General features: G+C 43.9%; 6 protein-coding genes across 6 annotated transcripts in view; 1 reads left to right on the forward strand and 5 right to left on the reverse strand.

Moving 5' to 3' along the window:
• Nucleotides 1-144, forward strand: part of LOC311135790 (polypyrimidine tract-binding protein 3-like) — a 60,070-nt gene extending 59,926 nt beyond the window's left edge. Inside the window, exon 9 of the mRNA XM_084169832.1 lies at nucleotides 1-144. This exon is cut by the window's left edge and continues 594 nt beyond it. The gene's annotated coding sequence lies outside the window, so the exon portion shown is untranslated.
• Nucleotides 145-670: 526 nt separating this feature from the next.
• LOC311135791 (uncharacterized protein) lies at nucleotides 671-15,659 on the reverse strand (the record flags this gene model as incomplete). The annotated part of the gene is made up of 4 exons (XM_084169833.1): nucleotides 671-702; nucleotides 1,185-1,245; nucleotides 1,330-2,964; nucleotides 15,270-15,659. The coding sequence occupies 4 exons, from the start codon at nucleotides 15,657-15,659 to the stop codon at nucleotides 671-673; spliced, it is 2,118 nt and encodes a 705-aa protein (XP_084025959.1).
• A 4,331-nt stretch (nucleotides 15,660-19,990) lies between these two features.
• LOC311136689 (ceramide glucosyltransferase-like) lies at nucleotides 19,991-55,123 on the reverse strand. The gene is made up of 9 exons (XM_084170916.1): nucleotides 54,921-55,123; nucleotides 48,077-48,218; nucleotides 41,565-41,667; nucleotides 37,671-37,772; nucleotides 37,033-37,145; nucleotides 27,304-27,482; nucleotides 22,811-22,897; nucleotides 21,840-22,026; nucleotides 19,991-20,926 (listed from the first exon to the last, which is right to left on the reverse strand). Exons 1-9 carry the CDS (start codon nucleotides 55,016-55,018, stop codon nucleotides 20,756-20,758), a joined length of 1,182 nt encoding a protein of 393 aa, XP_084027042.1. The 5' UTR covers nucleotides 55,019-55,123; the 3' UTR covers nucleotides 19,991-20,755.
• Nucleotides 55,124-72,352: 17,229 nt separating this feature from the next.
• On the reverse strand, nucleotides 72,353-73,870 carry LOC311136692 (guanine nucleotide-binding protein G(I)/G(S)/G(O) subunit gamma-10-like). Its single transcript, XM_084170920.1, has 3 exons — nucleotides 73,675-73,870; nucleotides 72,947-73,073; nucleotides 72,353-72,579 (listed from the first exon to the last, which is right to left on the reverse strand). The coding sequence occupies exons 1-2, from the start codon at nucleotides 73,753-73,755 to the stop codon at nucleotides 72,948-72,950; spliced, it is 207 nt and encodes a 68-aa protein (XP_084027046.1). The 5' UTR covers nucleotides 73,756-73,870; the 3' UTR covers nucleotides 72,353-72,579; nucleotide 72,947.
• A 2,436-nt stretch (nucleotides 73,871-76,306) lies between these two features.
• On the reverse strand, nucleotides 76,307-80,910 carry LOC311136690 (dnaJ homolog subfamily C member 25-like). Its single transcript, XM_084170917.1, has 4 exons — nucleotides 80,581-80,910; nucleotides 79,839-79,991; nucleotides 79,146-79,616; nucleotides 76,307-76,591 (listed from the first exon to the last, which is right to left on the reverse strand). Exons 1-4 carry the CDS (start codon nucleotides 80,875-80,877, stop codon nucleotides 76,469-76,471), a joined length of 1,044 nt encoding a protein of 347 aa, XP_084027043.1. The 5' UTR covers nucleotides 80,878-80,910; the 3' UTR covers nucleotides 76,307-76,468.
• A 15,727-nt stretch (nucleotides 80,911-96,637) lies between these two features.
• The window catches only part of LOC311136688 (YTH domain-containing protein 1-like), a 52,084-nt gene continuing 4,542 nt past the window's right edge, over nucleotides 96,638-144,179 (reverse strand). Inside the window, exons 2-15 of the mRNA XM_084170915.1 lie at nucleotides 142,531-142,632; nucleotides 141,959-142,266; nucleotides 130,389-130,737; nucleotides 128,766-128,914; nucleotides 127,861-127,969; nucleotides 125,929-126,046; nucleotides 125,558-125,642; nucleotides 119,106-119,275; nucleotides 111,640-111,719; nucleotides 105,429-105,465; nucleotides 104,092-104,134; nucleotides 103,895-103,960; nucleotides 97,693-97,863; nucleotides 96,638-97,184 (exon numbers count right to left, since the gene is read on the reverse strand). Coding sequence (XP_084027041.1) covers nucleotides 96,981-97,184; nucleotides 97,693-97,863; nucleotides 103,895-103,960; nucleotides 104,092-104,134; nucleotides 105,429-105,465; nucleotides 111,640-111,719; nucleotides 119,106-119,275; nucleotides 125,558-125,642; nucleotides 125,929-126,046; nucleotides 127,861-127,969; nucleotides 128,766-128,914; nucleotides 130,389-130,737; nucleotides 141,959-142,266; nucleotides 142,531-142,632 — 1,991 coding nt within the window. The 3' untranslated portion in view covers nucleotides 96,638-96,980. The remainder of the gene's footprint in view (nucleotides 97,185-97,692; nucleotides 97,864-103,894; nucleotides 103,961-104,091; nucleotides 104,135-105,428; nucleotides 105,466-111,639; nucleotides 111,720-119,105; nucleotides 119,276-125,557; nucleotides 125,643-125,928; nucleotides 126,047-127,860; nucleotides 127,970-128,765; nucleotides 128,915-130,388; nucleotides 130,738-141,958; nucleotides 142,267-142,530; nucleotides 142,633-144,179) is intronic.

Consider the following 144,179-nt stretch of genomic DNA (forward strand, 5'->3'; position numbering starts at 1 on the left):
GGACCCTAACCCAGGGAGAGAGACTGGACCCTAACCCGGGAGAGAGATACTCAACACTACTGGGAGGCTTCTGCCCAGTGTGTCACCCTGTCACCCACCCACCCTGTCACCACCCAGCCACCCACCCACCCTGTCACCACCCAGCCACCCACCCACCCTGTCACCACCCAGCCACCCACCCACCCTGTCACCACCCAGCCACCCACCCACCCTGTCACCACCCAGTCAGTACCCACCCACCCTGTCACCACCCAGTCAGTACCCACCCACCCTGTCACCACCCAGCCACCCTGTCACCACCCAGCCACCCACCCACCCTGTCACCACCCAGCCACCCTCCCACCCTGTCACCACCCTCCCACCCTGTCACCACCCTCCCACCCTGTCACCACCCAGCCACCCACCCACCCTGTCACCACCCAGCCACCCACCCACCCTGTCACCACCCACCCACCCTGTCACCACCCACCCACCCTGTCACCACCCAGCCACCCTGTCACCACCCACCCACCCTGTCACCACCCACCCACCCTGTCACCACCCAGCCACCCACCCACCCTGTGAGACCCTTCTAGCTATATTGCGTTGTTACAACTGAAGCCTCTCCTCCGTAACCAACGTTATGTGGTGGTGTTCTGTTGACGTCATGTACCGGTAGACTCGCTTCTCTTCAGTGGGATGACTTATTAACAGATGATTCACCTGAGGAGTCCGAGACATGGTTCCATTAACAGGTATCATCACGGACACGGGGGAAGGACGGTTGGCTGATGAAGCTGGGTGCCTGGTAGCAACCATCCTCCTGACCAATGATCTGCCTCCATTTTAAGTAGCATTGGAACGTTGAGCGAGGGGGACCAATGATCAGGCCCCCTCCTCTGTGACATCATGGTGTGACATCATCACGGTGCAACACTCAGAGCATTCTCAGCTAAACATGACCACCGCACCACTCAGATCACCATGACAACTACACACCTGTTTTTTGTTTTACAGGGTATCAGTGGTTTCCATTGAAATGTAAAGAGAAAGAAAACCGTTCAAAGCAAAATGGGCAATCTTTTAGTACCTTCATTTCTCTGTTTACTGTGCAGAGTCCTTGGACCGGACCAGACCAGGAAGTACAGTAGACTACAGTGGAGTACAGTAGACTACAGTAGAGTAGAGTAGAATACAGTAATAACCTGAGGATAATGGGCAAAGTGATGGTGCTTTTATTTGGCCCTGTAGCTGAGGTCTATCCACCTGTAGCTGAGGTCTATCCACCTGTAGCTGAGGTCTATCCACCTGTAGCTGAGGTCTATCCACCTGTAGCTGGGGTCTATCCACCTGTAGCTGAGGTCTATCCACCTGTAGCTGAGGTCTATCCACCTGTAGCTGGGGTCTATCCACCTGTAGCTGGGGTCTATCCACCTGTAGCTGGGGTCTATCCACCTGTAGCTGGGGTCTATCCACCTGTAGCTGGGGTCTATCCACCTGTAGCTGAGGTCTATCCACCTGTAGCTGAGGTCTATCCACCTGTAGCTGAGGTCTATCCACCTGTAGCTGGGGTCTATCCACCTGTAGCTGGGGTCTATCCACCTGTAGCTGAGGTCTATCCACCTGTAGCTGAGGTCTATCCACCTGTAGCTGAGGTCTATCCACCTGTAGCTGAGGTCTATCCACCTGTAGCTGAGGTCTATCCACCTGTAGCTGAGGTCTATCCACCTGTAGCTGGGGTCTATCCACCTGTAGCTGGGGTCTATCCACCTGTAGCTGGGGTCTATCCACCTGTAGCTGGGGTCTATCCACCTGTAGCTGGGGTCTATCCACCTGTAGCTGGGGTCTATCCACCTGTAGCTGAGGTCTATCCACCTGTAGCTGAGGTCTATCCACCTGTAGCTGGGGTCTATCCACCTGTAGCTGAGGTCTATCCACCTGTAGCTGAGGTCTATCCACCTGTAGCTGAGGTCTATCCACCTGTAGCTGAGGTCTATCCACCTGTAGCTGAGGTCTATCCACCTGTAGCTGAGGTCTATCCACCTGTAGCTGAGGTCTATCCACCTGTAGCTGAGGTCTATCCACCTGTAGCTGAGGTCTATCCACCTGTAGCTGAGGTCTATCCACCTGTAGCTGGGGTCTATCCACCTGTAGCTGGGGTCTATCCACCTGTAGCTGGGGTCTATCCACCTGTAGCTGGGGTCTATCCACCTGTAGCTGGGGTCTATCCACCTGTAGCTGGGGTCTATCCACCTGTAGCTGAGGTCTATCCACCTGTAGCTGAGGTCTATCCACCTGTAGCTGGGGTCTATCCACCTGTAGCTGAGGTCTATCCACCTGTAGCTGAGGTCTATCCACCTGTAGCTGAGGTCTATCCACCTGTAGCTGAGGTCTATCCACCTGTAGCTGAGGTCTATCCACCTGTAGCTGAGGTCTATCCACCTGTAGCTGGGGTCTATCCACCTGTAGCTGGGGTCTATCCACCTGTAGCTGGGGTCTATCCACCTGTAGCTGGGGTCTATCCACCTGTAGCTGGGGTCTATCCACCTGTAGCTGGGGTCTATCCACCTGTAGCTGAGGTCTATCCACCTGTAGCTGAGGTCTATCCACCTGTAGCTGGGGTCTATCCACCTGTAGCTGGGGTCTATCCACCTGTAGCTGGGGTCTATCCACCTGTAGCTGGGGTCTATCCACCTGTAGCTGAGGTCTATCCACCTGTAGCTGGGGTCTATCCACCTGTAGCTGAGGTCTATCCACCTGTAGCTGAGGTCTATCCACCTGTAGCTGGGGTCTATCCACCTGTAGCTGAGGTCTATCCACCTGTAGCTGAGGTCTATCCACCTGTAGCTGAGGTCTATCCACCTGTAGCTGAGGTCTATCCACCTGTAGCTGGGGTCTATCCACCTGTAGCTGAGGTCTATCCACCTGTAGCTGGGGTCTATCCACCTGTAGCTGTGATGTGTGTCCCAAATAACACCCTATTCCCTATTTAGTGCACTACTTAGTGCACTACTTTTGACCAGGGTTCCGGTCTAAAGTAGTGCACTATGTCTGGGCTCTGTTGGACCCGGACCAGGCCAGATCAGGCTGAACCAGGCTACCTGGACCACACCAGACTGCACAGCTCTGCTGGAGGAAAGCCTCTCTGCTGAGAGTGGTGGACATATGAATGGGAATACTGTGTGCATCCCAAATGGCACCCTATGCACTACGCACTGTCTGTCTGTCTGGCTCCTGTAACGATGGTCTGTCTGTCTGGCTCCTGTAACGATGGTCTGTCTGTCTGGCTCCTGTAACGATGGTCTGTCTGCCTGTCTCCTGTAACGATGGTCTGTCTGTCTGGCTCCTGTAACGATGGTCTGTCTGGCTGGCTCCTGTAACGATGGTCTGTCTGGCTGGCTCCTGTAACGATGGTCTGTCTGTCTGGCTCCTGTAACGATGGTCTGTCTGTCTGGCTCCTGTAACGATGGTCTGTCTGGTTGTCTGGCTCCTGTAACGATGGTCTGTCTGTCTGTCTGGCTCCTGTAACGATGGTCTGGTTGTCTGGCTCCTGTAATGATGGTCTGTCTGTCTGGCTCCTGTAATGATGGTCTGTCTGTCTGGCTCCTGTAACGATGGTCTGGTTGTCTGGCTCCTGTAACGATGGTCTGGTTGTCTGGCTCCTGTAACGATGGTCTGTCTGTCTGGCTCCTGTAACGATGGTCTGTCTGGCTGGCTCCTGTAACGATGGTCTGTCTGGCTGGCTCCTGTAACGATGGTCTGTCTGGCTGGCTCCTGTAACGATGGTCTGTCTGGTTGTCTGGCTCCTGTAACGATGGTCTGTCTGTCTGGCTCCTGTAACGATGGTCTGTCTGTCTGGCTCCTGTAACGATGGTCTGTCTGGTTGTCTGGCTCCTGTAACGATGGTCTGTCTGTCTGGCTCCTGTAACGATGGACTGTCTGTCTGGCTCCTGTAACGATGGTCTGTCTGGTTGTCTGGCTCCTGTAACAATGGTCTGTCTGCCTGTCTCCTGTAACGATGGTCTGTCTGTCTGGCTCCTGTAACGATGGTCTGTCTGGTTGTCTGGCTCCTGTAACGATGGTCTGCCTGGCTCCTGTAACGATGGTCTGTCTGGCTCCTGTAACGATGGTCTGTCTGGTTGTCTGGCTCCTGTAACGATGGTCTGTCTGCCTGTCTCCTGTAATGATGGTCTGTCTGGTTGTCTGGCTCCTGTAACGATGGTCTGTCTGGTTGTCTGGCTCCTGTAACGATGGACTGTCTGCCTGGCTCCTGTAACGATGGACTGTCTGTCTGGCTCCTGTAACGATGGTCTGTCTGCCTGGCTCCTGTAACGATGGTCTGATGGTCTGTGGATAATGAGAATAACAGTGGATCTGCTTGTTAGCCCTGATCTGACCTTTGACCCTGATCTGACCTCTTTAACTCAATTCAAAACTTAGTTTTGGTGTCCTCCTGACCCTTCAGGGCTAGCTCACTCTGCTCTGTCACTCTGCTCTGTCACTCTGCTCTGTCACTCTGCTCTGTCACTCTTCTCTGTCACTCTGCTCTGTCACTCTGCTCTGTCACTCTGCTCTGTCACTCTGCTCTGTCACTCTGCTCTGTCACTCTGCTCTGTCCTCTGTCCCTCTGCTCTGTCACTCTGCTCTGTCACTCTGCTCTGTCCTCTGTCCCTCTGCCCTGTCCCTGATACTGTTCCTATGCCTTGTCCTCTCCTCCTGTCCTCTCCTCCTGTCCTCTCCTCCTGTCCTCTCCTCCTCTCCTCCTGTCCTCGCCTCCTGTCCTCTCCTCCTGTCCTCTCCTCCTGTCCTCTCCTCCTCTCCTCCTGTCCTCGCCTCCTGTCCTCTCCTCCTGTCCTCTCCTCCTGTCCTCGCCTCCTGTCCTCTCCTCCTGTCCTCTCCTCCTCTCCTCCTGTCCTGTCCTGTCCTCCTGTCGTCTCCTCCTGTCCTCTCCTCCTGTCCTCTCCTCCTGTACCCTCTCCTCCTGTCCTCTCCTCCTGTCCTCTCCTCCTGTACCCTCTCCTCCTGTCCTCTCCTCCTGTCCTCTCCTCCTGTGTCCTCGCCTCCTGTCCTCTCCTCCTGTCCTCTCCTCCTGTGTCCTCTCCTCCTGTCCTCTCCTCCTGTCCTCTCCTCCTGTACCCTCTCCTCCTGTCCTCGCCTCCTGTCCTCTCCTCCTGTCCTCTCCTCCTGTCCTTGCCTCCTGTCCTCTCCTCCTGTCCTCTCCTCCTTTCCTATCCTCCTGTCCTCTCCGCCTGTCATATCCACCTGTCCTATCCTCCTGTCCTCCATCCTCCTGTCCTCCTGTCCTCTCCTTCTGTACCCTCTCCTCCTGTCCTCTCCTCCTGTACCCTCTCCTCCTGTCCTATCCTCCTGTCCTCTATCCTCCTGTCCTCCTGTCCTCTCCTCCTGTCCTCTCCTCACAGTTCGCAGAGTTAAATGGCTCCACTCTCTTTAGATCAGCCATGCATCCATCTGGGATCAAACCAAAAAAGAGAGATAATATAATTGTGTGTAAAGCGATATGTGATGTACACCTGGCATGAGATGACACTGAGTTGTGCTTCAGTGGAAGTGCTGTTTCCTCAGAGACCAGGACAAGGACCCAGTGTGGATTCTTTCATAGAACTAGAATGAGAAATATAATCAATTCCTTCTAATTCTATGGGTTCTATGGATTTCAGGTCCAGGCGAGGTGCTGTCTGTCTGTCTGTCTGTCTGTCTGGTGCTGCTGTGATGTAGCCTTAACATTCCAAGGAGGGTCATGTGACCCCCTGAGTAGCATTATGGGTAATTATTAGCACTGTGTCTGTGTCATCCAACCTCAGCTGAGGTTATGTCTCGTAATCGCCAGGGGAAAAGAAAAAAAAAAAGAAACATGATTTAGTTTTAGATTTTTGCAACGCAACGCAAGGCAAGAGATGGTGTTACTTAACATTTACTGTACCTTAAGCAAAACAACTGCAAACCCTTCCAAAAAAATAAATATATATATATATATATATATATAGGTTTTGAAGTTTACGGTCTTAACAGAAAGCAAAACTATTCAGGTCTATAATCTTAAAGGATTGGCTTTTTGGAAGAAGAAAAACATGACTTATTTTTGGTAATTTGTTATTTTCTATGGAAGAGAAAACCAATCTGAAACCTCACTGGGTTTCTGTACCACTATAATCATACAAGAAATCATGAAATAACTCAAAATCATATTTACTGTGTATTCACTTCAGTTCTTATTACGTGCCTTATAATCTAATGTGTTCATAAAGGTTTTAGACAGTTCTGTGTCTGAAATGGCACCCTATCCCCTATATAGTGCACCCTATCCCCTATATGGTGCACCCTATCCCCTATATAGTGCACCCTATCCCCTATATAGTGCACCCTATCCCCTATATAGTGCACCCTATCCCCTATATAGTGCACCCTATCCCCTATATAGTGCACCCTATCCCCTATATGGTGCACCCTATCCCCTATATAGTGCACCATATCCCCTATATAGTGCACCCTATCCCCTATATAGTGCACCCTATCCCCTATATAGTGCACCCTATCCCCTATATAGTGCACCCTATCTCCTATATAGTGTACCCTATCTCCTATATAGTGCACCCTATCCCCTATATAGTGCACCCTATCCCCTATATGGTGCACCCTATCCCCTATATAGTGCACCCTATCCCCTATATAGTGCACCCTATCCCCTATATAGTGCACCCTATCCCCTATATAGTGCACCCTATCCCCTATATAGTGCACCCTATCCCCTATATAGTGCACCCTATCCCCTACTACTTTACAGTAGTGCACTATTAGAGAATAGGGTGCAATTTAAGACGCAGACAACATCTTATGTACTACCTGGGATTGGTGAGAGGGTTGTTTTAATTCACTTTTTTATGTAGAGAAATGTAGATGTGTTTCTTTATGTGGGGGTTGACTGTATTAGATGGTCTTTTGACATGGAAGTTAATGTTTTGTGCTTTGAGTGCACTTAGAGAAATGAACAGGAAACTGAAATAACACAGTGTGGACTGTGGGCCTCTCTATCCCTGTAGGTGTGTGTGTTTGTGTGTGTGTGTGTGTGTGTGTGTGTGTGTGTGTCAAATTCCATCACACAAACACACATCATTTTAAGACATTCCTCAGAAGGATGAAGAAGAATGAAAAGTTTGAAGACTTGTGTCAAACGTGTTTCTACAGTGAAAGTCAAACGTGTTTCTACAGTAAAAGTCAAACGTGTTTCTACAGTAAAAGTCAAACGTGTTTCTACAGTAAAAGTCAAAACATGTTTCTACAGTAAAAGTCAAACATTATGTTTGTAGTGTGCTGATGATGCAAAATGAGGGACAAGTAGTGTTTCACTCATTGACTCTGAATGATTGTTGTGTCCCAAATGGTACCCTGTTTCCTATATAGTGCACTACTTTTGACTGGGTAGCTGTCAATTTTATGTGCTGCTAAAATCCACCTGGATAGATAGGTGTACGTTATTCTATGGGATACGAACGTTACCTAGGTATACAGGGTTGGGAGAGTAACTGATTACATGTCATCTGATTTCATTATATATATATTTTTGATTACAGAGGATTACTTATTGGATTACTTTTACATTCAGAAAGGAAGTTTGCGAAAACAAATACATTATGACCAATGTTTCCCCCAAAATAATTAGGCACTGAGCAAATTTCACGTCTGCTGAGCGCAAACTTGAACGTTGTGAAAATCCAGTGCAAATTCCACGCGTTTCCTGTGAACGCTGAGGCTGAACCCGCTTTAAGTTACAGTTTTAACAGTGGCCCAGTTGGCTACTGTGGCTATTTGATCATAATGTAGGCCTACCAGAGTGGCCTACCATCAAAAACAATGGAGAAAACGCATCCCATAACATTTTAACATGGAAATATCTGTTCTATCATTCAGCCTACAGCAGCAGCCAATGTGTGGTGTTTAATGTCGGCCTACATTCCATGAGACTTTTGAAGAAAAAAAAACATGCAGGGCTTGACATTAACCTGTTTATCCACTTGTCCTTCAGACAAGGAGGTGACTGAAAATGTTGTTGTGTTGTTTGATGCAAGAAACCACTTTACAAAATAAAATGCATTATAATTCCCATACCATTACTATAGAGTAGCCTATTGGCTACTTGGCTTATTCCAGCCTGTCTCAAAATACAACACTGCCCCTTTAAGACAAAAAAAAGCTATTTTCCTGACTCGCTTTTCAGAGATGTCTAGAAATGTATACGTTTGTGCTCTTGTAGGAAGCAATCACTCCCCCATTGCTGACTACAGATGATCTATAACTGGGATAATAACTCACTAACTAGCAAAGGATATGAACACATGATCTATAACTGGGATAATAACTCACTAACTAGCAAAGAATATGAACAAATGATCTATAACTGGGATAATAACTCACTAACTAGCAAAGGATATGAACAAATGATCTATAACTGGGATAATAACTCACTAACTAGCAAAGGAAATGCACAAATGATCTATAACTGGGATAATAACTCACTAACTAGCAAAGAATATGAACAAAATGTGCACACGTGGCTACATGCAGGTCTCACTTTGATCTCAAAACAAGTGCATCTACTCACGACCGCTCACGCTGTAAACACGGTCCAGTTCAAAGTAAATGGCACAGGTCCATTTATGGCAATGGTCAATTTGCGTATAGGCCTACTGCAGCTCTGATTGGTTATGCCGCACCAGTCTGTGTCGAGGACGGGCTGAGTCGTGCCTGTCAATGCAATAGAATCCTACTCCGAAGCGTTCTGCCAAAAAGACAAAGACAAAATCTCTTGCATAGTTTGTTTTGTTTCGGTATGTTTAATTGAAAGTTGCTAATATCACGTTTATTCGATCACAATTACCACAGTAAAGGGAAGCGTTGGTAGTGTTAACAGGGAAAACTCTAGAACAGTGGTCACCAACCTTTCCTGAGTCCAGATCACTTTGAGTCAAAATGCAAGCGGAGATCTACCACTCAGATTTTTTAACATGACTTAAAAAACGTAAGCATGTGCAACATTAACCAATGAAAAACAGTTATGTAGTAATGAGGTTTGTGTAGTAGGCTATAGGTCCAATACATTATCACCGCATATTGGCTTTGCTTGAATTGCCCTGCCAATGCATTGTTGTTCGGGACATTTAAAACAATATTATATGAAAACATTTGAGGCTATATGATCACACCGGTAATAGATCTGTTGTTGTATTACTTGTGAGGCACAGCTGGAGTGAGCATACATTTAAATCATTTTGCATTTTTTATTTATTTAACTGGGCTGATGGTGCCTCCATCTGATGGTCAGTCTCAGCGGAGGGAGAGGGCAGAAGACTGAGGGTCCGCCTCTGCGTGCCAGCGGACAGCTTAGAGGGAATATTGATTATGACACCTTTCTGTTTTCTCAATGACATTCAATTCAGCATTGAAAAAAAGGCAAGTTTAAAGTTTGTTGGTTCCACCTACGCGAGTCTGACCACAAGTCAGAGACCACTATGATGACACACCAAATGATGTCCACCAATCAGAGACCATTATGATGACGCACCAAATGATGACCACCAATCAGAGACCACTATGATGACACACCAAATGTGTTTTGATGGATAATTTTTGTCTTCTTCTAACGCCTCTTAAGGGGAAAGTAATCCAAAAAGTAACTGAAAGTAATCTAAAAGTAACTGAAAGTAATCAGATTACGTACTGAGTTTGGGTAATCCAAAAGTTACATTACTGATTACAATTTTGGACAGGTAACTAGTAACTTTAACGGATGACATTTATAAAGTAACCATGTGTATATATGTTATTCCTTTGATGTTGAGGCCCACAACTCCCACTCAGGTCATTTCTGGTTTTCCTCCATTTTGCTGTTTTTGAGTGAAGCTGTAAGAGAACCTCCCATCTGTGTGTTTTTAAAGTTGTAATCTTATTTTACTTGTTTCTCATATTATTCATTTTAGTGTATTTTGGTTGCCTGGTTTTTGATCTGTAGTGATATTTAAATGTCTGTGTATTTTTTTTCTCTCTTTGAAAGGTGAACTGGTTGTCTGTCACTCTGCTTTTCACAACAACAGGTGTTTGAGTCTGCAGAAAGCCCTGAGAATGTGTGTCTGAAATAGCACCCTATTCCCTAAATAGTGCGCTACTTTTTTTACGGAGCCACAGGAGTCCCCCCTGGCACTGACCTCGACCCGAAGTTTTTGGTTGCATCAAAAGTAGCTCACTGTATAGGGAATAGGGAACAATTTGGGACACAGACTGGGATGTAGTGTCTGAGGGCTGGTTCAGACCGTGAACCTCATATAAACCGTCATCCTGGTTATTGATGTTGCGCTGCATGTAACGCCCTGGACCAGAGCTAGTCTCCCGCTGAGCTGCATGTAACGCCCTGGACCAGAGCTAGTCTCCCTCTGAGCAGCCTTGGTCAATGATCTTCATCCTCCTCCTCCTCCTTTTGGGGATCGATTCTCTCCGTCTAAAAGCTACGTTGTTTTAAAACCCTTGTCATTTCGGAACAGGAAAGAAGCCGGGGCTGACTGTAAAATCATCTGTATCATCATGAACGCTGATCATTCTGGATATGTCCAAGTGTTCTAGGTCTCTAACCGTCAGATATTTACAGTGTTGAGCTCTGTTCTCTCTCTTTCTCCACTGAATTGTTCCAAGTCTACGTCCCAAATGGCACCCTATTCCCTAAATAGTGCACTACTTTTGACCAGAACCCCTATGGGCCCTTGTCAAAAGTAGTGTGCTAAATAGGGAATAGGGTGCCATTTGGGACGTAGACCCAAGTCATGCCTTAACTCAGGCAGCATAGTTCAGTCATGATGACAGACTTTTGTTTTTAATTTACATTTTCAAACGTTTTTATACTGAAGAGTCACAAACAACAGAAACAAAGAGGACCAAAGTTGATGTGCCTTTCATTGATCCTCACCTTGTTCCCTCCATCACTATTGTTTAAATTATAGACCATCATTGCTGAAGACGAGGTCATTGGCTCTCTCAAAACATGGGTAAAAGTATGGATGTACATTTCAGTCAAAATATCATTTACAACATTTTGACAGGAATCTATCTCCATATTAAGGGAGGCCATTCCTAGCCTGGTTAACCCAGACTGAAACAGTGAAATGTAATGAAACTAATGAAAATCAGGTTGGATACCAAGCTAGCTCAATGATTCCCACAGACCCACATAATAAAACGCAAAAAACAACAACAACCAAATGTACCTTTAGCTTTACTTTTGAGTTGTACAAGAAGACAACACGAACTGAAACCAAAGGAACTGAATCCTCTTATTAGAACATCAAGTCATGATCAATAGTTGTAGCGACCTTCGCTGGACCAGGGTTTTGATTCCTGGCCGGGGCTACCCCGCGAGTTTGCTACAATAGTGTTGCTTTAATAGTGACTTTTCCTTATTATTGCTGAATTACATTGGTAGACAGTGATTGGAGAAGTTAAATAGAATTCCAGTTCCGTTAAGAGTTTTAAAGAGGCATGTAGTTACACAGAGATCAGTCAGAGGACCGAGTCCCAAACAGCACCCTATTCCCTACATAGTGCACTACTTTCTGACCCGAGCCATATGGGCCCTGATCAAAAGTAGTGCACCATAAAGAGGATAGGGTGTCATTTGGGGTGCGGGAAGTGTCTCATCTGATCTGATTTAATTTGTTTTTCTTGTGTCATCAAAGGCACGTCTTGATAATGTACCTTATTTATAGCTAATATTCAACGTTTCACTACCAAAATAAACAACGAGGACGTCTGTAATCGAACATGTTCCCTTTTCAAACCTGGCCAAAAAGGTTCATGGGAACAAGAAAGCTACAAACAACAACAACGAGAGACATTAAAGGCCCAGTGCAGTCAAAAATGTGATTTTCATGTGTTTTCTATGTATTTCCACATTTATGAGGTTGGAATAATACTGTGAAATTGTGAAAATGATGATAATGTCCTTTTAGTGTAAGAGCTGTTTGAAAAGACCTCCTGAAATTCCAGCCTGTTTTGGTGGGATGGAGTTTTGGCCTGCCTGCTGACATCACCAGGTGGTAAATTAGTTCATAGACCAATAAGAAAGAGTTCCAAACCTCTCTGCCAATAACAGCTAATTTTCTGTTTTCCCCTCCCCCACTCAGACCACTCCCAGACAGTCCTAGCAAAATTCTTGCTTGAGAAATTGCTCTTTGCCAAGAAGCTATTTTTGTTTCTTTTTGATCATTTGAATCACGGTTAGGTCCTTAATTGTTACCCAGAAATGATTTGATACTGAGATAAAAACAATGGCTGCCTTGGACCTGTTTAAAAAATATATATATTTAAAGATGATGAACACAACATGAAAAAAAACAACTTGTCTTGTGTATTTTGATATCATACCAGGTTTGATTTGTAAAGCAGTGTGTGTGATGTAGTGGGGAGTGAAACAACAGGTGTCCTTAGTAGTTGATGTAATTAAAATGCAAATAGAAGATTAAACTATTAAAGAAACATATTTTCTAATTTTGTGGTGCATGGTTGAGTGGAGTTTCTGTATTTGATATAGAAACATTTTTTTTTTCATGTTTTCGATTGATTACTATGATTATTCTAGTTATTATTATCATGATTCTCATTATTATTACACCAGAATCTCTTCTTAATTTTTTCCTAAAGCAACTTTAATTGTAGCATGCCTTGAATAAATGTCATGACCTCTGTACTTTCCTCAGTCCTCTTGTCTTCTTGTCTTCTTGCTTTCGGGCTCCTTCCTCACACGTTGTCAATCAAACCAGTCTCCGGAAGAATCTCAATAGCATTTTCTTGACTCCGCGCGTCCTCTCTCCTCGCTTCATTCTCAAAACCCATTGGATGAGAAGGTCAACGGGGAGGGACCTCTGACCTCATCTAATGGGTTTTGAGAAGGCGTGGAGAGAGGACGCGAGGAGTCAAGGAAAAGCAATTGAGATTCTCCCTCAGTGTTCCTTCGTCCTTCCTTTCCTGTCTAACGTCTCTCAACAACTGCAGTGTGACTGACTGTCCTTTTACCCAATCACGTTGCCCGCCACTCCAAAGCTCCACCTGCCTCGCTGTTTTCTTCCTCTAACGTCTCCCTCTAAAGGCAACAACCCATAACTTGACTTGACTTAAACCCTTTTACTCTGACGGACCATTTCTCAGTCCTAGAAGATTAAACCAAGTACTGGACTAAAAGTCATTCCACTGAGCATGCCTAAGGGGTGCATAGGTTATAGGTCAACACAACCAATGACCCCTGACATCACACACCACAGGACGGACGGACGGACAGACAGGCCCTGTAGCGAGGTCAAAGGTCAAAGGTCAAACTCCAAACTCATCTAGTCCTTATAGTAACATGCTGTATGGGCTTCTCTATCTGGGATAGATCGGACAGACGGACGGACGGACAGATATATTGACAGACAGACAGACATATTGATAGATATATTGATAGATATATTGATAGACAGACAGACAGACAGATATATTGACAGACAGACAGACATATTCATAGATATATTGATAGATATATTGATAGACAGACAGACAGACAGACAGACAGACAGACAGACAGGACAGTATTTGCCCCCTTTCTAATTTTCTCTACTTTTGCATATTTGTGATACTGAATGTTATCAGATCTTCATACCAAAACCTAATATTAGATAAAGGGAACATAAGTGAACAAATAACACAACAATTACATATTTATTTCATAAACAAAGTTATGCAACACCCAATTCCCCTGTGTGAAAAAGTAATTGCCCCCTTACACTCAATAACTGGTTGTGCCACCTTTAGCTGCAATGACTCCAACCAAATGCTTCCTGTGGTTGTTGATCAGTCTCTCACGTCGCTGTGGAGGAATTTTGGCCCACTCTTCCATGCAGAACTGCTTTAACTCAGTGACGTGTCAGTTTTCAAGCATGAACTGCTCGTTTCAAGTCCTGCCACTACATCTCAATTGGGATTAGGTCTGGACTTTGACTAGGCCAATCCAAAACTTCCAATTTGTTGCTTTTTAGCAATTTTCATGTAGACTTGATTGTGTGTTTTGGATCATTGTCTTCCTGCATGACCCAGCTGTGCTTCAGCTTCAGCTCACAGACGGATGGTCTGACATTCTCCTGTAGAATTCTCTGATACAGAGCAGAATTCATGGTTCCTTCTATTAAGGCAAGTCGTCCAGGTCCTGAGGCAGCAAAGCATCCCCAAACCATCACACCACCACCACCACCACCATGCTTGACCTTTGGTATGATGTTCTTACTGTGGAATGCAGAGTTTGGTTTTCGCCAGGCATTACTGGAACCATGTCGTCCGCGCAGCTGGGTCATGCAGCAAGACAATGATCCAAAACACACATCTGTTGGCGAGCAAGTGGGAGGGTTTTCAGCGGTTTAATTAAATCACGTGTATTCAGCGCGCCCAAGGGAACCACGCCTGCAACGCCCCTTACACTCCAGCATAAGGTCAGTCTGAATACCAACTACTGAGAAGGACGTAGGAAAGGTGTATATTTCCTACGTCTGAATTGGGACCTTAGTGAACTGGAGATCACTAGTAAAGTAATCTCTCCATGTATTAATTGGTATGGTGGCAGTAGGTGTGCAGATAGAGCACTCTTCACAAGCATTAGAAACGTTTTTTTTTTTTTTTTTTTTTTAAACCTTTTGGTTTAGTCTCATTGAAATACAATCTGTTTTTTTCAAGACAGAACGGCTGTGTTCCAGATAGCAGCAGCAGAACGGCTGTGTTCCAGATAGTAGCAGCAGCAGAACGGCTGTGTTCCAGATAGTAGCAGCAGCAGAACGGCTGTGTTCCAGATAGCAGCAGCAGAACGGCTGTGTTCCAGATAGCAGCAGCAGAACGGCTGTGTTCCAGATAGTAGCAGCAGCAGAACGGCTGTGTTCCAGATAGTAGCAGCAGCAGAACGGCTGTGTTCCAGATAGCAGCAGCAGAACGGCTGTGTTCCAGATAGCAGCAGCAGCAGAACGGCTGTGTTCCAGATAGCAGCAGCAGAACGGCTGTGTTCCAGATAGTAGCAGCAGCAGAACGGCTGTGTTCCAGATAGTAGCAGCAGCAGAACGGCTGTGTTCCAGATAGCAGCAGCAGAACGGCTGTGTTCCAGATAGCAGCAGCAGAACGGCTGTGTTCCAGATAGCAGCAGCAGAACGGCTGTGTTCCAGATAGCAGCAGCAGAATGACTTGTTTGGCAGCAGTAGCAAGTGACAGCGCAGTCAGACATGACGGAGAGACGGTTGGCTCCTATGAGATGTCTCATTCCCAGTCTGTGGAGCAGGTCTGTCCCAGTCTGCGGAGCAGGTCTGTCCCAGTCTGCGGAGCAGGTCTGTCCCAGTCTGCGGAGCAGGTCTGTCCCAGTCTGCGGAGCAGGTCTGTCCCAGTCTGCGGAGCAGGTCTGTCCCAGTCTGCGGAGCAGGTCTGTCCCAGTCTGCGGAGCAGGTCTGTCCCAGTCTGCGGAGCAGGTCTGTCCCAGTCTGCGGAGCAGGTCTGTCCCAGTCTGCGGAGCAGGTCTGTCCCAGTCTGCGGAGCAGGTCTGTCCCAATGGGGAGTGGGTGATTGTTGGGGCCATGTTTCTGCAGGAGCTTCAGTGACGAAGACTGCTGAACTGCCATGGCATACTGGCGGCTCGCGGTCGCCCAACCCCTATTAAAAGACACTATGTTGGTGTTTCCTTTATTTTGGCAGTTATCTGTAGGCGCTCATATAATCTCGGAACACAGAACCACACGTGGCGTGCACGCTGGCCAGCCATGTTAGAGAGGTGCTCATAGGGCTTAGAACTCAAGTTAACCACACCTGTGTGGAAGCACCTGCTTTCAATTACTTTGTACCCCTCATTTACTCAAGTGTTTCCTTTATGTTGGCAGTTACATGTATATAATACTTGTATTAACACAATTAGTATTCAATGAAGACTGTACACCTTGGTATGGTTTGATAAAGCTTTAATTTCTCCTGCTATGGCACAGTTTCCAGCTGTGATCATTCCGCTTCATAATACAATACAAATCATATCAAAACAAATCGTTTTTGTTTTTTTTAAACAGAAGTTTGTCCAGCCTTTGTTTTCCCACTGCTTATAGATTAAATACCTACTAAATCATCATCAAACTTTAAATAAATTAGGCGTCATAAAGCAGTGCTTGTAATGGTATCAATCAAACTTCATAAATATACAGACAGAGAGAGAGAGAGAGAAGAGCGAGAAGCTTGTAATGGTATCTACAACAACGTTATAAATATACATAACATGTTTAAAAAGAATCTAGCATCTATACAATTTAAATAGACAAGACAGAATGGATCCCCAGTAGATCCTGTTCTTCTGTCAGACTGAGTGAGGCCTTTTATGTTACAGATAGAATGGAACCATATTCCCTATATATTTACATATATTGCACTACTTTTGACCAGAGCAGCCATGTCCAAGCCAGAATGACTCCATCTCCTGTTTCTGAAGTACAACCCCTGGACATGACGCTATAGGCTGCCCCTTGGTCAAAAATAGTGCACTATATTAGGGAATAGGGTGCCATTTTTGGACACAGCCAGAGACACTGATACTTTTGGTCCTCTAGAACGGCAAGGCAGTCTCTCTCACGCTCACATTCACACGCTCATTCACAGATCCAGTACATCATTCACACGCTCATTCACAGATCCAGTACATCATTCACACGCTCATTCACAGATCCAGTACATCATTCACACGCTCATTCACAGATCCAGTACATCATGAAGCAGTCTAAAACAGGGCGTTGGAGACTCGTCCATCAGTGAGGTGAACAGAAGATGCTTTATGATGAGAACAGTTGAAAAGAGGAGACACCAGCAATCTGACTACAGCTCTGATCGTCACATCCAAGCAGCAGCAAGATGGCTGCCAGATTATAAAACTGTCCCCCCTAAATCAAAGTTCGACTCTCCACAGTGTGCTACTGTCAGGGTTGGGGCCAATTCCATTTCAATTCAGGAAGTACACTGAAATCTCAATTCCAATCCATTCAAACGCTTTTTAAATGAGCTCAACTTGGAATTGTAATTGGGTTAACTTTCTGAATTGACTAGAATTTAAATGGAATTGACCCAACCCTGGCTACTATGTCATCTACGGTGGTATATGATCAGCTCTAACTGCCAACCTTAACGCAAATAGTCTACTTATATTTACATGCATTATTACAGTCAGTAATTGTTTCTAACACCACCACATTGCTCTGAAAGGTGAAATGTTCTTTTTTTTTTATTCAGTCTCGTCTTCCGATAACAAATCTGAAATGTTTCAATACAGGATATCGTATATTTATCATATCTATCCTGTTTTAGTGGAATACAGCAAAGTCTCGTTCAGGAAGCTGTATTCATTTATTGCTGTTACTTTTGCTTCCTCTCTTTGTCACTAAAAACTATTACTGCATCCCAAATGGCACCCTATTCCCTACATAGTGCACTACTTTCAACCAGAGCCCCCATAAGGCTCTGGTCAAAAGTAGTGCACTATATAGGGAATAGGGTGCCATTCTCTGGTCTAAAGTAGTGCACTATATAGGGAATAGGGTGCCATTTGGGACGTAACCAATATCAGCCATATCAATATTTATTTGTGTGCATCAACAGCAGATTTGAAAATAAGTTTTCCTCATTTTCCTACCGTGACTGACAGAAGTAAACAGAACCCCATCACCAATCTATCCTTCATCTCTTCAGCTGAGCAGGAAACCAGTAGCCTATGATCATTGTCAAGACAGTCCAAACAGATCTGGGACCAGGCTAGGAGAGACGAGGGAGAGGGGTGGGAGAGAGGGGGTGGGGGAGGGAGAGAGGGGGTGGGAGATGGAGAGAGGGGGTGGGAAATGGAGAGAGGGGTGGGAAATGGAGAGAGGGGTGGGAAATGGAGAGAGGGGGTGGGAGAGGGAGAGAGGGGGTGGGAGAGAGGGGGTGGGAGAGGGAGAGAGGGAGAGAGGGGGTGGGAGAGAGGGGGTGGGAGAGGGAGAGAGGGAGAGAGGGGGTGGGAGAGAGGGGGTGGGAGAGGGAGAGAGGGGGTGGGAGAGGGAGAGAGGGGTGGGAGAGAGGGGGTGGGAGAGGGAGAGAGGGAGAGAGGGGGTGGGAGAGAGGGGGTGGGAGAGGGAGAGAGGGGGTGGGAGAGAGGGGGTGGGAGAGGGAGAGAGGGGGTGGGAGAGGGAGAGAGGGGTGGGAGAGAGGGGGTGGGAGAGGGAGAGAGGGGGTGGGAGAGGGAGAGAGGGAGAGAGGGGGTGGGAGAGAGGGGGTGGGAGAGGGAGAGAGGGGGTGGGAGAGGGAGAGAGGGGTGGGAGAGGGAGGAGGGGTGGGAGAGGGAGAGAGGGGGTGGGAGAGGGAGAGAGGGGGTGGGAGAGGGAGAGAGGGAGAGAGGGGTGGGAGAGGGAGAGAGGGGGTGGGAGAGGGAGAGAGGGGGTGGGAGAGAGGGGGTGGGAGAGGGAGAGAGGAGGTGGGAGACAGAGGGGGAATAAGGGTTTTCTATTTCTAACTGCTCTGGTAGAAATTATAATACTAGAATCAGATGGAGATTCACATTTCTAATGCCTTAATTTCTTTGTTCAAATTCAGAAGTATAGTTTGGGAGAAAGTCAGTTTACAAGTTGGAAGCAACATGTCCTGTGACGATTGGGAAGTATCTACCCATCTCCCATAACAGTTGAAACCTACTGTTCTCTGGTAGTCAGCATGGAGTCCAGCGTTTTAAACATGATCAGTAGGAGAATCAATCTGCCAGCATTTGGCATCAACACGTTTCATCACTCCAATAGCGTGATTGTGCTTTAAAACGACTAATCTAATACAAATAGATTAGAAAATAATCCAATGAATATGATGAGGTTACCCATGCAATTAAATAATTGTAACTACTTCAAGATTAAGGTTGCCATGGGAACATATCAGTCTCCCCAGCCCCAGAGTCTGAAAGGTAGTCCTCTATACGGGGGAGATATTTACATTTAAGTCATTTTAGCAGACGCTCTTATCCAGAGCGACTTACAGGAGCAATTAGGGTTAAGTGCCTTGCTTAAGAGCACATCGACAGATTTTTCACCTAGTCGGCTCGGGGATTAGAACCAGCGACCTTTCGGTTACTGGCACAACGCTCTTAACCACTAAGCTACCTGCCGGATACGGAACCATTTGGGTCAGACCTAGAGACCTCCCACACTACACAATGTGACACTAATGAAATGAAAAGGGGGGGGGGGGGGGGGGCAGAAAATTGAAACACATGGACAGTTTGGACAATCACATTCCACATTTAGACCTGGGACACCAGGTGGGTGCAATTCATTATCAGGTAGAACAGAAAACCAGCCGGGCTCCGGACCTCGTAGGGTAAAGAGTTGAATACCCTCTGCATCTCAAATGACACCCCTATGGGCTTTGGTCAAAAGCAGTACACTATATATAGGGAATAGGGTGCCAATTTGCGACGCATCCAGTCTGTTAAAAATAGCCAGCAATCTCACAGCAGAAGACCATGGCGCTTTGAAAACCTGACCAGTAAACCCAAAATGGACCAAAGAGAATCCGTAGGTTTGGAGCTTTAGTTCTCACATTAAAACACTATTAATTGAGGAATAGGGTGCCATTTGGGAGGTAGGCCGTCTCTCACCATGTGGATGGTCAAGAGGAAAACGAGCCCCCTAATAATAAATCTAATATCTCAACAAACTGGTTAAAAAACGATCAAACACTGGACAATTCTTTATCTTAAAAAGAAAATATGAATTCCATATGAAGTTTTCCATCCATCACGCCCATAGCGGGTTGTTTCCTTCCTTCCATCCATCACGCCCATAGCGGGTTGTTTCCTTTCTTCCATCACGCCCAGAGCGGGTTGTTTCCTTCCATCCATCACGCCCATAGCGGGTTGTTTCCTTCCATCCATCACGCCCAGAGCGGGTTGTTTCCTTCCTTCTATCCATCACGCCCATAGCGGGTTGTTTCCTTCCATCCATCACGCCCATAGCGGGTTGTTTCCTTCCTTCCATCCATCACGCCCATAGCGGGTTGTTTCCTTCCTTCCATCCATCACGCCCATAGCGGGTTGTTTCCTTCCTTCCATCCATCACGCCCATAGCGGGTTGTTTCCTTCCTTCTATCCATCACGCCCAGAGCGGGTTGTTTCCTTCTATCCATCACGCCCATAGCGGGTTGTTTCCTTCTATCCATCACGCCCATAGCGGGTTGTTTCCTTCTATCCATCACGCCCATAGCGGGTTGTTTCCTTCCTTCTATCCATCACGCCCATAGCGGGTTGTTTCCTTCCATCCATCACGCCCATAGCGGGTTGTTTCCTTCTATCCATCACGCCCATAGCGGGTTGTTTCCTTCCATCCATCACGCCCATAGCGGGTTGTTTCCTTCTATCCATCACGCCCATAGCGGGTTGTTTCCTTCCATCCATCACGCCCATAGCGGGTTGTTTCCTTCCATCCATCACGCCCATAGCGGGTTGTTTCCTTCTATCCACTCAATGTTGCCATCTCTCTCTGGTCGCATCCCAAATGGTACCCTATTCCCTCTATAGTTCACTACCTTTAACCAGAGCAAAAAGTATGGGCAAGTGTGGGCCCTGGTCAAAAGTAGTTGACTATATAGGGAATAGGGTGCCATTTGGGATGCTCATCAGTCTGTGTCTGCTATTGTCTCTGGTCCCTGGAGGTGATAGGACTCAGGCAGGCAGCTATACGTCCAGGATCTCCTCGGCCGTACCTCCACATCGTAACCTGTAGCGCCCCGTTCTCCAGCTGATGGTGGGGTCCCACAGCGCCGACAGGAAGATCTGGATGGTCATGGACTCTCTGATGAACCAGGCTACAGCGTAGTCCAGTTTGGAGAAGGACGGAGCACCGCCCTGTAGGGGGAGAAGGGACAGAAGGGAAAAACACGTTGTGTTTGTTTCTTCTAGCTGATTTATTCTGAACTTTTCTGTCTCTCAGAGTAACAAGCAGTGGTTATCAGTTTTACTTCCCAGACATAAATATCAGACATATTATTAACACCAGACATATTATTAACACCAGAGAACATGCTAACTTGACAGTAGGTGAAATCTGATTGGCCCAGGAAGAAAGGAAAAGGTTCTGCTACTCATGAGATGGTAGGATTCATTCAGACCTAATGAAGACTAAATTACATCAAACATCTCTCTCTTTCTGGTGCTCCTTACATTCTGTTTGGTGCCTAATGTTTTTAAAGTTGGGAACAGTGGGTATGTGTTTATGAGAGTGAGGGAGACAGAGCGAGTGTGTGAGGGAGGGAGGGTGTGGAAGACAGAGAGAGTGTGAGGGAGAGTGTGTGAGGGAGAGTGTGTGAGGGAGGGTGTGGAAGACAGAGAGAGTGTGTGAGGGAGGGAGGGTGTGGAAGACAGAGAGAGTGTGTGAGGGAGAGTGTGTGAGGGAGGGAGGGTGTGGAAGACAGAGAGAGTGTGTGAGGGAGAGTGAGTGTCTGTGTTAACTGAATAGTAAAGAAGGTTTCATGCAGTGTTTTCCCCTTACTGACACAATGACATGCAGATCAATCTACAGCGCATTCGGAAACTATTCAGACCCCTTGACTTTTTCCACATTTTGTTACATTACAGCCTTATTCTAAAATGGATTAAATTGTTTTTCTCCTCATCAATCTACACACAATAACCCCCCCCCCCCCAAATTTCAGTTTGGAGTAAACTGTTTAGACTAAACGTTTTGCAACAGAATTGCAAGGTGACTACATACACCAGGGGTCTGCAATAAGCCAGACAGTGTGTGAGTGCGTGCCTGTACCTGGACCCCTCGGAGCTGGATGTAGTCAGAGATGAACCAGGCCAGACAGTGGCACATGAAGAAGACCATTATATCCCAGCGGAACACGTGATGCGCTGCCCAGCCAATGATCAGGCTGGCTACGAAACACTCAGAGATGGGCTCACAGATGGTGGCGGGGAGCATGTTGATACGAAGCTTGGCCCACCTGAGAGGGAGGATGAGACCACAGAATTAGAATGAACAGACGTCCCACATTCAGGTAAATGGTGTTATAAATGGGTGGAATGGTGGCCATTTTGAGTGTCCACATAGCTGTAAAGCAGGAAGTAATAATATTCTGTTTCTATGGTTGCGACACTCCTTAGACTATCTATAGACACAGTATAATGTCTTAACATCCCACTTTACACAAGTGAAATATCTATTTGATCAAACTGTTTTTATTCGTTACATTGATCAGAGTGGGTTTGGTAGATCTGAAGCAATCTGAATCCCAATGTGGCAGGCTAGTCGGTGGACTGTCGGGAGACTGAAACGGCTAAATTAACCTTTAGAAATAATGGCCCATGTAAATCATCTAGGACAATGGTGTCAAACTCAATTCCTGGAGAGTTGTGTGAATGGTGGCCATTTTGAGTGTCCACATAGCAGTAAAGTAGAGGAGAGTTGTGTGAATGGTGGCCATTTTGATTGTCCACATAGCAGTAAAGTAGAGGAGAGTTGTGTGTCTGTGACCTTAATGTGTCTACTGTGACCTTAATGTGTCGTCTGTGACCTTTAATGTGTCGTCTGTGACCTTTAATGTGTCGTCTGTGACCTTTAATGTGTCGTCTGTGACCTTTAATGTGTCGTCTGTGACCTTTAATGTGTCGTCTGTGACCTTTAATGTGTCGTCTGTGACCTTTAATGTGTCGTCTGTGACCCTCCAGGAATCTGCTCTATAACAAATGGGTGAGTGTGAAAAGTTTAAGCCCTGATAGTTTGTTTACCTGATCATGCGGGACTGGAACTGAGCAATTGAATAGGACCCGGAGTTCTGCATGGCTACCTGCGTTGCCATGGAGAATTTCCATCCTCTGCAAGATAAGGAGGAGGGACAAAGGAAACATTAAAAGGGAAGTTCAGCCTCAATCACTCCCGTTGATTGTTAGCGAGCGGTGGCTAAAGTTAGCGGACCTTTGTAGTGGCAGCTTAAAGAAAAAACAACCCACATATTACAGATCCTCCTGGCCCATAGACTACTTTCAGGTTGAGGAACTATCGAACATCAAGTTGTAAAATACCGAACTTCCCCTTTAAGACCTGGAGTTAAGACCTGGCCAATGGCGTCAATAAACCATAACACGACCATATCAATCATTGATGTTTTGTGGCACAATAAACATCAACAATAAAACAGGTCAAAGTAGCAAGGGACTATAAGGCAAAGATGTAAACAGGGGTTGGACCCGGGTTCAGGGTAAAGAATTGGAAAGCAGAAATATATATATATTAGGGCTGTCAAAAATAGCGCGTTAACGACGTTAATTAGTTGTTTGCTGTTAATTACGTCAATTTTTTTAACGCATTTCACGCATGCGCAGTGTGACAAATTATTCAGGTCAGGAAAGTGGTTGGGAGCTAGAGGCGAGATGGAGCAAGGTGAGCAAAGTGGGCCTATTGACGGATTCAAATATAAAAAGAATGATGATGGTACAGTTAACAAGTACAAGGTTATTTGCAAGATTTGTAAGAAGGAGTTTCAATTTCACCGGAGCTGTTCAAGCTTGAAGTACCATGTCAACGCCAAACATGCGTTTGCTGGGCCGTCAGATTCAGCAAGTGGTTTGCGCCAGACCACGCTGAATGTTTGCAGGCAATTAACAAAATCAACCTCAGATAATTTGATATCTAGCCACTCCTGCAACCACTGTTCCCTGTGAACGACTTTTCTCAGTTGCAGGTCACATTGTGAACAAGAAAAGGTCAGCTTTACTTTCAGAAAATGTGAACAAGTTAGTTTGCCTCAGCAACTGGCTGAAAGATGATGAAGCTCAGTAGATTTGAAAGGTGATGTTCAAACAAAAAGACCAGTTTCAGTGCAACATGTTATAGTAGTTAGCAACTGGATTTTTGAGCAACTGGATTAAAGAATGGAGGAAAAGGTAAAAGATTGTTCTTTGGTTTGATTTAAAAGTTTTATTGAAAATGTTTTTTTCCACAGATGACTCAAATTGTGCAAAAATGTGGTAGGTCACTGTTATGATTTGACTACATTTATTGCTTTCTGTTCAATTGAATACTGTAAATTGTACATCCTGGTTAAGAGGAATGCCAAAGAGGAAGTGATGGAACATTACAAAGACAAATATTATGGTGTGTAGTATGTTTCAGCTTGATTTAAAACACCATTATTTGGCTGTGTTAATAAACAGACATAATATGAAAATTATGTATCTGTGTCCTGTTATTTATCTTTTGGTATGCATTTCAGAAAAAAAATGGTTAGGATTCAGGTGTAATTGCAAATAGTGATTAATCATGATTAATCCACTGAAAATTCTGATTAATTTGATTAAACATTTTAATCATTTGACAGCCCTAATATATATATATTTTTTTTTTTTAGGAACAGAATCAGAACCGTGAATGAAAGTGATCTATACTGTTCCGGAACAGAACCATTCTTTTAAAAGCAGTTAATAACGTTCTTTCACCTTCCGGGCATTTTTTTCCCCGGTTCCACAAAAAGACCTCACTCTGTCACTCAGAAACGTATTCCAGTGTCTGCCTCCCTGCCAGAACATCTTTACAAGTGTGTTTGCCAGGATTTCTGAAAATGTGGCGCCGGACAACGTGACCTGGAAGATTTTAAATTTACTGGACATCAATATGCATTCAGATCCGACCTCGCGCTGCCAGCACCATCAATAAACAAGGGATATTAGCCAAATGAGCCACATTTACGTGTCCTTAAACAGCCTATAACAAATTACAAAAACACCATTACTTGTGTTTCGACGTGTAACATACGCAGAAACTTTACAGACAACTTTATTGCCTTTAAAAAAAGAAACAAATCCCTAAAACAATAATTGTTAAAAGATTAAAAACTGCCGAATTTGTGAAAGTGTTTATCCGACATGTTGTGGTTGCTTGAGGCTCGGTGATCAGTAGGCTATTAAACAAACAATCAAACAGGCAACAGAAGCAGGATCTGTTTTATTTCTGTAGATATGGATGATTTCTAAAGCCGGGCACGTTTAACAGTTCGGCTATTGATTATAGACCTAATTAAGTTGGGGTTTCCTCTCTCCTCACTTTTCTTAGTTTCAGAACCGCGGACAGCGACCGCTATCCAACGCGGGAGAAAGCGCGTTTGTTACAAAATATTATTAGTGTTGCACCATTGTTCTTATGTAATATAACCATATACAATTTCAGTAGCACAATTCTCAGACTGATGGACTGGGCCCATCCCCATGGATCAGGAGCCATTTTGGGCCCATCCCCACGGATCAGGAGCCATTTTGGGCCCATCCCCATGGATCAGGAGCCATTTTGGGCCCATCCCCATGGATCAGGAGCCATTTTGGGCCTATCCCCATGGATCAGGAGCCATTTTGGGCCTATCCCCATGGATCAGGAGCCATTTTGGGCCCATCCCCATGGATCAGAAGCCATTTTGGGCCCATCCCCATGGATCAGGAGCCATTTTGGGCCCATCCCCATGGATCAGGAGCCATTTTGGGCCTATCCCCATGGATCAGGAGCCATTTTGGGCCTATCCCCATGGATCAGGAGCCATTTTGGGCCCATCCCCATGGATCAGAAGCCATTTTGGGCCCATCCCCATGGATCAGGAGCCATTTTGGGCCCATCCCCATGGATCAGGAGCCATTTTGGGCCCATCCCCATGGATCAGGAGCCATTTTGGGCCCATCCCCATGGATCAGGAGCCATTTTGGGCCCATCCCCATGGATCAGGAGCCATTTTGGGCCCATCCCCATGGATCAGGAGCCATTTTGGGCCCATCCCCATGGATCAGGAGCCATTTTGGGCCCATCCCCATGGATCAGGAGCCATTTTGGGCCCATCCCCATGGATCAGGAGCCATTTTGGGCCCATCCCCATGGATCAGGAGCCATTTTGGGCCCATCCCCATGGATCAGGAGCCATTTTGGGCCCATCCCCATGGATCAGGAGCCAAATCAGACAGGGTTCTTCTAAACCATTTTATTTATTTATTTTTGCTACTGCTCGACTAAAAGAAATCTCGGTCAACCCACAGCCTATCGACCAAACAATCGATTAGTCGACTAAATGGGGTCAGCCCTAACTTCAATGAAAAAGGTCACCAATCTTCGCAAATCAACAGTAGCCTAGGCAAAGACTCCTCTCTCTCCCCAGCAGCAGGCGCACGTGCGGAGAGAATGGTGCTGAAGCGTGAATTCTGTGCTGAAGCGTGAATTCTGTGCTGAAGCGTGAATTCTGTGCTGAAGCGTGAATTCCGGGTGTAAGCTATGATAGATACAGCCTCTCCTTTGGCTGGATACAATTTTATTTATCTGCTTTTTAAATAAATAAAAATGATCTGCCAAAACCCTCCTCACCCCTGGAAAGCATACTCTAGTAGCCTACTGACATTACAAGCGTGATTAAGAAATGAGGGAGAGAGATTTTTTTATTAGAGAATGGATTAACCTTTTCAATGATAGTTAAGGATACTATAGTTATCACATGTCACATTGGATTTATTAACTACAAAAAGGTAAGACATGTTTTTATTTAATTCTGCTGCTGCTCTGCAAAAAAAACCAACATAAATAAACTATATTAACCTGTACTTTTTGGCGGGTTGGAACCGGTTCAGAACTTTATTTTGCTGGTCGGAAAAGTGGAACGGAACGAAAAAAAAATGGTGGTTCTAGTTCAGAACGAAACGATTGGAAAATCATTTTTGGTTCTAACCACTGGATGTAACCACTATAAATTACATGCAAAACAAATAGGGCTGGTTTCCAATGAAAATATTAGACCTAGTCCTGGACTAAAAAGCATGGCCAATGGAGAATCTTAATCTAGGTCCTAAAATCTGCCTATAATTCAATTCAATACCAACATTCAGAATATATATAAAATAAAAAATTAAAAGTGACAACATAAACTAGGCTGTAAATACATTTACATTTTAGTCATTTTAGCAGACGCTCTTATCCAGAGCCACTTACAGGAGCAATTAGGGTTAAGTGCCTTGCTCAAGGGCACATCGACAGATTTTTCACCTAGTCGGCTCGGGGATTAGAACCAGCGACCTTTCGGTTACTGGCACATCGCTCTTAACCACTAGGCTACCTGCCGCCTAGGCTCTAGGATGCATTGAGCAAAGGGTGGTTAAGGTAAGCAGCAACATGTATTTGATATGACTGTGTGGGGCACCTGTCAGCGATGTAAGGTAAGCAGCAACATGTATTTGATATGACTGTGTGGTAATGACTGCACCTGTCAGCGATGGCCTTAGCCATGAAGTAGTCCTCAGCGATGTATTGAGCGAAGGTTATGAGCCCTCCAGCCTGGTCCAGGACATCTTTCCTCATCAGACACGACATTCCTGTCACACACTTAATACCCGTCACGTTGGCTGAGATGTAGGAGCGCGGGTGGGACGTGCCAAAGTACACCTGTTGGGAAAATGGAGGAAGATTAGCAGGACAGGTAACAGTCTTTAGCTCGACGCCTAGACCTTCGACGCCTAGACCTTGCCCAAGTACACGAGACAAAAAAGGCAAGAATGGAGAAAAAAAAACATGAAAAAATGTAACATTAATTTCTGGACTTCTGTCCCTTTTGTGTGTGTTTAGGAACCACCCTTCAGTTTTTTGGACTTCATTGTTTATTGGTTTAACGCACCACAAAAACAAATATCAAAACAAATACTATTTACGTTTAAAAGGTTCTTCATCTGTCAGACAAACAGGATGGCGAATAACAATCTATTGTTGGAAAACGAACGTCGTTATAAAATGAGCGAGGTCTGCACAATTCTAAAAAAAGGCATAGGAGTCTGTCAGAAACAGTCAGAGGAAACAAAACACTTGGGCCAAGAAACAGGAGTGATGGACATTAGACCGGTGGAAATGTGTCCTGTGGTCTGATGAGTCCAAATTGGAGATTTTTGGTTCAAACCGCTGTGTCTTTGTGAGAAACGCAGCCAACAAGTGCTCAGCATATGTGGGAACTCCTTCAAGACTGTTGGAAAAGCATTCCAGGTGAAGCTGGTTGAGAGAATGCCAAGAGTGTGCAAAGCTGTCATCAAGGCAAAGGGTGGCTATTTGAAGAATCTAAAATATATTTTGATTTGTTTAACACTTTTTTGGTTACTACGTGATTCCATATGTGTTATTTCATAGTTTTGATGTCTTCAATATTATTCTACAATGTAGAAAATAGTAAAAATAAAGAAAAACCCTTGAATGAGTAGGTGTGTCCAAACTTTTGACTGGTACTTTTATATTGTTTTTGTAAACAGTTCATTTGTATGTGGGACCAATACATTGGATACGCCTAGGCTAAACGTTCAGGCACTTGGGAGAGGATGAAAAAAACACTTGGACATCCCCTGTACGTCCCCCGACACCACCACAATGTTTGAGAGAGGTTGGTGTTGTAGAAATGTAGTTTTTATAGTGAACAATAACTTTTAGGCACATCCATCCAGTGGGCAAAAACAGTGCAATTACCACCTTTGGACACTTTGGAGAGGTTGAAAGGACACTTGAATGTACCCTGGATACCCCATAACACCACCACAATGTTTGAGTGAGGTTGATATGGTAGAAATCTTGTTTTTATACTGAACAAATAGCATTTAGGGATTGCAAATATGTAATAGCACTGGAATTACCTAATTTATAGACACATGCCACTTTGGAGAGGTTTAGAGACATTTGGAAACGTCCCATGACCACACCTGACGCCACTTTTACTAAAACATCTGCCCACTTCTAGTTAGGTCTTTCAATCCCATATTTTTTTCAGATATTAATTTTTTATTTTGTATATCTTTAGTCATTTAGCATTGTTCACATGTTGTGGAAGCCATCTTATCTGTTTCCAGCTCTAGTCATCAATAATTCACGTATAGCTTGTCAATGAAAGATGACTTAAAAAAAAAAAGCAAAAAAAAAAGTGATTTTGTGTGTGCTTGATCTTGTGTATTCTGATCTATGTAACTCCCATCGATCTTCTGATCATTTCCTCTTCATCTCCCAGATGTCTTCTTTCCAAATATACCAAGTTTTTGCAAGTCAGAATCATGTAATTCCACATGAATAGCAGTTACTTTTGGGTATGTCTATTTAGACGGAAATCTAGATTTTGCCATTACATTTAAGGGGTTATTAATACTCCACTCCCTCTACAACACAGTACCATCAGCATACAGTGAGGGAAAAAAGTATTTGATCCCCTGCTGATTTTGCCCACTGACAAAGAAATGATCAGTCTATAATTTTAATGGTAGGTTCATTTGAACAGTGAGAGACAGAATAACAACAACAAAAATCCAGAAAAACGCATGTCAAAAATGTTAGAAATTGATTTTCATTTTAATGAGGGAAATAAGTATTTGACCCCCCTCTCAATCAGAAAGATTTCTGGCTCCCAGGTGTCTTTTATACAGGTAACGAGCTGAGATTAGGAGCACACTCTTAAAGGGAGTGCTCCTAATCTCAGCTTGTTACCTGTATAAAAGACACCGGTCCACAGAAGCAATCAATCAATCAGATTCCAAACTCTCCACCATGGCCAAGACCAAAGAGCTCTCCAAGGATGTCAGGGACAAGATTGTAGACCTACACAAAGCTGGAATGGGCTACAAGACCATTGCCAAGCAGCTTGGTGAGAAGGTGACAACAGTTGGTGCGATTATTCGCAAATTGAAAAAACACAAAATAACTGTCAATCTCCCTCGGCCTGGGGCTCCATGCAAGATCTCACCTCGTGGAGTTGCAATGATCATGAGAATGGTGAGGAATCAGCCCAGAACTACACGTGAGGATCTTGTCAATGATCTCAAGGCAGCTGGGACCATAGTCACCAAGAAAACAATTGGTAACACACTACGCCGTGAAGGACTGAAATCATGCAGCGCCTGCAAGGTCCCCCTGCTCAAGAAAGCACATATACAGGGCCGTCTGAAGTTTGCCAGTGAACATCTGAATGAGTCAGTGGAGAACTGGTTGAAAGTGTTGTGGTCAGATGAGACCAAAATCGAGCTCTTTGGCATCAACTCAACTCGCCGTGTTTGGAGGAGGAGGAATGCTGCCTATGACCCCAAGAACACCATCCCCACCGTCAATCATGGAGGTGGAAACATTATGCTTTGGGGGTGTTTTTCTGCTAAGGGGACAGGACAACTTCACCGCATGAAAGGGACGATGGACGGGGCCATGTACCGTCAAATCTTGGGTGAGAACATCCTTCCCTTAGCCAGGGCATTGAAAATTGGTTGTGGATGGGTTTCCAGCATGACAATGACCCAAAACACACGGCCAAGGCAACAAAGGAGTGGCTCAAGAAGAAGCACATTAAGGTCCTGGAGTGGCCTAGCCAGTCTCCAGACCTTAATCCCATAGAAAATCTGTGCAGGGAGCTGAAGGTTCGAGTTGCCAAACGTCCTGACCTCTGTGATTCCACCCCAATGGTGGAACAAGCTCCCTCACAACGCCAGGACAGCGGAGTAACTCACCACCTTCCGGAGACACTTGAAACCCCACCTCTAAGGAATACCTGGGATAGGATTAAGTAATCCTTCTACCCCCCCTTACCCCACCCAATTTTTAAAAAAAAATACATATTGTAAAGTGGTTATCCCACTGGCTATAAGGTGAATGCACCAATTTGTAAGTCGCTCTGGATAAGAGCGTCTGCTAAATGACGTAAATGTAAATATGTAAAAGTGATTGCCAAAAAGGGTTTTGCCACGAAGTACTAAGTCATGTTTTGCAGAGGGGTCAAACACTTTCCCTCATTAAAATGCAAATCAATTTATAACATTTTTGACATGCGTTTTTCTGGATTTCTTTGTTGTTATTCTGTCTCTCACTGTTCAAATAAACCTACCGTTAAAATTATAGACTGATCACGTCTTTGTCAGTGGGCAAACGTACAAAATCAGCAGGGGATCAAATACTTTTGTATATACAGTTTTCTATTCTACTGTATTTTAGTCAATGCCACTCCGACATGGCTCATCCTAATATTTATATATTTCTTAATTCTGTTCGTTTACTTTTAGATTTGTGAGTATTGTTGTGAATTGTTAGATACTACTGCACTGTTGGAGCTAGGAACACAAGCATTTCACTACACCCGCAATAACATCTGCTAAATATGTGTATGTGCCCAATAAAATTTTATTTGAAATAACTGCCGGTCGCACGGTAATTGACCATGCATAGCTTACAAGCCACTGATGCAGACTTTTGGAACAATCTACATCTAAATAGGTATTCCTATATGCTTAATTTAGAGTTATTTATGTAACTTTAGTTGTGATACAAATGTTGTGCTATATGTTTTCAATTTTAATACATTCTAAGACTGCATGATGCGACTAATGATTTGAAAAAGTCGCATGAAAAGCATGAGCTCTGCTGGGTTTTTGTGCAGGCTGTACATACGGCATCAGTCTCTCATTTACAATTTGATAAGCACTTGATAATGCCTCAAATTTCCTGACTGCGTCCCTTTTGTGTGGCCGTAATGCCCCCTAAATAAAATCCATGCCTTTTGCAGCCAGTGGCCGTTGTGCCCTTGGGCTGAATATAATAATCATAATTCCTTTCTCCCGGCTGCACGCCGAAACACCTCTCATTCACACTGCTCTCCGTCACCTGATCGGGTCTTTGTCACAGGCTACAAGTGAAGACGGACACGTCGGGGACGCAACTGTGCATGTCCTTATCCAATTCCGAGGCGCACATTGAAGATATTGGAAGAACTGTCCACATTTACTTTTCGTCAGCCAACAAGATCAGTAGGCCTAACGTCAAAAAACCTGTTTTAAGCAATGAGGCTGACACAACAGATAAGAACGTTTAGCTTAAAAATGTTGATAAACTATTAGGCTATTTCTTCACATTATAAGCGCAACAATGTGCATACGGCAGTAGGCTATAAGCGTGAATGTTCCAAAATGCAATAATTAACAAGTGATAGGCTAATATTGTCACCCATCAGACTATTCTTGATTTGATCTTGTCTTTACATATACTAAATAATATATATGTGAAATTTGTTTTGATTTAGAATGGACCATTATCATGCACCTGTCTTGGAATATGGGCAGGGGGAAAAGAATACCACACTTTTCACGTGGTTCATTTTCATGCCAGCCAGGTAGGCTATACTCCTGTTGTAAAGAGAAACAATGTGCTTAATATTAGGAAAGTTGAGAAATAAATAGTATGTCTAGCCTATAGAAAGCTGATGGGATCCTCCTCTTTTTAGTAGAGGCCATCAAACTCTGTTTTCTCACGCAGTTGCATAGCCTATAAAAGTGTTACGCAACATGAGCTCATGGGCTCTCATTAAGTGTTTGATTAGATTTTTGAGCACATTTTCATTGACGTCAGAGTGATTAGATATGCCGCATTATTTTTTCATCGGGTTCTTGGTCACCTCCCTGATCAAGGCCCTTCTCCCCCGATTGCTCAGTTTGGCCGGGCGGCCAGCTCTAGGAAGAGTCTTGGTGGTTCAAAACTTCTTCTATTTAAGAATGATGGAGGCCACTGTGTTCCTGGGGACCTTCAATGCTGCAGACATTCTTTGGTACCCTTCCCCAGATCTGTGCCTCGACAAAATCCTGTCTCGGAGCTCTACGGACAATTCCTTCGACCTCATGGCTTGGTTTTTGCTCTGACACGCACTGTCAACTGTGGGACCTTATATAGACAGGTGTGTGCCTTTCCAAATAATGTCCAATCAATTGAATTTACCACAGGTGGACTCCAATCAAGTTGTAGAAACATCTCAAGGATGATCAATGGAAACAGGATTCGCCTGAGCTCAATTTCGAGTCTCATAGCAAAGGGTCTGAATACTTATGTAAATAAGGTTTTGATTTTTCCTAAATTAAAAGCTGAAATGTCTTAAGGCAATAAGTATTCTACCTTTTGTTATGGCAAGCCTAAATAAGTTCAGGAGTAAAAATGTGCTTAACAAGTCACATAATAAGTTGCATGGACTCAATAATAGTGTTTAAGATTATTTTTTAATGACTACCTCATCTCAGTACCCCACACATACAATTATCTGTAAGGTCCCTCAGCCGAGCAGTGAATTTCAAACACAGAGACCAGGGAGGTTTTCCAATGGTTAGCAAAGAAGGGTAGATGGGGTTTCCTGTTTTACATGTTATTTTGGCATTAATACGCGTCACATATCAGTTTGCAAACAGTGTAAAAAACATGGTCTCTTTTTTGCTTTCTTGAGTAAAGGCAGCTCCAAAATGCAGGTGTTTCAGCCTAGCTCAGTGCTTTCTGTGGTGGTGGGGCAGCCAGCGGAAAATACGGAGCGTAGGGGTTGGTAATGTTCTCTAGTTGCGCCGTGATTGGCTCAGTGTTCTGTCACTCATGGGGACACTACATCTGCCAAATCTAAGGGTAGAGCTCGAAGATTCAAGCCCCTTGGGAGCTGCCATAAAGTTAAAGGCTCAAGGTCATTGGCAACAGATAGAATGACATCAAATCACATATCTACAGTAGCTTGGATTGGCCTGATCATGTCAACATCATACTTTCCAAATCTTAGCTAGCAGTCATCATCATGAATGAAGTCGACAATCTACTGGCAAATCCTTTTTATTCCTTGTCATATGAAGATAAATAATGAAGAGAAATTATAGATAAAACGTATCGGTGCTCATCGGCCATTGGACATAAACATTAAACAAATTGGAAATCGCAAATTCAACAAATGAGTGGTTTGGAAGGGATCAGTGGCTAACTGCAAGCATTGCAAAGCAATCACTAGCCCGCTATTCAGTGGAGTGGGTGTGTGGTCCCAATTCTCGGTTTAAGGTTCTCTTTTCCAAGCTTAAAATGATAAACATTCAACATCGGCCACGCTGTCAATCCAGCATGATTTCTGCCGCGCTCAAAACAACTGTTAACTCAGAACTGGAAAATCTGACTTCAGTGAGTTCAAGACAACTGGGAACTCGGGGGAAAACGAGCTCCTACTGGGGAAATACGTTTTGAACGGTCATCCAACTCGGAATTGTAAGTCGGGAACTCAGGCCTCTTTCTAGAGCTACGACCTGAAGATCACTGACGTCATGATTCAACCTTGTTTCCCCCCCCCCCCCCCCAGAGTCCCCAGTTGTCTTGAAAGCACCATAAATCCAGACTTTGATAACAACATTTGCCCATGAAGGACCGCCACGCCACCTTCCTGTTCAAGTGAGCACAGCACAACAAGGTGAGTCCAAAAGCGTCTTGTATGCTGCTGAATAAGTAACGTAATATGCCAGGGAGATAGTTTTACTTTCTTAGCTACAGTATACATAAGTGTATGTTGTGTAGTAAGCTGTTAGTAGCCCATGTGCCTCACCCTAATAATTTGGTCTATTTTCCCCTCTAATTTCGCCTACTGTTCTGACTTGGTGGTGCACATGCAGCCTATAACCTGTTTTAGAGAAATGTAATCATCGAATATTGTAAAAGCTTTCATTGTCTGCTTATATGCCCCTTTTATTTATCCTACGGTTCTGACTTGGTGTACAGGGAGAACACTATAAGAACGGCCCGTGTTCTGAATTCTGTCGCTGTACATTTCAAAAGTGCTGAACAAATAGTTATATTGACTACGTCCGTCCTAGCTCGCTCATTAATGTCTTAATCTAAATTACAGATTGCCTCGTATCCGCTCGTCGTCCCCTTATGCCATAGTTTGGACATCTCAATTGTCAGTAGAAACCACATTTGTTTAAGCAAGTCAGCCATATCAGCTATGTTTATTTTTTAAGGCAGTAAATGACGCTGAATGAACTGTTTCGCTGCCAGACAAGGCTCCGCTGATAGCCAGGTGGAGCAGTGGTAAGGTGTTGAGACTGCTGTTGGGACGGCTTTATGGAGGCCCTAACAGTGTGTGGGCATCGTTTGTCACCGTTATTAGTGCAATTGATGTATTGTTTAGTGTTCTGTAGTGGCTTTGCTGGCAAAAAAAAAATGTTGGGGGGGGGGTTTGCCCCACCAAGATTTACATGCTGGAGAGGAAGGAACCAGCTCAGGGATTTCACCATGAGGCCAATGGTGACTTTAAAACAGTTAGAGAGTTTAATGGCTGTGATAGGAGAAAACTGAGGATGGATCAACAACATTGTAGTTACTCCACAATACTAACCTAAATTACAGAGTGAAAAGAAGGAATGTACAGAATACAAAATATTCCAAAACATACATCCTGTTTGCAACAAGGCACTAAAGTAAAACTGCAAAAAATGTGGCAAAGAAATTAACTTTATGTCCTGAATACAAAGCCTTATGTTTGGGACAAATCCAACACAACACATCACTGAGTACCACTCTCCATATTTTCAAGCATAGTGGTGGCTGCATCATGTTATGGGTATGCTTGTCATTGGCAAGGACTAGGGAGAGTTTAGGATACAAATAAATGGAATGGAGCTAAGCACAGGCAAAATCCTAGAGGAAAACCTGGTTCAGTCTAATTTCCAACAGACACTGGGAGACAAATTCACCTTTTAGCAGGACAATAACCTAAGTTGCTTACCAAGACGACATTGAATGTTCCTGAGTGGCCTAGTTACAGTTTTTACTTAATAATCGGCTTGAAAATCTATGGCAAGACTTGAAAATGGCTGTCTAGCAATGATTAACAACCAACTTGACAGAGCTTGAAGAATTTAAAAAAGAATAATGTGCAAATATTGTACAATCCAGGTGTGCAAAGCTCTTAGGAGACTTACCCAGAAAGACTCACAGCTGGAATCACTGCCAAAGGTGATTCTAACACGTATTGACTCAGGGCGTTGAAAATGTATCTAATCAAGATAGTGTTTTATTTTCCATTCATTTTATAATAAATGTTAAATCCATTTTAATCCCACTTTGTAACACAACAAAATGTGGAAAAAGTCAAGAGGTGTGAATGCAAATGACTGCTGTCTGAACACACACACAAATCCGATTTGGTCACTTGTAACTTGCTGTTTGGACAGTCAGTATTCCAAAACAGATTTGAGCATTAAGGCCTGCAGTGTGAACAAGGCTTCAGAACTCCAAGGATTAAGTCAAGTCACATTGACCTAGTGCAGCATCAGACTCCAATAGTGGTCTGTCTCTGTAAGAATGCTACCGCCTCTACCGCCTCTACCGCCTCTACCGTCTACTGCCTCTACCGTCTACTGCCTCTACCGCCTCTACCGCCTCTACCGCCTCTACCGCCTCTACCGCCTCTACCGCCTCTACCGCCTCTACCGCCTCTACCGCCTACCGCCTCCTGCCTCTACCGTCTACTGCCTCTACCGTCTACTGCCTCTACCGCCTCTACCGCCTCTACCGCCTCTACCGCCTCTACCGCCTCTACCGCCTCTACCGCCTACCGCCTCCTGCCTCTACCGTCTACTGCCTCTACCGTCTACTGCCTCTACCGCCTACCGCCTCTACCGTCTACTGCCTCTACCGCCTCCTACCGCCTCCTGCCTCTACCGCCTCTACCGCCTCCTACCGCCTCCTGCCTCTACTGCCTCTACCGTCTACTGCCTCTACCGCCTCCTGCCTCTACCGCCTCCTGCCTCTACCGCCTCTACCGCCTCTACCGCCTCCTACCGCCTCCTGCCTCTACCGCCTCTACCGCCTACCGCCTACCGCCTCTACCGCCTACCGCCTCTACCGCCTACCGCCTCTACCGCCTACCGCCTCTACCGTCTACTGCCTCTACCGCCTCCTACCGCCTCTACTGCCTCTACCGCCTCCTACCGCCTCCTGCCTCTACCGCCTCTACCGCCTCTACCGCCTCTACCGCCTCTACCGCCTCTACCGCCTCTACCGCCTCTACCGCCTCTACCGCCTCTACCGCCTCTACCGCCTCTACTGCCTCTGGCGCTTTCTCAATTTTCTAACTCCCGACTTTTGAGTTAGAGGTAAGGACAGAGGATGCAAGGGATGGAGGAAAGATGAATTGAGAGCCTCTATGGATGCTCACCTGCTCCAGCGTAGCAGCGAAGCCCTGTCTGTCAGCCACGTAGGGAAGGCCATGGACCAACCCCACCTTCTCTGTCATCTGGTTGGCCATATCTGTCAGAGTGTCCGGTTTCACTGGGGAGGAAGAGGATCAATCAATCTACCAAAATGATTATTATTTATTTGTTATATAAATCAGCAGTTGTCCCTAAAAAGGGATTTTACAGATCAGGCAATGGGATCTTACTTATCATTTTCATAGTATTTCATTCAACTACAGTATTTGAATATAGGTGAATAAAATAATGTTGTGTTTGTATGTAAAGCAATCAAACTATCTAGGCTCAGTTTATTTGTTCAAGGTTCAAAACAAGAACACACAGAATCTCCATGATCAAATGGGAAGTAGTTTGGTGTGAGTCAGCGATAAAAAGGAAAAAACAGGGCTGCTCACTGACTTGGAATACTGGCGGTGATTCATTCTGTTATGATTAAATCAGAGTAAGGAAATGTTCCAAATGGCACCCTATGTAGTGCACTCCTTTTGACCAGGGTAGTGCTCTATGTAGGAAATAAGGTTCCATTGGGTCCTGTTCAAAAGTAGTGCACTATGTAGGGAATAGGGTGCCATTTGAGACACACACAGAGTTAGTTTCCTACCTCGTATTCCGCTGTCGCAGATCCACACCAGGTCATACTTTGCCCCCTCATAACCTGGCATCAGGTTATTAATCTTGGGGTTGATGCCAACCTTCTTTCCTCCTGTAAAAGAAGGACATCAGTTTTCTTCAGTGGCCTGAGGTGCCTTAACCAGTAACCGCTGGAGGTGCCTTAACCAGTAACCGCTGGAGGTGCCTTAACCAGTAACCGCTGGAGGTGCCTAAACCAGTAACCGCTGGAGGTGCCTTAACCAGTAACCGCTGGAGGTGCCTTAACCAGTAACCGCTGGAGGTGCCCTAACCAGTAACCGCTGGAGGTGCCTAAACCAGTAACCGCTGGAGGTGCCTTAACCAGTAACCGCTGGAGGTGCCTTAACCAGTAACCGCTGGAGGTGCCCTAACCAGTAACCGCTGGAGGTGCCTTAACCAGTAACCGCTGGAGGTGCCCTAACCAGTAACCGCTGGAGGTCACGATCACCAGACTGGGTCATGAACCAGTTATGAAACCAATACATTCTCTTAAACCCTCACTTACAGATGGTTTCACTTCCTGTTAACCCAGTGGTATTCAGATGGTTCCACTTCCTGTTAACCCAGTGGTGGTATTCAAACTTTTTTCAGCGGGGACCCCATTTTTTCCTGCCAGAATTTCTGGGACCCCACCCCAAATCTAATGACACAACCTTATAAATATAAATAACAATAATAATAATAATAATAATACAAATCAAAAAACGGTACATTTTGATTTTCACATCAACAAATAACCTTCAATTCATTACATTATTTATTTTTTACCACCTTTTTCTCCCCGATTTCGATCTTGTCTCATCGCTACAACTACCCAACGGGATCGGGAGAGGCGAAGGTCGAGTCATGCGTCCTCCGAAACATGACCCGCCAAGCCGCGCTTCTTAACACCTGCTCGCTTAACCTGGAAGACAGCCGCACCAATGTGTCGAGAACTAATACATACATTGTACAATTGTATAAATAAAAATTATCAATAACGTTAGTATATTGTCCCATGAAATAATATATACTTACTTCCAGTGAAGGGAAATCTTAACACCACAGCATACAATGACATTCTAGACGATTCTGTGCTTCCAACTTTGGGGAAGGCCCTTTCCTGTTTCAGCATGACAATGCCCCCGTGCACAAAGCGAGGTCCATAATGAAATTGTTTGTCGAGATCGGTGTGGAAGAACTTGACTGGCCTGCACAGAACCCTGACCTCAACCCCATCGAACACCTTTGGGATGAATTGGAACGCAGACTGCGAGCCAGGCCTAATCGCCCAACATCAGTGCCCGACCTCACTAATGCTCTTGGCTGAATGGAAGCAAGTCCCCGCAAACAATGTTCCAACATCTAGTGGAAAGCCTTCCCAGAAGAGTGGAGGCTGTTATAGCAGCCAAAGGGGGGGGGACCAACTCCATATTAATGCCCATGATTTTGGAATGAGATGTTCGACGAACAGGTGTCCACATACACTACATGACTAAAAGTATGCGGTCTGTATCATGTACCGGTTCACGGATCATAGGGTATTACAGCTTGTGAAAGTATTCACCCCCTGTTATGATGTCATTTCATAGTGGTGGGAACAAGGACATTTAGTAGATCAGTCGAGGGAGCTTACTGGTGGTTTATCTTAGAATGATTGATATATATATATGATTTACTGACTTGGGTAAATACCATCAAAGAAGGGAGTGCCCACTGAGGGTTAACAGATGTTGTTGAAGAAACGTGTAACATGACATATATAAACTGAGAGGTTTTCTTTGTCTGTGAGTTCGGATGGCAAGAGGCAGAGCATGCTCCTTTTGTTAACGAACCCGGTACCGAATATTACATATTTGTATGAACTCTCCATCTAAGTGTTAAGTATATTCTTGCATCATGAATTACTTGATACCCGAGACACTCATAACACCCCCCCCCCCCTTGGCATGTTTCCTATTTTGTTGCCTTACAACCTGGAATTAAAACAGATTTTTTGGGGGGTTTGTATCATTTGATTTACACAACATCCCTACCACTTTGAAGACGCAAAATATTTTTTTATTGTAAAACAAACAAGAAATAACACAAAAAAACTGAAAACTTGAGCGTGCATAACTATTCACCCCCCAAAGTCAATACTTTGTAGAGCCACTTTTTGCAGCAATTACAGCTGCAAGTCTCTTGGGGTATGTCTCTATAAGCTTGGCACATCTAGCCACTGGGATTTTTGCCCATTCTTCAAGGCAAAACTGCTCGAGCTCCTTCAAGTTGGATGGGTTCCGCTGGTGTACAGCAATTTTTAAGTCATACCACAGATTCTCAATTGGATTGAGGTCTGGGCTTTGACTAGGCCATTCCAAGACATTTAAATGTTTCCCCTTAAACCACTCGAGTGTTACTTTAGCAGTATGCTTAGGGTCATTGTACTGCTGGAAGGTGAACCTCCGTCCCAGTCTCAAAACAGGTTTCCCTCAAGAATTTCCCTGTATTTAGTGCCATCCATCATTCCTTCAATTCTGACCAGTTTCCCAGTCCCTGCCGATGGAAAACATCCCCACAGCATGATGCTGCCACCATCATGCTCCACTGTGGGGATGGTGTTCTCGGGGTGATGAGAGGTGTAGGGTTTGCGCCAGACATAGCGTTTTCCTTGATGGCCAAAAAGCTCAATTTTAGTCTCATCTGACCAGAGTACCTTCTTCCATATGTTTGGGGAGTCTCCCACATGCCTTTTGGCGAACACCAAACGTGTTTGCTTATTTTTATCTTTAAGCAATGGCTTTTTTCTGGCCACTCTTCCGTAAAGCCCAGCTCTGTGGAGTGTACAGCTTAAAGTGGTCCTATGGACAGATACTCCAATCTCCGCTGTGGAGCTTTGCAGCTCCTTCAGGGTTATCTTTGGTCTCTTTGTTGCCTCTGATTAATTAACTCCTTGCCTGGTCCTTGAGTTTTGGTGGGAGGCCCTCTCTTGGCAGGTTTGTTATAGTGCCATATTCTTTCCGTTTTTTTATAATGGATTTAATGGTGCTCCGTGGGATGTTCAAAGTTTCAGATATTTTTTTATAACCCAACCCTGATCTGTACTTCTCCACAATTTTGTCCCTGACCTGTTTGGAGATCTCCTTGGTCTTCATGGTGCCGCTTCCTTGGTGGTGCCCCTTGATTAGTGGTGTTGCTGGGGCCTTTCAGAACAGGTGTATATATACACTGAGATCATGTGACAGATCATGTGACACTTAAATAAAGTCCACCTGTGTGCAATCTAACTAATGTGACTTCTGAAGGTAATTGGTTGCATCAGATCTTATTTAGGGGCTTCATAGCAAAAGGGGTGAATACATATGCACGCACCACTTTCCCGTTATTTTTTAGAATTTTTTGAAACAAGTAATTTTTTTTCATTTCACTTCACCAATTTGGACTATTTTGTGTATGTCCATTACTTGAAATCCAAATAAAAATCAATTTAAAATTTCAGGTTGTAATGCAACAAAATAGGAAAAACGCCAAGGGGGATGAATACTTTTGCAAGGCACTGTACAGGTCTAAAAAGGGACTAAAATGTTCACTTGTATGTGATACAAATGTAAAAAGCATGTCAAACATCCTTCCTCCCGATTAAGTTTCTATGTGAGAATTGCCAGAACAATCTTAGATACCAAAAATATTTTCCGTCCACGCTCACATGGAATAGCCCAACTATGGATTCTTGTTTAGTCAGTCCCCTTGTGTACTGACAGGACACAGTACTGAGCATTGACATGTTTCCCTACTTACAACTACACATTTTAACATATTTATTAGACAGATCTTAGAATAGCAGGACATGAGACATGAATTGACAGTTGTTCAAAGAACACATCAACACATTATAGGCTCTTACCTATAAATAAACGAGCATCAACGTTGGGATATTTTCCAAGAAGCTTTTTACAAACATCAATGGCTGGGTCGTCATGGTCCTGCACACACAGCAGGATCTCAAACTGGCAAAGAGACAAAGACAGAGAGATACATTAGTCCAATACTGTAGAGAAACGGAGAGCCTGCACACACAGCAGGATCTCAAACTGGCAGAGAGACAAAGACAGAGAGATACATTAGTCCAATACTGTAGAGAGAAACGGAGAGAGAGATAAATGTTAGTCCAATACTGTAGAGAGAAACAGAGAGAGAGAGAGAGAGAGAGAGAGAAATGTTAGTCCAATACTGTAGAGAAACTGTATTCCAAAACTGTGGAGAAAGACAGAAATGTTAGTCCAAGCCACGAGGCATTTATTAAATTCATTTGTTTAACCAGGATATTCCACTCAGTAACAATTTCCACTGTTTTCCAGGGAGTCGTGGGTTACAAGAAAAAACACTTTAAAACAGATAGTTGAAAATTTGAGTCAGGACTGAACTGACTAAAACTAGAATTAGTATTAGACCCTGCACAGTGTTCTACTGGCCCTCTGACCCCGTCAACAGTGTTCTACTGGCCCTCTGACCCCGTCAACAGTGTTCTACTGGCCCCCTGACCCCGTCAACAGTGTTCTACTGGCCCCCTGACCCCGTCAACAGTGTTCTACTGGCCCCCTGACCCCGTCAACAGTGTTCTACTGGCCCCCTGACCCCGTCAACAGTGTTCTACTGGCCCCCTGACCCCGTCAACAGTGTTCTACTGGCCCCCTGACCCCGTCAACAGTGTTCTACTGGCCCCCTGACCCCGTCAACAGTGTTCTACTGGCCCCCTGACCCCGTCAACAGTGTTCTACTGGCCCCCTGACCCCGTCAACAGTGTTCTACTGGCCCCCTGACCCCGTCAACAGTGTTCTACTGGCCCTCTGACCCCGTCAACAGTGTTCTACTGGCCCTCTGACCCCGTCAACAGTGTTCTACTGGCCCTCTGACCCCGTCAACAGTGTTCTACTGGCCCTCTGACCCCGTCAACAGTGTTCTACTGGCCCTCTGACCCCGTCAACAGTGTTCTACTGGCCCTCTGACCCCGTCAACAGTGTTCTACTGGCCCTCTGACCCCGTCAACAGTGTTCTACTGGCCCTCTGACCCCGTCAACAGTGTTCTACTGGCCCCCTGACCCCGTCAACAGTGTTCTACTGGCCCTCTGACCCCGTCAACAGTGTTCTACTGGCCCTTCTTACCCCGTCAACAGTGTTCTACTGGCCCTCTGACCCCGTCAACAGTGTTCTACTGGCCCTCTGACCCCGTCAACAGTGTTCTACTGGCCCTCTGACCCCGTCAACAGTGTTCTACTGGCCCTCTGACCCCGTCAACAGTGTTCTACTGGCCCTCTGACCCCGTCAACAGTGTTCTACTGGCCCTCTGACCCCGTCAACAGTGTTCTACTGGCCCTCTGACCCCGTCAACAGTGTTCTACTGGCCCTCTGACCCCGTCAACAGTGTTCTACTGGCCCTCTGACCCCGTCAACAGTGTTCTACTGGCCCCCTGACCCCGTCAACAGTGTTCTACTGGCCCCCTGACCCCGTCAACAGTGTTCTACTGGCCCCCTGACCCCGTCAACAGTGTTCTACTGGCCCCCTGACCCCGTCAACAGTGTTCTACTGGCCCCCTGACCCCGTCAACAGTGTTCTACTGGCCCCCTGACCCCGTCAACAGTGTTCTACTGGCCCCCTGACCCCGTCAACAGTGTTCTACTGGCCCTCTGACCCCGTCAACAGTGTTCTACTGGCCCTCTGACCCCGTCAACAGTGTTCTACTGGCCCTCTGACCCCGTCAACAGTGTTCTACTGGCCCTCTGACCCCGTCAACAGTGTTCTACTGGCCCTTTGACCCCGTCAACAGTGTTCTACTGGCCCTCTGACCCCGTCAACAGTGTTCTACTGGCCCCCTGACCCCGTCAACAGTGTTCTACTGGCCCCCTGACCCCGTCAACAGTGTTCTACTGGCCCCCTGACCCCGTCAACAGTGTTCTACTGGCCCTCTGACCCCGTCAACAGTGTTCTACTGGCCCTCTGACCCCGTCAACAGTGTTCTACTGGCCCTCTGACCCCGTCAACAGTGTTCTACTGGCCCTCTGACCCCGTCAACAGTGTTCTACTGGCCCTCTGACCCCGTCAACAGTGTTCTACTGGCCCTCTGACCCCGTCAACAGTGTTCTACTGGCCCTCTGACCCCGTCAACAGTGTTCTACTGGCCCTCTGACCCCGTCAACAGTGTTCTACTGGCCCTCTGACCCCGTCAACAGTGTTCTACTGGCCCTCTGACCCCGTCAACAGTGTTCTACTGGCCCTCTGACCCCGTCAACAGTGTTCTACTGGCCCTCTGACCCCGTCAACAGTGTTCTACTGGCCCTCTGACCCCGTCAACAGTGTTCTACTGGCCCTCTGACCCCGTCAACAGTGTTCTACTGGCCCTCTGACCCCGTCAACAGTGTTCTACTGGCCCTCTGACCCCGTCAACAGTGTTCTACTGGCCCTCTGACCCCGTCAACAGTGTTCTACTGGCCCTCTGACCCCGTCAACAGTGTTCTACTGGCCCTCTGACCCCGTCAACAGTGTTCTACTGGCCCTCTGACCCCGTCAACAGTGTTCTACTCTGACCACTTCAACTGTGTTCTACTCTGACCACTTCAACTGTGTAAATCAGAGGCTTATTCTGACTGATACTACTTTTCACCTGGTGCTCTACAGTGCATTGGGGAACTTTTCAGACCCCTTGGCACATTGTGTTACGTTACATCCTTATTCTAAAATCCTCCTCAATCTACACACAATACCCCATAATGACAAAGCAAAAACAGGTTTCTAGAAATGTTTGCAAATGTATAAAAAAAAACTGAAATATCACATTAACATTAGTATTTAGACCCTTTACTCAGTACTTTGTTGAAGCACCTTTGGCAGCGATTACAGCCTCGAGTCTTCTTGGGTATGACGCTACAAGCTTGGCACACCTGTATTTGGGGAGTTTCTCCCATTCTTCTCTGCAGATCCTCTCAAGCTCTGTCAGGTTGGATGAGGAGCGTCGCTGCACAGCTATTTTCAGGTCTCTCCAGAGATGTTCGATCGGGTTCAAGTCAGGGCTCTGGCTGGGCCACTCAAGGACATTCAGAGACTTGTCCTGAAGCCACTCCTGCGTTGTCTTGGCTGTGTGCTTAGGGTCATTGTCCTGTTGGAAGGTGAACCTTCACCCCAGTCTGAGGTCGTGAGCGCTCTGGAGCAGGTTTTCATCAAGGATCTCTCTGTACTTTGCTCCGTTCATCTTTCCCTCAATCCTGACTAGTCTCCCAGTCCCTGCCACTGAAAAACATCCCCACAGCATGATGCTGCCACCACCATGCTTCACCGTAGGGATGGTGCCAGGTTTCCTACAGACGTGACGCTTGGCATTCAGGCCAAAGAGTTCAATCTTGGTTTCATCAGACCAGAGAATCTTGTTTCTCATGGTCTGAGAGTCCTTTAGGTGCCTTTTGGCAAACTCCAAGCGGGCTGTCATGTGCCTTTTACTGAGGAGTGGCTTCCGTCTGGCCACTCTACCATAAAGGCCTGATTGGTGGAGTGCTGCAGAGATGGTTGTCCTTCTGGAAGGTTCTCCAATCTCCACAGAGGAACTCTAGAGCTCTGCCAGAGTGACCATCGGGTTCTTGGTCCCTCCCTGACCAAGGCCCTTCTCCCCCGAATGCTCAGTTTGGCCGGGCGGCCAGCTCTAGGAAGAGTCTTGGTGGTTCCAAACTTCTTCCATTTAAGAATGATGGAGGCCACTTTGTTCTTGGGAACCTTCAATGCTGAAGACATTTTTTGGTACCCTTCCCCAGATCTGTGCCTCGACACAATCCTGTCTCGGAGCTCTACGGACAATGCCTTCGACCTCATGGCTTGGTCTTTGCTCTGACATGCACTGTCAACTGTGGGACCTTATATAGACAGGTGTGTGCCTTTCCAAATCATGTCCAATCAATTAAATGTACCACAGGTGGACTCCAATCAAGTTGTAGAAACATCTCAAGGATGATCAATGGAAACAGGATGCACCTGAGCTCAACTTCGAGTCTCATAGGAAAGGGTCTAATACTTATGTAAATAAGGTATTTCAGTTTTTAATTTGTAATACATTTGCAAACATTTCTAAAAACCTGTTTTTTCGCTTTGTCATTATGGGGTATTGTGTATAGATTGATGAGGAAACATTTTTAATGTAATCCATTTTAGAATAAGGCTGTAACGTAACAAAATGTGGAAAAAGTCAAGAGGTCTGAATACTTTCCGAATGCACTGTATGTATTATATACATTACCATGTATCTGCCCTTGTAATACTCGGGATGACACACACTAGAAATGTCAGCGGTTGGTTTTCTGACTCACTGGTATGTTGTTTCACAGCTACTATTGACTATGAAGAGATCCTGACACAGTGAACCTGTACAGACATGTTGGCTAAGGCCTGTTTTAAAACAGGACGTCACCATCTGAAGGTAAGGCAGGGCGTTTTTAAATACCTCAGTCACCCCATCCCTAACCATACGTCACGTCCAAGTACTGTACGGCATAGTGTTGACTCACCCAAAGCGCTGCAAGCGTGAAGACAGTTGTGAAAGGCTATCGTTGTGTCAATCATATGATTTGGTTGGTAACACGCACCACAGTCTAACGTTTCCCTTTACAGTACGAGAACATGTTGTTCTACAGGAAGCGGCTACTTCTGGTTTGCTGCCTTACTTTGATCTGTCTAACTGTATTGCTTGGTGGTGGGCAGGCTAATACCTGCAGTCAACTTGTGCAATACATTAGGAGATAAAGCAGGTTTCTTCATTACGTCATGAAGCTTACCATAGATCCCCAGAACAGTTGAGCACGTCATGTGATTTGTTTGTAAAAATGGCACAACAGCAGAAAGCTTGAGCCGGTGAGTCCATAGCGTTCTATATCTATCGGTGAGTCTCAGTTCTGCGGCGCACATGAGATGATTAAGTTAGACTTGTATGCAATTCACTACTAAATGTTTGCCATCAGATATCTTATAAATGGCTTTCTGCCAGAAGTCAAAGAGCTCTGGATGAGTTATGTAAAGCGGCCATTTTCTCCCTGTGCTTCCTACTAGTGTTTTTTTTCCCCCTCCTCCGTTCTCCTCCCCTCTGCTCTGTGTTCACATGCTGCTCTCCCTTCAGAAAAGCATGCATCACAACTTTGTTCATTTGCACAATATATTTAGTTCACTTTCGCTTGTAAATATCCACACTCACCGAAAATAACATTCAGTAGCTACTAGATATGCTTGTATAACTTTATGAGATGGATTTTCCTGTCTTTGCAATTCGTTTCTGTTTGTTTTCGCTCGTTAGCCTTTAGCTAACAGCGTCTATATGATTTCGCTAATAGTTCTAGGAGCTCTCTCTAGGAGCTGATCCGTCGTCAGTATTGTGGAATAATTTGAATGTTAAGGAAAGATTTGAATGGAGAAAGCTGATCCGAGAGCAGCGCTCCCTTTCTTCCGATCCTCTCAGTATCGACACGTGCTACAATGACGCACTCAGCGACCGTTCTCTCTGCGTGGTGTTTCGGGAAGCGCGTGCTACATCTTCAGACGTTGTAGGAAAGATGCATCGTTAAAAACACTTGTAAGCCTAAATTCCATCGCTTTTGGGAAACTGGGCCGAGGTCTGTATCCTGAATGAATGTGAGAAATCAGCATTTGAGGACCGTGTTGGATATACATGTTCCCAGGAGACAGCAACTTACCGAGATCAGGGCCAGCTCCTTCTCGAACTCTTGGTCGGACAGTCCGAGCGGATTATAATTTGTTCAGATGGTGAGGAAACCACAAACAGGCTAGGGACGGGAATGGCCAGGATTCTATATGTATTGCGAATCGATACTGTGATTTTATTGCGATTCGATGTTCCAAACACATATTGCTCACCATATGTCTGCTGCAGAGGGGCAGAGAGAGCCATGGAGAAAACACATTTTTGATCAGTCATGGAAATAAATGGGCTGAAAACAAATTGTCTCCCTATTTAAAAAGATGTAGAACAACCTATGAAGGTAAAATACTGGAGTTTTGGTGCAGGTATATCCAACTAGCACAAAAATAATATTGCGATATTGTCAAAACGATACATCGTCAAAAATAATATCCCGAAATGTAACTATCGATGTCCCCACCTCCATCACTAAAACAGGCATGCCCAAACTAAAGATTCAAAACCAAACAAAAGGCATCATGGCCACCAAACCCCAGCCTCCTCACGGCTCTGCCAGCTGCGACACTGACTGAACATCACCATAATTGGCAGCACCTTTCTCCTTTTCAACCAGGCTCAGCGCCTGGACAAGGTTTCTGCTGCCCCCTGGGGGAATGGAGTGGAAGTGGTAGTGCGCTGTCTAAAACTACCTAACCAATTCCCTAACAATACAATACAGAACAGGTAGTACCTTGGGGTAGTCGAGTTCAAAGAAGGTCTCCAGGTTATTGATGAGGTTGGGGTCTACTCCTTTCAGAGGCTTCAGTAGAGAGACCCCTGCCAGCTTACTGTAGGGCTGCTTGTCACTGGTCTTCTTATTGAGATAGAGTCGGCTACATTCAGGGAGACAGACACACAGACAGACAGACAGAAAGGGAGACAACAAACGAGATCTTGAGTTAATTTTTTTACATTATCCTTGTAATCTTAGAACAGACATTTACAACACTATTAGCCAAAGTTGAGGCAACTTAGAACAGACACAATCACAAATTCACAACGCTGGTATCAAAGGGGTTTTAAAATCACTTCACAGGTTTTTCCAACGGCAAGACGTCAAAAGGTGGCGTTTATGTTGTGATAAGATAAGTCCTTGTCCCATGCTACTGTCTTTACAGGCCAAGTCTACATCTCATTCTCAATCCCAACGGGAAAGAAAGGCACCGCCTAAAACGATGGAATTAGACTGTCTGTCCAACTTTGCCATTGGGGTTGAAGCATAGCAGCCTAGGCCTAATTATCTACATCTGAGGCCATGGATCATGTGACTGACTCATCTCAACATTCCACAATCTCTGAGGTGGTCTGAATGAAACGTGATGATAAACCATTGTTTCTGAGTGAATCACATACATGCTTTCATTGTCTGCATCCCAAAAATCGCACCCTATTCTCTGCTACTAACTACCTGCTGAACATTAAGGATTCTCTACCTGCTGAACATTAAGGATTCTCTACCTGCTGAACATTAAGGATTCTCTACTGAACATTAAGGATTCTCTACCTGCTGAACATTAAGGATTCTCTACCTGCTGAACATTAAGGATTCTCTACTGAACATTAAGGATTCTCTACTACTAACTACCTGCTGAACATTAAGGATTCTCTACCTGCTGAACATTAAGGATTCTCTACTGAACATTAAGAATTCTCTACTACTAACTCCCTGCTGAACATTAAGGATTCACTACCTGCTGAACATTAAGGATTCTCTACTGAACATTAAGGATTCTCTACCTGCTGAACATTAAGGATTCTCTACCTGCTGAACATTAAGGATTCTCTACTGAACATTAAGGATTCTCTACCTGCTGAACATTAAGGATTCTCTACTGAACATTAAGGATTCTCTACCTGCTGAACATTAAGGATTCTCTACTGAACATTAAGGATTCTCTACCTGCTGAACATTAAGGATTCTCTACTGAACATTAAGGATTCTCTACCTGCTGAACATTAAGGATTCTCTACTACTAACTCCCTGCTGAACATTAAGCCTGGTGTGTTTCCTGAAGCAGTAATTATGACGTTGTGTGGAAACTGGAAGGAACTGTGTGTTGGCTAAGTGGAAAAAGGCAAGCAAAACACTGGTCTAGACCTATATGCTACGTATTTGGCCCTACAAGCCTTTCTGAAGAGAAAATTCAGTAACTCAAGAGTTGAATTTCCTCTTCAATTCAATTTGCGCCTCAATTCCTGCACCTTGCTCGGAGTGCGAGGTAGCATTTTCCATTTTAATCATTTAGCAGACGCTTTTATCCAGAGCCACTTACAGGAACAAGAAAGGGTTAAGTGCCTTGCTCAAGGGTACATCGACAGATTTCCCCCCCATGTCAGCTCCGGGATTCAAACCAGCGACCTTTCGGTTACTGGCCAACCCTTTTGTCCTACATTCCTTTCACACAATCTGCTCTGCTTGAAATTCACTTTCTCACATTCCAAGAATACTCCGCTGTTTGTAGCTGACGCAGCATCTAAATATGGTCTACTGCTACTGGTGGTAGTTGGAGGGGAAGTCGTAAAGGGCCTAGCTGGTGGTAGTTGGAGGGGAAGTCGTAAAGGGCCTAGCTGGTGGTAGTTGGAGGGGAAGTCGTAAAGGGCCTAGCTGGTGGTAGTTGGAGGGGAAGTCGTAAAGGGCCTAGCTGGTGGTAGTTGGAGGGGAAGTCGTAAAGGGCCTAGCTGGTGGTAGTTGGAGGGGAAGTCGTAAAGGGCCTAGCTGGTGGTAGTTGGAGGGGAAGTCGTAAAGGGCCTAGCTGGTGGTAGTTGGAGGGGAAGTCGTAAAGGGCCTAGTATATGTTTCTTATATCTCCTAGATATAGGACAAACACTTCAAAATGATGGTCCTCTGTAGCTCAGCTGGTAGAGCACGGCGCTTGTAACGCCAAGGTAGTGGGTTCGATCCCCGGGACCACCCATACACAAAAAAATAAAATAATGTATGCACGCATGACTAAGTCGCTTTGGATAAAAGCGTCTGCTAAATGGCATATTATTATTATTATAAAACCTTGTTTGTTATTATTAATTTTTGGACTGTCTTATTTGCCAATTTCGAATGTTGTATTCAATTGCGTTTCTATGGACTATAGTGGTAATAGCCAAATTCTATATTTTGTCAAATATTGTCCTAAAGGGGTCCTAAAATTCAAAATCAAATAGCTAAATGATCTATAGTAAGACCATCTTAAAACAATTCCATATGTACTTTACACCACTGGGTACTAGCTAGTTAGTGTGTACTAACTAGCTGCACAAGCAACAGTGGTTAACATAATGCCCTGGAACAAAGATACTGACTCGCGCGATCCACAAGACCAACAAACCTCTACAGGTTGCGCGCGCACATACCATTTGGGACGCTAAAATACCATCTGAGACTCACGCGCATTTTGAGGTTTTGCAGACCACGCGGCGTCATCGCACACTCTGCAGCTGGATGCTTCTCGTCAAATGGGGGCACAGTGTTTTCTCGCGCTGCCCTATCGCGGCATTGGTAATGACGCTAGCTAGTGAACGGGTTTCCTTAGCCAGGTGCTAGCTAGTGAACGGGTTTCCTTAGCCAGGTGCTAGCTAGTGAACGGGTTTCCTTAGCCAGGTGCTAGCTAGTGAACGGGTTTCCTTAGCCAGGTGCTAGCTAGTGAACGGGTTTCCTTAGCCAGGTGCTAGCTAGTGAACGGGTTTCCTTAGCCAGGTGCTAGCTAGTGAACGGGTTTCCTTAGCCAGGTGCTAGCTAGTGAACGGGTTTCCTTAGCCAGGTGCTAGCTAGTGAACGGGTTTCCTTAGCCAGGTGCTAGCTACGGGTCCGGAATGACACCAGTATCATGGTACTTGTTAGTATCCGGAAAACAGCCCTAATTTTGGATGCAAACATCATTATGTTGTCATCCAGAGTCACATGTTTATTTTCCAAGCTATAGCACACAATATTTTACATACAGACAGTTTTTTTAAAGGACAAAAGAGTTTGATCTGCTTTGTGTTTTTAATTTTTGGCATGCAAAAAATATTGCGATACTGGTAACTTATCGTCTAGATACCGAGGCACTAAAGTAACTAGCTCTCCAAAACCCTTCTCGTATGTAGGGTTTTCAGCGGTTACATTCGCCGACTGTTGGCTCCATGTAAAGTACAATTCCAATGTTGTGTTTTAACGTTTAGAAATGTAAATAAATCACCGCTTTCAACTCATTTCGTTCATTTGAGTCAGTAAAAGGCGTCTGCATGCTTCCCAGTCGAAACAGTTCGGAAGAGTTTGTGCATATATTATTATGACAACATTTTGTGATGTTTTTGTTAATTTTGGTCTTCAGCAAGGTTTTTTGGGGGCTGTTTGGGCACACATTTCTCGAGGCAAGCCGAAGTTGGTAGCCGAAGCCTACGCCCCTTCGTCTGTGATCGGTCAACAGTAGGGACTCTTCAATAAAGTCTTTGTTGTCATTCAATGAGAGACGACTCATTTTCATGCACAATCTTTTCATTGAGAAATACTGCACCAAACGTCTTAGTTAAATGTAAAATTGTGCGACTAAGATCTCCTCTGCAAAAACGTCTAAATTAATGACAGATTTCTTGAGCTACACTACATGGTCAAAAGTATGTGGACACGTCTTCATATTAGTTGATTCTATTTCAGCCACACCCGTTGCTGACAGCACACAGCCATGCAATCTCCACAGACAAACATTGGCAGTAGAATGGCCTTACTGAAGAGCTCAGTGACTTTCAACGTGGCACCATCATAGGATGCCACCTTTCCAAAAAGTCAGTTCATCAAATTTCTGCTCTGCTAGAGCTGCCACGGTCAACTGTAAGTGGAAACGTCTAGGAGCAACAACGGCTCAGCCGTGAAGTGGTAGGCCACACAAGCTCACAGAATGGGACCGCAGAGTGCTGAAGCGCGTAAAATTCGTCGGTCCTTGGTTGCAACACTCACTACAGAGTTCCAAACTGCCTCTGGAAGCAACGTCAGCACAAAAACTGTTAGTCGGGAGCTTCATGAAATGGGTTTCCATGACTGAGCAGCTGCACACAAGCCTAAGATCACCATGCGCAATGCCAAGCGTTGACTGGAGTGGTATAAAGCTAGCCGCCATTGGACTCTGGAGCAGTGAAAACGCGTTCTATGGAGTGATGAATCACGCTTCACCATCTGGCAGTCCGACGGACAAATCTGGGTTTGATTATTTATTGATACCTTTGAAACGAGGTCTAGTTGCGGCCGCAACCAGACTAGATTGTGAACAGAATGATATTGCTTTACTGTTTGCCCAATAGGCTATCCTTCGCAAACTGCAGCAGCCACCCAAACGATTCGTTCTCGAGTTCGATGGTTGAGCAGAGGCAGGCTCAGTATGTTTTGGTTCTACAAAGCTGTCAATCGATAACATTCAATAATCAATTGATTGCATTCATTCTTGCACCATGTGATCATTTATCAACGTGTATTTTCCATCTATGCTGCCTGATCTATTTTTCTGGGCGCACATGATAGACAGTTGGTGGTTGGAGTACGGTATTAATTCTGCTGTAGAATTCATTGAGACCACCAGGTCAAACTAACAAATAAAATGAACGAGTCACTCGAACAATGAATCATGACACGAGTCAGTAAAGAATCGTTCGCGAACTACACTTCACTAGGAAACTCAAACTGTATATCTTGCTATCTGGTTGAACACGGCACGTGTATAACTACAACCAGTTAGCAAGTCGGAAATGTCACAATTCCAAATAGCATTTGAACGCGGAATTACACACAGGTGTTTGGAGCACGCTAGACAGCCAATTAGCACAGGTGGCCGCCTATGTCTTCCGCAAACCAAACGATGTAACATGGAGAGATGGCCGTGTGGAAACACTAACCCTATAAAGGTGTGTAGTAATGGAACATTTTGTTTTTGGGGAATTATTTATTTATTGCCGATATGATATGTTCCATATATTTCGAAACCCATACCGTAATCAATGCGTTTTAACGTTCAAAACGAGCGTCGGGGATCTTAAAACGAAACCCACAAGAAGATGCTATTGTCAATATGCGCTAAAAGCAGTTTTTTTTATTGTTTTTTTATTTCACCTTTATTTAACCAGGTAAGCCTGTTGAGAACAAGTTCTCATTTACAACTGCGACCTGGCCAAGATAAAGCAAAGCAGTGCAATAAAAACAACACAGAGTTACATATGGGATAAAAAACATAAAGTCAAAAATACAACAGAAAATATATATACAGTGTGTGCAAATGTAGCAAGTTATGGAGGTAAGGCAATAAATAGGCTATAGTGCAAAATAATTACAATAGTATTAACACTGGAATGCTAGATGTGCAAGAGATTATGTGCAAATAGAGATACTGGGGTGCAAATGAGCAAAATAAATAACAATATAGGGATGAGGTAGTTGGGTGGGCTAATTTCAGATGGGCTGTGTACAGGTGCAGTGATCGGTAAGGTGCTCTGACAACTGATGCTTAAAGTTATTGAGGGAGATAAGAGTCTCCAGCTTCAGAGATTTTTGCAATTCGTTCCAGTCATTGGCAGCAGAGAACTGGAAGGAATGGCGGCCAAAGGAGGTGTTGGCTTTGGGGATGACCAGTGAGATATACCTGCTGGAGCGCAGACTACGGGTGGGTGTTGCTATGGTGACCAGCAAGCTAAGATAAGACGGGGATTTGCCTAGCAGTGATTTATAGATGGCCTGGAGCCAGTGGGTTTGGCGACGAATATGTAGTGAGGACCAGCCAACAAGAGCGTACAGGTCACAGTGGTGGGTAGTGTATGGGGCTTTGGAGGCAAAACGGATGGCACTGTGATAGACTACATCCAATTTGCTGAGTAGAGTGTTGGAGGCTATTTTGTAAATGACATCGCCGAAGTCAAGGATCGGTAGGATAGTCAGTTTTACGAGGGCATGTTTGGCAGCATGAGTGAAGGAGGTTAGCGTCTATGAATGGGGTACAAGATGACTAGCTAACCCAATGAATTACACGGTGTAATTAATTGGTCTATAAGATAACTAGTTAGTTAACGTCATCATCTAAATACCATTGTGACCATATCAGAGGCGTTCACATAGGTTCAGTCAAAAGACAATGCCATACCGATGATGCTGATTTCGTAGCTAGTGTTAGCGTCAACAGCGCTAGCAGCTAATGTAAAATCAGTAACAAATATAGTGATATTTCCAACTTTGTCTGTGCCAGTAGCTTGCTAAATAAAAGGAAGCGCTGAAAAACATCAGTTTAGATATTTAAACAAAACAATAGTTAGTGGCTAACAATTTAACGGTATTAGCGATAGATTACCTTAGCTAGCTAACTTAGTTAGATAGTAAGCTAATCGATGTTTAGCTAACTAGTCATCTCACTCAAGGTGGCTATCCTGTGCGAGGTTGGAGAGGTTCAGTCTATCGACATAGATAGACAGCTAACGTTATTTTTGGCTTCTCTTCATGCTAACTTTGTTAGCTAACGTTAGCTTGCGACATACTTTAGCTAGCTAACTTAGTGTGTCTAGCTAAATTGATAGGCAATACTTACACATAGATGATGGACATCAAATGCATAAACCACAGTACGCAAAATAGAATGAATCCAAAGATGGAGAACCCTTGCATGGCAAGATCCAGAAGGTCCATTGCTGTGGCTAGCTACTACGTTAAAGGCCGTTGTTGTTGTCTCTACACCACTGGTGTAAATATCCAAGCACACTGGCGAGCCTAAAGGGAAGTCTTCCAAAGGACGTCGCTTGAGGTACTTACTGGGCGAGGTATGGCGCTTCCGCTCATGAGGTCAGTCTTCTTCTGGGGGTTTTTATGTGGCGGTTGGCAACCAACTTTACGGCGCATTACCGCCACCCACTGGACAGGAGTGTGTACCAGAGACAGTGAAGGTCTAAATCTGAGGAAACATTTACATTTTAGTCATTTAGCAGAGCGACTTACAGTTAGTGAGTGCATACATTTTTCAAACTGGCTCCCAGTGGGAATCGAACCCACAACCCTGGCATTGCAAACACCATGCTCTACCAACTGAGCTACACAGGATGAAATACATAATTAAATACTACATCCCCTGAAAATTTCCTCAGCAGTTCACTTAATCCTGGCTCTTCAACCCCATTACTCCTCAAATCTAATAACAATCGCTCCCTTTCTCTCACATTTTTCTGGCACTGAAATACCATTATCTACCTCATAGCTTTCTGACATAGAGCTCCCCACCCTCATGACACTTCCCTGGGGGGGGGGTACCATTATCTACCTCATAGCTTTCTGACATAGAGCTCCCCACCTTCATGACACTTCCCTGGGACGGGGGGTACCATTATCTACCTCATAGCTTTCTGACATGGAGCTCCCCACCCTCATGACACTTCCCTGGGGGGTACCATTATCTACCTCATAGCGTTTCTTAAACGGAAGCAAAGGGAACAAAACGGGGATAAACATACCTGAATTTGTCCAATAGAAACTCTCATTTGCAACTGTTTGGACTAATGATTACACCCTAGATCAGCTAGGTGCAGGCAAGAGCGTGCAAGGCGGTATTGAATGTGTCGCTGTCTGTCACCTTGATTACTAAAGATTATCTCGACCTGTGTGCACCCGCGTTGTAAACTTTCATTCATAGGCTAGGTTGTAGCAACCTCATGATGGGTACAGGGAACATTAGAGTATGGTGTAGGAGCCTAAACCTATCAATGTTACATTGAGCTGGGTGAATGGAATATGAATAACAGTCATCCAATATGATGTAATAGAAATAAGGCCATGTTCATAAAAAAATAAAAAAATAATCCTCCCTCATCTTAAACGTCACTGACCGCCACTGGATTTGATTCCCGCAAAATCACCCTGTTGTCCCGCATTTGGGTATTTGAAATGTGGTCACCTTATTTACAGCGATGCGGCCTCTGCAGATCTCCGCATCGCTGTAAATGCTGTACGGCCACTGCAGACCATGGATTGACCATAAAATCGGCTTTAAGTGTCTATAGTACGAATCAGGTTACAAAAAATTAAAGTTTATTGGTTGTGTACACAGTTTAGCAGATGTTATAGCGGATGCAGCGAAAATGCTTATGTTACTAGCTCCTAACAGTGCAGTAAAAATGTCAAACAAGTACACAAATAATAAAAATAAAAAAACTAGAAACAAGAAATCACGAATGTCAGAACGAATCCAGTTAACAATCCAAATAACACTATCAGTAATCCAAATGCAATCTATGCGTATATACACCAAAAAATATATACTAAGAATGCTGTGTACAGCTGTAGGTCAGCCTGGTCTCAGACCAGACGTAACATAGTAAATGTAAATCCGTAGATAAATAGTTTGCAATAGCAATGGCGTCTTTTCTAGGCACTAACTCCGCCATGGCTTGTTAGGACTACAAGCTGGTGAGCTCTATTACAGTGAGCTACAGTGGGGAGAACAAGTATTTGATACACTGCCGATTTTGCAGGTTTTCCTACTTACAAAGCATGTAGAGGTCTGTAATTTTTATCATAGGTACACTTCAACTGTGAGAGACGGAATCTAAAACAAAAATCCAGAAAATCACATTGTATGATTTTTAAGTAATTCATTTGCATTTTATTGCGTGACATAAGTATTTGATCACCTACCAACCAGTAAGAATTCCGGCTCTCACAGACCTGTTAGTTTTCCTTTAAGAAGCCCTCCTGTTCTCCACTCATTACCTGTATTAACTGCAACTGTTTGAACTCATTACCTGTATAAAAGACACCTGCCCACACACTCAATCAAATAGACTCCAACCTCTCCACAATGGCCAAGACCAGAGAGCTATGTAAGGACATCAGGGATAAAATTGTAGACCTGCACAAGGCTGGGATGGGATACAGGACAATAGGCAAGCAGCTTGGTGAGAAGGCAACAACTGTTGGCGCAATTATTAGAAAATGGAAGAAGTTCAAGATGACGGTCAATCACCCTCGGTCTGGGGCTCCATGCAAGATCTCACCTCGTGGGGCATCAATGATCATGAGGAAGGTGAAGGATCAGCCCAGAACTACACGGCAGGACCTGGTCAATGACCTGAAGAGAGCTGGGACCACAGTCTCAAAGAAAACCATTAGTAACACACTACGCCGTCATGGATTAAAATCCTGCAGCGCACTTAAGGTCCCCCTGCTCAAGCCAGCGCATGTCCAGGCCCGTCTGAAGTTTGCCAATGACCATCTGGATGATCCAGAGGAGGAATGGGAGAAGATCATGTGGTCTGATGAGACAAAAATAGAGCTTTTTGGTCTAAACTCCACTCGCCGTGTTTGGAGGAAGAAGAAGGATGAGTACAACCCCAAGAACACCATCCCAACCGTGAAGCATGTAGGTGGAAACATCATTCTTTGGGGATGCTTTTCTGCAAAGGGGACAGGACGACTGCACCGTATTGAGGGGAGGATGGATGGGGCCATGTATCGCGAGATCTTGGCCAACAACCTCCTTCCCTCAGTAAGAGCATTGAAGATGGGTCGTGGCTGGGTCTTCCAGCATGACAACGACCCGAAACACACAGCCAGGGCAACTAAGGAGTGGCTCCGTAAGAAGCATCTCAAGGTCCTGGAGTGGCCTAGCCAGTTTCCAGACCTGAACCCAATAGAAAATCTTTGGAGGGAGCTGAAAGTCCGTATTGCCCAGCGACAGCCCCGAAACCTGAAGGATCTGGAGAAGGTCTGTATGGAGGAGTGGGCCAAAATCCCTGCTGCAGTGTGTGCAAACCTGGTCAAGACCTACAGGAAATGTATGATCTCTGTAATTGCAAACAAAGGTTTCTGTACCAAATATTAAGTTCTGCTTTTCTGATGTATCAAATACTTATGTCATGTAATAAAATGCTAATTAATTACTTAAAAATCATACAATGTGATTTTCTGGATTTTTGTTTTAGATTCCGTGTCTCACAGTTGAAGTGTACCTATGATAAAAATGACAGACCTCTACATGCTTTGTAAGTAGGAAAACCTGCAAAATCGGCAGTGTATCAAATACTTGTTCTCCCCACTGTATGTCAAGAATCCAATATATAGATGAACAGTGTAACAAAAATGCAATGCACAGTAGTAGATATATTAGAATGAGCTAGGTAAAGAATCCAGTGCATTCGGGAAGTATTCAGACCCCTTCCCTTTTTCTACATTCTGTTACGTTACAGCCTTATTCTAAAATGGATTTAATAAAAATTGTTCCTCATCAATCTACACACAATACCCCATAATGACAAAGCAACAAAAAAAAAAACGTATTCAGACCCTTTGCTATGAGTCTCGAAATTGAGCTCAGGTGCATCCTGTTTCCATTGATCACCCTTGAGATGTTTCTACAACTTGATTGGAGTCCACCTGTGGTAAATTCAATTGATTGGACATGATTTGGAAAGGCACACACCTGTCTATATAAGGTCCCACAGTTGACAGTGCATGTCAGAGCAAAAACCAAACCATGACTTCGAAGGAATTGTCCGTAGAGCTCCGAGACAGGATTGTGTCAAGGTACAGATCTGGGGAAGGGTACCAGAAAATGTCTGCAGCATTGAAGGTCCCCAAGAACACAGTGGCCTCCATCATTCTTAAATGGAAGAAGTTTGGAACCACCAAGACTCTTCCTATAGCTGGCCGCCCGGACAAACTGAGCAATCGGGGGAGAAGGTCCTTGGTCAGGGAGGTGACCAAGAACCCGACGGTCACTCTGACAGAGCTCTATAGTTCCTCTGTGGAGATGGTAGAACCTTCCAGAAGGACAACCATCTCTGCAGCACTCCACCAATCAGACCTTTATGGTAGAGTGGCCAGACGAAAGCCACTCAGTAAAAAGCACATGACAGCCCGCTTGGAGTTTGCCAAAACACACCTAAGGGACTCTCAGATCATGAGAAACAAGATTCTCTGGTCTGATGAAATCAAGATTGAACTCTTTGGCCTGAATGCCAAGCATCACGTCTGTAGTATGTAAAATGTATGCACTCACTAACTGTAAGTCGCTCTGGATAAGAGCGTCTGCTAAATTACTAAAATGTAAATGTAAAAATGTCTGGAGGAAACCTGGCACCATCCCTACAGTGAAGCATGGTGGTGGCAGCATCATGCTGTGGGGATTTTTTTCAATGGCAGGGACTGGGAGACTAGTCAAAGTACAGAGAGCATGGAGCAAAGTACAGAGAGATCCTTGATGAAAACCTGCTCAAGAGCGCTCAGGACCTCAGACTGGGGCGAAGGTTCACCTTCCGACAGGACAACGACCCTAAGCACACAGCCAAGACAACGCAGGAGTGGCTTCAGGACAAGTCTCTGAATGTCCTTGAGTGGCCCAGCCAGAGCCCTGAATTGAACCTGATCGAACATCTCTGGAGAGACCTGAAAATAGCTTTGCAGCGATGCTCCCCATCCAACCTGACAGAGCTTGAGAGGATCTGTAGAGAAGAATGGGAGAAACTCCCCAAATACAGGTGTGGCAAGTTTGTAGCCTGGGCATTGTTGTTCACTAATTAACTCCAAGTAGGGAAAGGATGGCGGGGTTGAAAAGTAATAAAGGGGAGTATATATATAAAAAACATGGGGGATTGGAAGTGATGCAGACAATTACATTGATAGAAGATACAATCTATCTGCAATATTAAGCTGATCCATCCCCCAGAAAAAAATAATAAATAAATTGTTTGTAGCGTCATACCCAACAACACTTGAGGCTGTAATCGCTGCCAAAGGTGATTCAACAAAGTACTGAGTAAAGGGTCTGAATACTTCTGTAAATGTATAACTTCCATTTACATTTCAAAAAACCTGTTTTTGCTTTGTCATTATGGTGTATTGTGTGTAGATTGATGAGGGGGTTAAAAACAATGTAATCCTTTTTAGAATAAGGCTGTAACATAACAAAATGTGGAAAAAGTCAAGGGGTCTGAATACTTTCCCAATGCGCTGTAAATAAACAGTGTGAAAAACACAGTATATAAAGAAATGGTCCAGTGTTTTTAATGTTTGCTATAAGTTATATGGGACAACAGCGTTGGCTGTGTGTGGGTGTATGCGTGTGTGTGTGTGTGTGTGTGTGTATATATCTGAGGACAGGAGTCTGTGTGTGTTTCTGTCTCCTACTGCAGGAGTGTTAAGTAGATTGCGTCATCATCCTCTTCATTTGAGAAGACGACTGATTAAATATTTGAGTAATCAAATGTGTTTTTGTGTTTTAAAAAAAATGTGTAACGCTAAAATACCTATCACATCACACATTTAGTAATGACAGAATGCGTTTGAAACTTCACGCACAGTAAAACTTTTGTATGACTTAATACAATTATTTTATCGATAGTAGTGGGAGAAAAAAAAGATGCTTGTACATTGATAAGCACACCAAAGGTGGCATTAATGATAAGTAATCAAATAGCCCATTTCACACCGTAGTCTGCTGAATTTGCAAGATAATGGTCGTGTTCCTCTGTTGAAATGTTGCGTGCATCAACCAATGGTTGCGCGCCACGTCATCGTCTGTGTCATCGACTGACAGATTGCTATAACATATGATGTGGTTAGCTGATACATTAAATACCCCTATCCAGGCGTTGTACGTTCTGGCAGGCGTCAGCAACGCCTGGGCAGAGGAACGCGACAAATGAAAATGTGGCACTGACTCACCCATGGGTTGACGTTTCAGCATTGTCTCAATGAAGAGTTCCGTGTTCGACTAGCCATGTGCGACATGCACACGCATTTACAAGCCTGCTACAATCTTTACTAACGTCATGCCACTGATGATTGGCTGAGAGAAATTGATGATAAAAAAGATTGTGGGGGCTGTTTTGTTAGACTTCAGTGCGGCTTTTGACATTATCGATCATAGTGATCATGGTCCTCTGTAGCTCAGCTGGTAGAGCACGGCGCTTGTAACGCTAAGGTAGTGGGTTCGATCCCCGGGACCACCCATACACAAAAAATAAATGTATGCACGCATGACTGTAAGTCGCTTTGGATAAAAGCGTCTGCTAAATGGCATATTATTATTATTATTATTATAGTCTGCTGCTGGAAAAATGTATGTGTTATGGCTTTACACCCCCTGCTATACTGTGGATAAAGAGTTACCTGTCTGACAGAACACAGAGGGTGTTCTTTAATGGAAGCCTCTCCAACATAATCCAGGTAGAATCAGGAATTCCCCAGGGCAGCTGTCTAGGCCCCTTACCCTTTTCAATCTTTACTAACGACATGCCACTGGCTTTGAGTAAAGCGGATGACTCAACATTATACACGTCAGCTACTACAGCGACTGAAATGACTGCAACACTTAACAAAGAGCTGCAGTTAGTTTCAGAATGGATGGCAAGGAATAAGTTAGACCTAAATATTTCCAAAACTAAAAGCATTGTATTTGGGACAAATTATTTACTAAACCCTAAACCTCAACTAAATCTTGTAATGAATAATGTAGAAATTGAGCAAGTTGAGGAGACTAAATTGCTTGGAGTAACCCTGGATTGTAAACTGTCATGGTCAAAACATGTTGATACAACAGTAGCTAAGATGGGGAGAAGTCTGTCCATAATAAAGCGCTGCTCTGCCTTCTTAACAGCACTATCAACAACGCAGGTCCTACAGGCCCTAGTTTTGTCGCACCTGGACTACTGTTCAGTCGGGTGGTCAGGTGCCACAAAGAGGGACTTAGGAAAATTGCAATTGGCTCAGAACAGTGCATCACGGTTGGCCCTTAAATGTACACAGAGAGCTAACATTAATAATATGCATGTCAATCTCTCCTGGTTCAAAGTGGAGGGGAGATTGACTTCATCACTACTTGTATTTGTGAGAGGTATTGACATGTTGAATGCACCGAGCTGTCTGTTTGAACTACTGGCACACAGCTCGGACACCCACAAGACATGCCACCAGAGGTCTCTTAACAGTCCCCAAGTCCAGAACAGACTATGGGAGGCGCACAGTACTACATAGAGCCATGACTACATGGAACTCTATTCCACATCAGGTAACTCATGCCAGCAGTAAAATTAGATTTAAAAAACAGATAAAAATACACCTTATGGAACAGCGGGGACTGTGAAGCAACACAAACACAGACACATGCATACAAACACACGATAACATACACACTATACACACATGTACACATGGATTTTGTGTTGTAGATATGTGGTAGTAGAGTAGAGGCCTGAGGGAACACACTTAATATGTTGTGAAATCTGTTATGAATGTATTGTAATGTTTTTAAAATGTATAACTGTCTTAATTTTGCTGGACCCCAGGAAGAGTAGCTGCTGCCTTGGCATCAGCTAATGGGGATCCATAATGAATATAAAATACAAATACAAATACTGGTTAGCGGCAGGCGGGTGAGGCGGGTGAGCAATATCCACCGCCATAATAGGGGAGAGTGGGGTAAGTTGAGCCGTTTTTTTTCATTCAGCATCACCAGGTCAAGGAAAATATAGTATTCTGTCTAACAAAAAATCTACATATATACTGTATCTACATATATTTCAGGATTTTTTCTTTTTCTTTTTATTTCACCTTTATTTAACCAGGTAAGCCAGTTGAGAACAAGTTCTCATTTACAACTGCGACCTGGCCAAGATAAAGCAAAGCAGTGCGATAAAAACAACAACATGGGACAAGCATCATGGCCATGGGACAAGCATCATGACACCTATAAGAAAATACCTAACTTGTTTCTTCCTTCACAGACTCCATGAAACAATGACCTCTTCCTAAATATTTGGTCACATGATACATTTTTGTGTATGGTTTCCTAGAAACAAGGGGTGACTCAACTAACCCTTCGGCTCACTCCTTCTTTAGCAGGGTTGGACAGGGACCAGAAATCACTCCTTCTTTAGCAGGGTTGGACAGGGACCAGAAATCACTCCTTCTTTAGCAGGGTTGGACAGGGACCAGAAATCAGCCCTGGCATTTCTAACACACTCAACTAACCCTTCGGCTCACTCCTTCTTTAGCAGGGTTGGACAGGGACCAGAAATCAGCCCTGGCATTTCTAACACACTCAACTAACCCTTCGGCTCACTCCTTCTTTAGCAGGGTTGGACAGGGACCAGAAATCAGCCCTGGCATTTCTAACACACAGGCCCTTTTTTTTCGTTGAGGCCCCCCATTATTAGCGAGATAATTATAACTTTGAGCAGAAAACCCAAAGTTAAACAGCTCTACTGGGCTAAAAATGGACCAGCCCATCTGGCATTTGCCCAGATTGCTAGTCCTCCCCTGTTCTTTAGTGTAATATCATAAACAGTTCTGAATATAATTGTAGGCCCATGTTGGAGAAAGGAGTGCCTCAGAGAAGGACTAGGTTACATTTCAGGTTGTAGATGCAGTCAAGTTTCCTGTCATCTTCATGAACAAATCATTTCATTCAAGTTTTAACCAAACTGCCTTGTATTCATGGAATGCATGACTTGTAATTAGGAATGCACTTTAGCAATCCTTGCACCCGTCGGGAGTTTCCAAACTCTCACGCACAAACACTCCCCATCTCTCTCTCTCCCCACCTTTCTCTCTCACACACACACACGATTGCTTCCTCGTGCAGGTTGTACGACTCCAGAGAGATTTCCATCGTCAGTGAGAGTGAGGCAATACTCAGCATGTAATATATGTTATCATAATAAGTATCGGTGGAAACATTACAGCCAGAGAGGAGAGGCTCAGGTCACATGACGCCATGATGACACATCTCCATGGGAACAACAGGAGAGTTCACATTAGTCATGTAGACTATTATGAGATGTTGGGTGTGTTGTTGGGAAGCATATCCATCCAGTACCCCTTTAACTGGGCGTTACCACAATAAGTCTATATACCATCAGTAGAAAACATTTCAGATCATTTCACATAAATAGCTCATCAAAAAAACGTTTCGGTTAAACATTCTTGAATTAATTTACACACAAACATGTGAAACTAGAGCAAGTTATTATTGAGTTTAGACATATTATTAAAATTCAACAGCGCACAATATTTTAACAATACCAAACAGACAGGTAATAATCAACCCAAATTAATCTATGCAGCACATTGGTTTGTTTACTAAGCATTTCCCTTTCTGGTGCACTTAAACGACCTCTATAAATCGCTGACTGAAGTACATCATAGCAACACTCAATACTTTGTCCTCCTGTAAAATAATGTATTGCCTTTATCTGGTTCATCCCCATCCAGTGGTGTTTTACAGTATGGGGTCGTCACCAGGATGGACATATTAATATAAAACTATATGATGGAACAGCTACAGTTGAAGTCGGAAGTTTACGTACACCTTAGCCAAATACATTTAAAACTCAGTTTTTCACAATTCCTGACATTTAATCCTAGTAAAAAATTCCCTGTCTTAGGTCAGTTAGGATCACCACTTTATTTTAGGAATGTGAAATGTCAGAATAATAGTAGAGATAATTATTTATTTCAGCTTTTATTTCTTTCATCACATTCCCAGAGGGTCAGAAGTTTACATACACTCAATTAGTATTTGGTAGCATTGCCTTTAAATTGTTTAACTTGGGTCAAACGTTTTGGGTAGCCTTCCACAAGCTTCCCACAATAAGTTGGGTGAATTTTGGCCCATTCCTCCTGACAGAGCTGGTGTAACTGAATCAGGTTTGTAGGCCTCCTTGCTGCACACGTTTTTCAGTTCTGCCCACACATTTTCTATAGGATTGAGGTCAGGGCTTTGTGATGGCCACTCCAATACCTTGACTTTGTTGCCCTTAAAACATTTTGCCACAACTTTGGAAGTATGCTTGGGGTCATTGTCCATTTGGAAGACCCATTTGCGACCAAGCTTTAACTTCCTGACTGATGTCTTGAGATGTTGCTTCAATATATCCACAATTTTCCTTCCTCATGATGCCATCTATTTTGTGAAGTGCACCAGTCCCTCCTGCAGCAAAGCACCCCCACAGCATGATGCTGTCACCCCCGTGCTTCACGGTTAGGATGGTGTTCTTCGGCTTGCAAGCGTCCCCCTTTTTCCTCCAAACATAACGATGGTCATTATGGCCAAACAGTTCTATTTGTGTTTCATCAGACCAGAGGACATTTCTTCAAAAAGTACGATCTTTGTCCCCATGTGCAGTTGCAAACCGTAGTCTGGCTTTTTTATGGCGGTTTTGGAGCAGTGGCTTCTTCCTTGCTGAGCGGTCTTTCAGGTTATGTCGATATAGGACTCGTTTTACTGTGGATATTGTCACGATCGTCGAAAGGATTGGACCAATGCGCAGCGTGGAATGCGAACATACTTTATTATTAAATTCACCACACGAACAAAACAACAAAACGATACGTGAAGTCCTTGGTAACAAAACACAAACCATACACGGAACAAGATCCCACAATACACTGTGCCAAACAGGCTGCCTAAGTATGGTTCCCAATCAGAGACAACAATCAACAGCTGATTCACGTTGCCTCTGATTGAGAACCACACCGGCCAACATAGAAAACACATAACTAGAGACTACCATAGAAACACAAAACATAGACACTACACACCCTGGCTCAACATAACAGAGTCCCTAGAGCCAGGGCATGACAGATATAGATACTTTTGTACCTGTTTCCTCCAGCATCTTCACAAGGTCCTTTGCTGTTGTTCTGGGATTGATTTGCACTTTTCGCACCAAAGTACGTTAAATCTCTAGGAGACAGAATGAGTCTCCTTCCTGAGCGGTATGACGGCTGTGTGGTCCCATGGTGTTTATACTTGCGTACTATTGTTTGTACAGATGAACGTGGTACCTTCAGGCGTTTGGAAATTGCTCCCAAGAATGAACCAGAATTGTGGAGGTCTACAATTTTTTTCTGAGGTCTTGGCTGATTTCTTTTGATTTTCCCATGATGTCAAGCAAAGAGGCACTGAGTTTACATTTACATTTTAGTCATTTAGCAGACGCTCTTATCCAGAGCGACTTACAGTTAGTGAATACATTTTTTTTTTTATACTGCCCCCCCGTGGGAATCGAACCCACAACCCTGGCGTTGCAAACGCCATGCTCTATCAACTGAGCTACATCCCTGCCGGCTATTCCCTCCCCTACCCTGGACAACTCTGGGCCAATTGTGCGCCGCCCATGAGTCTCCCGGTCGCGGCCGGCTGCGACAGAGCCTGGATTCGAACCAGGATCTCTAGTGGCACAGTTAGCACTGCGATGCAGTGCCTTAGACCACTGCGCCACTCAGGAGCCTTGGCAGGCTTTGAAGGTAGGCCTTGAAATACATCCACAGGTACACCTCCAATTGACTAAAATGATGTCAATTAGCCTATCAGAAGCTTCTAAAGCCATGACATAATTTTCTGGAATTTTCCAAGCTGTTTAAAGTCACAGTCAACTTAGTGTATGTAAACTTCTGACCAACTGGAATTGTGATACAGTGAATTATAAGTGAAATAATCTGTCTGTAAACAATTGTTGGAAAAATGACTTGTGTCATGCACAAAGTAGATGTCCTAACCGACTTGCCAAAACTATAGTTTGTTAACAAGAAATTTGTGGAGTGGTTGAAAAACGAGTTTTAATGACTCCAACCTAAGTGTATGTAAACTTCCGACTTCAACTGTATGTCGCACATGCAGCTAACAAAAACATATGGAAATGTCTGCTCTACCCAAAATTACAACCAAATAATTGCAGCATTACCGCAAAAATGGAAGAGGAAAGTGGAAGGGGGAAAAAGTAAGGAACTTGTCTGTCGGCCTTGCATTAAAGAACATAACTGGTGAAAAGAAACTGTGATAAATAAAACAGTATATCAGTTTCATTTAAGGACCAAAGGATTGACAGCCGTCCCATATAGATTGCAAAATAGTTGGGAAGAGATTTTTGACGTACCGATTCCAAGGCACATGGTTTATGAACTGATACGCAAAACGACACCGGATTCAAATTTAGAATTTTTCATTTTAAATTATTATACAAAATTCTTGCAACCAATAGAATGTTATATATATGGGGGATACAACCATCCCATCTCTGCAGATTTTGCTGCGGAGAGACATAATCATTAGATCATTTGTTTTGGTACTGTCCATATGTAGCTTGTTTTTGGTCGCAGATTCAGGAATGGCTGAAGAATTGCAATATTTACCTGGAGCTAACCCTGCAGTTAGCACTACTGGGTGATCTGAAATGTCATAGTCAATCATTCAATAATATAATAATACTTTTAGCAAAAATGTTTATTTTCAATTTACAATCTGTAGAAATGTGAATAGAAAGGTTCAGAACTTTTGTGAAAGATCACAGCACAGTTGAAAAATATATGGCAAATAGAAATCCAATATGGATGGTGTTAAGAGATAGATGGGAGGTGTTGAATGGAGCTGAAGGATGGGACTAATAACAACTAATAACAACAAGATGACTAATGTAAAGCATACTGTGTCCATAATACGTACACCACCAGTCAAAAGTTTTAGAACACCTACTCATTCAAGGGTTTTTCTTTATTTTTTTTACTATTTTCTACATTGTAGGATAATAGTGAAGACATCAAAACTATGAAATAACACATATGGAATCATGTAGTAACCAAAGAATAACCAAAGAAGTGTTAAACAAATCAAAATATATTTTGTAGTTGAGATTCTTCAAATAGCCACCCTTTGCCTTGATGACAACTTTGCACACTCTTGGCATTCTCTCAACCAGCTTCACTTGGAATGCTTTTCCAACAGTCTTGAAGGAGTTCCCACATATGCTGAGCACTTGTTGGCTGCTTTTCCTTCACTGCAGTCCGACTCATCCCAAACCATCTCAATTTGGTTGAGGTTGGGGGATTGTGGAGGCCAGGTCATCTGATGCAGCACTCCATCACTCTCCTTCTTGGTCAAATAGCCCTTACACAGCCTGGATGTGTGTTGGGTCATTGTCCTGTTGAAAAACAAATGATAGTCCCACTAAGCCCAAACCTGATGGGATGGCGTATCGCTGCTGAATGCTGTGGTAGCCATGCCTTGAATTCTAAATAAATCACATACAGTGTCACCAGCAAAGCACCCCCACACCATAACACCTCCTCCTCCATGCTTTACGATGGGAAATACACATGCGGAGATCATCCGTTCACCCACACCGCGTCTCACAAAGACACGGCGGTTGGAACCAAAAATCTCCAATTTGGACTCCAAACCAACCAAAGGACACATTTCCACCGGTCTAATGTCCATTGCTTGTGTTTCTTGGACCAAGCAAGTCTCTTCTTATTATTGGTGTCCTTTAGTAGTGGTTTCTTTGCAGCAATTCGACCATGAAGGCCTGATTCACGCAGTCTCCTCTGAACAGTTCATGTTGGGATGTGTCTGTTACTTGAACTCTGTGAAGCATTTATTTGGGCTACAATTTCTGAGGCTGGTAACTTTTATGAACTTTATCCTCTGCAGCAGAGGTAACTCTGGGTCTTCCATTCCTGTGGCGGTCCTCATGAGAGCCAGTTTCATCATAGCTCTTGATGGTTTTTGCAGCTGCACTTGAAGAAACTTTAAAAGTTCTTGACATTTTCCGTATTTACTGACCTTCATGTCTTAAAGTAATGATGGACTGTCATTTCTCTTTGCTTATTTGAGCTGTTCTTGCCATAATATGGACTTGGTCTTTTACCAAATAGGGCTATCTTCTGTATACCCCCCTACCTTGTAACAACACAACTGATTGGTTCAAATGCATTAAGGAAAGAAATTCCACAAATTAACTTTTAAGAAGGCACACCTGTTAATTGAAATGCATTCCAGGTGACTACCTCATGAAGCTGGTTGAGAGAATGCCAAGAGTGTGCAAAGCTGTCATCAAGGCAAAGAGTGGCTATTTGAAGAATCTCAAATATAAAATATATTTTGATTTGTTTAACACTTTTTTGGTTACTACATGATTCCATATGTGTTATTTCATAGTTTTATGGAGGCAATGTAGTGTAGTGTATATAGGTTATAGGTTAAGAACTTTTGTGAAAGAGCAGTTTGAAAGATATGGCATATAGAAGCAAACCAGATGGACATCATGAAAATGTTCGGAGAGGTTGAGGGTAGAGGAAGTTCAGGAGTAAAAACAAACAAAATATAATTATTGTAAAATTGACTGTGTCCATAAAATGTATATAGTATATATAAGCTGGAATTCGAGGCCTAAGCGTTGTTGTTCACTAGTTTACTCCAATTAGGGAAGGGGTGGTAGGGTTGGAAAGTAATATAAAGGAAAATATATTTATAAAAAGGATAAGTGTATATATATATGTATATGTTTTTATTTATATGTATGTATGTATATGTACCGTTCAAAAGTTTGGGGTCACTTAGAAATGTCCTTGTTTTCGAAAGAAAAGCAAATGTTTTGCCCATTAAAATAACATCAAATTGATCAGAAATACAATGTAGACATTGTTAATGTTGTAAATGGCTATTGTAGCTGGAAACTGCTGATTTTTAATGGAATATCTACATAGGCGTACAGAGGCCCATTATCAGCAACCATCAGTCCTGTGTTCCAATGGCACGTTGTGTTTGCTAATCCAAGTTTATCATTTTAAAAGGCTAATTGATCATTAGAAAACTATTTTGCAATTATGTTAGCATAGCTGAAAACGGTTGTGCTGATTAAAGAAGCAATAAAACTGGCCTTCTTGAGACTAGTTGAGTATCTGGAGCATCAGAAATTGTGGGTTCGATTACAGGATCAAAATGGCCAGAAACAAAGAACTTGCTTCTGAAACTCGTCAGTCTATTCTTGTTCTGAGAAATGAAGGCAATTCCATGCGTGAAATTGCCAAGAAACTGAAGATCTCGTACAACGCTGTGTACTTCTCCCGTCACAGAACAGCGCAAACTGGCTCTAACCAGAATATAAAGAGGAGTGGGAGGCCCCGGTGCACAACTGAGCAAGAGGACAAATACATTAGAGTGTCTAGTTTGAGAAACAGACGCCTCACAGGTCCTCAACTGGCAGCTTCATTAAATAGTACCCGCAAAACACCAGTCTCAACGGCAACAGTGAAGAGGAGACTCCGGGATGCTGACCTTCTAGGCAGAGTTGCAAAGAAAAAGCCATATCTCAGACTGGCCAATAAAAAGAAAAGATTAAGATGGGCAAAAGAACACAGACACTGGACAGAGGAAGATTGGAAAAAAGTGTTATGGACAGACAAATCGAAGTTTGAGGTGTTCGGATCACAAAGAAGTACATTTGTGAGATGCAGACCAAATGAAAAGATGCTGGAGGAGTGCTTGATGCCATCTGTCGAGCATGGTGGAGGCAATGTGATGGTCTGGGGGTGCTTTGGTGGTGGTAAAGTGGGAGATTTGTACAGGGTAAAAGGGATCTTGAAGAAGGAAGGCTATCACTCCATTTTGCAACGCCATGCCATACCCTGTGGATGGTGCTTGATTGGAGCCAATTTCCTCCTACAACAGGACAATGACCCAAAGCACAGCTCCAAACTATGCAAGAACTGTTTAGGGAAGAAGCAGTCAGCTGGTATTCTGTCTATAATGGAGTGGCCAGCACAGTCACCGGATCTCAACCCTATTGAGCTGTTGTGGGAGCAGCTTGACCGTATGGTACATAAGAAGTGCCCATCAAGCCAATCCAATTTGTGGGAGGTGCTTCAGGAAGCATGGGGTGAAATCTCTTCAGATTACCTCAACAAATTGACAACTAGAATGCCAAAGGTCTGCAAGGCTGTAACGGAGGATTCTTTGACAAAAGCAAAGTTTGAAGGACACAATTATTATTTATATTAAAAATCATTATTTCTAACCTTGTCAATGACTAAATTTCCTATGCATTTTGCTATATTTCCTATTCAAACTCATTTAATGTATGTTTTCATGGAAAACAAGGACATTTCTAAGTGACCCCCAAACTTTTGAATGGTAGTGTATATATATATATATATATATATATATATATATTTTTGCAAAAATATATATGGGGGATTGGAAGTGATGCAGACAATTACATTGATGGAAGTTACAATCTATCTGCAATATTAAAGCTGATCTTCCCCCTCAAAAATGAATAACAAACAAAGTGATAAATACAAACGATCCCAGATTTAGAATCCTGATGCAGTTGTTCCACTCTGACACAGGAAGAGGCGATGGCAATAATGAGTGTGTTTTTGTATATTTGTATTTTGTCAATTGTGTGCATGTTAGGCTCCCTTGCTAAAGAGACTTTGGTCCCTGGACTCCCGGTGAAAAGAAAGTTAATATAAACCCAATAATGCCACATCACGACTGCAGCTCTTGTGTTTCAGACAGGATATGGCACATTAAGGTTATGTCTCAAATGGACCCTATTCCCTATATAGTGCACTACTTTTGACCAGAACCATAATGGGCCATAAGGTACCATTTGGGACACAATCTAAGTTGAAGGGAAAGGGAAGTCACAAAACACAGGAACATCCTGTGGTCAAGGCCTCTACTGACACTGGGTGGTGGAGGAAAGTACTGTCCTTGGAACCAGTTACAGCTTTTCCATGACGCTAAAAGAAACCAATTAAGTTCCCACCGTGGCTGTCTCCCGTCTCAGCACAACATCTTGTGTGTTTTGAATTAACTGAAAGTAACAATGTAACTGAAAATAACTGGAATTCCATGTAAATTCTTAAGTAACTTTGGTGGTTTTAAACAGGAAGGCCTAGCTTCCTGTCTCTGACCATAGCTGTTTCCATTAAGCAACAACGTCTCAGCAACAGGAAAGGAAGGAGTTTTTTACGATTCCGAGGCAGTTTGGAGCTCTCCGATATAAACATCTCTTCAGTTTAAGATGATTCTCCTTTTACCAAAACCACTAAACTCCATAAAAAATGCAATACGAAGCAATTACTAAAGCACAACGTAACAACGTTGTAACTACAACGTTAGACCTACTATACCGGTACTGTGTAAAATCAGATTAATATCAAATGTGTTACCAAACGTTTAAAAAAAACACTTTTGGGACTAAAATACTAACATCCAAGAAACAAATATTGAGCTCATATACAAACATATTATTACTCCATATAACATATATTATTAAAGAATCATTACAAAGCAACGTGGGCATGAGAGAAAACATTTATCTCTAAAATAATGCAACCAGATCACTTTTTCATCGTTTTTTGGATTCCAACGTACGTTTTCCTCTGCATGATTCTGCCGTTTTTTGTGTCCTGTCCTGCAAAAAAAAAACACAAATAATATAATATAATAATATAATATGTTTTGAAGAATTTAAAAAAGGATAGAAAGCCCTAGAAGCCTGTAGATCGAAGGTGCTCTCGGGTTAAGGGGTTCATTGGTCATCAAAAACAAGGACCAAGGCAGAAGGCACTTCATAATATTTAGTTGTATTCCCCATCTCTGAAGAACCCACAGGCCCCTGCATATAGGTCCCCCAGCCTAGGCCCCAGCATCACCCAAAACGACTAAGCATAGCAGGTCTACCTGAGCCAAATGACACGTAGACCCTGTAGCTCTTGGAGAAATGTAGTGCACTATATAGGGAATAGGGTGCCATAATGAGATGGAACATAGACAAGTACCTTAGAACAGGTTACAGGATCGTGGTTCTCTGAAGGGGTTGGAGCCTGTCGGAACCCCCACCAGCAGGGCGTCTTTAGCTGCATTCTGCAGGCAGTACTGTTGGAGCTCGGCCGCTGCCTGAGACACCTGGGGGAACAACTAGTGTTTCAATGCTTAAAGGCCCTGTGCAGTCACAATTCTGTTTCTGCTGTGTTTTGTATCATATGTGTACAACAGCTGATGAAACTAACACTGTAAAAGTGTGAAGAAGAAAAAATATGATCAGTGTTATTTCCTGATAGTTGCTGGTTTAAGATTATAGAAACATGCACAGGCTGACTAAGGGACCAGACCATAAATGGACACCAAATCATTGCTATAATTGTCATTTTTTTGACCTGCAGTGGCCCTTTTAATATCATAAAGCAATAATATCGTATAATTAATGAGACTGCAGACAATTAATTAATGAATTATATAATGCCATGGTGAATTCCTTTCTATTTAGGAAGTATCAAGGCCAAGTTTGGTTGACTACATTTTAAACGGAATTAACGACTTTTTTTTTCACAGCATCAGTCACATCACAGTGGATCACACAAGAGCTGGCTGATACAGTAGACTAACTGGAATGCCATCACCCACACGTTTACAATCATCGTTTGAAATGCCATGAAATAAATACACCCCAAATCTATCCTATGCTAAATCTTCTGCCGTCTTTCTGTAAGATGTTGGTTTTGTTTACCTTAATCCGTTCCACGCTGGCTTCCAGTTTCAGTTGTTCTACAAGGCGACGCATGTTGGACACGTTGGAATTAGACGTCATGTTGATGCTTTATTCTTTTATGTCGTGTTTGTTTGTCAAATTGTTTGAGGTCTATTTGAAATATTGACGAGAAACGGCGCTTTCAGGACAGGTTAAAAGAAAAAAATATTTCACTTCCCAAACTTTTGAAGCGGAAGCCACATCCTCAGATGGGGAGGACCATTGGCGTCATGCACCCCAGAAATCTGAGGGGGCACAGAGTACGTGAGGATGCAGAGGCGTCGTGCCCATTGGGGGCACAGGGGCACAAGCCCCCTCAGATTTGTTCCCTTTCTTTACTACTAGCCACCTAGCAATTGTATGAAGTTGGCTAGCTAGCCCAGATAGTTTCCCAATCTCCCAACCGCATAACTAGCTACCAAGAAGCCATTTCAAGTTAGAGTAGCTAGCTTGTCTAACTATCTTAGCTGGCATGCCTGCTGGCAAGGTTCATAGACTTTAGAAAAATAAGCAATATCTAAATGTACTGAATGAGACTCCATTCCTTTCAATCTTTTACCCCGATTTTAACAGAGAAGCATATATATATATATATATATTACTTTTTTTAAGAACCACCAGTCAGGAGGATACAGACTGTTTAATAAGTATGCTAAGATATAATTAATCAATGATTATGGCTCTAGATTGCAGGAAAAAGCTGTTTCAGGTGTTTGAAAAATGCAAAAATTCTTAAAAATTCACCACACCCAGCCATCCTCGCAGGGGTGTCATGCACCCCAAAAATCTGAGGGGGGACAAAGAACATGAGGATGGCTCAGCCTTTTCCTGAAATCTAGAACCATAATCATTATGCTTAATTCTAGGTCAAAAATATGTATTTTTCTGCATATTAATTCTAGGTCAAAAATATGTATTTTTCTGCATATCTAAGCATACCTCTGGAGCTGTCTGTATCCTCCTGACTGCTGTTTATTTTTTATTTTTTTAAAGAAAATGTATATGCTTCTCTGCTAAAATCGGGGTAAAAGATTGAAAGGAATGTGAGTCTTATTCAGTACATTTAGATATTGCTTATTTTTCTAAAGTCTACCAACCTTGCCAGCAGTCACGCCAGCTAATATAGTTAGACAAGCTAGCTACTCTAAATTGATTTATAGCCTGAAATGGCTTCTTGGTAGCTAGTTATGCGGTTGGGAGATTGGGAACCTATCTGGGCTAGCTAAAGCCAACTTCATACAATTGCTAGGTGGCTAGTAGTATTACAGAAAAACAACAACAATATGTTTTGTTTTTTAAGGTTGACTTTGGGCAAAAACGCAAAAAAATAACATGAATGACAATTCGACGAACCACCAAAGGCATACCCCATTTTTGTTAGAAAATTGAGAAAGGGGTTGAGTTGGACCGTTTTTTTTTTTTTTGTGCCCAGGGTCGAACTTTTACAGGTCAATTCTGAGGGGGCATTTGCCCCTGTGCCCCCTATGGTAATGACGCCTCTGAGGGAGGACCACTGATTTGCCCCCCATGCCCCCTATGGTAATGACGCCTCTGAGGGAGGACCACTGATTTGCCCCCCCATGCCCCCCATGGTAATGACGCCTCTGAGGGAGGACCACTGATTTGCCCCTGTACCCCCTATGGTAATGACGCCTCTGAGGGAGGACCACTGATTTGCCCCCCATGCCCCCTATGGTAATGACGCCTCTGAGGGAGGACCACTGAGGACCAAGTAAAGAGCTCAGCTGCTGCTGGATCTCAAGAAACAAAAATAAAACCAGCCTCTCAGAGGCCCACAGCTGGCACTACATTTGCATTGGCATCTTTATGTCGTTTTTAATGACACGTTTTGCATCCGACAGGGTATACGTAAAAAAAAAAAATATCCAGACAGTTAAAATATATAATTTTTTAATATTTTAAGAGGGTTATGGGGTTATGAATACTTTGTATAATTTTGTGTACCGGTACTTTCAATTGTGATTTGAAAACAGCCTTCCCGAAGTAAGACAGTGCATACGAAGACTGTTCATGGACCAACGGAGACTAGAAGTAGGCCCAATCTGGGTCTGACGGGATGACGGTTCAGGCCAGAGACAGAAGAGCAGCTACAACGGACAATACAACCTTGCGTAAACCTTGGGTTGTGTCAGTTTTTTTTTGCAAAAACGCAAAAAAATAACATGAATGATAAATCGACGAACCACCAAAGGCATACCCCATTTTTGTTAGAAAATTGAGAAAGGGGTTGAGTTGGACCGTTTTTTTTGTGTGCCCAAAGTCGAACTTTTACAGGTCAATTCTGAGGGGGCAATGTGCTAGCTGAAGCCAACTTCATCCAATCATATATCTTGAAGTTATTAAGACACCGTTCACCTGAAATGTCTCCAATCAGAGAGGAAGAGTCGAACGAGAGGGTTATCTCTCGCCAAACTCTGTCCAGAATAAGCCCAATGCGTTTCTATGGGCTTAAGCAGACCAAAGACTGTTGCCTGCCAGGACAACGACTCCCGCTGTTAGGTCGGAGACACGGGCATCTCGTCATTATATACTGCCCCAATACAATATCTCTGAAAATAATTATCCATACAAACAGGCATTATTTTCAATCGTCTGTATACACATCATCAGTAGATTTATTCACAAATACACAGGTATGCAAACACAATGTGACTGTATAAACACAATGTGACTGTATAACAGTGTGACTGTATAAACACAGTGTGAATGTATAACTGGCACAAGTCAGGTGCAATATATGATATGCATGTTGTCAATCGTCAATAAAAGTGAGTCGTCCAGGTCCTTCATTCTTCATCCACCGTCGGTACCTCTTCCACCTGGGGTCCAGGGCCATCTTCATCTTCATCTCTTCCTCCTGCTCCTCCTTGTACACCTGTATAACAACATGACGCAATACAGACAGAAATAGTACAAACTCATTCAGAAATCATTTGGGGTTTTAAATCTGGACCCATTTCCCATTAGTGTCAGACTGTTTCTGCTCTCTTGCCAAACATGGCGTGACAATGAGTGACAAGGAGTTGGCAAAACAGCTATTTGTTGTAATAACATTGTAATACATGGTGCAATGCTTCACACTGTTCCTGTTACTATTACTACTACAACTATACTCCTACTACAACTATACTACATCTATTACTACTGCTACTACAACTATACTCCTACTACAACTATACTACATCTATTACTACTGCTACTACAACTATACTACTACTACAACTATACTACATCTATTACCGTATTGGTCCGAATATAAGACGACCCTGATTATAAGACGACCCCCCGTTTTTCAACACAAACATTTAGAAAAACAGATTTGCAGACTAGATTTGCCGAACAAAGAACTTCATTTTATTTTAAAATAACAATATTAAAAACACAGTGAATTAAACACAAAGGCAAACTATGTACAGTATGATTCAAAATTAATATCAAGCAATAATAAAGCAACATTTTTAAATAACAGAGAAAATACAGGCCACACATTTAACTAAACTTAACAAAAATTCGCCAAACTTCTCCTCCGATGTCTCTCTATCCCTCACACACGTCCTCTGCCCCGCTGTGTTCGCTCTCGCTGTCATCGCTCCCCAGCTGCTCCGCTTCCACCGGCTCCTCCCAAAGCACGTCGTCCTCGCTGCCGTCCAATGCATTTGAGATGCAACATTTTTTAAAGCCATCGATGATGCTCTGTGAGGGAATAGCATCCCATGCATGCAGGATCCATTCACACAGTAGACGGACTGACGGCTTCTGTATTTTCCCGGTCGGTGTGAGTGCGTGGTTGCCAGACAGGAGCCACTCTGTGTATTTTTTTCGCAGGTTATCCTTGAAAGGCTTGTTCACAACTACGTCCAACACCTGTAGCTGGCTTGTCATTCCCCCTGGTATGATCACAAGATCCCCGTTCATTGCTCGCACCTGACTTTTCACGGGCTCAGTCAGATGTCCGCGGAACGCATCCAGAACGAGCATGTTCCTCCTCTTCCTCAGTCCCCCGTAGCGTGCGCCCCACACAACCTTTAGCCAGTCCACTACAAGCCCCGACTCCATCCAGCCCTTCTCCTGGGCGCGCACAATAATGCCAGCTGGCATTGGGTCCTTTGGCACAGTCTTACGCTTAAGAATGACATACGGGGGGAGTTTGCTGCCACCAGCGAGACATGTCAACATGACAGTGACGCGGCTCTTCTCGTTGCCCGTTGATTTCACCAACACAGACTTTTCTCCCTTTCTATTGACAGTCACCGATGTTGGCATGTCGAAATAAACGGGTGTCTGATCAGCATTGCCGATCTGATCCAGCGGGTAGGAGTGCTTCTTCCTCAGGTTGATAACAAAGCGCTGAAACGAAAGCAGCTTCTCTCCGAAGTCTGACGGCAGGCGTTGGGCCAAACTCGTTCTCCGTCTAAGTGACAGTCCATTACGCCGCATCATCCTACGACACCAGCCGAGGCTGGCTTTAAATCCAGTGATGTTGAGCTCTCTGGCGATTTCCAGGGCCTTAACCTGGATGACAGCTCTGGTAATGGGCATTCCCTCACTTCTTTTTTCCCTGACATATTCAAAAACCCTCCGGTCAACCTCAATGAAACGACCACTTTGAGGACCACGGAAGGATTTTCGCTGACTGTTAGCATCTTTTAGACGTTGTTTTTCTGCTCGCCATCTTCTTACATTACACTCAGTGACCCCGAATGTCTTGGCAGCTTGGCAGTTGTTAGATGACTCTGCCTTATTGACAACCATTATTTTGAAATTGGCATCATAGCTCCTCCGCTGTTGTTTATTGACCTGGCCCACTTTTGAGCCACTTGTCTCTAAATGGTCAGCCTGTCTTTCCATCTTTAAACACCGGTAACGGGCTGGTTGTTAAGGACGCCTCTTCCCTCCGTCCGGAACGAATTTTTGGCGCCATCTGTGCCCGCGAATGTGTATTGACATTTAAAGGGAGCGCCGAAGAAGAGAAACTGCGCTCTGAATACTAGACCCCGAATATAAGACGACCCGACTTTTTTGGACCTATTTCGAGGGGAAAAAAGGCCGTCTTATATTCGGACCAATACGGTACTACTGCTACTACAACTATACTACTACTACAACTATACTACAACTATTACTACTGCTACAACAACTATACTACTACTACAACTATACTACTACTACAGCTATACTACATATATTACTACAACTATACTACTACTACAACTATACTACAACTATTACTACTGCTACTACAACTATACTACAACTATTACTACTGCTACTACAACTACACTACTACTACAACTATACTACTACTACTACAACTACTACAACTATCCTACTACTACAACTACTACAACTATCCTACTACTACAACTATTACTACTACTTCTGCCGCCGCCACCACCACTACTACTACTGCTACATTCGTTACTCCAGACCTCATAGTTGTCTTTGATCCAGAGCTGCCTCTCCAGGAAGGTCTCTCTCTGCTCCTCCTCCAGACCGTCAAACTGAGACTGAGACATCTTCATATTCTTCCTGATGATGTACAGCTTCTCCTCGTCTCCGTACTCCTCTCTGCAGATGGTGAACCTGTACATCCACTTACAGTACCAGACCACGTAGGCACACAGGCAGTAGGGGAACAGGACAATCTTACAGAGCAGGATGTCCAAGATTTTAGGCTTCTGGTAGCCTCCCTTGATGTCGATCTTGTTCTTGATGATGTCTCGGATGATCTCTTCTTCCTGTTCCCTGATCTCCTCTTTGGACCGTCGGTTCTTACCCTTCTCTTTTGTCTTGTTCAGGAGACCCAGCTGCTTGGCTATCTCTGTCGCCTGGATACGGTACTTGGGGACTGTTGATAGGTAGTTGATGGCTTCAGTGTAGCTGGCCCACCAACTGTAGTACTGAAGGAAGAAAAACAGTCATAAATCAGAACTGTTAAGATGTTTCCCAAATTGGCACCCTATTCCCTATACAGTGCACTGCTTTTGACCAGAGCCCTGTCGGATTTGAAATAGGTTGCCACGTGGGACTCTTGGCTTAAACGTGTAAAAACAGTTTTGCGTTGAAATAAATATTGCATTTAAGCCAAGAGACATTCAGAGCGTGTGAAGATACGACTGTACCTGAAAGATTGATATAGCAACCACGGTCACCAGAATGACAATCCGCACGTCGACTTTAGGTGCCAGCCGTCTGCTGTAGTAGGTGTAGTAGTGGCTGTAGTACTGTTCCGGGTGGTCCAGCATGTAGTCGTAATCTCTACGGGAGTCCTCATCCTGATACGCAGGAGGAAAATGGGTCTTATTTTAATCTTCCTACATCAAACTATTCCGACTACTTGGATAACAGGCCTAGTAACAAGTACAAGTTACGAGAAGATAACCCCTTTATCAGAATGGTTTAGAGCCGTGTGCATAGTATGTATCAAGCGTCTCAGAGTAGAAGCGCTTACTTAGGATCAGTTTGGCCTTTTGGATTACAGCAAACAAGCAGAATAATGGCCATGGGGGGGGGCCTGATCCTAGAAGAGCACCCCTACTCCGAGAAGCAGGACGGACATACCTGCTCTACCCTTTCTCTGGCTACTACTCCTGTAGCTATGTGAAAAGGGACTATTACTGATTACTTTCCTGTGAGCCTCTTCGGGTCTATTGAGTAAATGGTAATTGACAGTATTGGTCCACTATAAACCAAGACAAAATGATCAATTTGACTGAGGGCCTTTGATTCAGGAGTTGAGAAAAGTGCCACATTGGCATACAGCATAAGTTGACGTCAGCAAGAGCCGGCAAAACTAGCTTGGCCAGAGAGCTGAAGCAACGGAGGGCTATGGTACGAATCATCTGTGAGGTTTCCTCCACTTACCTTCAGAGTTTCATATGCAGTTGCAATGAGCAGAAATTTTTGATGAGCACTTTCACGAGTCTCGCCTGCAAGACTTGAGAATCTATCCGGGTGATACTTTCTGGCTAGCTGTCTGTAAGCACGACCTATGTCCGATTTGGCCGCTTCTCTCGACACTCCGAGTACATCGTAACAAATCTCGGTGCCACAATAAAGTCCCTCGATGAGCGCCGTGGCAGAGGGTATGAAACCCCCCAAAAATAACAAAATGCCTATCCATTGACCAAAGTGTCTCCCATTCTCCGTGGGGGCAGCCATTTCACTGTCGTCACTAGTTCTTCTTCGTGTGGCTTTATCCGGCGGACTAGACGTTATGTTGCGTATTGCTGCCTTTCACAGTCCGGAACCGAACGTACATTGCAAATTTGTTCACAAAAAAAAGGAAATGGGGGGGGGAAGAAATTGCACCGCCATCTAAACTAGTGTGACTACATGTCCAGGATTGTGGTCCCGCAACCAATCAATCATGTCCCGCATTTTATTAACAAATTCAAACACCACAAAATAAAAAAATAAAAGTCGTATTTCAGTCAGACATTCCGACCTGTCTCTTGCAGTCACGTTGCGCCCTTGAAAATATATATATATCATAAGTATGTGATAGCCTAAACCTACTTTTGATGTTAAACACTTCTCCAATCATTGTTGAGATCTGGGAGGGAGAGGGTAGTGGGGCACAGTGTGTAGCTACTATGGGATGTTGAGTGGAAGTTTATGTTATATGGAATGACTAGCTAGTGTAATCCAGGAGACGGAATGGAAGGGAACAGCGAAGATTTTTATAACTACACCAAGATAGACCACAGCCTGTCGTTTCAATCGGGAACAAATGAGCCACAGTTGGCAGAACAAGCAAGGAGGTGGGCAGAGTCAAGCAAGAGCTAGCGAGATCCTATTGGCGTGTTGTAGCTAACATTTGCATATTTCAGTTGGGGAACGCCTACTTTGTGAAGTGCGAGTTTGCGATAACTCAATTCACTTTTGCACTCCTAAACAACGAAAAAAAAAAAAAAAAGGGTAAAGTCTACTAAGCATAGTCCACTCTGTTCGTAACAGATTGTAGTTTTGGGAACAGAAAACTGTATTGAGATCAAATGTTTCATCGATGAGTAAATTAACAGAATGTTGGCCAAAATCCATCTAGTTCCACCTTCTCCCACTGCCGGCCTCACGTTTATTTATAAAATATCTGTCTCGTTGTTCTATCTGTGGTAAGAGGTCTGATGTTGTGATCACCTGCTGCTAAAATTGCTTAATTGTTTGGGTTGGTTGGTTAAGCATTGTAATTCGTTGGTATTGCTAGATAGCTAGCCAATGAGCTAACTGTAACTACCTATGCGCTAACAGAAGCTAGTTAGATAGATTACATTCAATTCAGCTCCATTGTGGCTAGGTAGCTAGCACTCTCTCTCTCACAAACATTAGCTAGCTAGCCAAGCTAAACTCAAGTCGATCGTAAATCTAGCTAGCTAGCTGTTTTAGATGCTGACCAGACGGGCCACTTAGCTTTTCTTGCCAACCTAGGTAGCTAGCTAGCTATATAGCAAACAAAAGGGCTAATGTTAACCCACTGAATGATGTTTCATAAGCTTGTTATGTTGAAGCCATCCGAGTGTGTGTGTGAGAGAGAGAGAGAAAGAATGAATCTGGTGAATAACTTAGCCTCACATGGAATCTGATTATCACAATCGTGTAATTTATGCATGACAAAACATGAGGTCATGACACATTCTTAGGTATAGCTGAGCTAAGTTATCAGTTGTCTGTCTTTGTCTTGTATCTTTATAGTGGCAGATACACTACACGACCAAACATATGTGGACAACTGCTCGTCGAACATCTCATTCCAAAATCATGGGCATTAATATGGAGTTGGTCTCCCCTTTGCTGCTATAACAGCCTCCACTGTTCTGGGAAGGCTTTCCACTAGATGTTGGAACATTTCTGCGGGAACTTGCTTCCATTCAGCCACAAGAGCATTAGTGGGGTTGGGCACTGATGTTGGGCAATTAGGCCTGGCTCGCAGTCGGCGTTCCAATTCATCTCAAAGGTGTTATATGGCTCTATGTAGAACCCTTTTTGCCTTCCAAAGAACCCTTCTTGCCTTCCAAAGAATCCTTCTTGCCTTCCAAAGAACCCTTCTTGCCTTCCAAAGAATCCTTCTTGCCTTCCAAAGAACCCTTCTTGCCTTCCAAAGAATCCTTCTTGCCTTCCAAAGAACCCTTCTTGCCTTCCAAAGAATCCTTCTTGCCTTCCAAAGAATCCTTCTTGCCTTCCAAAGAACCCTTCTTGCCTTCCAAAGAACCCTTCTTGCCTTCCAAAGAACCCTTCTTGTCTTCCAAAGAACGCTTCTTGCCTTCCAAAGAATCCTTCTCGCCTTCCAAAGAATCATCAAAGAACCCTTTCTTCCAGAAATGGTTCTTAGGATGTTAAAAGTTCTAGGTAGAACCCTTTGCCTTACAAATAACCTTTTTCTTCCAAAAAGGGTTCTTTAGATCAAACCGGTTCTTGGTAGAACCCTATCCCTCCACATAGAACCCTTTTGGAACCCTTTTTTCTAAGAGTGCAGAGAATCGACATTTGGCTAGCTTGATCTCAGATCTGTGTATGCTGTTTTGCCAATTCCTACAGTATGATTGTTGCCATGCCAGGTTACCCTAGGAGTTGGCTATACATAGGAGTTGGCTATCTGGCACAAATAGATCAAAGACCACTCTTACATTTGGCTGATTGTCAGAACAGAACAAGTGTAACTTCGATGCACTGGATGACAACTCTAGAAATTGTTGGCTTCGTTCCAGGAAAAATAGGAGGTGGTTTGTTTGTGTAGCACCTGAATGCGAGGGCAAGCGGTTATGCATCGTAAGGGACCAAAATTGTTTTAGGTTGTGGCACTCCAGTGAGTGTGAATCATTGCAGAAATAGGAACTAGTAAAGGTAGCTAGCTGTCAATGATGTCTACACTGGTGCCCCGTCTAGGGAATAGGGTGCTATTTGGAAAGCATCCCTGGCATTGAAAAGCATCGCTAGCACTAGAGGTATGGCATACACTGAGTTGACAGAGGAGCTGTGAGTTGACAGGTCGTGTGAGAGGTCTGGCTGTCAAACAGAGATCCTGAGGAAGGAATTCCACCAGCAGATGGCTCAGTATGTCCCAACACGTAATTCAAATATTAAAGATTATATATATATATATATATATATATATATATATATATATATATATATATACAGTGGGGAGAACAAGTATTTGATACACTGCCAATTATGCAGGTTTTCCTACTTACAAAGCATGTAGAGGTCTGTAATTTTTATCATAGGTACACTTCAACTGTGAGAGACGGAATCTAAAACAAAAATCCAGAAAATCACATTGTATGATTTAAGTAATTAATTTGCATTTTATTGCATGACATACATATTTGATACATCAGAAAAGCAGAACTTAATATTTGGTACAGAAAACTTTGTTTGCAATTACAGAGATCATACGTTTCCTGTAGGTCTTGACCAGGTTTGCACATACTGCAGCAGGGATTTTGGCCCAGTCCTCCATACAGACCTTCTCCAGATCCTTCAGGTTTCGGGGCTGTCGCTGGGCAATACAGACTTTCAGCTCCCTCCAAAGATTTTCTATTGGGTTCAGGTCTGGAGACTGGCTAGGCCACTCCAGGACCTTGAGATGCTTCTTACGGAGCCACTCCTTAGTTGCCCTGGCTGTGTGTTTCGGGTCATTGTCATGCTGGAAGACCCAGCCACGACCCATCTTCAATGCACTTACTGAGGGAAGGAGGTTGTTGGCCAAGATCTCGCGATACATGGCCCCATCCATCCTCCCCTCAATACGGTGCAGTCGTCCTGTCCCCTTTGCAGAAAAGCATCCCCAAAGAATGATAGTTCCACCTCCATGCTTCAAGGTTGGGATGGTGTTCTTGGGGTTGTACTCATCCTTCTTCTTCCTCCAAACACTGCGAGTGGAGTTTAGACCAAAAAGCTATATTTTTGTCTCATCAGACCACATGACCTTCTCCCATTTCTCCTCTGGATCATCCAGATGGTCATTGGCAAACTTCAGACGGGCCTGGACATGCACTGGCTTGAGCAGGGGGACCTTGCGTGCGCTGCAGGATTTTAATCCATGATGGCGTAGTGTGTTACTAATGGTTTTCTTTGAGACTGTGGTCCCAGCTCTCTTCAGGTCATTGACCAGATCCTGCCGTGTAGTTCTGAGCTGATCCCTCACCTTCCTCATGATCATTGATGCCCCACGAGGTGAGATCTTGCATGGAGCCCCAGACCGAGGGTGATTGACCGTCAGCTTGAACTTCTTCCATTTTCTAATAATTGCGCCAACAGTTGTTGCCTTCTCACCAAGCTGCTTGCCTATTGTCCTGTAGCCCATCCCAGCCCTGTGCAGGTCTACAATTTTATCCCTGATGTCCTTACACAGCTCTCTGGTCTTGGCCATTGCGGAGAGGTTGGAGTCTGTTTGATTGAGTGTGTGGACAGGTGTCTTTTATACAGATAACGAGTTCAAACAGGTGCAGTTAATACAGGTAATGAGTGGAGAACAGGAGGGCTTCTTAAAGAAAAACTAACAGGTCTGTGAGAGCCGGAATTCTTACTGGTTGGTAGGTGATCAAATACTTATGTCATGCAATAAAATGCAAATTAATTACTTAAAAATCATACAATGTGATTTTCTGGATTTTTTCCGCCTCTCACAGTTGAAGTGTATCTATGATAAACATTACAGACCTCTACATGCTTTGTAAGTAGGAAAACCTGCATAATCGGCAGTATATCAAATACTTGTTCTCCCCACTGTATACAGTGGGGGAAAAAAAGTATTTAGTCAGCCACCAATTGTGCAAGTTCTCCCACTTAAAAATATGAGAGAGGCCTGTAATTTTCATCATAGGTACACGTCAACTATGACAGACAAAATGAGAAAGAAAAATCCAGAAAATCACATTGTAGGATTTTTTATGAATTTATTTGCAAATTATGGTGGAAAATAAGTATTTGGTCAATAACAAAAGTTTCTCAATACTTTGTTATATACCCTTTGTTGGCAATGACACAGGTCAAACGTTTTCTGTAAGTCTTCACAAGGTTTTCACACACTGTTGCTGGTATTTTGGCCCATTCCTCCATGCAGATCTCCTCTAGAGCAATGATGTTTTGGGGCTGTCGCTGGGCAACACGGACTTTCAACTCCTTCCAAAGATTTTCTATGGGGTTGAGATCTGGAGACTGGCTAGGCCACTCCAGGACCTTGAAATGCTTCTTACGAAGCCACTCCTTCGTTGCCCGGGCGGTGTGTTTGGGATCATTGTCATGCTGAAAGACCCAGCCACGTTTCATCGTCAATGCCCTTGCTGATGGAAGGAGGTTTTCACTCAAAATCTCATGATACATGGCCCCATTCATTCTTTCCTTTACACAGATCAGTCGTCCTGGTCCCTTTGCAGAAAAACAGCCCCAAAGCATGATGTTTCCACCCCCATGCTTCACAGTAGGTATGGTGTTCTTTGGATGCAACTCAGCATTCTTTGTCCTCCAAACACGACGAGTTGAGTTTTTACCAACAAGTTCTATTTTGGTTTCATCTGACCATATGACATTCTCCCAATCCTCTTCTGGATCATCCAAATGCACTCTAGCAAACTTCAGACGGGCCTGGACATGTACTGGCTTAAGCTGGGGGACACGTCTGGCACTGCAGGATTTGAGTCCCTGGCGGCGTAGTGTGTTACTGATGGTAGGCTTTGTTACTTTGGTCCCAGCTCTCTGCAGGTCATTCACTAGGTCCCCCCGTGTGGTTCTGGGATTTTTGCTCACCGTTCTTGTGATAATTTTGACCCCACGGGGTGAGATCTTGCGTGGAGCCCCAGATCGAGGGAGATTATCAGTGGTCTTGTATGTCTTCCATTTCCTAATAATTGCTCCCACAGTTGATTTCTTCAAACCAAGCTGTTTACATATTGCAGATTCAGTCTCCCAGCCTGGTGCAGGTCTACAATTTTGTTTCTGGTGTCCTTTGACAGCTCTTTGGTCTTGGCCATAGTGGAGTTTGGAGTGTGACTGTTTGAGGTTGTGGACAGGTGTCTTTTATACTGATAACAAGTTCAAACAGGTGCCATTAATACAGGTAACGAGTGGAGGACAGAGGAGCCTCTTAAAGAAGAAGTTACAGGTCTGTGAGAGCCAGAAATCTTGCTTGTTTGTAGGTGACCAAATACTTATTTTCCACCATAATTTGCAAATAAATTCATAAAAAATCCTACAATGTGATTTTGTGGATTTTTTCCCCTCAATTTGTCTGTCATAGTTGACATGTACCTATGATGAAAATTACAGGCCTCTCTCATCTTTTTAAGTGGGAGAACTTGCACAATTGGTGGCTGACTAAATACTTTTCCCCCCCACTGTATTGGATGGGTATATTGACAGACATATTGGACACTCTTGCCCCAGCAGGCCTCAATGAGGAATGTTCTTTTTCTAGTTGTTTGTAGTAGGTTCTAAATAGGCCAAACATTTAGGGAATGACATCATGTAATTGTATTGTGTTTCTATCGTGATTTGGTTGTCATGGTTCCCCCACAGCGCCCTCTGCTGGTATCTCTTGATTGGGCCAATACTGACTGGGAATGTATCATGATGCCCACCTGTGAGGTCTGGTTGTTGTGACATTGATTGCCATTGCCTTGACCACCGAAGAAGTGTTCATACCCCAAACGTTCAGAGTGCTGTTTCTGTTTTTCATATATACACTACATGACCAAAAGTATGTGGACACCTGCTTGACCAACATCTCATTCCCAAATCATGGGCATTAATATGGAGCTGGTCCCCCCCCTTTGCTGCTATAACAGCCTCCACTCTTCTGGGAAGGCTTTCCACTAGATGTTGGAACATTGCTGTGGGGACTTGCTTCCATTCAGCCACAAAACCATTAGTGAGGTCAGGCACTGATGTTGGGCGATTAGGCCTGGCTCGCAGTCGACGTTCCAATTCATCCCAAAGGTGTTTGATGGGGTTGAGGTCAGGGCTCTGCAAGCCAGTCAGGTTCTTCCACACCGATCTTGACAAAGCATTTCTGTATGGACCTCGCTTTGTGCACAGGGGCATTGTCATGCTGAAACAGGGAAGGGCCTTCCCCAAACTGTTGCCACAAAGTTGGAAGCACAGAATCGTCTACAATGTCATTGTATGTTGTAGCGTTAAGATTTCCCTTCACTGGAACTAAGGGGTCTAGCCCAAACCATGAAAAACAGCCCCAGACCATTATTCCTCCTCCACCAAACGTTACAGTTGGCATTCGGGCAGGTAGTTCTCCTACATTTTGTTACGTCTTATTCTAAAATTGATTAAATTATTTTCCTCATCAATCTACACACAATACCCCATAATGACAAAGCGAAAACAGGTTGACATTTCTGCAAATTTATTAAAAATAAAAAACAGAAATACCTTATTTACATAAGTATTCAGACCCTTTGCTATGAGACTCGAAATTGAGCTCAGGTGCATCCTGTTTCCATTGATCATCCTTGAGATGTTTCTACAACTTGATTGGAGTCCACCTGTGGTAAATTCAATTGATTGGACATGATTTAGAAAGGCACACCCCTGTCTATATACAGTGCATTCGGAAAGTATTCAGACCCCATTACTTTTTCCACATTTTGTTACATTACAGCCTTATTCTAAAATGGATTGAATTGTCCCCCCCACCCCCCCTCCTCAATCTACACACAATACCCCATAATTACAAAGCAAAAACAGGTTTAGACATTAATGCAAATTTATTAAAAATAAAACAACTGAAATATCACATTTACATAAGTACTCAGACCCTTTACGCAGTACTTTGTTGAAGCACCTTTGGCAGCGATTACAGCCTTGAGTCTTCTTGGGTATGACGCTATAAGCTTGGCACACCTGTATTTGAGGAGATTCTACCATTCTTCTCTGCAGATCCTCTCATGCTCTGTCAGGTTGGATGGGGAGCATCGCTGCACAGCTACAGTGGGGAAAAAAAGTATTTAGTCAGCCACCAATTGTGCAAGTTCTCCCACTTAAAAAGATGAGAGAGGCCTGTAATTTTCATCATAGGTACACGTCAACTATGACAGACGAATTGAGGAGAAAAAATCCAGAAAATCACATTGTAGGATTTTTAATGAATTTATTTGCAAATTATGGTGGAAAATAAGTATTTGGTCACCTACAAACAAGCAAGATTTCTGGCTCTCACAGACCTGTAACTTCTTCTTTAAGAGGCTCCTCTGTCCTCCACTCGTTACCTGTATTAATGGCACCTGTTTGAACTTGTTATCAGTATAAAAGACACCTGTCCACAACCTCAAACAGTCACACTCCAAACTCCACTATGGCCAAGACCAAAGAGCTGTCAAAGGACACCAGAAACAAAATTGTAGACCTGCACCAGGCTGGGAAGACTGAATCTGCAATAGGTAAGCAGCTTGGTTTGAAGAAATCAACTGTGGGAGCAATTATTAGGAAATGGAAGACATACAAGACCACTGATAATCTCCCTCGATCTGGGGCTCCACGCAAGATCTCACCCCGTGGGGTCAAAATGATCACAAGAACGGTGAGCAAAAATCCCAGAACCACACGGGGGGACCTAGTGAATGACCTGCAGAGAGCTGGGACCAAAGTAACAAAGCCTACCATCAGTAACACACTACGCCGCCAGGGACTCAAATCCTGCAGTGCCAGACGTGTCCCCCTGCTTAAGCCAGAACATGTCCAGGCCCGTCTGAAGTTTGCTAGAGTGCATTTGGATGATCCAGAAGAGGATTGGGAGAATGTCATATGGTCAGATGAAACCAAAATAGAACTTTTTGGTAAAAACTCAACTCGTCGTGTTTGGAGGACAAAGAATGCTGAGTTGCATCCAAAGAACACCATACCTACTGTGAAGCATGGGGGTGGAAACATCATGCTTTGGGGCTGTTTTTCTGCAAAGGGACCAGGACGACTGATCCGTGTAAAGGAAAGAATGAATGGGGCCAAGTATCGTGAGATTTTGAGTGAAAACCTCCTTCCATCAGCAAGGGCATTGAAGATGAAATGTGGCTGGGTCTTTCAGCATGACAATGATCCCAAACACACCGCCCGGGCAACGAAGGAGTGGCTTCATAAGAAGCCTTTCAAGGTCCTGGAGTGGCCTAGCCAGTCTCCAGATCTCAACATGGAGGAATGGGCCAAAATAGCAGCAACAGTGTGTGAAAACCTTGTGAAGACTTACAGAAAACGTTTGACCTGTGTCATTGCCAACAAAGGGTATATAACAAAGTATTGAGAAACTTTTGATATTGACCAAATACTTATTTTCCACCATAATTTGCAAATTAATTAATTAAAAATCCTACAATGTGATTTTCTGGATTTTTTTTCTTCTCATTTTGTCTGTCATTGTTGACGTGTACCTATGATGAAAATTACAGGCCTCTCTCATCTTTTTAAGTGGGAGAACTTGCACAATTGGTGGCTGACTAAATACTTTTTTTCCCCACTGTATTTTCAGGTCTCTCCAGAGATGTTCGATCGAGTTCAAGTCCGCGCTCTGGCTGGGCCACTCAAGGACATTCAGAGACTTGTCCCGAAGCCACTCCTGCGTTGTCTTTGCTGTGTGCTTAGGGTCTTTGTCCTGTTGGAAGGTAAACCTTTGCCCCAGTCTGAGGTCCTGAGCACTCTGGAGCAGGTTTTCATCAAGGATCTCTCTGTACTTTGCTCCGTTCATCTTTCCCTCGATCCTGACTAGTCTCCCAGTCCCTGCCGCTGAAAAACATCCCCACAGCATGATGCTGCCACCACCATGCTTCACCGTAGGGATGGTGCCAGATTTCCTCCAGACATGACGCTTGGCATTCAGGCCAAAGAGTTCAGTCTTGGTTTCATCAGACCAGAGAATCTTGTTTCTCATGGACTGAGAGTCCTTTAGGTGCCTTTTGGCAAACTCCAAGCGGGCTGTCATGTGCCTTTTACTGAGGAATGGCTTCTGTCTGGCCACTCTACCATAAAAGCCTGATTGGTGGAGTGCTGTAGAGACGGTTGTCCTTCTGGAAGTTTCTCCCATCTCCACAGAGGAAATCTGGAGCTCTGTCAGAGTGACCATCAGGTTCTTGGTCACCTCCCTGACCAAGTCCCTTCTCCCCCGATTGCTCAGTTTGGCCGGGCGTCCAGCTCTAGGAAGAGTGTTGGTGGTTTCCAAACTTCTTCCATTTAAGAATGTGATAGAATAATTATTAATGACTAATTATTACACCCTGAAACTGTGTGAAATGTGTTAGAATGTGTGAGTGTAGGACCAGTAAAGACTATGACATTGAGCTACTATTTAGCAATGGGAGTAAGAGTTAGACCAGACAACAAAGGACAAGGAGAACTGGCTACAGACAACTGAGAAACCAAGATAAAGGGGCCTCCCAATTTAGGGAGGAGAGAGACTGTTAGGCTTTTTAAGGAGTATGAAATATGGTGCAGGATATTGTGAGGACGGCTATAACTAAGGAATGCAGCCTATGATAAGAACATGTGTGTGTGAACTGATGGTCAGGAGAGCAGTTTTAAAGTGGAAAACTACAGCCCGCCTAAAGAGGGGAGGGATTTTTGTATGACGTGTGAGTATAAAAGATGGACTCTGAAATTGTGATGGCAGAATTCTCAATGAATAAACATCTCTGACTATGGACTCTGTCCGTTTCTTTGATCCAAAAGCATTACAACCTTTTGGGAGACGCACAGAGACACTGAAATAGTTTGTTAAATAATTATCATAACAGAATGATGAAGGCCACTGTGTTCTTGGGGACCTTCAATTGGACATTCAACAAGCACAGCACTTACACAGATGACTGATGATTGGCTGAGAGAAATTGATACAAATATTGTGGGGTTTGTTTTGTTAGACTTCAGTGCGGCTTTTGACATTATCGATCATAGTCTGCTGATGGAAAAACATATGTGTTATGGCTTTACACGCCCTGCTATATTGTACAGTCGTGGTCAAAAGTTTTGAGAATGACACAAATATTAATTTTCACAAAGTCTGCTGCCTCAGTTTTTATGATGGCAATTTGCAAATACTCCAGAATGTTATGAAGAGTGATCTGATTAATTGCAATTAATTGCAAAGTCCCTCTTTGCCATGAAAATGAACTTAATCCCCCAAAAACATTTCCACTGCATTTCAGCCCTGCCACAAAAGGACCAGCTGCCATCATGTCAATGATTCTCTCGTTAACACAGGTGATAGTGTTGACGAGGACAAGGCTGGAGATCACTCTGTCATGCTGATTGAGTTAGAATAACAGACTGGAAGCTTTAAAAGGAGGGTGGTGCTTGAAATCATTGTTCTTCCTCTGTTAACCATGGTTACCTACAAGGAAACACATGCCGTCATCATTGCTTTGCACAAAAAGGGCTTCACAGGCAAGGATATTGCTGCTAGTAAGATTGCACTTAAATCAACCATTTATCGGATCATCAAGAACTTCAAGGAGAGAGGTTCAATTGTTGTGAAGAAGGCTTCAGGGCGCCCAAGAAAGTCCAGCAAGCGCCAGGACCGTCGCCTAAAGTTGATTCAGCTGCGGGATCGGGGCACCACCAGTGCAGAGCTTGCTCAGGAATGACAACAGGCAGGTGTGAGTGCATCTGCACGCACAGTGAGGCGAATACCTTTGGAGGATGGCCTGGTGTCAAGAAGGGCAGCGAGGAAGCCACTTCTCTCCAGGAAAAACATCAGGGACAGACTGATATTCTGCAAAAGGTACAGGGATTGGACTGCTGAGGACTGGGGTAAAGTCATTTTCTCTGATGAATCCCCTTTCCGATTGTTTGGGGCATCCGGAAAAAAGCTTGTCCGGAGAAGACAAGGTGAGCGCTACCATCAGTCCTGTGTCATGCCAACAGTAAAGCATCCTGAGACCATTCATGTGTGGGGTTGCTTCTCAGCCAAGGGAGTGGGCTCACTCACAATTTTGCCTAAGAACACAGCCATGAATAAAGAATGGTACCAACACATCCTCCGAGAGCAACTTCTCCCAACCATCCAAGAACAGTTTGGTGACGAACAATGCCTTTTCCAGCATGATGGAGCACCTTGCCATAAGGCAAAAGTGATAACTAAGTGGCTCAGGGAACAAAACATCAACATTTTGGGTCCATGGCCAGGAAACTCCCCAGACCTTAATCCCATTGAGAACTTGTGGTCAATCCTCAAGAGGCGGGTGGACAAACAAAACCCCACAAATTCGGACAAACTCCAAGCATTGATTATGCAAGAATGGGCTGCCATCAGTCAGGATGTGGCCCAGAAGTTAATTGACAGCATGCCAGGGCGGATTGCAGAGGTCTTGAAAAAGAAGGGTCAACACTGCAAATATTGTACTCCTGAGTGGCGCAGTGGTCTAAGGCACTGCATCGCAGTGCTAACTGTGCCACTAGAGATCCTGGTTCGAATCCAGGCTCTGTCGCAGCCGGCCGCGACCGGGAGACTCATGGGCGGTGCACAATTGGCCCAGCGTCGTCCAGGGTAGGGGAGGGAATGGCCGGCAGGGATGTAGCTCAGTTGATAGAGCATGGCGTTTGCAACGCCAGGGTTGTGGGTTTGATTCCCACGGGGGGGGGGGGGCAGTATAAAAAACAAACAAAAATATGTATTCACTAACTGTAAGTCGCTCTGGATAAGAGCGTCTGCTAAATGACTAAAATGTAAATGTAATTGACTCTTTGCATAAACTTAATGTAATTGTCAATAAAAGCCTTTGACACTTATGGAATGCTTGTAATTATACTTCAGTATACCATAGTAACATCTGACAAAAATATCTCATAACACTGAAGCAGTAAACTTTGTGAAGACCAATACTTGTGTCATTCTCAAAACTTTTGACCACGACTGTAGATAAAGAGTTACCTGTCTAACAGAACACAGAGGGTGTTCTTTAATGGAAGCCTCTCCAACATAATCCAGGTAGAATCAGGAATTCCCCAGGGCAGCTGTCTAGGCCCCTTACCTTTTTCAATCTTTACTAACAACATGCCACTGGCTTTGAGTAAAGCCAGTGTGTCTATGTGTGTGGATGACTCAACACTATACATATCAGCTACTACAGCAACTGAAATTACTAACACTTAACAAAGAGCTACAGTTAGTTTCAGAATGGGAATAAGTTAGTCCTAAATATTTCAAAAACTAAAAGCATTGTATTTGGGACAAATCATTCATTAAACCCTAAACATCAACTAAATCTTGTAATAAATTATGTGGAAATTGAGCAAGTTGAGGTGACTAAACTGCTTGGAGTAACCCTGGATTGTAAACTGTCATGGTCAAAACATATTGATACAACAGTAGCTAAGATGGGGAGAAGTCTGTCCATAATAAAGTGCTGCTCTGCCTTCTTAACAACACTATCAACAAGGCAGGTCCTACAGGCCCTAGTTTTGTCTCACCTGGACTACTGCCCAGTCGTGTGGTCAGGTGCCGCAAAGAGGGATTTAGGAAAATTGCAATTGGCTCAGAACAGGTCAGCACGGCTGGTCCTTGGATGTACACAGAGAACTAATATTAATAATATGCATGTCAGTCTCTCCTGGCTCAAAGTGGAGGAGAGATTGACTGCATCACTACTTGTATTTGTGAGAGGTATTGACATGTTGAAAGCACCGAGCTGTCTGTTTAAACGGCTAGTGCACAGCTCAGACACCCATCCATACCCCACAAGACATGCCACCAGAGGTCTCTTCACAATCCCCAAGTCCAGAACAGACTATGGGAGGCGCACAGTACTACATAGAGCCATGACTACATGGAACTCTATTCCACATCAGGTAACTGATGCAAGCAGTAGAATCAGATTTGAAAAAACAGATTAAAATCCACTTTATGGAACAGCAGGGAAGAGACACAAACACAGGCTCAGACACATGCAGACACACATGATAACATACACACTATACACACACATGGATGTTTTGTTGTAGATATGTGGTAGTGGAGTAGGGGCCTGAGGCCACACACTTAGTATGTTGTGAAATCTGTTATGAATGTATTGTAATGTTTTTAAAATTGTATAACTGCCTTAATTTTGCATCAGTGTAGATGAAGGGGAAGAGACAGGTTAAAGAAGGATGTTTAAGTCTTGAGACATGGACTGTGTATGAAGAAAAAAAAGTTTATGCACTCACTAACTGTAAGTCGCTCTGTATAAGAGGGTCTGCTAAATGACTAAAATGTAAAAAATGTGTGCCATTCAGAGGGTGAATGGGCAATACAAAAGATTTAAGTGGCTTTGAGGGGGTACGGTAGTAAGTGCCAGGCGCACCTGCTCGGTTTTTCACGCTCGACAGTTTCCCGTGTGTATCAAGAACGGTCCACCACCCAAACGACATCCAGCCAAATTGGCACCAACTGTGGGAAGCATTGGAGTCAACGTGGGCCAGCATCCCTGTGGAACGCTTGACACCTTATAGAGGAGTCCATGGCCCGACAAAGTGTATTTAAACCCTGGATTGCTGATGCTATGTATTGGTTACTGAGAGGCCACATTGGCACCCCACATTGGCTAATAACGTCACTCAAATGATGTAGCCGGAAGCCGTGCTTTGTTACGATTCTGAACGGTCAGATGGCTAGCAACAATGACGAGCTGCCATGTGGGGAATCATAGGTGGCACGTTTCAGATAGTTTTACCTTGTTCTTGATAGCGTGTCTTGTTTTGATTGATTTCCTGTCAATGCTAATATGGCAAAAATGTGCTAACCAACAAACAACTGTAACAATGTATTTGAGAGACAAGTGCTCATGGTGCAAATGTATTTATGTTTTCAATAAACATTCGGAGACTAAATATTGTTAAGGCCTACATGTTGTCAACAATCAAAGCGAACCTGTCTGTTTTGCCCCATAGTTGTGCACGCGTCGGTTTTGTTGCTAAACAACCAACTCGGCTATAGGAGTTAATGGAACGCTACAGTATTTCAATTAAATGTTTCAAGGCCAAAATTACAGGTATGTGTTGGGGACAGTAACATTAGTAATCTCGTAATCTCAAAAATATATATACTTTAAAAGGTCGACTCAGCGAAATGACGTTGCCACGAGCAGCACTGCAGAGACTTCGCTCTCACAGTCACACACGGGGAAAGGGGGATACCAAGTCAGTTGTACAACTGAATGCATTCAACTGAAATGTGTCTTTAGCATTTAACCCAACCCCTCTGAATCAGAGGTGCGGGGGCTGCCTTAATCCACGTCATTGGTCCCTGGGGAGCAGTTGTTGTTGAGGTTAACCGCCTTGCTCAAGGGCAGAACGGCAGATTTTTCCACCTAGCCGACTCCAGGATTCAGACCAGCAACCTTTGTTACTGGCCCAACGTTCTTAACCGCTAAGCTATCTGGACATGTGTCTGGGGTCACTTCACGCTCTTACACGTGTCTGTAATAAAATGAATGTGGCAAAAACAAAATAAGATTTTATACAATGGTGGGGGCATTGTACACAGTGCCCCCTATCAGTATATATAAATAATTGATTATGACGCATGTTTAATGTGATATGAAGCTATTTATGATACTTCAACACTCAAAAGGTGTTATGACTGGTTTCATAAAGGTCTTAAAAATCTAAACTCAGTTCTGAGTAAAACCAGTTTTCTATAAAGTGAATCAATCCAGACCAGTCTTTTACTTATCAACTGACGGCAGTAGTAAAACACAGTATATTTTTGTTGTACAAAACAGACCTTCAAAACATGATACCTTTTCCCTCCCCCGACCAAACATCTCTCCATCATCGCAGGTTTTCTAAACTTTAAGCCTTACAGCACTGATTGGAGTCCGGATTTAAACTTCAGAAAGGAAAGATCTAGACAGACGATATTGCTTTTTTGCTTCTGGACCGGTCAAACACTATAAAAAAAACAAATGGCTTAAAACCAAAAGGCCAGTAAAAAGAGACTTGATACAACAGATTCAGTACAACTCCATTATACCCCTTTTAATAGCAAGATCTTCATTTGAACCATGTACAATTATGAACAACATAAAGACCATATGGCATTAAACATTTAAAGTCATCACTGTCTGTCTGGTTCTAAGAAACAAAAACAACCTAACATCACATCTGCAAACCACTTCTCCTGTTGTTGCCTTTGTTCAGTTACACTGCATTCATGATATGAGCTGATGACTTGACAACATCATGTAAAAAAGATTACACAATCACTTAAAAAAAGGTACAGCTTATTTAAAAAAAGGAAACACGGTAAGATAAACTACCGCAGGACTTGCTGTTTGATTTGAATATGTCCCTGATTATCTCCTGTAGCGCCCCCTCTCCTTCTCCCTGTCCCTGATCCTGTCTCTCTCCCTGTCGCGGTCCCGGTCCCGGTCCCGGCGGGCGTCCCGGGGCCGTTCTCGCTCCCTCTGCCGGTCTCGTTCCCGGGGACGGCTGCGGCGACCGGTCACCACGGCCTGGGTCCGTCTCAGGAAGTCATCCACCCGCATGTCATAGTCATGCTGCAGAAGGCGGAGAGAGATGTGGTGTTCAGACTACTAACTAGTTATAGTCCCTCTGGGCATTAACACATTTAAGTGAACATGTGTGAATGGGTGATGCAGAATCCTTCTGTTGGGGTAGGTGGGCAACCTATCAAGTATGGGCTCAACGGAGCAAAACGTATTGTAACTAAACGAAACATTGCCACAGTAACGTCGTATGACTGCCTGGTAAAACAAGTAGTCACTGCAAAAGGGAACACTGACGCTATCTCGCTCCCCAACCAAGGTGCATGAGTAGCAAACTGAAGTGAAGAGGAAATTCATCAACTCTTGGAGGGCAGCGGAAGTTGACTAAAAACGCTTCTTTATTGATAAAACCAAAGTAATTTGGTCCTTAACCTTTTCATCAGTTGTTTATTTTTTGCGTTTTGATCAACTTCCACTGCCCTCCAAGAGTTGATGAATTATCCTCTTCAAAACAAGTAATCCCATCAGAGCAGACAGGAAACAGGAAATGAACTTTTACCAGGTTGGAGCTGAAGGAGCGGACGACTCTCTTCTCCCTGAAGCGGGCGTCGTGTGGTACAGGGTGGTGCCCAGGGTGGTGCCCAGCGTAGGGGGGGTGCGCCTGGGGAGGAGGAGGGTGGTGCTGGTAGAACGGGTGGTGAGGTGGCTGCTCCATCCCAGGGTACTGCGCCTATCAAATCAAATCAAATTGTATTGGTCACATGCGCCGAATACAACAGGTGCAGACATTACAGTGAAATGCTTACTTACAGCCCTTAACCAACAGTGCATTTATTTTTAACAAAAAAATAAAAATAAAAAAACAACAAAAAAAAGTGTTGAGAAAAAAAAGAGCAGAAGTAAAATAAAGTGACAGTAGGGAGGCTATATATACAGGGGGGTACCGGTGCAGAGTCAATGTGCGGGGGCACCGGCTAGTTGAGGTAGTTGAGGTAATATGTACATGTGGGTAGAGTTAAAGTGACTATGCATAAATAATTAACAGAGTAGCAGCAGCGTAAAAAGGATGGGGTGGGGGGGCAGTGCAAATAGTCCGGGTAGCCATGATTAGCTGTTCAGGAGTCTTATGGCTTGGGGGTAGAAGCTGTTGAGAAGTCTTTTGGACCTAGACTTGGCACTCCGGTACCGCTTGCCGTGCAGTAGCAGAGAGAACAGTCTATGACTAGGGTGGCTGGAGTCTTTGACAATTTTGAGGGCCTTCCTCTGACACCGCCTGGTATAGAGGTCCTGGATGGCAGGAAGCTTGGCCCCAGTGATGTACTGGGCCGTACGCACTACCCTCTGTAGTGCCTTGCGGTCGGAGGCCAAGCAGTTGCCATACCAGGCGGTGATGCAACCAGTCAGGATGCTCTCGATGGTGCAGCTGTAGAATTTTTTGAGGATCTGAGTACCCATGCCAAATCTTTTCAGTCTCCTGAGGGGGAATAGGCTTTGTCGTGCCCTCTTCACGACTGTCTTGGTGTGTTTGGACCATGATAGTTCGTTGGTGATGTGGACACCAAGGAACTTGAAGCTCTCAACCTGTTCCACTACAGCCCCGTCGATGAGAATGGGGGCGTGCTCAGTCCTCTTTTTTTCCTGTAGTCCACAATCATCTCCTTTGTCTTGGTCACGTTGAGGGAGAGGTTGTTGTCCTGGCACCACACGGCCAGGTCTCTGACCTCCTCCCTATAGGCTGTCTCATCGTTGTCGGTGATCAGGCCTACCACTGTTGTGTCGTCGGCAAACTTAATGATGGTGTTGGAGTCGTGCCTGGCCATGCAGTCATGGGTGAACAGAGAGTACAGGAGGGGACTGAGCACGCACCCCTGAGGGGCCCCCGTGTTGAGGATCAGTGTGGCAGATGTGTTGTTACCTACCCTTACCACCTGGGGGCGGCCCGTCAGGAAGTCCAGGATCCAGTTGCAGAGGGAGGTGTTTAGTCCCAGGATCCCTAGCTTAGTGATGAGCTTAGAGGGCACTATGGTGTTGAATGCTGAGCTGTAGTCAATTAATAGCATTCTCACGTAGGTGTTCCTCTTGTCCAGGTGGGAAAGGGCAGTGTGGAGTGCAATAGAGATTGCATCATCTGTGGATCTGTTGGGGCGGTATGCAAATTGGAGTGGGTCTAGGGTTTCTGGGATAATGCTGTTGATGTGAGCCATGACCAGCCTTTCAAAGCACTTCATGGCTACAGACGTCAGTGCTACGGGTCGGTAGTCATTTAGGCAGGTTATCTTAGAGTCCTTGGGCACGGGGACTATGGTGGTCTGCTTGAAACATGTTGGTATTACAGACTCAGTCAGGGACATGTTGAAAATGTCAGTGAAGACACTTGCCAGTTGGTCAGCACATGCTCGGAGTACACGTCCTGGTAATCCGTCTGGCCCTGCGGCCTTGTGAATGTTGACCTGCTTAAAAGTCTTACTCACATCGGCTACGGAGAGCGTGATCACATAGTCATCCGGAACAGCTGGTGCTCTCATGAATGCTTCAGTGTTGCTTGCCTCGAAGCGAGCATAGAAGTGGTTTAGCTCGTCTGGTAGGCTTGTGTCACTGGGCAGCTCGCGGCTGTGCTTCCCTTTGTAGTCTGTAATAGTTTTCAAGCCCTGCCACATCCGACGAGCGTCAGAGCCAGTGTAGTACGATTCAATCTTAGTCCTGTATTGACTCTTTGCCTGTTTGATGGTTCGTCGGAGGTCATAGCGGGATTTCTTATAAGCGTCCGGGTTAGAGTCCCGTTCCTTGAAAGCGGCAGCTCTACCCTTTAGCTCAGTGCGGATGTTTCCTGTAATCCATGGCTTCTGGTTGGGGTATGTACGTACGGTCACTGTGGGGATGACATCATCGATGCACTTATTGATGAAGCCAGTGACTGATGTGGTGTACTCCTCAATGCTGTCTGAAGAATCCCGGAACATGTTCCAGTCTGTGCTAGCAAAACAGTCCTGTAGCTTAGCATCTGCGTCATCTGACCACTTTTTTATTAACCGAGTCACTGGTGCTTCCTGCTTTAGTTTTTGCTTATAAGCAGGAATCAGGAGGATAGAGTTATGGTCAGATTTTCCAAATGGAGGGCGAGGGAGAGCTTTGTATGTGTCTCTGTGTGTGGAGTAAAGGTGGTCTAGAGTTTTTTTCCCTCTGGTTGCACATTTAACATGCTGGTAGAAATTAGGTAGAACGGATTTAAGTTTCCCTGCATTAAATTTCCCGGCCACTAGGAGCGCTGCATCTGGATGAGCGTTTTCCTGTTGATTTATGGCCTTGTACAACTCATTCAGTGCAATCTTAATGCCAGCATTGGTTTGTGGTGGTAAATAGACAGCTATGAAAAATATAGATGAAAACTCTCTTGGTAAATAGTGTGGTCTACAGCTTATCATAAGATACTCTACCTCAGGCGAGCAAAACCTCGAGACTTCCTAGAGATGAAAATAAATCGTATTCGATTTATACAATGAATTAATTAATTAATTAAGAGGTCAGTGGGGGGAAAAAAAGTCCCCTAAATGACAGGTAGACAAAGTGGCCAGTGTGATGCAGATAAAGTTCACTATTCACAAAAGTATTTACAACAAATATATTCAAAAGGTAGAAGCAGATCAGCCTATTTTATTACAGAAGGTCGCATACGGCAATTTCACTTTTGATACGTTTCTTTATCAAACCATAGAGAGCACAACGCCTCTCCCCCATGTAACCTACAGTTGAAGTCGGAAGTTTACATACACCTTAACCAAATACATTTAAACAGTTTTTCACAATTCCTGACATTTAATCCTAGTAAAAACTCCCTGTCTTAGGTCAGTTAGGATCACCACTTTATTTTAAGAATGTGAAATGTCAGAATAATAGTAGAGAGAATGATTTATTTCAGCTTTTATTTCTTTCATCACATTCCCAGTGGGTCTGAAGTTTACATACACTCAATTAGTATTTGGTAGCATTGCCTTTAAATTGTTTAACTTGGGTCAAACGTTTTGGGTAGCCTTCCACAAGCTTCCCACAATAAGTTGGGTGAATTTTGGCCCATTCCTCCTGACAGAGCTGGTGTAACTGAGTCAGGTTTGTAGGCCTCCTTGCTCGCACATGATTTTTCAGTTCTGCCCACAAATGTTCTATAGGATTGAGGTCAGGGCTTTGTGATGGCCACTCCAATACCTTGACTTTGTTGTCCTTAAGCCAATTTGCCACAACTTTGGAAGTATGCTTGGGGTCTTTGTCCATTCGGAAGACCCATTTGCGACCAAGCTTCAACTTCCTGACTGATGTCTTGAGATGTTGCTTCAATATATCCACATCATTTTCCTTCCTCATGATGCCATCTACTTTGTGAAGTGCACTTTATTTATTTATCAGTACTTTGTTGAAGCACCTTTAGGAAGCGATTACAGCCTCAAGTCTTCTTGGGTATGACGCTATAAGCTTGGCACACCTGCATTTGGGGAGTTTCTTCCATTCTTCTCTGCAGATCCTCTCAAGCTCTGTCAGGTTGGATGGGGACCGGCTCTGGCTGGGCCACTCAAGGACATTCAGAGACTTGTCCCAAAGCCACACCTGTGTTGTCTTGGCTGTGTGCTTAGGGTCATTGTCCTGTTGGAAGGTGACCCTTCGCCCCAGTCTGAGGTCCTGAGCACTCTGGAGCAGGTTTTCATCAAGGATCTCTCTGTACTTTGCTCCGTTCATCTTTCCATCGATCCTGACTGGTCTCCCAGTCCCTGCCACTGAAAAACATCCCCACTGCATGATGCTGCCACCACCATGCTTCACCGTAAGGATGGTGCCAGGTTTCCTCCAGACATGACGCTTGGCATTCAGGCCAAAGAGTTCAGTCTTGGTTTCATCAGACCAGAGAATCTTGTTTCTCATGGTCTGAGAGTCTTTAGGTGCCTTTTGGCAAACTCCAAGCGGGCTGTCATGTGCCTTTTACTGAGGAGTGGCTTCCGTCTGGCCACTCTACCATAAAGGCCTGATTGGTGGAGTGCTGCAGAGATGATTGTCCTTCTGGAAGTTTCTCCCATCTCCACAGAGGAACTCCGTCAGATTGACCATTGGGTTCTTGGTCACCTCCCTGACCAAGGCCCTTCTCCCCCGATTGCTCAGTTTGGCCAAGCAGCAAGCTCTAGGAAGTGTATGGTGGTTCCAAACTTCTTCTATTTAACAATGATGGAGGCCACTGTGTTCTTGGGGACCTTCAATGCTGCAGATATTTTTTGGTACGCTTCCACCAGATCTGTGCCTCGACACAATCCTGTCTCTGAGCTCTACAGAGCTCATTGCTTGGTTTTTGCTCTACACATGCACTGTCAACTGTGGGACCTTATATAGACAGGTGTGTGCCTTTCCAAATCATGTCCAATCAATTGAATTTATCACAGGTGGACTTCAATCAAGATGTAGAAACATCTCAAGGATGATCAATGGAAACAGGATGCATGGTTCCTTCTATTAAGGCAAGTCGTCCAGGTCCTGAGGCAGCAAAGCATCCCCAAACCATCACACCACCACCACCACCATGCTTGACCTTTGGTATGATGTTCTTACTGTGGAATGCAGTGTTTGGTTTTCGCCAGGCTTAATGGGACCCATCTCGTCCAAAAAGTTGACTCAAGTTTGCCAAAAAGCACCTGGATGATCATCAAGACAACCACCCCAGGGTTTGGGGATGCTTTGCTGCCTCAGGACCTGGACGACTTGCCTTAATAGAAGGAACCATGAATTCTGCTCTGTATCAGAGAATTCTACAGGAGAATGTCAGACCATCCGTCTGTGAGCTGAAGCTGAAGCGCAGCTGGGTCATGCAGCAAGACAATGATCCAAAACACACAAATCAAGTCTACATTAAATGGCTAAAAAGCAACAATTTTGAAGTTTTGGAATGGCCTAGTCAAAGTCTAGACCTAATCCCAAAGTCCAGACCTAATCCCAATTGAGATGTAGTGGCAGGACTTGAAACGAGCAGTTCATGCTTGAAAACCCACACGTCACTGAGTTAAAGCAGTTCTGCATGGAAGAGTGGGCCAAAATTCCTCCACAGCGACGTGAGAGACTGATCAACAACTACAGGAAGCATTTGGTTGGAGTCATTGCAGCTAAAGGTGGCACAACCAGTTATTGAGTGTAAGGGGGCAATTACTTTTTCACACAGGGGAATTGGGTGTTGCATAACTTTGTTTATGAAATAAATATGTAATTGTTGTGTTATTTGTTCACTTATGTTCCCTTTATCTAATATTAGGTTTTGGTTGAAGATCTGATAACATTCAGTATCACAAATATGCAAAATTAGAGAAAATTAGAAAGGGGGCAAATAATTTTTCATAGCACTGTAGGTTCTGCCTCTCACCAAATAGTAGAAAGCAGATTATTCAGTCGACATTCCTCGGTCCTAGACTATGGCGACGTCATCTATATGAAGGTTTTCCAAACTCGGTCCTGGGGGCACGTTTTGGTTTTTACCCAAGCACTACATAGCTGATTCAAATAATCAAAGCTTGATGAGGAGTTGGTTATTTGAATCAGCTGTGTAGCGCTAGGGCAAAAACCATTAATGTGCACCCAGGGGGGTCCCCAGGACCGATTCTAGAACATTTACCATCTAGATTCTAGAACATTTACCATCTAGAGTCTAGAACATTTAACATCTAGATTCTAGAACATTTAACATCTGCTGTAGATTCTAGAACATTTAACATCTAAATTCTAGATCATTTTTAACATACCATTCCTTGCCAAGGAGGAGGCGGCCCAATGGTGTGGTGGAACTCTCTCATGTAATCGTTGTAGGACTGGGGATCAAATGAACCACATCATGTTAATATCAATAGAACTGTGGATCAAATTCAGCGTATGTTAATATTAATGACCGTTTAATATATACTTCAGCTGAAATCAATAGCAGGTAAACGCCTGAACTCACCCCATTGAGAAAAACATCTCGTCTTACTCCAGTGGGGAACCGCCTTTGGAGAAATGAAGTTACTGATTATTGTTTGGGGGAGGGCAAGGGGTTGGGAATGATTGGTAGAGAGAGGAAGGGCTAGGGAAGGATTGGTGGAGAGAGGAAGGACTAGGGAAGGATTGGTGGAGACAGGAAGGACTAGGGAAGGATTGGTGGAGACAGGAAGGACTAGGGAAGGATTGGTGGAGACAGGAAGGACTAGGGAAGGATTGGTGGAGAGAGGAGGACTAGGGAAGGATTGGTGGAGACAGCAAGGACTAGGGAAGGATTGGTGGAGAGAGGAAGGACTAGGGAAGGATTGGTGGAGAGAGGAAGGACTAGGGAAGGATTGGTGGAGAGAGGAAGGACTAGGGAAGGATTGGTGGAGAGAGGAAGGACTAGGAAAGGATTGGTGGAGACAGGAAGGACTAGGGAAGGATTGGTGGAGAGAGGAAGGACTAGGGAAGGATTGGTGGAGACAGGAAGGACTAGGGAAGGATTGGTGGAGAGAGGAAGGACTAGGGAAGGATTGGTGGAGAGAGGAAAGGATTGGTGGAGAGGAAGGAGTAGGAAAGGATTGGTGGAGAGAGGAAGGACTAGGGAAGTATTGGTGGAGAGAGGAAGGACTAGGAAAGGATTGGTGGAGAGAGGAAGGACTATGGAAGGATTGGTGGAGAGAGGAAGGACTAGGGAAGGATTGGTGGAGAGAGGAAGGACTAGGGAAGGATTGGTGGAGATAGGAAGGACTAGGAAAGGATTGGTGGAGAGAGGAAGGACTAGGGAAGGATTGGTGGAGAGAGGAAGGACTAGGAAAGGATTGGTGGAGAGAGGAAGGACTAGGGAAGGATTGGTGGAGAGAGGAAGGACTAGGAAAGGATTGGTGGAGAGAGGAAGGACTAGGGAAGGATTGGTGGAGAGAGGAAGGACTAGGGAAGGATTGGTGGAGACAGGAAGGACTAGGGAAGGATTGGTGGAGAGAGAGGAAGGACTAGGAAAGGATTGGTGGAGAGAGAAAGGACTAGGGAAGGATTGGTGGAGAGAGAGGAAGGACTAGGAAAGGATTGGTGGAGAGAGGAAGGACTAGGGAAGGATTGGTGGAGAGAGGAAAGGATTGGTGGAGAGGGTCCTAAAATCAACCCCTATTCAATTGTGGAGCACTAAGAGGCCTGGCTAGATGGAAGCAATATGGCACGAGCTTCAGCTTGCCCTCTGATAGGCCATGTGGAAATGTATACCTACCCAATCCCCTCCAAGCTATACAAGTGCCTATGGGTTTAGATTTGGGGTCAAGGGTGAGTCTGTTGTGAGGTACTTACCGGTCAACTGGCGGGTTGCGTGGGTCCGGTGTAAAGGCTGTACGAAGACAGAAAAGCTGATTTACAATGTCCCTATGGAACGCCTCTCTAGTTACAGATACACTAGCTCCGCTTTCAACATGTTTAGTCCTAATATAGTCACATATCAGTAGTCAATTATAACTTGAAAATCAGTACTTTACTCATGAACACCCACCTCAAATAAATACATAATACACTACTTGACACTGTGTGATGTAAACCATGGTCTGATTCATATCAATACCATCCCAAACAGTGGAAAACATGACAATACCATCGGTCATATGAAATATGAAATGCAATTCAGACAGCAGTCACCTGTACCTCTAGTAACTCATTGCTGTAACGGAAGACAACGTTCATCTGGATTTGGCTTTAACCTTTTGTTCATATGTTGCATAAATGGGTGAAATGAGCTTTAAAATTTGAAACTCGAGTAGTTTTTCAATACCACATTCTATAATTTAGATACTGTACCAATACAGGACAAGACAGACCAACACGAACGTTGGCCATCTGCGGCAGGTGGCCGACCCATCACCTCTGACCACAGAACGTCGGCCGTCATGTTCTGTTTATTTCCTGGGGCCTCATTTATCAAAAGGTGCGCGCACACAAAAAAATACTCTAAAACCTTGCGTGCGCCAGTTTTCCCACAAAAGGTTGGTGTTTATCCGTTTCGAACTTGACGGGAAAGTGTGCGTATCTCCACGCAAATCTCAAAACATGCGTACGCATGAACTATCAACTCTCACATTATTTCCCCTGGCTTCCAGTCTAGCGATTCGTTTGGTACAGCGGGAGTCAATTTAAGCCTCGCTGTCTGCCTGTCCTGCCTTAGAAACTACTAGAGAGATCTCCCTTGTAGTCTACCTTACTAGAGAGATCTCCCTTGTAGTCTACCTTACTAGAGAGATCTCCCTTGTAGTCTACCTTACTAGAGAGATCTCCCTTGTAGTCTACCATACTAGAGAGATCTCCCTTGTAGTCTACTGTACTAGAGAGATCTCCCCTGTAGTCTACCGTACTAGAGAGATCTCCCTTGTAGTCTACCATACTAGAAAGATCTCCCTTGTAGTCTACCGTACTAGAGAGATCTCCCTTGTAGTCTACCATACTAGAAAGATCTCCCTTGTAGTCTACCATACTAGAGAGATCTCCCCTGTAGTCTACCATACTAGAGAGATCTCCCTTGTAGTCTACCTTACTAGAGAGATCTCCCTTGTAGTCTACCATACTAGAGAGATCTCCCCTGTAGTCTACCATACTAGAGAGATCTCCCCTGTAGTCTACCATACTAGAGAGATCTCCCCTGTAGTCTACCGTACTAGAGAGCTCTCCCCTGTAGTCTACCTTACTAGAGAGATCTCCCTTGTAGTCTACCTTACTAGAGAGATCTCCCTTGTAGTCTACCATACTAGAGAGATCTCCCTTGTAGTCTACCATACTAGAGAGATTTCCCTTGTAGTCTACCTTACTAGAGAGATCTCCCCTGTAGTCTACCTTACTAGAAATATCTCCCTTGTAGTCTACCATACTAGAAATATCTCCCTTGTAGTCTACCATACTAGAAAGATCTCCCTTGTAGTCTACCATACTAGAGAGATCTCCCCTGTAGTCTACCATACTAGAGAGATCTCCCCTTGTAGTCTACCGTACTAGAAGGCTGATCAACTGTATCGCAAGCAAATAGGCTTATTGTTCGTTTGGGGGATATAGGAGTTTTGGGGGAAATAGGAGTTTTGGGGGAAATAGGAGGTTTGGGGGAAATAGGAGGTTTGGGGGAAATAGGAGGTGTTTGACGCACCAGAATCATAATAATGGTAAGCTACTAAAAACATTCAAAAACGTAGGTCTAATGATAAAACAGATGCATTTGCCATTGGTAAGGAATTCACATAGCAGCATGTCGCCGAATATCTTTATTTTACTTTTATTAAATAGGCCTAAATCATAATCATATTGCAGGACTTCTCTCCTTTTCTGACATAACTGGTTTAAATTATCCAGCTCCACAACAAATACAAGCCATGCTGGACACTAAATAGACCGGTAGCCTTGGCAGTATGTAACGGTATTGGGTAGGCTACAGTATTGGGTAGCCTACAGTATTGGGTAGCCTACAGTATTGGGTAGCCTACAGTATTGGGTAGGCTACAGTATTGGGTAGCCTACAGTATTGGGTAGCCTACAGTATTGGGTAGGCTACGGTATTGGGTAGGCTACAGTATTGGGTAGCCTACAGTATTGGGTAGCCTACAGTATTGGGTAGCCTACAGTATTGGGTAGGCTACAGTATTGGGTAGGCTACAGTATTGGGTAGCCTACAGTATTGGGTAGGCTACAGTATTGGGTAGCCTACGGTATTGGGTAGCCTACAGTATTGGGTAGGCTACAGTATTGGGTAGCCTACAGTATTGGGTAGGCTACAGTATTGGGTAGGCTACAGTATTGGGTAGCCTACAGTATTGGGTAGCCTACAGTATTGGGTAGGCTACAGTATTGGGTAGCCTACAGTATTGGGTAGGCTACAGTATTGGGTAGCCTACGGTATTGGGTAGGCTACGGTATTGCTGTGAGATAGGATTGGGAGCGTGACATCATAGCCTATCTAATCTCAGAGCCTACACCAAGGCAGGACATAGAAACACTATCTATTGATCTCAGAGCCTACACCAAGGCATGACATAGAAACACTATCTATTGATCTCAGAGCCTACACCAAGGCAGGACATAGAAACACTATCTATTGATCTCAGAGCCTACACCAAGGCAGGACATAGAAACACTATCTATTGATCTCAGAGCCTACACCAAGGCAGGACATAGAAACACTATCTATTGATCTCAGAGCCTACACCAAGGCATGACATAGAAACACTATCTATTGATCTCAGAGCCTACACCAAGGCAGGACATAGAAACACTATCTATTGATCTCAGAGCCTACACCAAGGCAGGACATAGAAACACTATCTATTGATCTCAGAGCCTACACCAAGGCATGACATAGAAACACTATCTATTGATCTCAGAGCCTACACCAAGGCATGACATAGAAACACTATCTATTGATCTCAGATCCTACACCAAGGCAGGACATAGAAACACTATCTATTGATCTCAGAGCCTACACCAAGGCAGGACATAGAAACACTATCTATTGATCTCAGAGCCTACACCAAGGCAGGACATAGAAACATTATCGATTGATCTCAGAGCCTACACCAAGGCAGGACATAGAAACACTATCTATTGATCTCAGAGCCTACACCAAGGCAGGACATAGAAACACTATCTATTGATCTCAGAGCCTACACCAAGGCAGGACATAGAAACACTATCTATTGATCTCAGAGCCTACACCAAGGCAGGACATAGAAACACTATCTATTGATCTCAGAGCCTACACCAAGGCAGGCCATAGAAACACTATCTATTGATCTCAGAGCCTACACCAAGGCAGGACATAGAAACACTATCTATTGATAAACTAAATATTGAACAATCATTGTAATTTTGCACTATATGGGCTGTAGGGTTTACTTTAAATGGTTTGAATGGACAATAATTGAAAAACACTACAACATCCTGCCCACAGCTCTACAGAAATGTAATACAGTTTGCCATTGTACATTATTTTTGAAATGGACATGGCTCAGTTCCGACATCCTCCAAATGTTATTTTTTTGTTACCATAGAAGGTGAATGGAGAGTTTTCCAGGCGGGGTCGTAGCGCTCGTTCACGACCGCACAAATATAATATGGCTCTGACTTATCAAATGAAAACATACTTGTATGTTGCGTGCGACAGTTTGATAAATCCCAATAATTTGCGGCGCAGGCTAATCCTAAAATCTCCACGTGTACCAGAATTTAGTATGAAATGTAGGCGTGGTTGATAGATGAGGCCCCTGGCATCTTTAAATTCTTTAAATGTTTTATTGCCACCGTTTCTTCATAACCCAGCAGGCGATCTACTGCGCATGGCTCACCATCGTGTTGCTCTTTCATGTCCTTATAATAACCAACATGCGGTACTAATGCAATAACTAGAATGTCCATACTGTACCAATAACATACGGTGATATCAGCTGACTACATACGGTGAGGGTAAAAAGTATTTGATCCCCTGCTGATTTTGTACGTTTGCCCACTGACAAAGAAATGATCAGTCTATAATTTTAATGGTAGGTTTATTTGAACAGTGAGAGACAAAATAACAACAACAAAATCCAGAAAAACGCATGTCAAAAATGTTATAAATTGATTTGCATTTTAATGAGGGAAATAAGTATTTGACCCCTCTGCAAAACATGACTTAGTATTTGGTGGCAAAACCCTTGTTGGCAATCACAGAGGTCAGACGGTTCTTGTAGTTGGCCACCAGGTTTGCACACATCTCAGGAGGGATTTTGTCCCACTCCTCTTTGCAGATCTTCTCCAAGTCATTAAGGTTTCGAGGCTGACGTTTGGCAACTCGAACCTTCAGCTCCCTCCACAGATTTTCTATGGGATTAAGGTCTGGAGACTGGCTAGGCCACTCCAGGACCTTAATGTGCTTCTTCTTGAGCCACTCCTTTGTTGCCTTGGCCGTGTGTTTTGGGTCATTGTCATGCTGGAATACCCATCCACGACCCATTTTCAATGCCCTGGCTGAGGGAAGGAGGTTCTCACCCAAGATTTCACGGTACATGGCCCCGTCCATTGTCCCTTTGATGCGGTGAAGTTGTCCTGTCCCCTTAGCAGAAAAACACCCCCAAAGCATAATGTTTCCACCTCCATGTTTGACGGTGGGGATGGTGTTCTTGGGGTCATAGGCAGCATTCCTCCTCCTTCAAACACGGCGAGTTGAGTTGATACCAAAGAGCTCGATTTTGGTCTCATCTGACCACAACACTTTCACCCAGTTCTCCTCTGAATTATTCAGATGTTCATTGGCAAACTTCAGACGGGCATGTATATGTGCTTTCTTGAGCAGGGGGACCTTGAAGGCGCTGCAGGATTTCAGTCCTTCACAGCGTAGTGTGTTACCAATTGTTTTCTTGGTGACTATGGTCCCAGCTGCCTTGAGATCATTGACAAGATCCTCCCGTGTAGTTCTGGGCTGATTCCTCACTGTTCTCATGATCATTGCAACTCCACGAGGTGAGGTCTTGCATGGAGACCCAGGCCGAGGGAGATTGACAGTTATTTTGTGTTTCTTCCATTTGCGAATAATCGCACCAACTGTTGTCACCTTCTCACCAAGCTGCTTGGCGATGGTCTTGTAGCCCATTCCAGCCTTGTGTAGGTCTAAGAGTGTGCTCCTAATCTCAGCTCGTTACCTGTATAAAAAGACACCTGGGAGCCAGAAATCTTTCTGATTGAGAGGGGGTCAAATACTTATTTCCCTCATTAAAATGTAAATCAATTTATAACATTTTTGACATTAGTTTTTCTGGATTTAGTTGTTGTTATTCTGTCTCTCACTGTTCAAATAAACCTAACATTAAAATTATAGACTGATAATTTCTTTGTCAGTGGGCAAACGTACAAAATCAGCAGGGGATCAAATACTTTTTTCCCCTCACTGTAAGTAGTTATGTGACAAAATTGTGGGCTGGCCCTGGTCAAAAGTAGTGCACTATATAGGGAATAGGGTGCTATTCTCTGGTCTAAAGTAGTGCACTATATAGGGAATAGGGTGCCATTCTCTGGTCTAAAGTAGTGCACTATATAGGGAATAGGGTCCCATTCTCTGGTCTAAAGTAGTGCACTATATAGGGAATAGGGTGCTATTCTCTGGTCTAAAGTAGTGCACTATATAGGGAATAGGGTGCCATTCTCTGGTCTAAAGTAGTGCACTATATAGGGAATAGGGTGCTATTCTCTGGTCTAAAGTAGTGCACTATATAGGGAATAGGGTCCCATTCTCTGGTCTAAAGTAGTGCACTATATAGGGAATAGGGTGCCATTCTCTGGTCTAAAGTAGTGCACTATATAGGGAATAGGGTGCCATTCTCTGGTCTAAAGTAGTGCACTATATAGGGAATAGGGTGCCATTCTCTGGTCTAAAGTAGTGCACTATATAGGGAATAGGGTGCCATTCTCTGGTCTAAAGTAGTGCACTATATAGGGAATAGGGTCCCATTTGGGACGCACACCATCATTTTCATACTGTACCAATTCATATGTTAGTAATAGTAACCTGGTCTCTGTGGGAACTCTGCTGGATAGTCAATCCTCGGGCGTTTCCTGTTGTGAATGGCATTTTCCTCTGGCCGATGCCTACATGAATTAGGTAAACAATTGAGACAAATGCCAGGATACACAAGATACAGCAAAACATCATAGTAGCCCTTTAACATCATAGATACAGCCCAACATCCTAGTAGCCCTTTAACATCCTAGTAGCCCTTTAACATCATAGATACAGCACAACATCCTAGTAACCCTTTAACATCATAGATACAGCACAACATCCTAGTAACCCTTTAACATCCTAGATACAGCCCAACATCCTAGTAGCCCTTTAACATCATAGATACAGCCCAACATCCTAGTAGCCCTTTAACATCCTAGATACAGCCCAACATCCTAGTAGCCCTTTAACATCATAGATACAGCACAACATCCTAGTAACCCTTTAACATCCTAGATACAGCCCAACATCCTAGTAACCCTTTAACATCATAGATACAGCACAACATCCTAGTAACCCTTTAACATCCTAGATACAGCCCAACATCCTAGTAACCCTTTAACATCATAGATACAGCCCAACATCCTAGTAGCCCTTTAACATCATAGATACAGCACAACATCCTAGTAACCCTTTAACATCCTAGATACAGCCCAACATCCTAGTAGCCCTTTAACATCATAGATACAAACATTTCTGATGCAATCTGAACAGACTATACCATAACACACTTAGTAGTCATTTAAAAACACTAAACATGTACAGAGTTATACTGAGCAGACTATCAAATCAACCATTATATTCTCAATGACATCTTACTGCTTGATCAACCATTAAATTTTCAATGAGATCTTACTGCTTGTAGACAGTTAATTCACCAGTTAGTTTTTGTTCAGCTTAGTTCCATAACAGTTCAGCCAATTCTGCAGCTAAAACAGGATGTTTACAGTACTGTAACTGTTGAAGTGCATCATTGTTAGATAAAATGTTTGGGGCATCTGTTATTTACCCCCTTGTGTTATCCAATAAGGAGCTAGAGACCGTAATCCCTGCATTAAACCAATATAGTTACTGCTTCTGACTAGCAATCAATATAACAATTAAACCAATTTATACCATGACATTGCTGAATACTCCTTTCTGATTGGCTTGAAGGGCATTCTAGAGCGTGCATTATTTCCCTATAATGCACAGTATATTTGCATGGTAGAATTAAATGGCTATAGTTAATTTTTACATGTTTTGTTTGAGCAGCTTTTGAAAGGAGAAGTCTAATTGAAAACAGTATTATTAGTGTTGAATTAGATTTTCATAATAGCAAGCGAGTACTGATGGTTTGGTTAGCTTAACTAGCAAGTCTGTTTGGTTACCAAGGCAACTACTGTAGCTATGTAGTAAACTAGCTAGCTACTTCAGTGGACGTTGAACACATTTCTAGCGGCAAATTAAACACATTTCTAGCGGGCAAATGTGTTAAATTATAGCTGTGGTATAAAGGGTTATAATCAACTCTGGGCTCTACGTGTTCTCTGGATAATAATGCAACTCTGTGGAAAGGTCACGTCGTTCATTATTTTCTATAGAACGCACAGAGCCCCGAGTTGATTATCCCTTACATTGTTACTGCTTCTGACCAGCCATCAATATAACAATGTAAATCACTGACACCACACAACAAACACCTTTCATGTTCAATTAAAATCAACCAGATAGTTAACTCAGCTGTAAATAAACGGTCTACAGGTAAATGAGAAAGAGCTGGTTAAAATGGTAACATACCGCTTTTTCTTGTAGTTTTGTGACTGTCACCGTTGATATTAAGATATCAAAAGTTCATATAGACAGTCCATCTTATGGTTTAGGGTCTACAGCCACAAAGACATTACAAGGAAGGGGCCGGGCTGGGAGGGCAAAGAAGGGGTGATTGATGCAGTCCATTGCAATCAAAAAGAAAACACCAGAGGATTAGCTTCACTCCGGCCATTTTATAAACCAAAAGGTGACCGACCCCCTTTGGCTTAGAACTTCCCTTCCTTGTGGTGTCATTCTCAGTCCATTAAGGCCTTCAAAAGGAAACGAGTGGGTTTGTAACATTCTGCCAGTGGGTCTCCTCCTACCTTATTCTCAGTCCTTTAGGTTAGGGTATGGAAACACTCCTGTCCTTTAGGAAACACTCCTAACCTAGTCCTTTAGGTTAGGGTATGGAAACACTCCTGTCCTTTAGGAAACACTCCTAACCTAGTCCTTTAGGTTAGGGTATGGAAACACTCCTGTCCTTTAGGAAACACTCCTAACCTAGTCCTTTAGGTTAGGGTATGGAAACACTCCTGTCCTTTAGGAAACACTCCTAACCTAGTCCTTTAGATTTCCCTAACCACCTACACAAAACAAAATCACGCCAATATGATTTCCTGCGGAGGGGGTGTAGGGGCGGGTGGTTTTAAGTGAACAATAGGATAATCATTATTTCAGTTCAACAGATATCCTTTGGTTAAAGGAACGTCTGCTGAAGAGCGAGTGAGTGAACGACGTTTGTTTTATCAACCCGGCCATACTGCCTCCTCTGCTCCCAGTGGTAGATGTATAGAGTTCAGATCATACTGCCTCCTCCCAGTGGTAGATGTATAGAGGTCAGATCATACTGCCTCCTCCCAGTGGTAGATGTATAGAGTTCAGATCATACTGCCTCCTCCCAGTGGTAGATGTATACAGTGGGGGAAAAAAGTATTTAGTCAGCCACCAATTGTGCAAGTTCTCCCACTTAAAAATATGAGAGAGGCCTGTAATTTTCATCATAGGTACACGTCAACTATGACAGACAAATTGAGAAAAGAAAATCCAGAAAGTCACATTGTAGGATTTTTTATGAATTTATTTGCAAATTATGGTGGAAAATAAGTATTTGGTCACCTACAAACAAGCAAGATTTCTGGCTCTCACAGACCAGTAACTTCTTCTTTAAGAGGCTCCTCTGTCCTCCACTCGTTACCTGTATTAATGGCACCTGTTTGAACTTGTTATCAGTATAAAAGACACCTGTCCACAACCTCACACTCACACTCCAAACTCCACTATGGCCAAGACCAAAGAGCTGTCAAAGGACACCAGAAACAAAATTGTAGACCTGCACCAGGCTGGGAAGACTGAATCTGCAATAGGTAAGCAGCTTGGTTTGAAGAAATCAACTGTGGGAGCAATTATTAGGAAATGGAAGACATACAAGACCACTGATAATCTCCCTCGATCTGGGGCTCCACGCAAGATCTCACCCCGTGGGGTCAAAATGATCACAAGAACGGTGAGCAAAAATCCCAGAACCACACAGGGGGACCTAGTGAATGACCTGCAGAGAGCTGGGACCAAAGTAACAAAGCCTACCATCAGTAACACACTACGCCGCCAGGGACTCAAATCCTGCAGTGCCAGACGTGTCCCCCTGCTTAAGCCAGTACATGTCCAGGCCCGTCTGAAGTTTGCTAGAGTGCATTTGGATGATCCTGAAGAGGATTGGGAGAATGTCATATGGTCAGATGAAACCAAAATATAACTTTTTGGTAAAAACTCAACTTGACGTGTTTAGAGGACAAAGAATGCTGAGTTGCATCCAAAGAACACCATACCTACTGTGAAGCATGGGGGTGGAAACATCATGCTTTGGGGCTGTTTTTCTGCAAAGGGACCAGGATGACTGATCCGTGTAAAGGAAAGAATGAATGGGGCCATGTATCGTGAGATTTTGAGTGAAAACCTCCTTTCATCAGCAAGGGCATTGAAGATGAAACGTGGCTGGGTCTTTCAGCATGACAATGATCCCAAACACACCGCCCGGGCAACGAAGGAGTGGCTTCGTAAGAAGCACTTCAAGGTCCTGGAGTGGCCTAGCCAGTCTCCAGATCTCAACCCCATAGGAAATCTTTGGAGGGAGTTGAAAGTCTGTGTTGCCCAGCGACAGCCCCAAAACATCACTGCTCTAGAGGAGATCTGCATGGAGGAATGGGCCAAAATACCAGCAACAGTGTGTGAAAACCTTGTGAAGACTTACAGAAAACGTTTGACCTGTGTCATTGCCAACAAAGGGTATATAACAAAGTATTGAGAAACTTTTGTTATTGACAAAATACTTATTTTCCACCATAATTTGCAAATAAATTCATTAAAAGTCCTACAATGTGATTTTCTGGATTTTTTCTTCTCATTTTGTCTGTCATAGTGGACGTGTACCTATGATGAATATTACAGGCCTCTCTCATCTTTTTAAGTGGGAGAACTTGCACAATTGGTGGCTGACTAAATACTTTTTTCCCCACTGTAGAGTTCAGACCATACTGCCACCTCTCAGGCTCTCCCCCCCAGGGGTAAAGATACATATGGGTCTTTCTATAAACTAGGGTACCATATGGGTCTTTCTATAAACTAGGGTACCATATGGGTCTTTCTATAAACTAGGGTACCATATGGGTCTTTCTATAAACTAGGGTACCATATGGGTCTTTCTATAAACTAGGGTACCATATGGGTCTTTCTATAAACTAGGGTACCACTGAGGGTTTCTTCCACTGGACAACTTGTTCCAGCTGTTGATAGGTCAACAATAGGGGGGGGGGGGGGGGGTCATAGCAATATTCAATCAAATTCACGAGTTGATTTAAAACCTGTTTAACCCTTTTATCATGTTTGGTGTCTTGACGGATTTGTCCAAAATCATGTGACATAAAACATTACTTTTCTGTCCTTCCATTTATGGCAGTGCAGGTTGTCGTTATATTATATCATACTGTAAGTCCATATATGATTAGGTTTAGAAGTCCCCATATATGATTAGGTTTATAAGTCCCATATATGATTAGGTTTATAAGTCCCATATATGATTAGGTTTATAAGTCCCATATATGATTAGGTTTATAAGTCCCCATATATGATTAGGTTTATAAGTCCCCATATATGATTAGGTTTATAAGTCCCCATATATGATTAGGTTTATAAGTCCCATATATGATTAGGTTTATAAGTCCCCATATATGATTAGGTTTATAAGTCCCCATATATGATTAGGTTTATAAGTCCCCATATATGATTAGGTTTATAAGTCCCCATATATGATTAGGTTTATAAGTCCCCATATATGATTAGGTTTATAAGTCCCCATATATGATTAGGTTTATAAGTCCCCATATATGATTAGGTTTATAAGTCCCCATATATGATTAGGTTTAGAAGTCCCCATATATGATTAGGTTTAGAAGACCCCATATATGATTAGGTTTATAAGTCCCCATATATGATTAGATTTATAAGTCCCCATATATGATTAGGTTTATAAGTCCCCATATATGATTAGGTTTATAAGTCCCCATATATGATTAGGTTTATAAGTCCCCATATATGATTAGGTTTATAAGTCCCCATATATGATTAGGTTTATAAGTCCCCATATATGATTAGGTTTATAAGTCCCCATATATGATTAGGTTTATAAGTCCCCATATATGATTAGGTTTATAAGTCCCCATATATGATTAGGTTTATAAGTCCCCATATATGATTAGGTTTATAAGTCCCCACATATGATTAGGTTTATAAGTCCCCATATATGATTAGGTTTATAAGTCCCATATATGATTAGGTTTATTTCCCAGGATACTCATGAAAGAAGAGACTTTGGGAACATATTTAAAACAACTTACCTAGAAAAATTCATTCAAGCAGTGAACCTGATGACTGTTGAAAAGTGTGTATAAACAACTAAAATGTTGGTGGTTTAAGTAGCTAGTACGATGGTTCAAATGTACATTTACATTTTAGTCATTTAGCAGACGCTCTTATCCAGAGCGACTTACAGTTGGTGAGTGCATACATTTTCACACCGAGACTGCATTCATTACTCAGGGAGATATCAAGACCCCAGTTTCTTTACACTGAATTATACATCACCACCACGTGCAGACAGAAACAAGCCAGACTCAGCCTACTAGTAACGAGGTTAGCACCGGCCTATATATACTGTGGTTAGCACCGGCCTATATATACTGTGGTTAGCACCGGCCTATATATACTGTGGTTAGCACCGGCCTATATATACACTGTGGTTAGCACCGGCCTATATATACTGTGGTTAGCACCGGCCTATATATACTGAGGTTAGCACCGGCCTATAGATACTGTGGTTAGCTCCGGCCTATATATACACTGTGGTTAGCACCGGCCTATATATACTGTGGTTAGCACCGGCCTATATATACTGTGGTTAGCACCGGCCTATATATACTGTGGTTAGCACCGGCCTATATATACTGTGGTTAGCACCGGCCTATATATACTGTGGTTAGCACCGGCCTATATATACACTGTGGTTAGCACCGGCCTATATATACACTGTGGTTAGCACCGGCCTATATATACACTGTGGTTAGCACCGGCCTATATATACTGTGGTTAGCACCGGCCTATATATACTGAGGTTAGCACCGGCCTATAGATACTGTGGTTAGCACCGGCCTATATATACTGTGGTTAGCACCGGCCTATATATACTGTGGTTAGCACCGGCCTATATATACTGTGGTTAGCACCGGCCTATATTTACTGTGGTTAGCACCGGCCTATATATACTGTGGTTAGCACCGGCCTATATATACTGTGGTTAGCACCGGCCTATATATACTGTGGTTAGCACCGGCCTATATATACTGTGGTTAGCACCGGCCTATATATACTGAGGTTAGCACCGGCCTATAGATACTGTGGTTAGCACCGGCCTATATATACTGTGGTTAGCACCGGCCTATATATACTGTGGTTAGCACCAGCCTATATATACTGAGGTTAGCACCGGCCTATAGATACTGTGGTTAGCACCGGCCTATATATACTGTGGTTAGCACCGGCCTATATATACTGTGGTTAGCACCGGCCTATATATACTGTGGTTAGCACCGGCCTATATATACTGTGGTTAGCACCGGCCTATATATACTGTGGTTAGCACTGGGCCATAGATACTGTGGTTGGCACCGGCCTATATATACTGTGGTTAGCACTGGGCCATAGATACTGTGGTTAGCACCGGCCTATATATACTGTGGTTAGCACTGGGCCATAGATACTGTGGTTAGCACCGGCCTATATATACTGTGGTTAGCACTGGGCCATAGATACTGTGGTTAGCACTGGGCCATAGATACTGTGGTTAGCACTGGGCCATAGATACTGTGGTTAGCACTGGGCCATAGATACTGTGGTTAGCACTGGGCCATAGATACTGTGGTTAGCACTGGGCCATAGATATATCTATCCTCCTCAGAGCGGCTGTATGCGGTCCTTGGCAGCAGCCCAGAGGATTTCAGGTTTCCCTCTTCGTTGGGATGTGATGAGAGCAGAGCACTCTGGGAAGGACGGTTAGATGGTCATATCAGAACCGCTCCATCATCACGTCGACAAAAGAGCTCACTAGCAGTCCAAATAACATTTCTAACCTTCCCAGGTCGCCTCGGGCGGGCTCTCTGTGCGGCGGGCGTCCTCGAGAGCGGGGCTCATAAGGCATCCTCCTCTTGTGTCGCATTTTATGAATAACTTGATACAAGTCAATGCTCTCGTCCTGGGGGAACAGCATGCACAGCTGCATCCCACACCCTGGCTCGATCTCCTGCAGGGCCGGAGGAGGACGGGAGAGAGGGGGGCAGATTAGTAGATCAACCCATAGAATATCTGTGAATCAAACTAAGTTAGTGTGAATAGTTTAGAGTGAATAGTTAGTTAGTCTTAACTATTTACTCTAACTAACTATTCACTTTAGGGACATTAACGGTTAACCGTTAATTGGTTAGCCGCCGGTCAATCTATAGGGTAATTTGCATGAGAGTGAATAGTTAGCGAGAAAAGGGATGGATAGTATTTTCTCTTTATTGGTTAGATAGTGCTTTCAGAAAGTATTCATACCCCTTGACTTATTCCACATTTTGTCGTGTTATCTTGTAATGAATAATGTGGAAATTGAGCAAGTTGAGGTGACTAAATTGCTTGGAGTAACCCTGGATTGTAAACTGTCATGGTCAAAACATATTGATACAACAGTAGCTAAGATGGGGAGAAGTCTGTCCATAATAAAGCGCTGCTCTACCTTCTTAACAACACTATCAACAAGGCAGGTCCTACAGGCCCTAGTTTTGTCACTCCTGGACTACATTTACATTTACATTTTAGTCATTTAGCAGACGCTCTTATCCAGAGCGACTTACAGGAGCACTACTGTTTCAGTCGTGTGGTCAGGTGCCACAAAGAGGGACTTAGGAAAATTGCAATTGGCTCAGAACAGTGCATCACGGTTGGCCCTTAAATGTACACAGAGAGCTAACATTAATAATATGCATGTCAATCTCTCCTGGCTCAAAGTGGAGGAGAGATTGACTTCATCACTACTTGTATTTGTGAGAGGTATTGACATGTTGAATGCACCAAGCTGTCTGTTTGAACTACTGGCACACAGCTCGGACTCCCATGCATACCCCACAAGACATGCCACCAGAGGTCTCTTCTTTTTGGTGCTTTGAAGACAACTGGGAACTCGGCAAGAGAGTGCAAAGCTGTCATCAATGCAAAGGGTGGCTATTTGAAGAATCTCAAATATATTATGATTTGCTTAACACTTTTTTGGTTACTACATGATTCCATATGTGTTATTTTATAGTTTTGATGTCTTCACTATTATTCTACAATGTAAAAAATTGTACAAATAAAGAAAAACCCTTGAATGAGTAGGTCTGTCCAAACTTTTGACTGGTAGTGTACGTTTCAAGCAGACCACCATAGCCCGTGCCCAAGAACACTAAGGTAACCTGCCTAAATGACTACTGACCCGTAGCACTCACGTCTGTAGCCATGAAGTGCTTTGAAAGGCATGTCATGGCTCACATCAACTCCTTCATCCCAGAAACCCTAGACCCACTCCAATTTGCATACCGCCCCAACAGATCCACAGATTACGCAATCTTTATTGCACTCCACACTGCCCTTTCCCACCTGGACAAGAGGAACACCTACGTGAGAATGCTATTCATTGACTACAGCTCAGCGTTCAACACCATAGTGCCCTCAAAGCTCATCACCAAGCTAAGGACCCTGAGACCAAACACCTCCATCTGCAACTGGATCCTGGACTTCGACGGGCCACCCCCAGGTGGTAAGGGTAGGCAACAACACATCTGTCACGCTGATCCTCAACACGGGGGCCCCTCAGGGGTGCGTGCTTAGTCCCATCCTGTACTCCCTTTTCACCCATGACTGCGTGGCCAAACTAGACTCCAACACCATCATTAAGTTTGCCGACGACACAACAGTGGTAGGCCTGATCACCGACAACGATGAGACAGCCTATAGGGAGGAGGTCAGAGACCTGGCCGTGTGGTGCCAGGATAACAACCTCTACCTCAACGTGATCAAGACAAAGGAGATGATTGTGGACTACAGGAAAAGGAGGGCCGAGCACGCCCCCAGCCTCATCGACGGGGCTCTAGTGGAGCGGGTCAAGAGCTTCCAGTTCCTTGGTGTCCACATCACCAACAAACTATCATGGTCCAAACACACCAAGACAGTCGTGAAGAGGGCATGACAACGCCCATTTCTCCACAGGAGACTGAAAAGCATGGGTCCTCAGATCCTCAAAAAGTTCTACAGCTGCACCATCGAGAGCATCCTGACTGGTGGCAACTGCTCAGCCTCCGACCGCAAGACGCTACAAAGGGTAGTGCGTACGGCCCAGCACCTCACTGGGGCCAAGCTTCCTGCCATCCAGGACCTCTATACCAGGCTGTGTCAGAGGAAGGCCCTAAAAATTGCCAGACTCCATCCACCCTAGTCATAGACTGTTCAAGCAGTACCGGAGCGCCAAGTCTAGGTCCAAAAGACTTAACAGCTTCTACCCCCAAGCCATTTTTTTTACGCTGCCGCTACTTGCTGTTTATTATCTACGCATAGTCACTTTACCCCTACCTACGTGTACATATTACCTCAATTACCTCGACTAACCTGTACCCCCGTACATTCACTCGGTACCGGTACCCCCTGTATATAGCCTCGTTATTGTTATTTTATTGTTGCTCTTTTATTTTTAACTTTAGTTTATTTAGTAAATATTTACTTAACTCTATTTTCTTAAAACTGCATTGTTGGTTAAGGGCTTGTAAGTAATAATTTCACACCTGTTGTATTCGGCGCATGTGACAAATACAATTTGATTTGAGTGTGTGGTTTCATAGCGTAGCGTTGGAATGATTAAAGTGCAGCCTTTTCCACCAATCACCTGGTTGAATTTTATCTATTGGATTAGAATAATTTTTATTGAGATTTTTAAGGTTAACCACATTACAATGATTGAGATAAAGACTATATATATATATATATATATATATATATATATATATATATATATATATATATATATATATATATATATATACACACACACAACTTTCTTTCAGGACTTTGGAAATTCTCCCGAGACCCCATTTTCATATCAGGCGACAACACATGGCGACCCCCTAGTTTGGAAACCGCGGTAACTGAGGTGGTGTTGACTGGGTGGGACTGTGACAGTGTGATGCAATAGACAGCCAAGTGGTAAAATGAATTTTGTTCTAAAGAAAGAACAAAGCTTCACAACCAAAATGACTACTACTGGGTCTACTATCAAACCGGGTATTTTTGGTATACAACTTCTCACATAACACACATTACCGTTGTTGATGAAGCCGTCTGTGTCATCAGGGCAGTAATTTGGGTCAGCAGGTACGGGGCGGCAGGTAGCTTAGTGGTTAAGAGCGTTGTGCCAGTAACCTTAAGGTCGCTGGTTCTAATCCCCGAGCCGACTAGGTGAAAAATCTGTTGATGTGCCCTTGAGCAAGGCACTTAACCCTAATTGCTCCTGTAAGTCGCTCTGGATAAGAGCGTCTGCTAAATGACAAAAAAAAATGTAAAATGTAAATGTAAGACAATTCTAGGTCATCACTAGTTACCACGGCCACAAAGTCAAAAGGCCTATTTCTACAATTCCTTTCCTGTTTGCTGTGATATGGTCACTTCTTTCTTCAACTACGAGCCAAATGTCAGAGGAATTGTGGACCAATATGCAATGTATTGAGAGCTATTTTGTCGTATGCATTTTTTTTTTTTTATGCGATAGCAAGATGGATGATATCTAGCAAACTATTTTAGTTTACAACTCGCTCATAGCTTTGTGAATGTATGTGACTGTTTTTAACCACAGCTAATAAAATATCATTTCATGAGAGCTGCATCTGTGCATCCTGGTTTTAATGTTGACACAACTCCAGAGTCGGTCTACCATCTTTGACATCGCTGGTCCTGCCATGCATACTAGGCTAGCTAGCATCCTCTTTGATAACTGGTATACCTTGTTAGTTAACTTAGCTAGCTCATCAAAACAGTATTTTCTTTGCTATTTCTGCACGATCACACTTATTAGACCTCCCTGTCACCACCGGTCATCCAGCTAGCCACGTAGCCAGCAGGGTTGCATCGGTTTCCATTGGACTATACTAGAGCGTGCTAGCTACCTAGCTAATACTAGCATCGCTAGCATGCCAACGTTAGCTAGCTAGCTAATGACCATACACCAGTCGCGGGTCTGCAAAATCAAGCAAACGGTACTAAACTTTGTTTTGACATTGTAGTGGCCATTGCCATTTTGGTTCTTTGTTTTTTGCTTAGTGACATTGTGAATATTATATTTTTGTATTTTAACTCTGATTTAACTAGCTATGCATCTAATCCGGTTTCGGCATGAGAAAATGAGTGAAGTCCCAAATTCCTGCGAGAAACTGTGAGAATTTGCTCACTCACGGATACAGAGCCTCAGAAATAAAAGATTTGGTCAAGAAGCCGATGATAAGTGCCTTATTGCAAACAGGATGCAATTTTGGAATATTTTTTATTCTGTTTTATTTTCACTCTGTAATTTAGGTTAGTATTGTGGAGTAACTACAATGTTGTTGATTCATCCTCAGTTTTCTCCTATCATAGCCATTTAACTCTGTAACTGTTTTAAAGTCACAATTGGCCTCATGGTGAAATCCCTGAGTGGTTTCCTTCCTCTCCAGCAACTGAGTTAGGAAGGAGGCCTGTATCTTTGTAGTGACTGAGTGTATTGATACACCATCCAAAGTGTAATTAATAACTTCACCATGGTCAAAGGGATATTCAATGTCTCCTTTTTTATTTTTTATTTATTATCTACCAATAGGAGCCCTCCTTTGCGAGGCATTGGAAAACCTCCCTGGTCTTTGTGGTTGAATCTGTGTTTGAAATTCACTGCTTGACTGAGGGACCTTACAGATTAATTATATGTGTGGGGTACAGAGATGAGGTAGTCATTCAAAAATCATGTTAAAACACTATTATTGCACACAGAGTGAGTCCATGCATCTTATTATGTGACTTGTTAAGTAAATGTTTACTGAACTCATTTAGGCTTGCCATAACTAAGGGGTTGAATACTTATTCAACTTTTTATTAATTTTCTAAAAACATAATTCCACTTAGACATTATGGGGTAGTGTGTGTGTAGGCCCCATTATAAATTCAAGCTTTAACACATCAAAATGTGGAAAAAGTCAAGGGGTGTGAATACTTTCTGAAGGCACTGTATAAAGAGGTGAATTAGAGGAGACAGATAGATACAGCTATATATACACATGTGACAAATTAGTGGATTCAGCCATTTCAGCCACACCCGTTGCTGACAGGTGTATAAAATCGAGCACACAGCCATGCAATCTCCATAGACAAACACTGGCCTTACTGAAGAGCTCAGTGACTTTCAACGTGGCACCATCATAGGATGTCACCTTTCCAACAAGTCAGTTCGTCAAACTTCTGCCCTGCTAGAGCTGCCCCGGTCAACTGTAAGTGCTGTTATTGTGAAGTGGAAACGTCTAGGAGCAACAACGGCTCAGCCGCGACGTGGTAGGCCACACAAGCTCACAGAACAGGACCGCCGAGTGCTGTTCGTCGGGAGGTTCATGAAATGGGTTTCCATGGCCGAGCAGCTGCACACAAGCCTAAGATCACTATGCGCAATGCCAAGCGTCGGCTGGGGTGGTGTGAAGCTCGCCGCCATTGGACTCTTGAGCAGTGGAAACGCGTTCTCTGGAGTGATGAATCACGCTTCACCATCTGGCAGTCCGACAGACGAATCTGGGTTTGGCGGACGCCAGGAGAATGCTACCTGTCCGAATGCCAACTGTAAAGTTTGGTGGAGGAGGAATAATTGTCTAGGGCTGTTTTTCATGGTTTGGGCTAAACCTAATCTTAACACTACAGCATACAATGACATTCTGTGCTTCCAACTTTGTGGCAACAGTTTGGGGAAGGTCCTTTCCTGTTTCAGCATGACAATGCCCCTGTGAACAAAGCGAGGTCCATACAGAAATGTTTTGTCGAGATCGGTGTGGAAGAACTTGACTGGCCTGCATAGAGCCCTGACCTGAACCCCATCGAACACCTTTGGGATGAATTTGAACGCCGACTGCGAGCCAGGCCTAATCGCCCAACATCAGTGCCCGACCTCACTGCTGAATGGAAGTAAGTCCCCACAGCAATGTTCCAGCATCTAGTGGAAAGCCTGCCCAGAAGAGTGGAGGCTGTTATAGCAGCAAAGGAGGGGACCAACTCCATATTAATGCCCATGATTTTGGAATGAGATGTTCGACAAGCAGGTGCCACATACTTTTGGTCATGTGGTGTAGATAGAGGTGAATTAGACGAGGAGACAGATGTGGGGACAAACAGACTGGAAGGTCAAAGGGCGGGTTTTGAACCGATTTCCAGGGGGCCAATGCGTGGTCCGGAGTCCGCAGCACTACAACAGGACCCGACTCTGGCACATGGATAGAATTTATAAATCGATGTTCACCTGTCCATCCCGGCCGATCTTTACAGGCTTGCGTTCATTCCATGGGTTGGAGAGGTGAGCCGTTTTAGTGAACGGCAACTCCCGTCTGAAAATAAAATGGTTTAGAGCTTTAATTTAAACAAGGTCATGGATGCAGAAGTCTTAAAAACAGGTCTGAGATGACAAAACACTAAGGGGCGGTTTCCCAGATAGAGATTTACCCCAGTCCTTGACTAAAAAGCTCTTTTATATGGAGATTATCCATTGAGTTTGCATTTTAGTCTAGGACTAGGTTTATATCTGTGTCCGGGGAAATCGTCCCGTAATTAATCTGTCTGAATTTCCATTTATATTCTAGCCACCACATTATAAAGACATGGCTTAGGCCTTACCTGCAGATCCAGTCGATCCTGAACACCCCACCCAGCATCTTGGCGTTCATCCCAGCAGGCAGGACCCAGTGGATGGGAGACCCTCCATGATGGGACTCAGAGGACAGCCTGGCAAAACCTGGAGGAGGACACACTCATTTTTATTAACCTTATTTCAGGACTGTCGTCTCGCGCTGTTGAGTTAAAAAGGGCGATCAACATTTACACAACACTGAAAGAAAGGCAACTCCAGTCCTGGGGGAGCTTTGACACTTCTGGTGGAGTTGAATACATATACAGTGGGGAGAACAAGTATTTGATACACTGCTGATTTTGAAGGTTTTCCTACATACAAAGCATGTAGAGGTCTGTAATTTTTATCATAGGTACCCTTCAACTGTGAGAGACGGAATCTAAAACAAAAATCCAGAAAATCACATTGTATGATTTTTAAGTAATTAATTTGCATTTTATTGCATGACATAAGTATTTGATACATCAGAAAAGCAGAACTTAATATTTGGTACAGAAACCTTTGTTTGCAATTACAGAGTTCATATGTTTCCTGTAGGTCTTGACCAGGTTTGCACATACTGCAGCAGGGATTTTGGCCCACTCCTCCATACAGACCTTCTCCAGATCCTTCAGGTTTCAGGGCTGTCGCTGGGCAATACGGACTTTCGGCTCCCTCCAAAGATTTTCTATTGGGTTCAGGTCTGGAGACTGGCTAGGCCACTCCAAGACCTTGAGATGCTTCTTACGGAGCCACTCCTTAGTTGCCCTGGCTGTGTGTTTCGGGTCATTGTCATGCTGGAAGACCCAGCCACGACCCATCTTCAATGCTCTTACTGAGGGAAGGAGGTTGTTGGCCAAGATCTCGCGATACATGGCCCCATCCATCCACCCCTCAATACGGTGCAGTCGTCCTGTCCCCTTTGCAGAAAAGCATCCCCAAAGAATGATGTTTCCACCTCCATGCTTCACTGTTGGGATGGTGTTCTTGGGGTTGTACTCATCCTTCTTCTTCCTCCAAACACGGCGAGTGGAGTTTAGACCAAAAAGCTCTATTTTTGTCTCATCAGACCACATGACCTTCTCCCATTCCTCCTCTGGATCATCCAGATGGTCATTGGCAAACTTCAGACAGCCTGGACATGCGCTGGCTTGAGCAGGGGGACCTTGCGTGCGCTGCAGGATTTTAATCCATGACGGCGTAGTGTGTTACTAATGGTTTTCTTTGAGACTGTGGTCCCAGCTCTCTTCAGGTCATTGACCAGGTCCTGCCGTGTAGTTCTGGGCTGATCCCTCACCTTCCTCATGATCATTGATGCCCCACGAGGTATCTTGCATGGAGCCCCAGACCGAGGGTGATTGACCGTCATCTTGAACTTCTTTCATTTTCTAATAATTGCGCCAACAGTTGTTGCCTTCTCACCAAGCTGCTTGCCTATTGTCCTGTAGCCCATCCCAGCCTTGTGCAGGTCTACAATTTTATCCCTGATGTCCTTACACAGCTCTCTGGTCTCGGCCATTGTGGAGAGGTTGGAGTCTGTCTGATTGAGTGTGTGGACAGGTGTCTTTTATACAGGTAACGCGTTCAAACAGGTGCAGTTAATGAGTGGAGAACAGGAGGGCTTCTTAAAGAAAAACTAACAGGTCTGTGAGAGCCGGAATTCTTACTGGTTGGTAGGTGATCAAATACTTATGTCATGCAATAAAATGCAAATGAATTACTTAAAAATCATACAATGTGATTTTCTGGATTTTTGTTTTAGATTCCGTCTCTCACAGTTGAAGTGTACCTATGATAAAAATGACAGACCTCTACATGCTTTGTAAGTAGGAAAACCTGCAAAATCGGCAGTGTATCAAATACTTGTTCTCCCCACTGTATATGGGGCTATTAAGTTAACCACAGGAATAGCAGCCTAATAGCTATCGCTCTGTATTGACCTTGGAACTTGCCACTCTCCTTGACTGAGAAGACCAGGATGACGCTGCGAGCGGAATGGAAGGCAGCGTTCAGCTTCTTCTCATTAACGGGCAGAGTGGACCACACCCCCTGGAAATAACACAGTCAACATTACACTGTTTTGCCTGTGTTCATCGTCGGGAAACAGTTTTCATACAAACTTTTGTTTGTATGTAAAGGCATTTACATTTTAGTCATTTATCCAGAGCGACTTACAGGAGCAATTAGGGTTAAGTGCCTTGCTCAAGGGCACATCGACAGATTTTTTCACCTAGTCGGCTCGGGGATTAGAACCAGCGACCTTTTCGGTTACTGGCACAACGCTCTTAACCACTAAGCTACCTGCCGTAACCAGTGTTTTGTACAGTCTTCTTAAGAGACTATGGTTATGTCCCAAATGGCACCCTATTCACTATGTAGTGCACTACTTTTAACCATGGCACTAGTTTTGGTCAGAGCCCTATGGGTCCTGGTCAAAAGTAGTGCACTACATAGGGAATAGGGTGCCATTTGCGACACAGCTTCTGAGTTAAAGTGATACTGTGAAATTCTGCCATACAAGCCCTTGTTCTACTTCCCCCAGTGTCAGGATAGCATTTTTAATGTCTCTGTGTGCCGTATAACGGAAGTCAGTGGTAGTTTCGCGAACCAATGCTAACTAGCGTTAGTATGACTTATAAATGACTGGAAGTCTACAGATATGGTAGCATCGCTAACTTCCTTTATACGGCACGCAGAGACATGAAAAAATGGTATCCACAAGTTCATCTGACTCTGGGAAAGTAGAACAAAAAGGTATATGTATGCCAGAATTTCAAAGCATCCCTTTAACTCAGAAACTAAATGGCAGAATGTCGCAGTATCCCTTTAAGATGAAGGAGTGCACCTTAGCCTTGGCCAGGGAGACGTTCTCATGGTTGTTGCTCTTGATCAGGAAGAAGCGGGCGTCTCGTAGGACGTACTTCAGCTTGCTGGTCTGGTCCTTGCGAACGGCGCGGACAGACGACGACAGCTTCTCACGCGTCTTCTCAGAACCTGGAGAACGCCACACCGTTTTCAAATGCATGCAAATAACTTATTCATAGCACATGCCATGGCTGCAAAAAAAAAAAACTCAGAACAAGAGCTAAATCTATACATTGATTCTTCAAGCAATGAAAGACATACACGGACAGGTGCAGCAAAGCGGACAGTGAGCTTTCAGGATATAACACCACAGATACGCATCGGTCCCCGGTTCAAATGTTTAAGATTCTAGTGCATCGGTCCGCGAGAGCCCAAACCGATCCAAAAGGGAGCATCGATAAGTAAATCGATTCCAATGTTATGAACCGGGCGGTTGACTAAATGTTTTTCCTGCCTTATTCTGAAAATACCTCTAAATCTGTTGTGACTGAATTGTTGCGTACTCTCCTTCAGCCCATTAAAACCTTTTCTGCATGTAACTGAGCATGACACCGATCCACAAGTCCGATAAACGGTCCTAACAGTGTGGAAGACGACAGCTGATGGCGCCAACGAGAGGGAGACCTACCCGGTCCCTGTTCTAACATTGGTAGGCGACATCTGCATGGAAAAATCATAGGCTTTATTAATTGAGGCACAACCAATGTAATTTGCCGGGTCATTGTTACCAAATGTACTGTGGAAAATTAAGAGTTTTAGCAGCAGAGGTGTCTAGGCTACCGGAGTGGACACAACTCACATCTTGCTGATTGCACATCTTAACTGCTGATTGGGGCTTTTCCATTAAAACAGGTTTGTTTTTTGGTAGTTCTGCTTTAAAACTGTCAGTGCATTTGTTAACCAAATCAAAATATATTTTATATTTGAGATTCTTCAAATAGCCACTTTGTGTGTAAAGTGATCATGGTATTACCACGACAGTGAACTGGGAGGGTGTAACGTGATCACGGTATTACCACGACAGTGGACTAGGAGGGTATAACGTGATCATGGTATTACCACGACAGTGACCTAGGAGGGTGTAACGTGATCATGGTATTACCACGACAGTGGACTAGGAGGGTGTAACGTGATCATGGTATTACCACGACAGTGACCTAGGAGGGTGTAACGTGATCATGGTATTACCACGACAGTGACCTAGGAGGGTGTAACGTGTGGGTGAATAAAAGAGAGTCTGACAACGATAGTGAAAGGAAAGAGAGTCTGACAACGATAGTGAAAGGAAAGAGAGTCTGACAACGATAGTGAAAGGAAAGAGAGTCTGACAACGATAGTGAAAGGAAAGAGAGTCTGACAACGATAGTGAAAGGAAAGAGAGTCCCAATAATCTCTTCTTCCTCCTGAAGTGTGCATTCGTTGACTGCTTCCTGTATAAACATTGAATTGGTGTAGGCATAAGCTAGACGGAATGTCCACCATTTTCTTATACCAGTAATTTCCTTCTTAATCCATGAAGGGAAGTGAACAAGTGCACACTTGGAAGGAGGGACAGATAAATCGGGACATAGCCCACGTGAATGTTGAGCCAGGTGTTTATTACCTGAGGCGTCAGACCCAGAGCCAGAGTGAACCGACTCCCCCTCAGAGAAGGACACCGACTCAGACTGGGAGTCGCTGGCTTCACTGCGAGTGTCGTAATCATTTGGCGCATTCCTGGTTCTCCGGTCCCCTTGCTCCTGCTCATACTCTTCCTCCTCTTCTTCCTCCTCCTCCTCCTCATCTTCCTCTGGGTCATTCTCTCCGTCCTCCTCTTCCTCCATGTTGGAAGGGTTTCCCTCGGAGGACTCGGCCGTGCTGCCCGTCTCCTGGTCGGATGCCTCCTCTTCGGCCTCTTCCTTAGCGGAAGGGCTGACCATGCCAACGCTCTCCTCACCGGGATGCATCAGCTTCTAGACAACAGAACAGAAGGACATCAGTAACCGAACCCTCAGTCTCTACAGAACAGAAGGACATCAGTAACCGAACCCTCAGTCTCTACAGAACAGAAGGACATCAGTAACCTAACCCTCAGTCTCTACAGAACAGAAGGACATCAGTAACCGAACCCTCAGTCTCTACAGAACAGAAGGACATCAGTAACCGAACCCTCAGTCTCTACAGAACACAGAGGAAGGACTAGTGTTGCACGGTATATACACCGAAACTTCTGTACCGATACTAGAACATTAAAAACGGTTCGGTACTCAAATTGTTACTTTGGGTCAAATGTGTCTCACGTCGTCTACTGATGGGGATTAAGTCTGTTTATCAGCACAGCCGATGTCCCCTTAATACTAAAGAGCCAGGCCTCTGTGCCTGCTACACTTAGCCAGTCCTGAAGAACCACTGAACTCACTGGGAGTCTGGTCTGCATCATGTTAGCTCCCCACTCATACTGGCTCTAGTCTGTCCTGAGGAACCACTGGGAGTCTGGTCTGCATCATGTTACCTCCCCACTCATACTGGCTCTAGTCTGTCCTGAAGAACTGAACTCACTGGGAGTCTGGTCCGCATCATGTTAGCTCCCCACTCATACTGGCTCTAGTCTGTTCTGAAGAACTGAACTCACTGGGAGTCTGGTCCGCATCACCACTCATGCTGCACAGAAGTTAACACATTTGAATAATGCAACACGACATGTAGAAATGCTGAAACTGTTAATTACTGTTTGCAAAACAAAAATGTTCATTACAGGCTACAACACTATGAAATGCAAGAAGATGGTCCTCTGTAGCTCAGCTGGTAGAGCACGGCGCTTGTAACGCCAAGGTAGTGGGTTCGATCCCCGGGACCACCCATACACAAAACATTTATGCAGCATTGACTGTAAGTCGCTTTGGATAAAAGCGTCTGCTAAATGGCATATTATTATTATTATATTATTAAGATACCGGTAGCTTCCATCTTTGTAGGCTAACTTTCCTATAGGCCTATTTTAACACTGAAAAGGCTTTTTTTAAATTAAAATATGTGACATTGTTACACACAAGGATATAGCATGACATTTCAAACTATTAATTTAATAAAAACAACAAACGTTTCAATGCAGCCTATAGTTTTTATGACGTGCACTCCATAAAAAGCCCGGCAGCTGACTGGTAGCCTGTTGGTTAGGTCGTCCAATCAAAGCGGCACCCGATGCTCAACGTGTAGCAAGTGGAGTGAGAGTTCACTAAAATGCAATGAAAGACGGAATAAGTAGACTGTTGTTTTATCTGAATGGGGTGGTGGAGAAGGCGTAGCATGTAGCCTCAATTAGCCTGGCTAGCTATAGCTGGCTAGCTCCTCTAGGCTACTCCAGTCAAGATGGACACTTGTTTTATGGGATGATGAATAACATTGTGGCCTGCTACATGCTAGCTAGTCTTAGCCGTACTGTCTGCTCGCTACCATGTCACACGCAGCGGCCCCCTCATCTGCAGCGAGAACACCAGCGTACCCTCCCTCGCGCAGTAGTGCTCAGGTTTTTTAAAATAATTTAAAAAACATGTATATCCTGGGAAAAAAAATTAATGATACTACTCGAATAGTGAAATTATTTTTAACCCCCCATCCCAAATGACACCCTATTCCATATATAGTGCACTACCTTTGACCAGGGCCTCTACCTTTGACTCTGTTGTGCATATCCTAGTTGCATCCCAAATGGCCCATAGTGCTCTGGTCTAAAGTAGTGCACTACATAGGGAATAGGGTGTCATAGGGCTCTGGGTCTAAAGTAGTGCACTACATAGGGAATAGGGTGTCATAGGGCTCTGGGTCTAAAGTAGTGCACTACATAGGGAATAGGGTGTCATAGGGCTCTGGGTCTAAAGTAGTGCACTACATAGGGAATAGGGTGTCATAGGGCTCTGGTCTAAAGTAGTGCACTACATAGGGAATAGGGTGTCATAGGGCTCTGGGTCTAAAGTAGTGCACTACATAGGGAATAGGGTGTCATAGGGCTCTGGGTCTAAAGTAGTGCACTACATAGGGAATAGGGTGTCATAGGGCTCTGGGTCTAAAGTAGTGCACTATATAGGGAATAGGGTGTCATAGGGCTCTGGGTCTAAAGTAGTGCACTACATAGGGAATAGGGTGTCATAGGGCTCTGGGTCTAAAGTAGTGCACTATATAGGGAATAGGGTGTCATAGGGCTCTGGGTCTAAAGTAGTGCACTACATAGGGAATAGGGTGCCACTTGGGATGTACAACATAGGGCTTCAGAGTTACACAACCAGGGTTGGGTAGGTTACTTTCTAAATGTAATCTGTTACAGTTATTAATTACCAGTCCAAAATTGTAATCAGTAACGTAACTTTTGGATTACCCGAACTCGTAATGTGAATACTTAATACTAATTGTAATTATTTTGCAATATAGCCTATTTATTGCCTTACCTCCATAACTTGCTACATTTGCACACACTGTATATATATTTTCTGTTGTATTTTTTGACTTTATGTTTTGTTTTCAAGTAGATTTAAGTCAAAACTGTAACTCGGTCTTCTTGGTAAGCAACGCTAGTGTAGATTTGACCTTGTTTTTTAAGATTATTGTCCTGCTGAAAGGTGAATTCATCTCCCAGTGTCTGGTGGAAAGCAGACAACCAGGTTTACCTCTAGGATTTTGCCTGTGCTTAGCTCCATTCCGTTTTTTTTTTTTTTTTATCCTGCAAAACTCCCCAGTTCTATAAAGATTACAAGCATACCCATAACATGATGCAGCCACCACTATGCTTGCAAATATGGAGAGTGGAACTCAGTAATGTGTTGTATTGGATTTGCCCCAAACATAACTTTCTGTCCTGAATACAAAGTGTTAATTGCGTTGCCACATTTTTTTGCAGTATTACTGTAGTGCCTTGTTGGTTTGTGTTGCTTCCGTCCCTCTCCTCGTCCTGGGGCTCGAACCAGGGACCCTCTGAACACATCAACTGCCGCCTCCGGGAAAACTCCAGGGTTGGATGGCATACCAGTCGAGGTATACCAAACCTTTTTTGATATACTCAGGGGACCGTTATTAGCCTGTTTTAACCACTCCTATGTAAATGGTATATTATCAGACACTCAAGAAGAAGGTCTGATTTCATTATTACTGAAACAGGATACAAGTGGGAAATATAAAGATCCAGTCCATTAAAAAAAATGGAGGCCCCTTACACGTCAGTGTGGCGATGCAAAAATTATAGCAAAATGTATAGAATAAAAAAGGTATTGTCAGACATTATTCATTCAAAATGTATATAATTTCTTACAACCAACAATAACTTTTGATCTGGCAGTTACCTAAATTCTGGCTTCATCTGCAATGGACTCTTTTTGTCATTCTAACCCAATTTTTGGGCTACCCAAGAGGAAACAACGGCGTCACAGAGGCAAGAGAGGATCCTGGCGAGTTTAAGGTGAAGGGAAAACCAGCCACCTCTTCCCGCCATTCTACTGGCCAATGTACAGTCACTTGATAATAAGATGGATGACCTCAGAGCACGGATTTGCTACCAACGGGACTCTGCTTTTCTGAAACATGGCTCTCGGACAATATACCCCCCCTCATGGCTATCCTACTCAATGGATTCCCCATTCACCGTGCAGACAGGACAGTGGAGTCAGGGAAATTGAGAAGGGGGAGGGCTTTGACTTTTCATCAACAACTAGTGTGCTGACTCAAGCGCGGTGGAAGTGTCGACCCCATTGTTCACTCGTCTTGGAATACCCAATGGTAAAATGCTGACCCTTCTACCTCGAGAGAGTTTTCAGCTGTTATCGTGACTGTTCTATATCTATATATATATATATATATATATATATATATATATATATACATATATATACACACACACACACACACACACACACACACATTCCACCTCAGGACAAGAAATATAACAAGCTGGCACTTAATTAACTGTACGAGGCTATAAACAAGCAGGAAAACGTACATCCAAAGGCTGACTTCTTGGTTGCCGGTGATTTTAATTCTGCGTCATTAAGACACGTGATGCCCAACTTCCATCAACACGTCTTCCTCACCACTAGGGGCGATAGAGTCCTAGACCACTGTTATTCTACCCACACGCAAGCAAGCATACATACATACACAGTTGAAGTCGGAAATGTACATACACCTTAACCAAATACATTTAAACTCAGTTTTTCACAATTCCTGACATTTAATCCAAGTAAAAAAAAAAAATCCCTGTTTTAGGTCAGTTAGGATCACCACTTTATTTTAAGAATGTGAAATGTCAGAATAATAGTAGAGAGAATGATTTATTTCAGCTTTTATTTCTTTCATCACATTCCCAGTTGGTCAGAAGTTTACATACACTCAATTAGTATTTGGTAGCATTGCCTTTAAATTGTTTAACTTGGGTCAAACGTTTCGGGTAGCCTTCCACAAGCTTCCCACAATAAGTTGGGTGAATTTTGGCCCATTCCTCCTGACAGAGCTGGTGTAACTGAGTCAGGTTTGTAGGCCTCCTTGCTCGCACACACTTTTTCTTTTTCAGTTCTGCCCACAAATGTTCTATAGGATTGAGGTCAGGGCTTTGTGATGGCCACTCCAATACCTTGACTTTGTTGTCCTTAAGCCAATTTGCCACAACTTTGGAAGTATACTTGGGGTCGTTGTCCATTTGGAAGACCCATTTGCGACCCAGCTTTAACTTCCTGACTGATGTCTTGAGATGTTGCTTCAATATATCCACATAATTTTCCTTCCTCATGATGCCATAAATTTTGTGAAGTTCACCAGTCCTTCCTGCAGCAAAGCATCCCCACAGCATGATGCTGCCACCCCCGTGCTTCACGGTTGGGATGGTGTTCTTCGGCTTACAAGCAACCCCCTTTTTCCTCCAAACATAACGATGGTCATTATGGCCAAAAGGTTCTACTTTTGTTTCATCAGACCAGAGGACATTTCTCCAAAAAGTACGATCTTTGTCCCCATGTGCAGTTGCAAACCATAGTCTGGCTTTTTTATGGCGGTTTTGGAGCAGTGTCTTCTTCCTTGCTGAGTGGCCTTTCAGGTTATGTCGATATAGGACTTGTTTTACTGTGAATATAGATAACTTTTGTACCCGTTTCCTCCAGCATCTTCACAAGGTCCTTTGCTGTTGTTCTGGGATTGATTTGCACTTTTTGCACCAAAGTACGTTCATCTCTAGGAGACAGAACGCGTCTCCTTCCTGAGCGGTATGACGGCTGCGTGGTCCCATGGTGTTTATACTTGCGTACTATTGTTTGTACAGATGAACGTGGTACCTTCAGACGTTTGGAAATTGCTCCCAAGGATGAACCAGACTTGTGGAGGTCTACCATTTTTTTCTGAGGTCTTGGCTGATTTCTTTTGATTTTCCCATGATGTCAAGCAAAGAGGCACTGAGTTTGAAGGTAGGCCTTGAAATACATCCACAGGTACACCTCCAATTGACTCAAATGATGTCAATTAGCCTATCAGAAGCTTCTAAAGTCATGACATCATTTTCTGGAATTTTCCAAGCTGTTTAAAGGCACAGTCAACTTAGTGTATGTAAACTTCAGACCCACTGGAATTGTGACACAGTGAATTATAAGTGAAATAATCTGTCTGTAAACAATTGTTGGAAAAATTACTTGTGTCATGCACTTGCCAAAACGATAGTCTGTTAACAAGACATTTGTGGAGTGGCTGAAAAACATGTTTTAAGGTGACTAAATTGCTTGGAGTAACCGTGGATTGTAAACTTCCATGGTCAAAACCTATTGACACAACAGTAGCTAAGATGGGGAGAAGTCTGTCTATAATTAAGCGCTGCTCTACCTTCTTAACAACACTATCAACAAGGCAGGTCCTACAGGCCCTAGTTTTGTCGCACCTGGACTACTGTTCAGTCGTGTGGTCAGGTGCCACAAAAAAGGACTTAGGAAAATTGCAATTGGCTCAGAACAGGGCAGCACGGCTGGCCCATGGATGTACACAGAGAGCTAATATTAATAATATGCATGTCAATCTCTCCTGGCTCAAAGTGGAGGAGAGATTGACTTCATCACTACTTGTATTTATGAGAGGTATTAACATGTTGAATGCACCGAGCTGTCTGTTTGAAATACTGGCGCACCCATGTATACCCCACAAGACATGCCACCAGAGGTCTCTTCACAGTCCCCAAGTCCAGAACAGACTATGAGAGGCGCACAGTACTACATAGAGCCATGACTACATGGAACTCTATTCCACATCATAAAACATAAAAGAAAACACCTTATGGAACCGAGGGGACTGTGAAGCAACACAAACATAGGCACAGACACATGCAGAAACACACACACGATAACATACGCACTATACACATATGTACACATGATTTTGTACTGTAGATATGTGGTAGTGGAGTAGATGCCTGAGGGCACACAGTGTGTTGTGAAATCTGTGAATGTATTGTACTAAAATTGTATGAACTGCCTTAATTTTGCTGGACCCCAGGAAGAGTAGCTGCTGACTTGGCAGCAGCTAATGGGGATCCTTAATAAATACAAATGGGGTGTGTGCTCAGTCCCCTCCTGTACTCCCTGTTCACCCGCGACTGCGTGGCCGCGCACGACTCCAACACCATCAAGTTTGCTGACGACACAACGGTGGTAGGCCTGATCACCAACAACGATGAGACAGCCTACAGCAGCATTTCCCAAAACTCTGTCCTGGGGACCTCAAGGGGTGCACGTTTTGGTTTTTTTGCCCTAGCACTACACAGCTGATTCAAATAAAAATCAACTAATCATCAAGCTTTGATTATTTGAAACGCTGGCCTACAGGGAGCTAGAGCAACAACCTCTCCCTCAACGTCAAGGAGCTGGTCGTGGACTATAAAAGGGGGGGGCGAGCACACCCCCATCCACGTCGACGGGGCTGCAGTGGAGCAGGTCGAGAGCTTCAAGTTCCTCGGTGTCCAAATCACTAAGGACTTAAAAATGGTCCACACACGGCGCCTCTTCCCCACTCAGAAGGTTGAAAAGGTTTGGGCCCTCAAAAAGTTATCCATCTGTACCATTGAGAGCATCTTGACTGGCTGCATCACCGCCTGGTATGGCAACAGCACCGCCCTCTATCGCATGGCGCTACAGAGGTTGGTGCTGAACAGCCCAGTTCATCACTGCAGCCGAGCTCCCTCCCATCAGGTTGTGTGAAAATAAGGCCCAGAGAATTGTTACACTCCAGCCTCCCATGTCATAGACTGTTCTCTTCTTTCGCAAGCGGTGCATCAAGTCTGACACCAACAGGCACCTGAACAGCTTCTATCCCCAAGCCATAAATAATATAATATGCCATTTAGCATTTGCTTCAAAAGATTGCTAAATAGCGAACTAAATGGCTAAACAGACTGAGTTGACCATTTTTGCACTGTCTTTATGCACTGTAACGCAGGGCCCTACAGATTCACACCCCGACACACACTTACTCCATCATTCGCGCACACACACACATAATACAGTGCCTTGCAAAAGTATTCATCCCCCTTGGCGTTTTTCCTATTTTGTTGCATTACAACCTGTAATTTAAATGGGTTTTTATTTATTATTTTTTATTTGGATTTCATGTAATGGACATACACAAAATAGTCCAAATTGGTGAAGTGGAATGAAAAAAATAACTTAAACAAATTCTAAATAACTAATAACGGAAGTGGTGCGTGCGTAGGTATTCACAAGATCTGGTGCAACCAATTACCTTCAGAAGTCACATAATTAGTTAAATAAAGTCCACCTGTGTGCAATCTAAGTGTCACATGATCTGTCACATACACACCTGTTCTGAAAGGCCCCAGACTCTGCAACACCACTAAGCAAGGGGCACCACCAAGCAAGCGGCACCATGAAGATCAAGGAGCTCTCCAAACAGGTCAGGGACAAAGTTGTGGAGAAGTACAGATCAGGGTTGGGTAATAAAAAAATATCTGAAAATGTGAACATCCCACGGAGCACCATCTAAAATCCATTATTAAAAAAATTGAAAGAATATGGCACCACAACAAACCTGCCAAGAGAGGGCCGTCCACCAAAACTCATGGACCAGGCAAGGAGGGCATTAATCAGAGGCAACAAAGACACCAAAGATAACCCTGAAGGAGCTGCAAAGCTCCACACATTTGGTGTTCGCCAAAAGGCAAGTGGGAGACTCCCCAAACATATGGAAGAAGGTACATCTCTGGTGAGATGAGACTAAAATTGAGCTTTTTTGCCATCAAGGAAAACGCTATGTCTGGCACAAGCTTATAGAGACCTACCCCAAGAGACTTGCAGCTGTAATTGCTGCAAAAGGTGAATAGTTATGCACGCTCAAGTTCCGTTTTTTTGTCTTATTTCTAGTTTGTTTCGCCCCCAAAAAAATATTTTGCAACTTCAAAGTGGTAGGCATGTAGTGTAAATCAAATGATACAAACATTTTCATTCCAGGTTGTAAGACAACAAAATAAGAAAAATACCAAGGGGGTGAATACTTTCGCAAGCCACTGTATGCTCGTACATTTATACTGATTCTATACACACGCACACCCACTCACATACAATCATCATACACGCTGCTGCTACTCTGTTTATCATACATCCTGAATCCTAGTCACCTTACCCCTGCACATTGTTAATATGGTATTGGAACTGACCCTGTATATAGTCACCTTACCCCTATACATATCTACCTCCATCACTCCAGTATCCCTGCACATTGTTAATATGGAACTGACCCTGTATATAGTCACCTGACCCTGTATAGTCACCTGACCCTGTATATAGATTCTTACTTTCTCATATTCTTCTTATTTCTCGTGTGTTTTTGTTCTATCTTGTTATTTGTAATACTACATTGTTATTGATTACAGCTTGCAAGAAAGGCATTTCACTGTACTTGTGCATGTGACATTAAAACTTAGCTCCATGCGTTTATCCAAGTTTCATGTATAATCTTTAGATGCCTACAGCAGTCACACCACTAGAATACATAGCTTGGTCTGTAGCCTACAAAGCCTATTCCTGCTCTTTTCCTGCAATCCATCAAACGCATTTGGTGTGTCATCATAGAGGTCTCTGATTGGTGGTCATCATTTGGTGTGTCATCATAGTGGTCTCTGATTGGTGGTCATCATTTGGTGTGTCATCATAGTGGTCTCTGACTTGTGGTCAGACTCGCTCTGGCAGAACAAACTTAAAACTTGTTTCAATGCTGATTTGAATGTCATTGAGAAAACTAATATTTTTTTACGCAAACATCCTTTCTGAAGTAATCATCTAGTTTTTCAAAAATATCTAATCTGATTACAATATTTTAGATGGTAACATAACGGATTACAGTTTTTTTTTTTTGTAATACGTTACTCCCCAATCCTGCACACAATTTAGGAATATACTTGATACAAGTAGGCCTAGACTAGGGTTGGGCGGTCTACAGATTTTCATATCGTCATACTGTCCTCCTCTCACCACGGGATTGACGGTATTACCTGCTTAGTACACAAGGGGGCGCCAGAAAATGCAACAACAAAAAAGCCCATTGGCTGTCTATTACCAGAATGCTAACATAATTAGCACAAGTAACAGCGAATTTCCATGGAGGCTGCTAGCTAAATATGCTAACGAACGCAAACGAAAATAAACTAATTGCAAAGACAGGCAATCCAGCTCATAAAGTTATACATATATTAGGTAGAAGCTATCGAATGTTATTTTGGGTTTGGACATTTACAAGCGAAGGTGAATTAGAGGCATTGTGCAAATGGACAACGTTTTGATGCATGGAGTAATGGCTCTGTTGCTAGGGCAACGGGAGCATGCAGTAATGGCTCTGTTGCTAGGGCAACGGGAGCATGCAGTAATGGCTCTCCAGCAGCATGTCTACACGCCGTGTCTGTGTGGAGTCTGGAGTCGCTAGGGCAACGGGCGGAGCAGTCTGGTGTCGCTAGGGCAACGGGCGGAGCAGTCGAGGGGGAGCAGCAGATGTGCCTCTTAATTCAGCCACTTAGTAAGTTAAACTAGAGGGTCGTGTTAACACATATTTTCACGCAGGAAAAAAATTATATTTAAAAACACCTAAGAAATATCTTGCTGCGTTTCGTAAACGTTGATCTAAAATGCTTCCTATTGTCATTTCTGTTCGGCATCAGACTAATTCTGTGCTTCAGTTGCACTTTTGAACTCAGATGAGAATTCAGGAATGGTCGTTCTCTCAGCAGACAGCTCTGACTGATGTCTAGCTACTTTTCTCTGGTACTTTTCTTGGTGTAGCCAGACTACAGTAAAATGCAAGATTAACTTTAAGCAAAACATTGGGACATGTAGCTGGCTACATTCTTTCTATGATAAACATTAGAAATATGATGGCCATGCATAGTTTTTGCCAAAAATACCTTGCATTTTTTCATTTTAAGTCCATTTACTCGTGTGGCTGCTAGCCAAATAGCATTGCACCTCTGTTGTCATCTGATGAAAATGAAGCTATTTTTCTGACGAATGTGTTGCATTAATGTATTTTCTGTGAAGGAAAACTGTAGTTGCACGTCCCTGATCACTCCGTTGACGCAAAAAAAACACTTGACTTTCATTATAAAACGCGACCCCTGTCAACACACAGCTGGACTCACCTTGCTCCCGTTTTCTCCTGCTGTTTCATTTACAAACAAACACCTGACTGGCTCAGCTGTTCTGGGGAACTAAGTAAGCTTCATAATGTAAAATAATGTGACGGGTGAAATGAAGAACGCGATCTGCTTCATCTCCTGACGTATTGAACAAGCTAACTGCAGGTATTTACTTAAAACTATTTGCTACAAATATTAAAAACGTATCGAAAAACTTCAAAGGAATAGTTCAACGGTATTGAAAAACTACCCTGTGGCTATTTCCAAATACCCCGGTATACGGTATACCGCCCAAGCCTAACCTAGCCACTTGATTTTGGGACGGAAACAATACGTGCCTTGGATTAAGTTACATACCATGTGCTGTTCAACGGCGATCCTGGAGTGACAAAGCACTTCTGGCTTTCATCCTCTCCCTCACACCGGGGACACCAGGTGACTGTAAATATCTATCTAATTCATGCCCACCAGGACCAGATTTGAACAGTCCTGCAGCTATAGCTAAAGTGATTTCCCCCTGTGATCTTTAATAAAGCTGCTCCTACCTCTGTGGTGAGCTCAGGCATGAGGGGCTTGATCCTCTGTCTGTCTGGCTCTCTCCTGCGGCCCAGGGGCTTGTCAGGCTGGGCTGTTTTGGGAGGATCTCTCATAGGATGGGTCTTCCTGTCCTCGTAGTAATCTTCAGTCCTGTACTCGGAGGGGTGCCGTCCCCGCCTGGGGTTGACAGGCTTTTTCCCGCTGGCCCCAGCCGAGGGGGCAGATCTCTTAGTGGCCTGTCTGGTGGTGGTGTGAGCCGAGGGCCGCAGACGCTTCAGCTCGTGGTTATCCCCTCGGTCGTTCTTCCTCTTAGACCCTGGAGGGGGAAAAGCCATATTCATCTTCAATATCAAGGCCAATATGTAACCTGGTCTGTTTGGGACTGGCTTCGACACCGAATTCAATCAAATAAATAAGAAGAAAGAAACAACTTGTTTTTTTAACGTGTGCACCCTTATTAAACTGCTCGTCAACTCTACTGCAAACCGGGATGATGACAATGAGTGGATTTAGCATGAACAGACTCAGACAATATAGGCTTTTAAATCTGTCGATTCACAGAACTGTGTGGTAAAAGTACCTTTTTTCTGGTTGACGCGGTGTTCACTCTCCGGGTTGTAGAGCTCGTCGTCCTGATCAGGGGCCTCGGTGAGGATGTCGTCCAGCACGCTGAGCTCTCCCTCTGGAGGACAGATGGAAACCACACTTAGGCATGGTAGATTTCAACTAACACAGAGCGCACTTCCTTTACATAGTGCACCGTGTAGAGCTGGGCAGCCCAATCCTGATCCTGGAGGGCCGGTTTTCATGCTCTCTTTCTAAATCAGGAACTAATTCAGACCTGGGACACCAGGTGAGTGCAATTAACTACCAGTAGAAACAAAAAGCAGAAGTGTTTCGGCCCTCCAGGACCAGGATTGGGCAGCCCTGATGTAGGAAATAGGATGCTACTTGGGACGTAACCAGCATTATCGTTTTATAATTTAGTGGAATCTGTGTGCGCGCAGAACAGAGGGGATCACCTCTGGCCTAGCGAGCTGATGAAATAGTTTGGACTGGCATTGTAGCCTGTGCACGGGGCTAATCAATGGTTTGGGCCATGTACAGTATATAGATAGCCTTTGCATGGTCCATATTATCAGGTATTAGCTATTAGCAATAAACATTATCACCTTTAGACCAACTGATGCAGCAAAGTGCAAATAAATAGGCTGAAGCATGGGGTTGCATATCTGCATTTACCCTATTGGGCTAATCATTGGCCAGATCTTAAATGTAACCTTTGAACTAGTTATTACCATATTTATTAATTTTATGTCCCCAAAAAACGTTCATAATCACTGAATATAATGTAGGCCTACCTGTTAGGGTAACTCGGGGTAACTCGCCTACCTGTTAGGGTAACTCGGGGTAACTCGCCTACCTGTTAGGGTAACTCGGGGTAACTCGCCTACCTGTTAGGGTAACTCGGGGTAACTCGCCTACCTGTTAGGGTAACTCGGGGTAACTCGCCTACCTGTTAGGGTAACTCGGGGTAACTCGCCTACCTGTTAGGGTAACTCGGGGTAACTCGCCTACCTGTTAGGGTAACTCGGGGTAACTCGCCTACCTGTTAGGGTAACTCGGGGTAACTCGCCTACCTGTTAGGGTAACTCGGGGTAACTCGCCTACCTGTTAGGGTAACTCGGGGTAACTCGCCACCCGGGGTAAAATACCCCTGCCTGTACTTCTCACAGAAACCACTTCACGTCACAATTTTCCCCCTCAACACTTTCCCTGTTTTCCACTACTCTTGCTCAACAAAAAATATTAATGTCTCATCACAATTGTTTAAGTCATTCCAAATAAATGATTGAGGTAGAGAGGCATTGTACCCCAAGTCACACTACAATTGACCGATGTTACATTGAGCCCCACTCTCCCCTAATGCACTCACTGCGAATTGCGGAGCAGTCAAAGTGTTTCACCATGCTCCTGCTAAAAACCCTGGGTTTAAAAATGGCGCAGTTCGCGCATATTTAGGAGTTGAGAAATAAATAAAGTAGTAATGGAAAGCTGGGATTCCCCTCATTTTAACAAAAAAAACATTAAAAACTGCTGTTTTCGCGATTGCAAGAATTGTTGTGCATTGACTGATTGTCAGAATGCATGTTTCCCTCCCTATGGCAATTATAACATGAATACACGAGCTGAATATTTATCTAGCATAGAACACAACAAGCCAACTAG

The sequence above is a fragment of the Coregonus lavaretus genome (assembly GCF_964263955.1).
Source record: "Coregonus lavaretus genome assembly, chromosome: 10".
NCBI lineage: Eukaryota > Metazoa > Chordata > Actinopteri > Salmoniformes > Salmonidae > Coregonus > Coregonus lavaretus.

Excerpts from the sequence above, each read along its gene's own strand:
- LOC311136689 (XM_084170916.1), bottom strand. The coding sequence starts at position 55,018 with ATGGACCTTCTGGATCTTGCCATGCAAGGGTTCTCCATCTTTGGATTC. Across the intron at positions 41,668-48,076 it reads TTGAACTCGACTACCCCAAG|TTTGAGATCCTGCTGTGTGT; the intron begins GTACTACCTGTT and ends TCTCTTTGCCAG. Across the intron at positions 22,898-27,303 it reads GCTAAGGCCATCGCTGACAG|AGGATGGAAATTCTCCATGG; the intron begins GTGCAGTCATTA and ends CTTATCTTGCAG.
- LOC311136692 (XM_084170920.1), bottom strand. The coding sequence starts at position 73,755 with ATGACGTCTAATTCCAACGTGTCCAACATGCGTCGCCTTGTAGAACAA. Across the intron at positions 73,074-73,674 it reads CCAGCGTGGAACGGATTAAG|GTGTCTCAGGCAGCGGCCGA; the intron begins GTAAACAAAACC and ends TTGTTCCCCCAG.
- LOC311136690 (XM_084170917.1), bottom strand. The coding sequence starts at position 80,877 with ATGGCTGCCCCCACGGAGAATGGGAGACACTTTGGTCAATGGATAGGC. Across the intron at positions 79,617-79,838 it reads TTGCTATATCAATCTTTCAG|TACTACAGTTGGTGGGCCAG; the intron begins GTACAGTCGTAT and ends TTCTTCCTTCAG. Across the intron at positions 76,592-79,145 it reads GGATCAAAGACAACTATGAG|GTGTACAAGGAGGAGCAGGA; the intron begins GTCTGGAGTAAC and ends GTTGTTATACAG.